This window comes from Paramormyrops kingsleyae, chromosome 6 (assembly GCF_048594095.1).
Source record: "Paramormyrops kingsleyae isolate MSU_618 chromosome 6, PKINGS_0.4, whole genome shotgun sequence".
NCBI lineage: Eukaryota > Metazoa > Chordata > Actinopteri > Osteoglossiformes > Mormyridae > Paramormyrops > Paramormyrops kingsleyae.
In genome coordinates this window covers 11,753,012-11,875,199 of record NC_132802.1, presented here as the reverse complement: position 1 = coordinate 11,875,199, position 122,188 = coordinate 11,753,012, and the positions used below count along the sequence as shown (strand labels likewise).

General features: G+C 42.3%; 4 protein-coding genes and 1 long non-coding RNA gene across 9 annotated transcripts; 2 read left to right on the top strand and 3 right to left on the bottom strand.

Annotated features, from left to right (window-relative positions):
• Positions 1–6,820: 6,820 nt before the first annotated feature.
• LOC111855687 (inositol hexakisphosphate kinase 1-like) lies at positions 6,821–25,547 on the bottom strand. 2 transcript variants are annotated; one of them, XM_023834919.2, is made up of 6 exons: positions 24,837–25,547; positions 11,686–12,055; positions 9,944–10,133; positions 8,826–9,004; positions 7,948–8,123; positions 6,821–7,556 (listed from the first exon to the last, which is right to left on the bottom strand). In XM_023834919.2, the coding sequence occupies exons 2-6, from the start codon at positions 11,906–11,908 to the stop codon at positions 7,038–7,040; spliced, it is 1,287 nt and encodes a 428-aa protein (XP_023690687.1). In that variant the 5' UTR covers positions 11,909–12,055; positions 24,837–25,547; the 3' UTR covers positions 6,821–7,037. The 2 variants fall into 2 exon arrangements, with proteins under 2 accessions (XP_023690687.1, XP_023690688.1); XM_023834920.2 differs by having other exon boundaries at positions 25,337–25,547.
• An 8,475-nt stretch (positions 25,548–34,022) lies between these two features.
• LOC111855685 (protein TASOR-like) lies at positions 34,023–51,056 on the bottom strand. Of its 2 annotated transcripts, none has more exons than XM_023834915.2 (23): positions 50,593–51,056; positions 47,308–47,453; positions 47,002–47,094; positions 46,801–46,873; positions 46,524–46,615; positions 45,489–45,617; positions 44,214–44,344; positions 44,087–44,118; positions 43,615–43,720; positions 42,283–42,386; positions 42,093–42,196; positions 41,742–41,814; positions 41,569–41,643; positions 40,652–41,269; positions 40,196–40,545; positions 39,804–39,927; positions 38,600–39,588; positions 38,208–38,330; positions 37,948–38,107; positions 37,487–37,595; positions 36,057–36,235; positions 35,590–35,721; positions 34,023–35,022 (listed from the first exon to the last, which is right to left on the bottom strand). In XM_023834915.2, the coding sequence occupies exons 1-23, from the start codon at positions 50,885–50,887 to the stop codon at positions 34,328–34,330; spliced, it is 4,932 nt and encodes a 1,643-aa protein (XP_023690683.1). In that variant the 5' UTR covers positions 50,888–51,056; the 3' UTR covers positions 34,023–34,327. The 2 variants fall into 2 exon arrangements, with proteins under 2 accessions (XP_023690683.1, XP_023690682.1); XM_023834914.2 differs by having other exon boundaries at positions 35,590–35,724; positions 50,593–51,054.
• Positions 51,057–51,532: 476 nt separating this feature from the next.
• On the bottom strand, positions 51,533–93,771 carry dnah12 (dynein, axonemal, heavy chain 12). The gene is made up of 70 exons (XM_072713655.1): positions 93,582–93,771; positions 93,108–93,177; positions 92,807–92,965; positions 92,265–92,460; positions 91,734–91,922; positions 91,477–91,630; positions 91,209–91,300; positions 90,948–91,126; positions 90,735–90,870; positions 90,518–90,643; positions 89,795–89,929; positions 89,318–89,511; positions 88,792–89,032; positions 88,451–88,636; positions 87,594–87,794; positions 86,768–86,962; positions 85,784–85,905; positions 85,185–85,467; positions 84,549–84,668; positions 83,957–84,113; positions 82,986–83,158; positions 82,726–82,878; positions 81,768–82,007; positions 81,387–81,632; positions 81,176–81,295; positions 80,646–80,755; positions 80,362–80,545; positions 80,098–80,238; positions 79,801–79,884; positions 79,307–79,495; positions 79,103–79,222; positions 78,400–78,588; positions 78,153–78,304; positions 77,714–77,852; positions 77,468–77,634; positions 76,759–77,014; positions 76,350–76,649; positions 74,741–74,919; positions 73,092–73,284; positions 72,854–73,015; positions 72,572–72,766; positions 72,238–72,371; positions 71,222–71,384; positions 70,890–70,970; positions 70,246–70,422; positions 69,570–69,701; positions 69,134–69,223; positions 68,751–68,891; positions 67,467–67,708; positions 66,997–67,144; positions 66,554–66,699; positions 66,188–66,402; positions 65,383–65,575; positions 65,026–65,218; positions 64,761–64,933; positions 64,038–64,178; positions 63,411–63,569; positions 63,149–63,293; positions 62,045–62,195; positions 61,129–61,382; positions 60,913–61,053; positions 60,138–60,275; positions 58,845–59,078; positions 58,555–58,743; positions 57,795–57,898; positions 57,501–57,705; positions 56,711–56,848; positions 56,535–56,626; positions 56,289–56,356; positions 51,533–52,954 (listed from the first exon to the last, which is right to left on the bottom strand). The coding sequence occupies exons 1-70, from the start codon at positions 93,769–93,771 to the stop codon at positions 52,764–52,766; spliced, it is 11,595 nt and encodes a 3,864-aa protein (XP_072569756.1). The 3' UTR covers positions 51,533–52,763.
• On the top strand, positions 56,568–60,397 carry LOC140591872 (uncharacterized). The gene is made up of 3 exons (XR_011992170.1): positions 56,568–56,654; positions 58,951–59,030; positions 60,144–60,397. It is a non-coding gene; the product is annotated as an uncharacterized lncRNA (long non-coding RNA).
• Positions 93,772–95,564: 1,793 nt separating the features above from the next.
• On the top strand, positions 95,565–110,243 carry LOC111855686 (V-type proton ATPase subunit S1-like protein). 3 transcript variants are annotated; one of them, XM_023834918.2, is made up of 8 exons: positions 95,565–95,654; positions 101,356–101,399; positions 105,419–105,459; positions 105,722–105,807; positions 106,655–106,896; positions 107,510–107,560; positions 108,099–108,342; positions 108,852–110,243. In XM_023834918.2, exons 2-8 carry the CDS (start codon positions 101,395–101,397, stop codon positions 109,086–109,088), a joined length of 906 nt encoding a protein of 301 aa, XP_023690686.1. In that variant the 5' UTR covers positions 95,565–95,654; positions 101,356–101,394; the 3' UTR covers positions 109,089–110,243. The 3 variants fall into 3 exon arrangements, with proteins under 3 accessions (XP_023690686.1, XP_072569755.1, XP_023690685.1); XM_072713654.1 differs by lacking the exon at positions 95,565–95,654 and adding an exon at positions 98,263–98,317; XM_023834917.2 differs by lacking the exon at positions 95,565–95,654 and having other exon boundaries at positions 101,139–101,399.
• Positions 110,244–122,188: the final 11,945 nt, after the last annotated feature.

Here is a 122,188-nt window from a genome sequence, read left to right as displayed (position 1 = left end):
CAGAACTGCAGAAAGCCGGGGGGACTAATGCAGTGAGAAAGACTGCAGGAGCCCATCTGAAATTCTGCCTCTCTATCATAGGCAGGTACTGAATTATTTCAGACACACCCAGGATACATGGACCAGAAGATGGGAAGATAATCTTTCTAAGAAATAGATAAAAGCAACCAGGAAATGAGCTTCAATTTGTAACTGTTCAGATAAAGAGTCAAGCCAAGATGCTATGACATATAAATGGCTAATCTATACATGTGTTTATAAAAAAAAACAAAACAGAAATGCTACATCAGTGCAATGCCATCCTTCGAGGACATTTAGGTAGCATTTTGTGAAAAAGCTAGTAATGCATGTAACATAATAATGTGTATATCCCCTCTTTACTAAGTTTCCACAAAAACTATATATATTTTTTTTTAGATTTTCTCCATTTTCTCACTCAGCTTGATGTTGTGTCAAGAAAGGTGATGATTGGAACTCAGTACAGTTGACTTGTCTGTTGATTGAAAGCTGGACTTGTACATATTTACATATGATTCCTCCTGAACGCTCCAGCTGGGTCTGTATAGCTGACTTCAGATGGCTGACTCTCCCCACAGTCACCCCAGCAACAGTCCATTGTTTCCATGGTTTCTCCTGACTAACATTATAGTGCGAAGAAAAGTAAAATAAGACTGTGATGAAAAACAATTGTGTGGGGAAAAAATCACTAAGTAATTATCTGCCTCTGATTGTTCCCCCCACAAAAGGAATTTAATGGATAGATTCCTGTGTTTTCGTAATACAGTACGCCTCAGCACAAGATGTCTATCACACACACACTGAGATGTTTCAAGGTGGTATATATCACTTCATTCTGTTGCAGTAGCAGAGCATCAACATAGGAGGTATCAGGCTTCAATGGCAGTTACAGAAATTGGGCTTACTGTGTAGTGTTAGGAAATAGTTCCAATCAGCCTTGTTCAATGAACACAGACATGAAAAGTTCTGAAGTTCCTGCAGCACGGCCGGCTCTTCAAGAAGACTTTAAAGTTTTCCTGAGCTTCTGTCCTCATCTTTTCTTGCTGTTTCAATCATGTCATTTAATGTTTTAAATCAAATGCAGGCAAGCAGAAAAAAAGCCGAAAGAAAATCAATATCACAACCTAGTGACCAGGTACTGCATTACATAGTTCCATTCACATTCGGTTGCAGCACTGAGTGGCTGGTGACCTGACGAGGCTGATTGGGCGGCAGAGTGTGCTGCATTTTCACTGGCAGTGTGACAGCCTAGGACAAAGGGCCATGGGATTGCATCCCTGTAACCTCTACAGGTGTGTAACGGGTTTAACCCCAGCAGTAGTAAATCTGTAAAAAGATCTCAGTTGGAGTCAATCATGACTTTGCTGGCCTAGAAATGCAAAAGTCATCCACAGTCACAATCAGTAAGTAACATTAAAAAGCTAGTTTCATGCCTTTGAGCAATGTTTTTCAAATGTAATTCTTCCTCTTAATTTTAAGAATGGAATATATATATATATATATATGTGTGTGTGTGTCTGTGTATTGCACTCTGCATTTGAACTCTGAATGTATACATAAAATTCAACAGCTTAAACTTAAACTGCAAACTAAATTTAAGTTACAGTCAAAATGAACAAAAAATGTTTATAAATTAGACAATTATTAAGCTACATTTATTCTCAAGCCTACTTTTTAGATAAACAAGTAATATTATTTATCTAAGAAATGTGTCATCATCCCAACATATTAACATCCCTATTTTTTTTATTTAAATAATGAATTTTTTATTGCTGATTTATTTACAGAAATAAAAGTAATCAGAAACAGTATGATCACCATTCATGATTTAGCATTTTACAATGGCATAAAAATTCAGCAAGACATTAATCACTTATTTGAGAGGAAAAGAGGAGACAAAGATTTTTAATCATATATATATATATATGAGCAAACTGCAGTGTTTACTTTGCTGCACGCACACAAACAAACACACACACTACTACTAGGTAACTAGATCTGTATTCCAATAGTACATTTGTCAGAAAGAGGACATGAGTGCATCCAGGAAGAGAGAACATCAATCTGTCCAAGAAGAGGTCAACAGTACGTCCAGAAAGAGGACAGCAATGTATTTTATGTAGATGCTAGTTGAAGAATGGCAGGTTTTCCATATCAGTAACTGGATGCCATATCTATTCCAAAAGGTCAGCCCAACCCTTATGGCCTTAAGAAAAGTATGATTAACCTAGTTGTCGTTTGTCATTTTCCTTCACATGGTGGCTGCTATGCCCTGAGCAGCCACTTAGTTTGCTTATGCCTTGGGCCCGCTCTGGGAAGTAGAAGAAAGCCAGTACTCAGATGAATAAACTGGAGTGACTGGAGGTCGCCAAATATAACTGGTACTGGGTGAAATGATTCAATGAGACCACACTTTTAGGCCATGCAAACATTGGCTGACTTCAAAGGATGCATGGAGGAATGCATGCAAAAAAAGAACTTTATTCCTACTGCGAAACTTTATGTCACTGTATCACATTTTGCATCCACCAGTCCTGAGGCACTTCAACAAGATCAATTACAGCAGGAGCTCTATCAAGTCACAGGAGAAATATTTTGGCCATAAAAACTTTCTGTCTTTGCCACAAGGCCAGAACATAGTTACAGCTGGAGATCCCAGCATGGCAATAACCCCAAACACACCTGAAAAATCACTCTCTGGGTTAGAGGAATGAAAAAGTTCGCATGGAGAAAACCCTCCCCCAAGTGTTTAAAAACTGCAGAACACAGAAAATGCCAAGGGAAGCTGGACAACTACTAACTACTTTTTTGAGATTTTGTTCTTGTAATAAGAGTAATGGGGGCGTGACATGTGGCTGAGCAGATTAGGGCTCTGTGCCTGTAGTCAGAAGGTGGCTCGGTCAAGTCCCGGCAGAATACTCACATCTCTACTGGGCCTTTGTGCAAATGGCAAATAATGAATCATTTCATTTTATTTAATAAAAGAGAAAACACTACAAAAGCTTGTTTCTTACCTTCTTCCTCACAGTTCTCTCCTGAGTAAAATTCCCTGTGACTACATGTTTATGAAGCAACAACCAGCAGATGTGCAGAACATCTTGCACAGTAATCCTAAGGAAGGGTATATACCGTAAACACATGTACCATACGTAAAGAATCAAGTAGTGTGCACTGCAATAGGGATTCTCAGCCTTTTGATGACAGAGGAGCAGCTTACGTTGAGTAGTTTAGAGGGTTGCTGGCAGTAAAACTTATCTGCTGGGGGGGTGGAACGATTGGTTGGCCAGATTTTATCCATTTATCCAAAGTTTATCCATTTCCATTTTGTTCAGATGTGATCAGATTGATTATGTTAGGGGTTGTAAAAATAGTGACTCGAAATATTGAAAAAAATATTTTTGGAGAAATAACCATCCCTGCCCCCAATTCCCAATATTCCACAGTCCAGTGAAACCCCTAGGAGCACCGTAAAGAGGGAGCAGTTAGGATGATTCCAAGGGCCCTTTAAAAATTTGGAACATAATTGAATTTGTCTGGGTTGGGGGCCTGGTATGATATGCTCTCATGGGACCCAAAATTTCTAGTGCCCCCCCCTGCATTAGAGCAATAGCTATAACAATGGCTCAGCCATCCTCTTACTCATATGCAACACATGCGGTGTGTTAGAAAAGGTGAAGGCTTTGTCTTAGAAACTCTAACAGGCACAGGATGACATAACTGTCAGTGTGGGACAGGGGAATTCAGAAGGCACTATTTCTGATAGAGTTAACTCCGTGAGCAAGAAAGGAAACAATTCCATTGAAAAATGAATAGCAATGTATATGTAGCATAAATTCTTCATGTTTACTAAAGGTGTAATTGATAAATATGCAACTTTTTAATGTGTTTTGCTGTATATTATACTATCAGTAATATTAGGGAAATATTAAAATAAATCACTGGTCTGGTTACTTAAGCACATGGTCGATAAATGGACTGTAAACTGGCCAACAAAATAATTAAAACCATTTTATAATGTGAATTTAGGTGTACAGCAACCATGACACTTTCAAATCTTTAAAACTTCAGTTTATTTTGTGGATGTTTGGCAAAATGATTATTTTGAGTACACAAACCAGACAGTATGTGTTTTTCTTTCTGACATTTTTTTCTGTACTACAAGAGAAACCAAGGAGTCATATTCTCCAGCCTCCAAATAGGATTAGGACTTAGCTTTAGTTTCAGTCAAATTAATTTTGTTTAATTAACATTGTATTTTCTTTCATTTCTCTTTTCAGAAACTCAGAATAAAATATTGCAGGAATCATTATTTTTGCAGCTTAAACTGCATTAATAGAAAATTATGCTCTTCAAAGCATGTCCTTAATTGTTAACTATAAACCTTCCATAAAACACGCTCGATTATGAGGACAGGCCTGACACCTACTGGCCATGACCAGTAGTACAGCTTCACTACGTAACACAGCAGGAGAACCCAGGTGTCCTGGTTGACAGCTGGATTGGTCATTCACCACTTATCCAGCGCAGACTCACAGTGAAGCTGGACTGTATTACGGGCAACACAGGGCGCAAGGTAAGAAACAGCCTCCAGAGGTCGCCAGTCACTCACAGGGCACACACCCCCACACACCACATACCCAATAGACAAGTTAGAGTAACCAATTCACCTGGACAGCATGAGCAAAGTGGAGTCCTTTGCAACCACTACAGATGGATCAGGTTTGCATAGAAGCCAAATATACTTTTAAAGTAACAGTCCAAATAGTATGACTATAAGACCCCGAGATAAACGGCTATCCTGCCCAAGCTGTACCTGACTTGTGCCATAAGCTGCCTAAGATATTGCAACCTTGTCCGCGATAAGTGGCATGACCTTTTCTGGGATAAGCAGGTAAAAGGAGGATGGATGGATCGAACTACAAGAGGCTGACAAAAAGCTTCTGCCACATCTCACACTAGATCAACATCATTTACTCCCTATTCTTCACTGCAAAAAATGTCAGCCTGGCTGAAATGTAAACAATCCCTGTAAACAAAAGACTAGTGTCAAGGTAACTGAAATCAAGTTGTATACATACATTTATAATGAATTGTCATATTGCTAAACAATCCCAAAACCCCCTTTCAGACAGAAATGTTTACATTTATTGTACTTCGAAGACAGTGGAACCTGCTTATAGACAAAACTAGAGTGTTTCATATATGGAAGCCGTCATTGTCGTTGGTGATTTGAAAGGCCAGCAACTAATAGACCACCACAAATAAGCAGCATCCAGCCAGGGTGGACAAAATGGAGCTGTGGCCCTCTACTGGGGAAAAGTATGAACTGCAACAAAACATGTAACTATTTAAAAATCAGCTTGGTTTGGAAATAAAGGTTTATCTTAACAAATGTATCCATTGTAGTCACTTTAAAAATTACACTGGAGCAATAATGAAATTATATTAATGTTTTGAACAAAGACATAATTTTACCATTGCTCTGTTCATAAACGAGTCTGTAACCCAGAAACGAAAAAGCAAAGCATGAATGATGCAGTGGAAGAGAAACACTGAGCCAAAGTGAGAAAATGATTAGAAAAAAATTATCTATATAATTCTGTTTTTATTGTAATTATTTTTGGCATAGACAATACGAAGATTAGACGCGTGGGAATGATTTTGTCAGCTTGTAACCAGAGGGGAAAAAAACATTTAAAGGTACAAACAATTTAATTCCTACTGCAACATATTGATTTTTTCCCTTAAAAGTGATTTAGCCTACTGCATGCAGATTGATCTAAACAGGAATGCAACTATATGATGCATAATGATATCATCAGGGAGATGGAGACCACAGAGGGAAAAAAAAATTCTATTGTGTCCAAGATTGGGAAAAGATCTCTATGCACTGTTACTAGAAGCAAAGCCACTAAAGACTCAATCACTTCGTGCTACACAAACAGAATATGTTATTCTCCCTAAGGAATGTTTGTCATTGACAAGTAGAACAACTCAGTAACAAAAGCTCTTCTACTGCATGTCTGGATAACTTTCTCAGAAATGATTGCTGCTTAAGGCGGATTCCTTCTAGTCAGGTTATGCCTTGCGACACCCTGCAGAGTCTAGCACAGCCGTCCACCAACAGTATGTCTTCTGATACTTGAACAACCTCACAGACAGGAAACAATATATTGCTGTAGATTATTCAAGTGAAGGACCGTAGAAAGTTAGTGGCAAAACATTAATATTTAACATTAACGTTTAGATGGTCTCGGTAATGCTTACACCTTGGACACTGTGCTCAGCTAGAAAGGACTCTGCATCATAAGTGCTATGGGAGATTGCAGGTAGCTTCCAGCCAAACACATAAAACTCCATATCCAATCCTGCTCTAAGGGTTTATCATGTGTATTTAAATATGTGTTATATATATATTTTTTACTTTTATACATATATAGTTCATATACAAATATAAATGTCATTTTCTTTAATATTATGCAATTCTCTCTATCTGTGCACAATACATGTAAAATATACATCTCTACACACAGACGCGCAAAACTGAATGGTGAAATAGCCTCGCAAAATAATCCCAAAAATCATGAATCGTTTTTTTCTTTATATTCACAAAAGATGTGGGATTTCGGCGGGAGATGCACAGTTTTTATAAAAACAAAGTGCTCCCGGTCCTTTTCAGGACAGCTGAGCCACAGCGCCATGGTTACGGAGGCAGACCGGCTTCTTCCCTTACATTCACCATACAGCCGATTCTCTGGGTCCCCCCGCCCCCTCAGCCCCCCCCCCTCCCCTCCCCCCAGCAGGCACCCTCTCTGAGCTTACTGCGACTTGCTGCAGTATTTGGAAATCCCTCGTGGGAGTGATAAGTGACCTAGTTTATCATCCTACTATGTGCTAATGAGGGCAACCATAACTACTATATGGATACCACATCTGGCACAGCATCCACTTTGCTGGGCATTTATTTCAGATCTGATCTAACAGAAAGGCTTTGCACATTTATTATGCCCTTTTCCTAGCTACTGGGTCTCTTCCTGAATGCCTTCCAGAACCCTGATGAGACTCTCCAGGCCAAACACAAACCCCTTGTCAGGCCCATGGTAAACCGTGGGGTCGTCTCTGAAACCTTTGAATGTGGTGTGAGCGAAGTCTATCATGCGCACATCGACGCAGGGCGGCGGAAAAGCAGCTGGGGGCTGCGGAGGAAGGTCACTGGAGGCCGCCGGGATTCGAGGTAATAGGGCAGGTTCTGATGGTCCGTGGACCGCCGGTCCATCCTGCCCCGATGGTCTGAGCCTGGGCTCCCTGCCCTCGTAGATGATGAGCAGGGAACTGGAGTAGAAGCGATAGGAAGCCTGCTTCTCCAGCACTGCTTTCAGGCGAACCAGCTTGTCCAGAATGGGCTCCAACAGGTCCCTTCGTAGCTGGATGCCGTTGTGCATGAACTGGCATAGAGCTTGCCGGAAGCCCTCCACAGACAAGCCACGGCCATAGTACTTGTTTCTGCAGAGGTAGTGCGCCGTGTCTACCTGGTAGACCTGCATAAAAAGCATGCATGTGAAAGGCGCATTTAATCATTATCGCAAACTGTGACATGCGCAGTAGAAAATATCAGAATAGCTTGAATCAGGCGATCATGTCTCTGTACTGTATATCAGAGTAAAACTTCTGGCTGCATTACCAAAAAATATCTATAAAAGCATGCTTATCAACAGGCCTGGCACAACCCTTTTTGGGGCTCTAAGCAAGATGTGATTAACCTAGTTTTCATTTCTCATCCTCCTTCCCATTCTGATCAGAAGGGGGCCCCCTGGTGGCCGCTGGGCCTTAGCTGCTGCTCCTGCTTTGTGAGCCGGCCCTGCTTATCAATTGAGATTTAACTCAATGCCGCCCTCTGCTGGGCCGAGAGCAGTACGTGGCCTCCCTCACCTGCATACCGCAGACACGCACGCCCAGCGAGGCTGACGTGCTCTGCTCACACTTCCTCATCTGGCGGGCGGCCTTCTCCTCGGTGGCATCGTCGCCATGCTGCCGCGTGCCCATCTTCAGGTCCAGGATGCAGGGGCGGCCAAAGCGGTGCACCACGTTCTCCAGCAGCAGGAACTCTGACAGGCAGGGGCGTCAAGGAACTCCTCCACATGGTGGAACCTCAGGCGGGCCGACACCATCTGAACCCACAAAGGCCTGTGCTATACAGAGCTAAACGGCCAATAATTCCTTGGTAATAAGGATGCCCACAAATGGATGGATCGAGGCTTGGATCAGGGGCTCTCAATTGGTTTAGCCACAGGACCTATGCCCAAATTCCCACTGGACTGCCCTGCTTGCAGGCTGTAATCTGGACTCCCCCCTCAATAAATATTATCACCACCCTGGTCAGCAAATTTTTTCTTAAGGACCCCCCCCTCCAAGTGCGTCAGGGATAAAATTTACCACCCCCCTGGTGTTAGGTGTGATGTTCCCGGCCTGAAACCTGAAGGTCTGCTCAAGACCCACGTACTTCCTTGGTCATAAGTCACAACCCACATCTCAAATTTTTTTAACCAAAGTTAAAAAAACTTTGGTTTGAGGACCCCTGGCTTAGACAACATAAATTATAAGCATCTAAGGAACACTTGGAAGGAGGGGCCTTATAGTGAGACACGGACTCCCCCGACCGGGCACTGCGGAGTGAGACATGGACTCCCCCGGCCGGGCACTGCGGAGTGAGACACGGGCCCCCGCCGGGCACTGCGGAGTGAGACACGGGCCCCCGCCGGGCACTGCGGAGTGAGACACGGGCCCCCGCCGGGCACTGCGGAGGATACTGTACAGTCGCCGGTCCTTGGACTCGGCGCGCATGCGGCTCAGCTGCTGCTTGTGGCAGCGCAGGCTCCAAGGATTGTGGCCGATCTTCTCCGTAGCCGGGCCACTGTTGCCGTCCAGCATCCGGAAGGAGACATCCGAGTGGAGCAGATGCAGATGGGGGCTCTCGGGCTCCTGGGGGCTGATGGGAGGGAGGAGATGGGCGTGGTGGTGATGCATCTTTTACTACGCAATCAAAGCGTGCGTGTTGTGTTACATTTCATTCTGAAAGGGAAATCTCGTGTTTATTCGGCCTGCCTACATATGCCAAGCATGTGGGTTACAGGGTCCTAACATGTTTCATGTGGTCAGGACTGAGCAGGGACTATAAAATCCCATCTGGGACATTTGGAGTGGATAATCCGGTGGTCATGGTTCTTAAAAGCGGAACCCACTTTCTCCTAAACAGCATTCCAGCATGTCTTCCTCTGAGATGTTTATGTCTGTGTTTGAAATATGCATCACTGGGAGACCTAAGAGGCTTTTAAGATAAGAATATAAATGGATTATATTCTCTTGTCTCCATGCCCCATTCCCCGAGCTGACGGTGTAATGGGTACAGTGATATTTCTGAGCCCTAAGTCACAGGACTTACTGTCACCCTAGGTGAAATACTCATTGGAATTTAGCAAAAATAATCCTGTTTTTTTGTTAGCACAGCAGCTTGGAAGTTTTGAGGACAATGAAAACTGGGTGTGATATCCCTGATCTCTGACTGGAAAGCTGCCTGAGCAGAGAAGCAGATGTACGGGTTTCCTAAAACACATCCTGGCTCTTTACGTTATCATACTGTATCTTTACATCCCCAGGGGTGTATTCATGGGTGGGGGCACAGGAGAACTGTCCTCAGCTGAAAGATGATTGGCCCTCTGTCTTGTCACTCACTAATTCAAACCATTTCATTGGTTAATAATAAAGGGTTGGGCCCTTTGTATGAATGTCAGCCCCCACCTCATAAAAATCCTAGAATCGCCCCTGTTAGAGCAGGGCTCAACACTCACTTCATCACTCCCAAAACTCTTAGGTCTCTGGTTTTCTCCCCTCCCTGGTCTGCTCCCCCAGTTCTCCGGGCCCTGCCCACCTCTCCGTGCTATCGGCATCGTCCCTGTGGTCACTGCCAGCACGGTGTAGGCTCCGGCGGGACTGCTTGCGTCGTGGCTGCTCTGGGTCAACCATGTCGTCGCGGCCTGTAGCCTCGCTCTCCACGAAGGGGTATGCCACCAAGTTGATGTAGCCGTCACAGTCGCCCTCAAAGCACACCAGCACCAGACCTGGGGGGAAGAGAGGTACCTTCCGATCATGGGCATAGAGTCCTAACCTGCGGAGCCACAAACCGCCCCCACGCACTGGACAGTCTGTGAACATCTCACCTAGATACTTGGAAAAAAATGTGATAGTTGACAGAAGCCCACAAATCCTGCCAATATCCTCATTGCAATGCAGAAGAACACCGACTATCATAAACACAAGGAATTATTATTATTCAGTGGATGAGAAACAGCATAACAGAACACAGAGCTATCAAAAGTACGTCTAAATAATGGCAAATTCACTCTGTGATCTCGACTGTGCCACCTCCACGACACCGTGCGGAGCACAGATACAGCACTTAGCGGCTCAGGATGCCGCCACGCGTAAACGGGCGAGTGGCAGCACAGGGTGTCTCATCTTCCGGAAATGTTATTCTGTGCCATTGTCCAGGGACAAAGCAACGTTTGTCAGGAGAACATCAGTCATCTTGCTTGGTCCTTCCAGCAGCGGAGGAGTAGATGACATTTGCAGAGGCCCTTTTATTGCCAAGGAACCCACATAATAATAATAATAATAATAAATAATAATAATAATAATAATAATAAATAATAAGAAGAAGAAGAAGAAGAAGAAGAAGAAGAAAGACAGACAGACAGACAACTCAGGACAGGGCACCAACACACTGCAGAATTGTAACATTTATAGTTATTATATAACTGTAATAATAAATTGTGAAAAACTGTACTATAACAACAATAATAATAATAGTGACAGTAGAATGGAATCTTCATCAATGTAAACTTCTGTGTTTCTTTAACAAAGTTACAACCCGCATTATGGAAGACAGAGTAGTTTTGTACATTTAAACACTTCTACGTCATGAAGCTGAGTGCTGTAAAGTGAGCACGATACATCGGTAAAAAAGCCGTCCGCTGCTGACAGCCGTCCTGGGAAGGCACACTCTGGGATGTGCTGCTGCAGGCCTGCCTGTCCGGGCGCCGTTCCCGCTTGGACACTGAGGCGCTGCCCCGTCTCTTACGATGCGCAGTTTGTCATTGTGTCCAAGGAGAAGAATGTGCCGTCTAAACAGATTTAAGAGTGGATGAGGTGCCGGCTTCAGGAAGCGGCCCCGGCCTGCACATTGTCAGAAAGGCTGCGTTGCTCTCCACGTTAGGACTGAGGGTCGGGATCCATCCTGCCTCTGCTCCGTCCTACTGGGGTATTGTGCTGGCGTGGCGGCTTGTACCAGGCCCACAGTCAGGCCATGGGTGAAGACTTGGGGCGGTGCTGGTCGAAGCCCACATGGTACCTTAGGTAAGCTTTACTGCCGGCGCCCCCTCCTGGTAGGTTGTGCCACTCAATTTTATTTTGTCTCAAACATGGCGTACCAGGGAAAGGACCAGAGGTGATGTGTGCCAGGAAGGGGGTAAGGCGGTGGTGCTAGCGATTCGCTCAGTAGATGTTGCCCCAAGCAATGGCCCATCATGCCCTGGTACCAGGTAAGTAGACTGATGTTCTATAGCTGAAGGTGAGGAAGAATCAGGTGACCTGAGCCTGGCCCCACCCACTCACCTTTGTATTCGGGGGTGAACTCCTTCATCTCCGGCGGCAGGGCCTCGTAGAATCGCTGCTCGCGGGCGATGAGCGGTTTGCACACAGTGTGGTCGTCGTAGCGCATCATACTGGTGTGGCCGCCCACCTGGTGGATGAAGGGCTCCAGCAGCACCCCGCGGCTCGCACCTGACTCCAGGCTGGCGCTCTGTTTGCCCGCGTTCATGGCGCCTGACAGGCACATCGCGTGGGTGTGCTGCGTGGCGGCTAGCTCAGCTGTGCGGGTCTGGCCAGCAGGGGGTGCTCCTACAGCCAGGCCAGCAGCTACACACGCCGGTCAGATAGGCCTTCCTCACAGAGTACCCAGATCAGGTGCTGTTACTCGATCCCACTGGACAGAGGAAGAGAGTAAGAAAAGCATTAAGAATTTGGAATTTTAATAAAATTGGATAAAATCACATATTATGTCCCCAGACCTGTAATGATTTCTTAACTCATACAGCTATAAGAGCACCTACATTCCAGAGTATTTGTGGAGTTTAGCATACTGAAAGGAAACCCACATTTCAATTGGAACACATGGTAAGTATTTTTATATCAGGGAGTAGGTGCTGGGACTACAGCGACAGCTTCCAGAGTATTTTTGAACTGTGTGTGGCAGAAAGAAATATTAGTACAGCAGGAATAAACACCTTCACCCTGAAATAGACCCGTTACAAAGGTCATACATAAATTAACAAATTCTCTTAGATAAATTAAAAAAGAAAAAACACTGTAAAACACTGTTGGATTGCATCTACTCATCGCACTTTTTTTGTGAAATAAATTTTTAATAAACATTTTAATTGAGCTGTTACTCAACGACCAGGGATAACTGTGGGTCCTGAGGCTAAACCAGATGAAGAGCACGGCTGGAAGGTATGTAACTAGCAGGAATCAGAAAGACATAACGTGCAGGACTCCAGACTTTGTGAATTTTCTGACAGTTATCTTAGGAGACTCTGGGAAGCTCACTCCTCCACACCATTTCACTGAGGCCCATACAAATGACATCCTTCACGCCAGGACACATGCACCCAGACCCTGCAGTGCACAGATAGTGGGACCAATTTAATCAATTCAGAGGAGATCAAACACACCAGAGAAGGATAATTCCCAGTGGCGATTATAGGGTTTTTTTAAGGTAGGGTGGGCCATAATTCATACAGAGGGGCCATCCTTATCATTAGCCAATGGTACATTTTGAATCGGTGAGTGACAGTAGAGGGGGCATGCCAGGGGCCAATCTGCTTTCAGCTGGGGCCAGTGCCTATAGCCCCGCCCCTGTACACACCCCCTGGTTCAGAGGCCATCAACACATCAGAGAAGGATTACTCCATCTGTAACTGCATTAGCATGACCCCAAGCAAGCCTGCATTGTCAACCAATTACCTACAGAAATAAAGAAAAGCAGCACAGCTGCAAAGCAAATTACAGGTGCAGCATGCGAACACCAACCCCCACAGAAAGCCCCGTTATTATAAAGGGTAAAACAATAAAATCCAGTTCATTAAACGGCCTCTTAATGATAGCCCTCCACACTCCATTAACCAAAATTAGAACGGCTCGACGCTGCACCTGCAGCCACAGAGAGTCATTGTTGTGTGAAGCAGCGGCTCTTACGCGGGCACGCCGCCGTTTTCTCTACTCCCTATAAAACTCCACCTACTCGAATGCTTCACCAGATCACAACAGTCATTGTTACTACAGTACATTCATCAGATGCTATTGTCCAAAGAGAGGCACACCGAGGTTTGATGAATGAAGATAGGACCTTCCTTCTATGTGCATTGTAATCAGTACAGTATTGTGATGCTTTATTTATTGCTTTCTGCCTACCCTTCACATACATAGACACATTATACAAGTTTAGGGTCACAGAGGGTCAGCCAGCAGACAGTGGCTGTGGAGCTACTTAGGGTTAAGGGCCTTGTTCAGGGGCTCAACGGTAGCATCAGTTTCTCGACACCCAGGATTTGAACCAGTGATCTTCTGGTCAGTCCAAACCTGCCATGTGAGATATAAATAATGAGATACACAGACACAGATCCATCCATCCATCTGTGACTGAGTGGGGTGTTCTAGCATTCGGACCCTGATGGGAAGCGTGAAGTTAACTGATGATTATATTTTCTACTACGTTATGCTAGTAGGCTAGCTTAAGGAACACATGGCCCAAACAGAATCTAACAGGACATCTGAGACCAGAACAGTTTAAATATTTTAGTACACAAAAGGCAGTGGTGTTTTGGGATACGCTTCCAAGTACTGCGACTGAACATTTACATTTATTTATTTAGCACACAAGCGAGGAAAGCTGGGTCAGTCAGAGTCCTGGGAGCAGGTCAGGTCAAGGCCCTCGCTCAAGAGCCCAGAGGTGATATGATTACTCTGCTGGTCACAGGATTGGAACCCATGACTTACTGGACATGGGTGTAGATTCCTAACCCACTGAGTTACCTGCTGCCTGTACGGGTCCCACAGCTGTTCAATGATCAACATCATCTGAATCAATCAGCACTAAATAAACCACGGAGCACTTAGGAAAAGGAGACAATTTTGGAGACAGAGGTGAAGAACATGGATTCCCGGCAGTTCTGCCACTTAGTTTAGTACAGAGACCAATGATAAAAACAAAATTTGCTCCACATTCATTCTCTCTAATACAGAATAAGTGGTGGTGTTGTTTATGAATACATAATTTAGCACAATATACACAGTACCAGTTAAAACTTTGAACACGCCAAGCTGCCTACAAAGAAGAGTGATAGAGTGTTGCATCACCTGGCCACATCACCTAAAAACAGCAGAAATTGTTTTGGAGAAGATCAGACAGTGAAGGAAAAGCAATCAATGAGTGTTTGGCATATACACAATATTGAGTATTGGGACACTCCAACAGTTTTCAAAAACTGATATAAAAAGAAATATTCAGAGATACAATACATAAATAAAAGTGTTGGGACACCTGGCCATTGCATCTACAGAAACTTTAATGACATCCAATTGTAAATATAGTTCCCCCTTTGCAGCTATAACAGCTGCCACTCTTCTGGGAAGGCTTTCCACAAGATTGTGGAGTGTGTCTGTGGGAATTTTTGCCCATTCATCTAGAAGAGCATTTGTGAAGTCAGGCACTGATGTTGGACCTGAAGGCCTGGCTCACCATCTCTGTTCTAGGTCATCCCAAAGGTGTCTGATGAGGTTGAGGTCAGGACTCTGTGCGGTCCAGTCAAGTTCTTCCACACAAAACTCATCCAACCATGTCTTTATGGACCTTGCTTTGTACACTGGGGCTCAGTCATGCTGGAACAGAAAATGGCCTTCCCCAAATGGTTCCCACGGAGTTGGAACCATAGAATTGTCCAAAATATCTTGGTATCCTGAAGCATTAAGAGTTCCTTTCACTGGAACCAAGCGGCCTAGCCCAACCCCTGAAAAACAACCCCATACCATTATCCCTCCTCCACCAAACTTTACAGTTGGTACAATGCAGTCAGGTAGGTAACGTTCTCCTGAGATCCGCCAAACCCAGACTCATGCATCAGACTGCCAGACAGAGAAGTGTGATTTGTCACTCCACAGAACATGTTTCCACTGCTCCAGAGTCCAGTGGCGGCGTGCTTTACACCACTCCATCTGACGCTTGGCATGGCACTTGGTGATGTGAAGCTTGCATGCAGCTGCTCGGACATGGAAGCCCATTCCATGAAGCTCCCAGCGCACAGGGTTTTGTACTCTGGTTAATGCCAGAGGAAGTTTGTAACTCTGCAGTTATTGAGCCAACAGAGTATTGGCAACTTTTACACAGTACGGCCTCAGCACTCTACGATGCCGCTCTATTACTTTACATGGTCTGCCACTTAGAGGCTGAGTTTCTGTTGTTCAAAAATTCCTCCCCTTAGCAATAATACCACTTACAGTTGACCATGCAATATCTATATCAATCTATCATGAAGAAATTTCACAGACTGACTTATTGCAGAGGTAACATCCCACGACAGTATCACGCCTGAACTCACTGAGCTCTTCAGAAGGACCCATTCTTTCACAAATGTTTGTAAACCTAAATGCGTGGCTAGATGTTTAAGTAAGGCATAATTCCATAGATGTTATTTTATAGTACTGATGTCTTGTGTCCAGATTTTTGACTGGTACTGTTTGTAGTTTTAAGTCCGGTCTGCCTTGTCTTGCACTGACTGCCCTGTGTTTTGCACTACATAGAGCAAAGGACTTCTTTTTGTTACTTACTGTTGAACTGTGGTCCTGGGGGACCATTTGTGCCTGTGTGTACCTGTAGGTGGATGGCTTGACGATAAAGGCCACTTGATGATGATAATAAATAATAATAATAATAATAAAAATAATTGTTGTTGTTGTTATTATTGCTCACAGTCAAACCACTATATATGGATTGACAGTAAAGCACTTCATACATGACTTAAAGAAATTCCAACATCCCTCTAAATCCTCCTGAGATCAACAAAGCTCATCTTAGTCTTAATCTTAAAAGAGCATGCCGAGGTTTGGGAAACCACTAGCCTTCACTTAAACACCACAGCATTTCCAAGGTCCAAACAGCATAGACATATGCATGTCAGGGATACACAGAATGCATTACATATTCTCAACATGCTGAAAATGAGAACAGCACAGTGGCCTTATTCCGCTAGGCCTGGGCTCTCTATGGACGGAGTCCAGGTCCCAGCGGCAAGGTGTCTGCGTTTCTGCAGGAGATGCAGAATGATGTAAAAGACTCCCAGATGGGGTGCGTGAAGGCCGCGGGGCCCACTAGCTTCAATTAATCACAGGGTCTAAACCATACTGTTTCCAACGTTTAAAAAAAAAACAAGAGAAACAGACCAGAAACAAAAGGACAACAATTTGCTCTTTTGTCCCTTTGTTATTCAAGTGGTTTTAGTAATAAGACCCAAATAAAGGCACCTTATTTCCTGTGTTGGTGTGTATGTGTAAAACTGTCCTTCAAAGAGGAGTGGGCAGTGTACGATTAGATTCAGCTTTATTGTCATTGTCCTGAGTACAGGTACAGAGACAATGAAATGCAGTTAGCATCCAACCAGGTGCAAATAAAATGCATACAAATGCAATCAATTACAATGAAAATATAGACAGAAATATAAATTATGGTTGCATGTAAAATTATACATGAGGCAGTCTGAAATATAAGGTGCTGACAGGAAGTACAGAGGAAATGACTGAATATGATACAAGATGCAATATTAATATAACATTCAATATTGATGATTGAATATGATACAAGATACCTGTACAATACTGATACAATTGGGAACTGACATATACAAATGAGCAGACAAAATAGTGTTCAATGGCGGTACCATGTTGTGTGGGTAGGGGGGTGGAATGGAGGATTAACGTTATAAGGTACTACTGAGCACAATGACAGCTGTGGGGAAGAAGCTGTTTCTCAGCTTGTATGAGCTGCATATACTAACATAAACTGCAATCTAGTCTATGCATAAAGGCTCTACCAGTGTGGACCACAAACCTGACCTGACCTACTAGCTCAGTTCAGTTGTATCCCAGTGGCTCTGTACCGTCACAATTAAACTGAGACGGGAAATCAGGGTGTCGTGGTAAAATGAGCACACTATTAAAAAGAAATTAAAACTGAAAGCTCAGCTGCTGTGCCTTGCATCAGATTCAGCATGATCTCCAATTTGCCATACCATGTAAGACAATGACTCATGTCACAAAAGTCACAAAGTAATTACTGCTCATGGATTGATGCATTCATGGATTATTTGCTCTTCCTCACACTGCAAAAGCTTCTCGCTTCATTTTTAAACTACTTTTAAACCCATAGAATGTTTCTGAAATGTTCTACTCTATTTGTTATATGTAAATACTTCATAGCCTTAGTGTGCCTACAAATTCTATATGCACATGTCTATGCATTTATCCCTAAATGGCTCCTGTATCTTGAATAGAAGCTGGGTTCCATCATCTGCTTGCGGTACCTTCAAATGTACAAACACTCCATTGTCCCAATACAGCTGCATTGCTGGTCATTTTTTTAGTTTTTTTGTTTTGTTTTGTTCCGTTGATTGATTGTGTACTTGTAACAGGCTTTCATTAAAACAGAAATAACAAGACAAAGTGTCTTGTATGCAAAAATAATAGTGTGGTCTCTGTAGGAATGTGGACTTGTGTACAGCCAGGAGCCTAACTGAGATACAGATATCTGTCTGCTCAATTCAATAGGGCTCAAAATCTCAGCCCTTTAGAGTAAATTCCAATTTACTCCAACTTAATGCAATAAATATGTATACTTCCTGAGTGATCCCATTCATTCTATGGTCACTTAAAGACCTTGGAAAGGTATGAATAGCATACAAATTATGTAACCCAAACAGAGGTGGAAAGTTCAGGTCCAGAAAGTACAAATCCAGACCAAGGTTCTGTTTCAAACAACCAATTGCACACTCTGTGACTGTCACTCTTTATATTCAACTGGCTGGTTGAAACAAAATGCTGGTCTGGATTTGTACTTTCTGGACCTGAACTTTCCAGCTCTGAATCCAAGCTAATTGAGCATTTATTCTAAAACATTACCTGATGTACATGCTGTTTCACCAATAAAATGATGTTCTGGTGCAAACGATGGCGCATCTTTTAAGTGCAGCTTTAGATGACCCATAGCAAAGCGCAGTGTAGCTGGTGTGCTGTTTGCTGGTGGTCACATGGCTCTTTGATGTGCAGTAATTTGTCAAGATAATATAGGGGGTACAAGGCCATGAGGCGGATAATCACATAATCAGGACCGTCCTACCCAGATAAAACACACAAGGTCATAGACCATCTGCCAATATTTTCCTTTAAACTCACTATTAATCTTTGCAGCCAGGAATAATTTTACCTGCCAAACACAGACATGCAATAACTTTTCTAAAATATCCAATTATAAAAGAGGCAGGTGCCCTTTAACTGCTCAAACCCTGTTACATAAATTCATCCCATTATAGATAAAACAATCCCTAAACCCAATGAAAGATTTATAATCAAACATTACCCTCTATTAAGGGCCAAAGGCTGACTTTATAAATATATATGGTCTTAATGTTTTTTATTCTTTAAATACATTTATTTTTGGCTACTTCATCATTATCCGTTAATAACTTTATAGATCCATTTTATAAATTGATCCTCTGGTCCACACTGCACCTGATCAATAACTGTCCTTCAGCATCTCGTCGAGAATTTAAATATATGTGACATTTAGAGAAAACTGAGGATGGATATACCTGGATGGGCTATGACAGCAGGGGCTATTCAGCCAACTGGAACTCCAAATCATTATGATCAACATGAAAAGCTTGGGTCAGGCACAAAACTTTACATAAAGCATTTAGAACCATGGGATCAGTGGGTTACACTGGTTCAGTGAGTTACACTGGTTCAGTGGGTAAGCACCTCTAAGGGCTGAAGGTCTGAGTCCCACCTTCACTCTGTGTGTGGAGTTAGTATGTTCTCCCTGCATCATGCAGATTTCCACAAGCTCTAAGAGATAAAATTAGGTTAATTGGAAATTCTAACAGAGGTGGATAGATCAGGTCCAGAAAGAAAGAATCCAGACCAAAATTTTGTTTCAAACAATCAGTTGAGTACTCTGTGACTCTTTATTCTGTTTTTTTGATACAAAACCTACTTTTTACTTTATGCACCTGAACTCTAAACTGGCCATAGTCTATCTGTGTATGTAACTGCATTTCACTGGACTGGCGTGTACCCCAGCATCGTGCTGTATGCGGCCTGAGAGTGGCTTCAGGCCCCCCTGCGACCCTACCATGGATAACAAGTGTGAAGATGGATGCATGTTAAGAACTGGTTACTCAGATCCTCTCTAAGTTACTGGCATGAGAGTCAGAGGCTGACGGCTGGAATTCATGATGCTTTCATTCAGAGTCATCAGGGCAGCCGTAATTTTAGCAGACTAATGAAAAATCTGTACATTAGGAAGGCCTCATCAAACTCATTATATGAGGAAAAGGTCTTTGAGTGTTGAGTCGGTCTGTCACTATGAGTTACTATCCAGATTTGGTTGTGGTAAGAACTTCTGTAAATGGATACAAATAGTTCTCACAGATCACAAGGCTGAAATTCTTTCTAATAATATAACACCCAAACCATTTATTATCCCCGTTCCACAGGACAGCTTTTTTTTTTTGCCAGTTTTTATTGTTTTTATCTGCACAGTTCCATCACTATATTGGTGTTTCAAACTGCACGTTTTGTAGTATTTTCCAAGTACCAGACAGATTACTCAAAGTCCACCAGAAACTAAAGAACTGACAAAGTCCACCGAAAGGTTTCCAGTCTTGGGGACATAGTTTGGAAAAAACCTTACAATTTTAATGCCATCTGAAGAAGAACTTCAAGTGAAACCTGACATTTCTGAAAGCACTTTTTCCCCAAAGTATTCCCAACTGAGAAGCCTTACAGCAGCAACAAAGAAACTTTTTGCCAAGCTAAAACTACCTCAGCTGGAGAACTGTCAAGAGAAAAGTGAGGTCTATACAACAGACTATATAATGCACTAGTTTATATAATGGACTGGCCTATATAACGGACCGGGTCTAGAGAATCAGCAGAGATTAACCTACAAACTTACAGAGAAGACCTGAAAAAAAGCAGAACTCGGTGGCAGGTTCAGATGAAGCCTTCAACCAATTTCTTAAGTCTCAAGTACACAATATATTATATAAGGGCAATTTCATGCAAAGGTCCATTTAATGTCACGTCCATTACGCTGATGTGTAAATCAATATATGAAGGATTGACGATTTGTTTATATTCAACCTAAGAGGTTACATGAAAAGATATGCAGACTGATTCATTGATACAGTCTGTCCATGCTCTTGGCAGACATTCTGTTTGCCAATGTCACACCCATAAGGCTAGAATTCCCTACAATATGTCTACGTTATAATACATACATGCATCTGCTAAACTCTAGCTCGAGGAGTTAAAAGGTGAGATTTGAGAAAAATTCAAGAAATGTTGAGGGAGTCTATGTGTCAGATGATAGTCTTGTTCCTATCTCCATCCAAATGTGTTTATTTAAAGGGTGTATTGAGGAACTCCTTCATAGCAAAGCACAAACCCTGGTGGATATGTGTATATTGCAAACAAAGCACTTGACAGTTCTCACATGGAAGGAAAAAAATAGACTTTGAATGACCATTGATTAAAATGAAATGTGTTTTTGCCTCCCTATGAAAATATAAGGAAACAAATACTACTATGACAGAATAATTAATCACAGTAATAATTCTGATATTTAATTTTTTTTTAAATACCGCAACCGACCTGAGAGGTAAGAAGGCGGGAGGGGGGTAATTATTAATCTACTCCTTTCCAGAGTCTTGATCTTTCCCAGAGATACTTATGGTTACTCAGCTTTAGCAGAGATGAATTATATATTAAGTTGTCAATAATTCCCATAATTCCCAATTCAAAAAATACTTTTAAAATAATTATCAGTTTTTCTCCTCTTTACGATTATGGTTCATGTTTTCAGAAATGGACTTAATTTTTAAAGACCTGGGAAACAGGTCCAAAGATGCTCAGGAAACAGCTTAACAGACAATAATGATGTTAGGTTGCCAAGCCTCAACATTGTGTAGGAAAAGGGAGCTTTACCCACATATGGTAAACAGCCTTACAGACTTCTGAACTGAATAAACCACTCCTACTAGAATTTTCAGTAGTTGGCCTACATCTATAAGAAATTTGAGAAACTGTTACTAGGCCCTCTGTAAATGAATACAAAAAAATCTATAAAATTTGTGGCCTAGTGAAGTTTGATAGCAATGCATGCATTAAACAGCATCCTTTTAATAAATTGGCATTTATTTACTTTACAATATTACATTTAGGGTTGCGGGGGGGTTTGGAACTTATCGCGAATAGGACAAGAAGTTACAGAAAGTGGATGGATGGATGGATTATTACATTTAAACTGGAATACAAAAACAATAAAAACTGAAAAAGTCAAAGAAAGATCGCAGTACTGTTCACAACTTCAGAGCATTCCAAGAAGGTTAAACCCGGCAAATTGCTACCAACCAAGATGAGATCGTGCAACAAAAGACAAACAAACAGAACTGATTTTCTGCAGCAAAGTCAGTAATCTCAGATATACAATACACACAATAACACAAAGACTTCCAAGCTGATACATGCTTGTGACCCTCCTTGTGCACTCACAATAGGCCGTTATCAAGAACAATCTCTCACATCCTTGGCAAATATGGAAATCTTTTCATTTGTGCTGTAAGAGCTTATTGCATTGGTCACACTGGTACACAGTAACGATAAACCACAACCAGAAAAAAGAAACAAAGGTTCACCATCAATTTTGTCTGCATTACTATAAACCACCTACCATTCAACACAGCAGACAAAGATCTCAGATCAATGTAGAATTTATTTAATAGAACACTCACTTCGCTAAGAAAGAAAATCCAAAGGCGACCAAAGTCCTGGCCGTCATATCCGATATCTAGTCCTAAACTGGTCCATTTCTTGGTCCTACAGAACATTCTGTTGCTTCAGAAATGGTCTCATGTGACTGTGCTGTAACTCAGCATAGCTCCACAGCTGCTGTCTGTCCTAGTCAAAGCTTTACTATAGAATGTCACCTGAATTCCAAAAGGGGCTTGTGGGGATTATTCATGAAGGGATTGGACAGTGAAGTACGTTCAAATCACCTCTGGCACAGTACTACCTGCACATCAGTTCAAATTGGAATTGGGGCAAAGATTCAGTGCTATTTCTCAAGAAAAGGTAAGGAAAAGAGAAAGCCAGTGGCATGTGCTATGTGATTGGGTCTGCAGCTTGGTAGAATGGACAGCATTATGTATAGTGAGCACACCTAGATGGAACAGGCAAAGTAATAGTCACCTCAGACCCATAGCTTGGGTCCTCTGCCAAGCCCCAAAGGTGATTTTAATCATAGGAGGAATATGAAATAGGTGAATACTTCCACACCACGAGAGTCTGTCTGCACACTGTGCCTTGTCAGAATCCTTACAGGCCTGATTTCAGTAACTGCCCAATCCGGGACTGAAGGGATGTTGGATGAATCACGGCTGCTGTGTGCCTTTGGCTGGCCTGGAGTGGTCACAGTAGGATTTCAAAGTCTGAACGGAGATTAATTAGTCATAGCCCCTGGAGTCTTTCTTTATCAGCAGGTTTTTTTCCCCCCTTCTTCCTCGATAGACTGCAAGACACTGAGCAAACATGTGCTGGGTGCTGGGCTAGCCGTCAAGGCCAAAATACACAATGAGAATAAGAACAATTGTTAGCAAGAGCAAAAAACTAGTTCTCCTTTATAAAATAAAACAAAGGCTTCAAAGACTATGCTCCCTTGGTTATCCTGGAATTGGTAAAATCAAAATAGTTCACAATTTACTTCAGCTCTGCAGGGGATATTTAACATGTAGTTAAAACACAATACCGAGACAGAAGAATCATTCAATGGCACACAATTGCAGGCACACAAACCCCCTCCCTTATAGAACTTCTGTAAGGTCTACTGCATCTAAAATAGCACTCGCAAATCAATCTATTTTTTTTTCCTCTTCCAGTACATTGAAACTGAACATGAAGGTCTTTGCAAAGCCAGTATCACTACAGACAGTGCATTGTGTTTTATTTTTTTGACAAAAAGATAACTAAACAAAATGAGGAATTTAACAGCCTGCAGACCTCATCCACCCATGGTCAGTAGGGTTTGCAAGACACTGATACAACAACTGCAACCAGAGGTGTAAAAGACCATAGCCTTTTTTGGAGATGTCCTGTATTTAGAGATAAGAAAACAGGACATGCATTGTTAATGAGAATGACACGATGCACTATTTAAGACAAAAGACTTTCCAGAGAGGCCTTTGCATCTCCAGACTACACTAATCTCCTCTTTACATAAAGGATGACAACTGTCCACAGCCCAGTCATCAACCAACACGATTCAGCCTTCCATAAGTAATGCTACTTTCAGCCTGATAACAGTGTAACCTGCTTCCCAGAAAAAATAGACAGAATCTATAGTATCTACGCACCAAGAAAGAAAAGCAAAAAAAAATAAAATAAAAATTATACTACACAAACATCTGCAGCTCCACCAGGACACAAAACTAGTTTAAGCACTTGAACTAAATTCACCAACTAAAGGTTTACTGTATATAATATCTAATATGGAGAACCAAACACATGTCTGCTATCTGGGCACATCCACAATAAAATGCAGCCAAGTCAGGCAAGAGTTGAGTCGAGTTGGTTTAGGTCTCAGTTTTCAACAGGACAAGCTATTTACAATACATAATTTGCCAGGAGTGACACATATTTCCCAAGTATTCTCTACATTGTTCAGCTTACAAGTATCAAGTAACCAATAGGTATTGTGTCAGTGGCTCTTTTAGTGTATAAATGTTTTGATAAGGAAGAGACGTGTTTACAGTACTGGTAGTCTATCATGTACAATGCCCAAAGACAGTAACATTAATTTACTTTTCAAACAAAATTAACTGCTTTTATCTGGGACATTTCATTCAGAAGAAGTTGACACAGAAATGAACGCTGCCTTGGTAAAGCATTATTTGTCACAGTAAAATTTTAAAACGATATTTACCAATTCTAATGAAATGCAAGGTACGGGGTTTTCAGTATTACAATGTTTCGAATCATAATTTGACATAAATGTAGGTATAATAAACAGTGTTTATAAAATAAAAACCATATGCCCCACCAACTGGCAAAATAATAAGCTCGCCCGTATAAATACGCCGCTACATGGTATCAGGAAACATGCCCTGAACAGTTCGCATCGAGGGAAAAACGTGACATCTCAATGAATGAAATAAAAAGATATACAATAACCCACATTTGTTTATCTAGCTAATCTTTGTTAACAGCATTTCAGTTTTGTGCGTGTCTTTGGGGGGGGGGAAAGTATCGCTAGAGATTACTTTTAGTAGTACACGTATGATTATATTCAAATGCTGTCACATCTGCAGATTGACATCTTCTTTTGGCTATCAAACTGTCTATTTGATTTCGACATGTAAGGTTGATGTAACAAATCCACTTACCCGTTACGGTAGGAGCCTCGTCATGTTCTCATTTACAGAACCAGCCGGAGGGTGAGATCGCTTTCAAACGCCACTAAGACTCTTCACTAATCAGCATATACTTTACCTGCCAACCGGAGCCTGTTTGTACACTTAGCTGCATTGCTAAATATCTAGCTAGCCTTCTAATTCACACACACCAAACCCCTCACACCAGCATGGTAGCCATACTAATATTTCCAGGGTAAACTAACGAGTTCTCCCAAAAACGTGTGTGAGTAGTCTGATGTGCATTCGCCCGTAAAGGCACCATGCTAACGTCACCAGTGAGGCTCGGTGTGCATCGCAAGTTCACTGACTACTGACAGGTCGAGTAGCAAAACAACAGCAGAAATGCATGATCGGGAGCAGCCCGAGGTATCACTTGCGTATCCCAGAATGCAAAGTTTACGTCCCTGAATGCTAGAATGCTGCTTAGAATGGTCGGCGATTAATGTACCAGACAGTGTCTTGTTACCTACTTTCGTGGTATATAGCTACAGCACAGTTTTTCCATCGCCCTTCACACTCGTTTCGTCCTACCCTGGTGCGCTGCGATCGTAAGTATGCGGGTGGAGGGTTTGCCTGATATTTTTCTCTCCTCTCTCTGTGCATCATCACATTCCCGTCTCAGGCCACGGTTTCCCCATCGTTTACTAGACTACAAAAAATGCCTACCAATCTAACGGAACAGCAGTAGTGGTTTTTCAGCTGTATTTTTAACTGTTTTTTTTTTACCGTATGTTAAACAGCTTGCGTCCATGTCTCAATATGTCGCGTTGATATGTCTTAGTACTGTTTCTTGCACTACGAGATTTCATATCAGTGTATCATTATTGAATGATGCGGATGAAGGTGACAATAGCAAAATTTTAACTTGACTTTGACTAGCAGAGCAGGGACAGAAAAATCGCCTTGAATGATATGTTGACGTTTCGGTGAAAAACATGTTTTTATATATTTTTTTTCTTCACCACTGGCAATAGCCTAAAGGTGGCGTACAGTCCCCATGTCATTGACAAAACTGAACAGCTTGTGTCATGTTTTCTTGGATTATTCTGCCAATGAAAATGGATATCTTCACAGTATGTTCAGGTGCATGAAGTTAAGATAAGACCAAAATAGTTGCAGCTGTTCTAAAAATTTTAATGACTTTGTAGCTACTGTGGACCTTTTCTGGCTTTGTCACATGGTCTCTATACTTTTTGGTATTAAGAATTATGTATAGTATATATCTAGTTGTCAAAAAATATTGATTTATTTGGGAACAAAGTGCTAAATAAATTATCTTAAGTGGAGAGTGCCTACCTTTATAACCATCTTAGGATGAAGTCCAGTCCAAGAGAGTAATCCTCACATTTTAATATCCCTTAAAAAGCACTTAGGATCTTCAAATCAACTAACAAATGAATAAATATTCAGAGAAACAGTATATTGCCAATAAAATGATTTCCATCCTTGGCCCAAAAATATGGTCAACTGAAAGACTAACTGTCAGGTTTCACTAAGTAACCTATGCACTATGGGTTTGAGTCCCATCTGGGTCAGGCATAACATTGTTGGGAGGCAGTGTGTGGTGCTTCTGATCAGAACGTCACTGGTTTGAATCCCACAGTTTTCAGAATGATGGCACCATTGGGCCTTTGAACTGGGGTCTCACTCCCAATTGTTCCAGGGACTATCCAACCCTGTTTTGACAAAAACAAAAAAAATGTATGTCTCTTTGGATCAATGCATCTACTCAATACATGTTTCGAATTTTGTACATAATATCTAAATACTGCTATTTTTTAATTTACCATAGATCTAAAAAAAGACCAACAGACTTTAGTCTAATCATTTCCATAGATTTTTTAAAAACATTTTTAATATCTGCACCTTATGTACAAAATGGATGCTTTACAGTATGTACAGACTTTATCTGCATGTATCATCAGAAGGAGGAGCCTGCCTAAGTAACAGAAACAGTCCAGTTTTAACATATTTTAACATTAAGGTTTGCAGCCTGTATTTAACAAAATTAGCTTTATATATCACTCCTAACAGGAGATTCAGCAGAATTATATATGGTCTAATCAGAGAGCAATGAAGACGCTCTTGGCTATAAAACAGTGCAGCAATGAATTGTGCCTGCTACTATTTCTCTTAAATCACACCTTCTTAAATTATTCAGTTTAATTCAGTTCAATTAAATTAATTTTGTATAGCGCCTTTCACAACACAGTCACCCCAAGGCACATGACATGAATGTATGGCAATCCATTACTACATCATTTATTGAAAATGGTGCATGAAACATGGGAAAGAGAACAGGGAACGAAGGAAAGTCAGAAGACTGTGGAGGACAGGAACCAAAAACTCCCAAGTAAGTAAAAGAAAAACATCTGGGGGTCCAAAGGTGACTGGTTGCCCACCTCCCCAGCCCCCCCCCCCCCTCCTCCCAGGCATACTCTGACATTATTGAATACAAGGAAAATTAGCTTGCTTTAATAGTTTATTAACAAGATGTAAACTATTATTATTTTATTTAACAAGATGTATGGCGATAATAAACTATGGCCATAGTCACTGCAGTGAACCATTCACGCTATTCACATTTATAAAAAAAAACCTATGTGTGGATTCTCAATGATTGAATGTTGGTGGGATCATGTAAAGTAAATACAGGGTCCATACCATCTCAAAAACCCCAGAACAAAGACTGAAAAGACCAAGTTCAAGAGGATGTTTTGTTGCCAGATGTTGTGTAAACCCAGTATCCCAAATGCTAACCAGTTCAACAAAGTGTTAATCGCTCTCCCCAGTTTGAAACACTGGCCACCATATCATCCCTTGCATTCCATAAATTGCAGCTCAAAATACACTCATGACTCATAAGCCTTTTACCAGTGGCCCATAATAGCCTATCATAATGATTACATGCATGGTTACAGCAATGGCTGTCAAGATGTTTTCCCTGGTCTATTTGCATAAATATCCAGGCCCTAATCAAGGTAGGGAGCAAGACCGATGTCTCTAATGCAGCTCATGCTGCTTTCCTCCGATGCATAGTGTATTGGCAGAAATGACTTCCTGTAAATGGTAATGATTGTAAGAAGTTTAGAGAATCATTCTATTGGTATTGCTTAATATCTCATAGATAATTACAGGAAAATCCAGTGTGAGTACACTGTCCATACGGTGCAGCATGTGCATTGTGAGTTATGAAAAATAATCCTGTTTTCTGATGAACCACTATCTTGTCGGATATGCATATTATTGAAAGGCTTTTCTACATGTCCATCCTGTAAGTCTTGGTTGTTTTTGTCCATCTGTCTGTCCATCTTCTTTCCAACATTTTATCCAATACTGGGTTGCAGGTTACTGTTTTCAGATTTGTATAGTTTTGTTGTGTCCTTCATATCACTGTAATTGAGTTTCTTTCACAAAAGAGTACTGCTGACATTATAAACATTATAAACACTTGTTAAAAATAACGATAATTGTTTTGCATGTAAATTTTACTAAGATTTTTCACCTAGGTGATCCTTACTTTGCTTAAAGACTGAAATTGCAGCGGTGCAGCAGTGATTGTGGAAGAAAGTCATTGATGCATTATCAGTGGCCGAGGTTGATTGTAGTCTGACCAAAGAGCGTGGGTAAAACAAGCAACAACTACCTGCTTGGAAGCTATTATAAGGAACTCGCCACAAACGAGGGATCTAGCCATAAAACAAGAAGCGACTGTGAGGGTAGAGTAACAGCCCTAATGGACTAAATTGTCAACATTATGATATGTGGATGGTTTAGTATTTATCACAACTATCACAGTATTTATGGGAAATGAGTACATGCAAAGGCAGCAGTAGCATTCCCCCAAAACGCACATTAAGCATGTGTTTGCAGCATCTTATTAAATTGCCCAACATCATATAGTTCAACCAAAGCTACTAAATCCCAGTTTACAGAGTTTATCGAACACAGCTAAGCATCAAAATAAGAAGTTTGTTTTATAATTTATGTTCAAAATGTGATTTCTTTGCATTGCATTGGTTTTCAAATGAAGATTTTTAAACTGTACATTAAATACATAATACAATATATGTGTCAGCTTCGGGATGGAACGCGAGCACGGAAGCAAGCGAATGAAGCCAGAAGGTCCAGTGCAGGGTTTATTGTAGGTAAAAGGACAGGTGCAGACAACGACGGACCATACAACGATGACAGATCTGGGGAATACAGACTGAGACTCGGACTAAATACACAAGACTAGGTAACAGAACGAGCTACAGGTGGGAACAATTAGGGCGAAACAGGAGGTAATGAGGTGGGCGTGGCACACATCGGGAGCGGACGGAGCGGGGCGTGACATAACCCCCCCCCCAAAGGCGCGCACACCGGGCGCGCCAGGGAGGAGGCGACGGACGGGACGAGGGAACAGGACCTGAAAGACAAAACAGAACGTCAACCAAACCCAGGGAACAGGACGGAGACGCAAAAGACGAACAGGGACGAAACGAAGGACAGGACCTGACAGAGAACAGGGAAGGCGGAGAGACAGACCCAGAAGGGAGACACAGGGGGAACACCCACAGGCGACACGAAAGGGCCAGGGGTGCCAAAAGGAGGGACAAAGGGACCAGAAGGAGAAACAGGCGGGACGAACGGAAAGGGAGGAGGAACAAGGGGAGCACGAAAAGGCCCAGGCGGGCGACGGGCAGCGGCCGGAGGGGCCGCAGGGGAGAGGGAGAAGGGAGCAGGAGGGGACCACCCAGGGACCAAGGGGACGGGACGAGGGAGTGACGGAGGGGACCAGGAGGGAGCAGGAGGGAACACCAGGGAAGGCAGGCAGGAGGGGGAAGCCGCGGCAGGCGGAGGCGCAGCCGCAGCCGGCGAAGGCGCCGTCCGACGCCAAGCCGGAGCAGGGGGGCCCGGAGGCGGCCGACCGGGAGCCGGAGGCGGGACCGAGGACCGGCACCCAGGGACCAGGGGGGGGCCCGGCGGCGACCGCCGACCCCGAGGCGCAGGACCCGCAGGCAGCCACCGAGCCAGAGCTAGGGGCCGAACGGGCGAGCCAGGGGGCATGGCGGGCGGGACCCAGGCCCGACGCCTGTGTCCCCGTCCCTTACGGGACACTGACAGGCGGGGTCCTGGGCGGTGCTGGTCTGGCCGGGGTAAGGGCGAGGGAGTCTCAAGGGAGGTCAGGTCTGGACAAACAAGTGTCTTGGCCTCTAAAGAGGCAACAGGCGGGGCAGCCGGAGCCTCAGGTGTGGCCGCAGGCAGAGCGGCGGCCTCAGGCGGGGCCGCGGGCAGAGCGGCGGCCTCAGGCGGGGCCACGGGCAGGACCGGAACGGCGGCCTCAGGCGGGGCCGCGGGCAGGACTGGAACGAAGGCCGGCTGGACAGGCGAGCAGGGCTGGGCCGGCTGGACAGGCGAGACGAGCAGGTCAGGTGAATCGGGCTCGGGTGTGCGGCCCGCAGGGGGCGCTTCATTGCGCGCCACCAGCACGCGGGCAGCAGGGGGCGTAACCGCGGCAACCTGAGGCAGTTCAGGTGCCGGTAGGACAGGTAGGTCAGATGCCGGCAGAACAGGCAGTTCAGGTGCCGGCAGGACAAACAGTTCAGATGCCGGCAGGACAGGCAATTCCGATGCTGGCAGGTTGGGCGCTGCCCTCCCGCGGCCAGCAGGGGGCGCTGCCGCGGGGCAGAACCCCCCCCCAAAGGCGCGCACTCCGGGCGCGCCAGAGAGGGACACCCCGGCGGGCGCCACCAGCACGCGGCCAGCAGGGGGCGCCTCGGCGGGCGCAGCCTCCACGCGGCCAGCAGGGGGCGCCTCGGCGGACGCCACCGGCACGCGGCCAGCAGGGGGCGTCTCGGCGGGCGCAGCCTCCACGCGGCCAGCAGGGGGCGCCTCGGCGGACGCCACCGGCACGCGGCCAGCAGGGGGCGTCTCGGCGGGCGCAGCCTCCACGCGGCCAGCAGGGGGCGCCTCGGCGGGCGCTGTCACCCCGTGGCTAGCCACCGGGACTGTAGGCAAGCCAGGCAGGGCAAGCGGGTCCAATGGGACAGACGGGTCAGGCAGGTCAGGAGGAGCCGCTGACAAGGCGGCGGAAGCTGCAGCAGGCGGTGCCGCAGGTAAAGCGGTGGCAGCTGCAGCAGGGAAGACAGGCAGGACGGGCGGTGCCGCTGACGAAGCGGCGGAAGCTGCAACAGGCGGTGCCGCAGGCAGAGCGGCGGCAGCTGCAGCAGGGAAGACAGGCAGGACTGGCGGGTCGAGCGGTGCTGCCGGCATCGCGGCGGCTGCAGCAGGCGGGGCTGCAGGCAGCTCAGCCGCGGGCAGATCGGCGGCGGCAGCAGGCAGCGCAGCCGCGGGCGGATCGGCAGCAGGCAGCGTAGCCGCGGGCGGATCGGCGGCGGCAGCAGGTAGCGCAGCCGCGGGCGGATCGGCGGCGGCAGCAGGCAACGCAGCCGCAGGCAGATCGGCGGAGGCAGCAGGCAGCGCAGCCGCAGGCGGATCGGCGGAGGCAGCAGGCAGCGCAGCCGCAGGCGGATCGGCGGAGGCAGCAGGCAGCGCAGCCGCAGGCGGATCGACGGAGGCAGCAGACCGGAGAGGTAGTGCTGCTGGCCGATCGGCGGAAGCTGCAGCAGGCGGTGCCGCAGGCAGGGCGGCGGCAGCTGCAGCAGGCGACGTCGCTGGCAGAGCGGAGACGTCAGCAGCCGGCGGTGCCGCGGGCAGAGCGGCGGCATCAACCGCCGGCAGGTCCGGACCGAACCGGTCCGGTGCAGGAAGGAGGGGTGCTGAGCGCGTATGCGCCCTCCCTTTTCGCGCTTTAGGGACCCGGGGACTGGCGTCTCTAACAGCACTGTTCCCTCTCCCAGGACAGCGCTCTGGCCAGGCATCCCCAGTCTCCAAAGCAGGCAGGTCCTCCGCGTCTTGGGGCCCACCCATCACCCAGGCGTCCTCCAAGGCGGGGCGAAGGGAGCACGCTCCCAAGAAGAGAGTTGGGGCGGCTTCTTCAGCCTTTCCCTTTCGCCTCTTCTTTCTCCTTCTGGATCCGGAAGGCAGCAGTGGAGTCGCATCAGCGGGTGGCGAGCGGTACATCAGCCCGCTGTCAAGCTCCACCTGCCTTTGCAGGGCTGCAGCCGCTACCTCCCGAAGCTGCTGGAGGCTTTCGCGCACCACGTCCGCTTGGTGCGCGTCGCCGGGGACAGATATCCCCTCCAGGATATCCCGGCTTCGGTGAACTAACCGGAGTGCTGCGGGATCCTCTCGGATCTCGGGTTGGGCCAGCCAGTATAGGACCTCGTCTACCAAGCCGAGGTACTCTTCCTCGGCTAGGGGGGATCCTTTCTTGCGGAGATCTGTCATTCTGTCAGCTTCGGGATGGAACGCGAGCACGGAAGCAAGCGAATGAAGCCAGAAGGTCCAGTGCAGGGTTTATTGTAGGTAAAAGGACAGGTGCAGACAACGACGGACCATACAACGATGACAGATCTGGGGAATACAGACTGAGACTCGGACTAAATACACAAGACTAGGTAACAGAACGAGCTACAGGTGGGAACAATTAGGGCGAAACAGGAGGTAATGAGGTGGGCGTGGCACACATCGGGAGCGGACGGAGCGGGGCGTGACAATATGATTACGATTCTCCAAATTGATTGTACAGCAAACATTGGGAAAGCCCAATTATAAATGCTAACGATGGAAGTAGAGCACACACATATTAGCCAGATGAGGTATCTGTATAAAATTGACTGCTTTCTCAGCCATTTTTATCAGTATATAGTCAGTATATATAGTCAAGTATCGATTGGCTGAGTCTTCTCCAGAACAAAATTGTCCAGTAATTTATGTGCATTATTATAGTCTATATACAGGCGACATGTGCATTATTATAGTCTATATACAGGCGACATGTGCATTATTATAGTCTATATACAGGCGACATGTGCATTATTATAGTCTATATACAGGCGACATGTGCATTATTATAGTCTATATACAGGCGACATGTGCATTATTATAGTCTATATACAGGCGACATGTGCATTATTATAGTCTATATACAGGCGACATGTGCATTATTATAGTCTATATACAGGCGACATGTGCATTATTATAGTCTATATACAGGCGACATGTGCATTATTATAGTCTATATACAGGCGACATGTGCATTATTATAGTCTATATACAGGCGACATGTGCATTATTATAGTCTATATACAGGCGACATGTGCATTATTATTTCCAGGTTGTTTGTATAGTGTACTTTTTATTCTGTACTGTTGGTATAGTTCTTATTCTATTTTTCATTTTTGCTGCTCTTATCTTGTACTGTCCACTTTCTGCTGTAACGATGCAAATTTCCCAGTCGTTGGACTAATAAAACATTATCTTATCTTATGAACTCCTCACCATATCACATACCGCAAGCCTGGCAACCCTGTGGAGAAACCTCGTTTTCACCACTTGAACTCCTGACCTTCCTCCGTCGATCTTTACCTACAGTTCAGGACCGTAGTTGAGGATAGGAATTGGCAAACCTTAAGCCTCATTTGACTGCTTTTTCACCACCACCAAGCTAAGCCAAGCCTGAAATGGTCACACGACACCATCTTGTGGTGAAAGGTGGGAGGGGTCAAGGGCAAGCCCGGAGAGGCACCAAGCTTGGGCAGCTGGGGACCAGGTGAATCAGGCCTTGACAAATGGACCCAAGCTTTGGAAGAACATTTTCCAATTCCTAACTACCAGAATTAGACTTGATTGAATTATTGACTGAATGAATCATGCAATATAAGTGACATTAAACCAATATTATAATGCTGATGTAAGACTTTTTTAAAATAACCTTAAGACCTGATCATGATGTGACAGAATATCTATAGTGATCAGGTGTGTTGTTAAGTTTATCCTTAAGATTCTTGATAAAAATGAATATGATGAACAGATTAAACTGAATTTCACTGTTAGAAGGATATTGTTGACTACAGTTGAAATTGTTCAAACAAGCCTAATTCAAAATTCAAGCTAATGTAAAGCAGCATGTACAGCTGCCATTCGAGGATTGTAGCTGCTAACCCCTAAAAATAACACTCCAAAAAACAGCAAGTGTTCCACTTGTTCCTACTCTTTGAATTACAATGAAAAGTACTTTTGCCTGTTTTGATGGACTTCAGAACACCATTTGTTGACAGATTTATTTAAAAAAAACTTTTTTTCTTTACAAAAACACTCCAACAAAAGAAGCTTCAATGAAAACACTGACAAATGCAAAAACAAAAATGTACAAAAACATAAAGCGCTGATACTATAGCCTGTACAAAGTGGCGTTAGCAAGATACAAATATAGTGGTTTGAAGAAATTGTGGACATTTCTGTATGAACAATATAATAAGCAGCCATATATTAAAAAAACAGGTTCTTCCTAAAAGCCCCATATGGCAGTTGTGCAGGCCACGAAAGGCCATTATGACCATCCCCTTGCACCCTTAGGTCGAGGAAAATCTGTTGCGACTGATCTCCAAGTATCTCTGCAGTCTAGCTCGATCGTCCTGCCGGAGGCCCCAATTATAGACACTAACGTTTTTGCTTCTGCAGTGCATGTCATCCATTTCAGATGTAGCAGGAGGTAGCCTGGCTTCCTGGATCCCGGCTCCTCCCAGCAATGCAGTTACAGTCACACTGTGGTTGGCAGGCCTGGGAACTAGGTTACCACAACCAGACCTTTCCTTTTGGTCCTGAATGTTGAAGCTCCAAGTGTTGGGACTCACACCGGTGCCACAGATCAAGCCAGAAAAGTCGTGCTGTGAACCAGCACGAGGAGATATCGAGGTAGGAGTGGCCCTGTCTGACCATGGTGATGCCGAGTGTGCAAAGTTTTGGTTGAGATCGGCGTCGGTGCCTAGGGGTGTGCCCATGCTGCCGTCCACTTCCTGTCGTAAACTGCCGGGAAATGCTGAGTCTTTACGCTGACAGACGGCCTCCTTCAGAACCAGAAACCGATTAGGTGGGCCAGTTTCTGGAGCCTCCAGGTGAGGGTTGGGCAGTTGAAAATGGTTCATTTGGGATGGTGGATGCATGAGCTCGGTCTTTTCGTCAGGAATTGGGCCAGCGAGTCGTTCAGTACCCAAGGAGAGCTCTTCTGATTCTAAAGGTATGCCCTCCATGACATTTCTCCCACCATCTGCAACATGTGAAGACAATGAAAATGAAATGATGCTTTATTTGCCAAATGCACAAGTGGGACTATGGGAACACTGCTGCTTCTTTTCGCATATCCCATCTTCTCTCCTTCCAAGACATACACACATATGCAGTTTAGAGTTAAGTTTCAGGTCCGAGCACAGGGTCAGCAATCTATCTGGCACCCCTAGAATATTTCAGGAGGTTAAGGGTCCTTACTCAAGGGCTTAACAGCAATCTGATTATTCTGCTCAGGATGGGATTTGAACCACCAACCTTCCGATCATAGGCACAGAACCTGCACTAGCCTGCAGAACCACACCCTGCCCCAAACAGTGGATTTGAGAAATGGAAAAAACAAGCCAGAAAACATCAAATAGCCCAAAGCTGCATATGGCTGAAACCTGATGTGAGATAAGTTACATTGCAAGGCATATATAGAATGACTTTAAATTAATAATAATAATAATAATAATAATAATAATGATGATGATCAATGTAAACAAAAGAAAAAGCATAACACTTAAGTTTAAAAAATATGCGAGATGGAAATCCCCCTATTACAAACCTGCGCACGGAGTTAGAGTATTGCAGTCTACATCGGAATCTATTAGCCAAGGCAAGCAGTCCATGAAGTCACTCATGCTGGCGATCATTATGCCGTTGTCAGAATAGTGGGGAGACAGATCCAGCCGTCTTTCTGCTAAGGGAAAATACCAGAAGAATAACTTGATACACGTTTAAAAAGTAGTAATTATACATCTTTTTTATACTATATAGCTATATATTTACATGCAGGGAGACCCCAACACTTTTCAGGGCCCTAAGCAAAATTTGATTAATCTAGCTGTCATCTGTCATGTTCATCCCTATTCTGAGACTCCAATCACATGGAGGGGGCCCCCTGGTGGTGGTCACACGCGTCTTAAAAAAAGTCACAATCTACATTAATAGGTGTCCTTAACACCGGTGAGTTTGTACTCAGTTGGTGTGCATGTTTCAGCTTAACACAAATGTGCAAGGTGTGCTCGGTACCCGTGAGGAAGATGGTGTGTCGGTATTGCGTGTGCTGGGCCTGCAGTCTGATCAGGCACTCGAGGTCGGGGGCATGTCGGCCCGCGGTGTCGCACTCGTGGTATGGGAGGAACTCCACCACGTGCCTCTTCTGGTAGGTGGACAGCAGGCTCAGCAGCTCCAAAGCATTGCGATTCACCCTGATGAGAGAGCAGAGAAGAGGCCCAGAAAGACCGGGAAAAAATTGCATGATTCAGCAAAAGCGGTCATATCCGGTATTTCTGAAATATCAGTAAAGAAAGTAAAAATCCATAACAAAAGGTATTAACACTATCAAAAATTTACAATGAACTGAGAACAAAAACAAAAGCATTGTGCAATGTCAGTTCCTTCTTACGAAGCAACACACTTTAGTAGTCTTTCTGCTTGTTCCACTACTTAACTCGCAATATCTTGTGTTCTGTTGAATATCAATCGTTGCAGCATTTTAAAATAACAGAAGAGTCCTTGCTTAACAACATCCTGTTTAACAACCATGTGCGCTTATGATCAGCTCTCCAGCCAGTCAGTATTGTACACTGTACGAGAACTTTGGCCATGGAAAAGGCAGCGCAGTGTCTCAGCGTCAAGCATCTCATCTCACATCGCCCTCTCAGTCCGTCACAGTCCGTCGCCACAGTCGGTCGGTATTCACTACACTAGCGTTTGCAATCTCCAAGACTACATAAAAAGCCATGGATGGTTTCAGCGGTTTTGCAGGAGATTTAACTTGCACAATCGGTGTGTCGGCGGAGAGGCCGCAAGCGCAGATGTAGACGCAGTGGAAAATTTACTTGACTGATTTCATGAAATCGAGAAAGGTGGCTACCGTCCGAATACCTGTATTTACAGCATGCAAACCTAATGTAATTATTTAATCTATTCTGCTTATATAAACATTTATGAATATAATAAAAATGTTATAAATAGTACAAAGGTGACATTAAATCAATAACTAAAGATGGCCGACACAAATTCACTAGTAGTGCAGTATGCTTGAAATATCGGAAGGGGGGCAGCTCCTCGTTTATCGACCCATTTGCTTATTGTCCAAGTCCAGGGGTGGGCAACCTGATCCATGGAGGGCTGGTGTAGGTGTGGGCTTCTGGGATGGCCTCTCAATCAGCCAATAATAAAGCAGAGGTTCTCAACAAGATTCCCGGGGACCCACTGTTACTGGCTGACAGAGAGGTCATCCCAAAAACCTGCTCCCACAGCGGCTCTCCATGGATCAGGTTCACCCCCCCCCCCCTCCCGACCTAGTAGGAAAGGAACTTGTTCATTAAGTCAGGTGTGTCTGTACTATAATCATTAGTGTATGTGTATAAAAGGATTAAAATGTAAGAAATGCACTGTATTAAATTGTACGATATGTTCGGTATATGTGCATGTTCCATGTGATTCACACTGACCTGGCCAGCTCCTTCAGCTTCTTCTGGGTTTTACAGTGGATCTTCCAGCACCACTTAGTGTCTGTAGAAGACCTCCCCTCCAAAAACTTCATGAAACACTCCAGCCTATCTGCACAAAGTAAAAATAGGTAAGCATATTGGCTGGAGGAATGTATAAAAACTGGCCCAGAACTCTTTGGATTCAACATATTTCTCCCTTCAGAAATGTCACATTTACACAATTTTTCAGGAAAAAAAGATTTTTTTCTTACTCTTTTTGACAACCTATGCCTTATTTCCTTCAAAAAAACAAGTATCCACTGAAATGTAATGACTTTCCCAAGTTTCAACTAAATATATTGGCCAACCTTTCCTCCCTCTCTCTCTCATTGAAAAATATATAAATTACATACAGGCCACAGCTGAACCGCTGACCTTCAGGATGCTCTTTGCATCTGCCATGTTATTTGCATTCAACTCACTGTGGCCAATGAAGTCGGGATTGAGGACGAACTCATCCGACACGATAAAACCCCCAGAGACAAACAGCTCGTTGTAGGTACGGTTTTTCACATCTTCCAGACTGTCCACTCCAGCAAAGCTCACAGAAGGAAGTTCCTTCAGACACAGCAATGCAGGGATCTGGAAAAACAGGAAGCAGAAATAAATGCAGTAAGATGGAAATACAATCACTGCGCATTTAATGGTGATGGCACGACTGGGGTAATGGTGAGGATGCTACCGTGTGTATATGAGCCGCAATGTCTTTGTTCTGGATGATGATAAGCAGCTTGTCCTGCACATCCTTCCTCTCCAGAAAGTCTTGAGGTTTACACTCTGCATTCCCAAGTTGGATCAAATAACTCTGCAGTACCCAGAAAGAAACCACATCATTACATCTGACTGTTAAGTGTAAAGCAAGGTCACCTTACATTTCAGCTGCTAGGCATCACTAGAGCTAGCTAACTCAATACACATATAACACCACAAATCAAGGCAAGCATCCAGCTTACGCTAATTCAAACAATACCCAGAAATTGCCAATGTTTTCCTCTAAAATTATTCTACCCTTAAACAAACATTCTTACCCCAGTAATCACTGACCCAGTAAAGATGGAAGTGATGGATTGTTACCTTGATTTCACTGCACACATTGCTCTCCTCTAAGGAATGCACGTAGAACTTCACTGTGTTCTTCTGAACGTCTCTTATGATCTCCATCAGGCTGCTAAAGAACTCAGGCCTCATCTGGCTGATCACACTGTTGATGGAGCTGGAACAGGGTGTGACTCCTAGGCCAAGAGTGGCGTTGGCCATTGAGGTGTGGCTTGCACCACCCGTGACAGAAGGAGAACCACAAATGGTCTGCATTACCCGGGGCTGTGGATACACTTGCTTGTTGATGGCTTGTTGAGGCAAGGTGTTATGAAGTTGGCTCTCCTGAAGAGGGCGCTCTTGCCTAGATGTAAGAGTAGTATCGTGGGAGAGGACAGGTGGAGGAGTGGGGATGTGTCTAGAAAGGATCAGGTCATGGACTGAAGATCGGGGTGGGGTAGAAATTGATGCCTTGCCCCCAAGAGCAGACAGACATATCAGATTTCGCATTCTCTCCCGTAGTGTACTGACGTAGCCGTCTATGGGAACAGGCTGTGTATAGTGTGTTACGTATTCAGAAAAAACTGTTGCAGATTGCCAATGATGATTCTGTGGATTCCAGGCTTGCATCTTAAAGCTGTATTGTACATGCTCTCCCTTCAAAATGTCCTGCATCTCTCCATAAAAGCTGCTAATCTCTTCACTGAGAATACAGTCTACCCCACTGGAGCACTGGTTGAAGGCACCACCTAAATCTTCTGGCATCTCATCCTCTATTCTTTCAAGGTTCCCACTGTTTACATCCTTCAGCTGCTCAGCAGGGATACAGTCTTTTAGCTTGAGGTCCTCATTTCTGCTGGTGTCACTGCTGATGACCGGATGATCAGTCTCCATGTTAGAAGGGTCCTCCAGCTCAGTATCATGACTGGCCTCTGGAGCAGCGTCACGAGACACACTGAAGAAATCCGTAAAGCGTGGATCATAGGGGTCATCATCCTCTCTGGCAGAGTATTTGCATGGTTTAATACCTACATTAGAGGGAAGAAATATTTTTTCTGTGTTGGTATCAAATCCCAAATTGTTATAAAATTTACAACTTGCAGCGGTCTTGCATTTTGATTAAGAAAAATCTAATCTCTGTTGCCATAGACAGAATCTATCTACAGACTATAAACCATGAGCTTAGCTTTCACTTTCTCAGACAGAACCCATGTATCCCCATTGTTTGTTGATCCTACAGTACCTGTGATTGGAATGAGCCTCCAGGGCCCCACAAACTCCTCATTCTGGTCAGGACCAGGCTGTATCTCACTGCTAGAGCAGGGGCTGAAAGCATCAATGCTGCTCACGCTATCACAAGCTTCTTCCTGAACAAGAAACCAACAATCCCATCACAGATGGAAAAAATCGTTTCTTTCCCACACAATTTTGAGGTGCATGTGCACAAAATTACTTTTCAAAACTCTCACATTAATCTCACGCTCATGTTAAACATTTAGGTGATGAACTTTAGTTAAGAAAACCATAATTTGCAGTGCATATTCTTCTGGTGGTCACATGTGCTACTAGGTTAAACAGAAGGACATTAAACCCTACATGAACCTCTACGCTGATCTAATCCAAGCACTGACTCACCTCTAGGCTGTTGATTCTTCCTCTATCTTTCTGGTCAGGTGCTGCAGTTTGTATTCGTGGGTCAATGTTGTAGCAATCAGGCAAGCTAATCTTTTGGACGGTACTGTATACATCCACCTCGGCTGGCTCCAGAACCTCTCTGCTCTCCTCCAGACTGGCTTGGGATTCATGTTTGTGACCCTCCTGGCCAGGAACCAAAGCTTTCTGCAGGGTGCCCAGCAGCATCTCTAACAGCGTCTGGGTGCTGGTGGCAGAACTACTGTGGTCCTGCCGCTGCCTCAGATCTGTATCGCAAATCCCTGTGAGGTTCAAGGCCGCCAAGAGAGACTCAGGGTTCTCGCTCTCTGCATCTTGGAGTGAAACAAGAACATGTGTCAGTCACACAGACACCTTTTTATAACCCCTCACTCCATCTCTGCTCGTATTTGTTTCCCTGCGTGTTCGGAGGTCTCTCACCTCCACTGCCTTTTCTGGATTCACCCAAGCGCAGATACTTCTTCACAAGTCCTGCAACCTCATTGTCCGCTTTCCTTTTCCGGTTGCCCTTGTCCTCCCCCTGGTTTCTCCTCTGCAGCCGAATCAGCTTCAACAATTCCGCTACCTTGCCTGGGTCATTCTCCCCCAAAGAGACCGGAGCTTCTTGGCATTTCCCATCAATGGATTTGCCCTCCACACCCTTCAAGTCTGACACGGGATTACAAGCCGCCGGGCACCACAGGGACTCAACCATCTCTTTGGCGACTGCCACAGCCAGTTGATAGACCTTGGGGCAGTAAAGGTAGGAATGAAGGTTGCCCTGAAAGTTGTGTTTCTGTTTGCGACCAAAGTTAACTTCATTCTGCTCGTCGTAGCTGTGCTTGTACTTGGGCAGCCAGTAGCGCCGGTGTGTACGGTTGAAACACCCGAGCAAGTAGGCCCGAGCCTGACGTTCTACTTCTGACCCAAGGTCCGCCTGCGGCCTGGACCGCAGACGTAACAGAGCATAGTGCAAAGCAGGAAGGAAATTCTTCAACATGGGCATGAGGTCTTGGGATTCACACCTCATGGATTCATTGGGTGCAGGCCGCTTGGATGCTGTGGGTGGTGGAAGGAGACACACTGTTCAGAAAGAGCATAATATGTACCAGCTTCAAGTGGACAGCCGATGTTTGCTACTCCGATTCATGCTCTCAGCTGCAGCACAACACTGATGTGCAAGAACCCAGCTTCGTAAATGGATAAAAACAGAAATCTATGCTAATTATAGCAACAAGCAATGCAACCAGTAAATCATATTGCAAGCTCGACCATTCCAGGCTGTGACAAACCTCCACTTTAGCAGGGGCTTTTTCAGGGAAAGCATTTCTTTGATGATAAATGACTGCAGCACTCACAGAGGTTCTTCACTCCTCTTGGCTCCCGGAACACGAAGAGCGCATGAAGGGACCACACCCAGCTACTTCCTACATCTGCAAAACATGAGTCGACATGGGGGGGGTGGGTCTCAAAAGAAGCAATGAGGAAAGGCCGGGATACTTATTAGCCAGCAACCCGTTGACCAACCTACCGAAGGAGCTGACCATCTGAGCCGACGACAGTAGGAAAAGGAAACCTTTGTCGACCAATGGTTGAACCAGCACCTGTGTAGTAAGCAATCAAGCTTCATCATACACACTACAGAATTCCATGCAATACTGTCTTTGCATCATTACAGTTTATTTTTTTCTGTTATTTATTGTTACCATCTATCATTATTAAAATGTCTTTTTACTTTATAAATTTGTGTCTTGAACTACTGTACACCTGCAATTTCCTTTGGGATTAATAAATATCTATCTATCTAAACACAGAACAGACACCGAAGAGGTAAATCTAATGCTTTCCGTGAATTTCTATTAGCAAGATTCATCATGCTCACCAATCTCCCTTTTTCCAACATCATTAATAGGCTGGAAAATCCATTCTCCTGTTTGCTGCTCTCCTCCAACAAAAACAGATTACAGTGCAGCCCATCCTGTGTATCTGCAATAAAATCACCACCCAGGTCTGGTCAAGGTTGGTCCCATTCTCATCGAAATCTGCAATATGTATTTTATAAAACGACTCACATTCGCCAGTCTGCCTGTAGGCCTCCCAGGAAAACACAGCAGCTGGGATAGTCTTCTTTACATCCTCTAGTCTCATCGCCGTACCTATTTCAAGTTTTTCTGGGCTGCAAAATAATCCCATAACCAGCTAAATCAGAAAATACTAAAATTAAATTTTCCATATAACTTGAAACAGCAAGCAGGGGCGATTCTATGATTTTTTTGAAGGTGGGTCATAAGAGCCACAATTCATACAAAGGGGCCAACCTTATCATTAGCCAATTAGGTTTTGAATCGGTAAGTGACAGAAGAGCGGGCACACCGATAGCCAATCACCTTTCAACTCAAGCCAGTCCCCCTTTGGCCCCACCCCAGTATGAACCCCCAAGTGCCACCCTCATCGACCCAGACAATGAGGTCAGCTGACTTGCAGCTAACATGCTTCACCCCTTTTAGGCTGAAATCACATCACACAGTTCAGTACAATAACAAATGCCATATAAATCTAAGCAAAGGAAAAAAAATAGTTCAAGGTCAAATCACTATAAAGCAAAAGAAAACGCATCACTCCTGTGATCATTCTAAGACATGCAGAGCATCAAGCCCTGTTAAATACGGGGCTTACACAGCCACCAGCCAGTCAGAGTGTCCATGCTGACCCCTGATTGTCATGTGCCTACAATGGGCACAGAAGTGTTGGAACTGGACCTGGAACTAGAAATGGAAGAAGGTTGCTTGGTCCAATAAATCCCATTTTCTGTTGCATTATGTGGACGGCCAGCTACATGTCAGGCAACTGTGGGATGCGTGCAACCAAGTCCATTCCATGGCTACAAAGGCTCCGATGCAGCAGGGCTCCTATGCAGCAGGGCTCCTATGCACTGGGTGTCGTGACAAATTGCTTCCATGATCATCAGAATGATCTGCCATTCGTGCCACATTTAGCGCCACATCAATGAATCGCGGCTGCCCAATATGCTGTTGACAGTTTGTAGATCTTCTCTCTTTAGACACCTCTCAGTAGGTTCTCACCACAGTTGACCCACTTAACAATTTGGCTCTTGTTAAAGTCATTGTTTATCTCTGCCCATTTCTTCTCTGCTCAACATGTCGACTCAGATACCAAATGTTACCTTACTGTCCAAAATACCCCAGACCTTGACACGCACCATGTTTACGAACATCAACATTATTCACTTCACAAAATGGTGGTCATGTGCGGGCATTTTTAATATTTTTTTAAATATATAAGAACTGACTGTTCACTTGCTTAATATATAACCCTTGACAGGTGCCGTTGTAATAAGACAATCAATAACATTTCCTTCACCAGTTGATGTTGTGCGTACTCACAGCTTGAGTGGGAGGAAGAAGTGGGTGGAGGAGCGGATGGAGGCATGGTACAGCACCCTTCCCTGGTTCAGCAGCTGCCCACTCCACACAGTGTAGCCTCTGATTCCTGGCATTTGCAAAAACAGACAGTATCACTGACGTATTCCAGTAGAATTCAGCAATAATATGCACAGCATATCTTTGGAGTACTGCACTGAACTGGGCACCCACTCTCTTTATAGCATCTAAATCCAAATCCCTTGGTCACATCACTTGACACCTGATAAGTGCAAGTGAGTGGAAAACCTGTGTGCAAAATCCCACAGCAACAGCAATGAAGCAGTGACAGACAGAGAACAATTCCCTTCAGGATTAATGAAGTGTCGGTCTGTCTGTTTTCACATACAACCGACATGAAATTGCCTCAATATAGGTATAAAAAAAGACCAATGAAAGTGACAAATAAAATGGGAGTATCTAAATCAGGACACACCTTTACTTCCTTCAGGGCCTCCGCTGTTTAACCTGAAATTAAATACAAAATAAAAACATGAGGTCAATGGAAAGACCCTGGCGTATAGCTGGACGAGGTGAAGAACAGCCAGGAATCTGTACAATACCTGAGGGGGGGCGCAGGCTTTGGGGCTGGCAGGGCTGTGTTACCCTGGTAAATGAAGGATACTATGGCAAACGGGCACACCTGCCTGGGTCTCGTCCGGATCTCATCAAACTGGTACTCATAGAAGTATTGCTGTGGAGACCAGGGAGCACAACGGAATGCTGAGTCTCCCTCCATTGCAAATATTTATTATTTATTTGTTTACCTACTCTTATACTGACTGCGGTTTGTCTTGCACTGCATCATCGTTTGTCAAATCTTAAAACACCCTACCTTGCAAGCGAAGCATAAGAATTTCAGTGTTCCTTGGAAAAACATTTGACTATAAAACTTCGAAAACAGAGCATATTACAGCATCATTAGTGCCCCCAAGTATTATAATAATAAAAAATTTAAAGCTGTCTTGATTATTCCATTAAACTCGATTACTAAAAAGCATCAATTAAAATTTTCCTTCTTGATTACTGGGAAATATTGCAGAAGGGAGACTATGCATAGCGAATGAGGGTCTAAATAAAGAGCGAATGAGGGTCTAAATAAAGAGCGAATGAGGGTCTAAATAAAGAGCGAATGAGGGTCTAAATAAAGAGCGAATGAGGGTCTAAATAAAGAGCAAATGAGGGTCTAAATAAAGAGCGAATGAGGGTCTAAATAAAGAGCGAACGCATCAGTTCAGTGGAAGCTCTTCACTTTAAAAGTCAACAAAAATGCAGTCACCTGTCACTGTTGCAAAGTATAACTATCACCACAGAACGACTGCAACGCAAATACCTTTTAAAATAAGACATGCGGGTTTGATGGATTCACTCAATAACGTGAGGCTAGCCATAGATATGGGCCATTATCCTCTCGGAGTAGCCTCGCCTCTTTGTCACCATGTGCGCTTAAATTATTTAGCTTAATTTACTTTCTACAATTCCTGTCAAAATAATCACTGCTAAAACAAAGGTTAGCCCCATCACTTAGCCATAGCATCTTGCATAATATGGTACATAATAAGCATCATTTTTTGTATTATGTGTTCCAGGGCTGGACAATATTGTGAAAAGTGCAATATTTGAAGTTTTTGCGATATTTAAGAATTGAAAATTAACTATATTTACAGCCAACAATGACCAACAAAGTCTGAAACTGCTGTAACCTTTAGGGGCACTTATATTATCCGTTCATTTTTTTTTTGGCTAGGGTGAGTACACTCTTTATTTCCAAGACTGCACACCATGCCTGTGTGGACCTTAAAGTCCCCAGATAAGTTACACAACATATTCGTCTGTACCTGAGTGAGCTCAAATGCTCTGTAGGACAAGCAGGATGTCACTTTGTAGGAATTCTTTGACACGTGGCAGTCAAAGTTGGGCGTGGGATCGTAGATATTTTTGGACACAGAGACTGTCTTCACTTTTCCCTGTGGGGGCAACAACCAGAATGTTACTGCAAACAAGTACAGGTAGTATTCACATCTGGCATTTATTAACTATTTACATACTGATCAAAGGTCTAACAACAGATCCTCCTCCATAGTGATTTTTAATAGATCTACATGAAAACACCAGCATTATAATAGTAAAATCATAATGGTCAAAATGTCTATTAACTTGGACCAAATAGTGTTGAAGTGCTTAAAAAATGGCCTACTTAAAATAATAAGCATTGTAGAAGTATTTATTTAGCAGATACTTTTGTCCTAAGCAATGAGTGCAGAGTCAGGCAGAGTCCTTGGGGCCATTTGGGTTAAGGGCACAAGGACAGAACGGTGACATCACACTGCCAACCATAGGATTTGACCCAGCAACCTTCCTAACCCACAAATGCCTGTTATATTTGCAAGTATTGCTAAATTAAAAGTAGTCCAACTAACCTCTTTTCTGGGCTTACCTCAATGGAAACACCAGAGTATAAAATGTTGAACACTGGAATATTTACCTACATAGCAAAGCTAGTTAGAGGTGTCTTTGTAAACTACTAACGCAAAATTTCGGACAGTAACCGAGGATCCTACTCAATTCTTCTTGAAGTGGAAACAAAGAGAACAAGAGGAAGACGATTCATAAACAGTGTAATGCGGAACATTTTTCTCAAATGTTGTCATTGGCTATGAATGTACATTGCTTTACCAATCACAGAATATGGCTGAACATCCAGGCTGATTACAGTCTCTGGCCTGGATTGTTCTTGTTATCAAGAAAGAACAAAACCTTCACTGATAGACATGCTTTGTTGTAGGTTCAGCAATGGATCTTATACAGTAACTAAACATCTGAAATATAAATCCCCAGCCCACATTCAAGTTTCACTGTTGAGGACGGTTTACCTTGAGTACTTTAAAAATAATAATCTCCCCAGTTGCACCAACATCGAAAGGATTGATTTGCAGCAGATCTGAATATCTGGACAGGTAAACACCTACAAAGTAAATATTACCACTTATTTTAGTAACGACACATAAGCAACTGAGATAGAGAGTTACATGTACAACAGATATTAAATGCCAAACGTTAACCAACTTCGCAGGAAACCCAGATTTCTGGATTTTAAACTACACTCACAGTGCTTTATGCCCTACAACAAGCAGACAGATGCGCACACACCTTTCGCTGGGTCTCCCAGGGTGGTGCTGCGCGTGTGTCCCACTGACAGGCCTTTCTCACACACCTCCTGAAGCTAAAAGCATCAAAGCACCACAGAATGGTTAGAGCTACACAAAGTACCAAGACGGCTGTGAACCGTCTTGTCATTTCTTAGTTAGTATTAACGCAACTAGCGCCAATCTCTCTCTCCAGTGGTCTCACCTTATAGCAGTCTGAGAGCAGGAAGCTGTAGGATTCCAAAAGCTCACTGTCTGTCCGGCCATTCTGCTTCAACTCCTTCCTCTTCTCCACAAACTGCCATTTTGGAAACATTCATGATATACCAATAAGCGACAGAACAATCACCATGAGTCATGCTAATTAGCTCTGAAAATAGCTCAAATCACAAGTCTTTGCAAAAGCAAAGCCATGCCATTTCTCATTGTCTTAATTAACATGCAAACATGCATCGATTCAAGCAATTGCACAACTGCTGCCAAATGCTGGGAAGGGATGGGAGCTCCTTACATTGTTTACCAGCAGATCACTGTGGACAAGCTGAGCCTTAGCATAGACAAAGGTGCCAGCAGAAGAGGACTGCAGGTAAGAGCAGGAAAGAATCTTTAGGATATCCTCAAACTCCCTCGAGTCCAGGGACAGGTACTGGAACAATGCTGCAGAAAGAGGTGGACAGGCCGTGTTAGTTATGCAAATATGATTAGTATTAATTCCAGATTATGGTTATTTCCTGGTTACACTGCATCTATAGTTCTGTAATCAACTAATCCTGCCTTGGAGTTAAGATCACCGATGTAAAACGTAAATTGTTGCTCTCAGTTATGTAAGACAATTGCAGTATTTGGTGCTCTTTGAGTGATTTTGTGTAGGAACCAATTTAACAACGAGAGGCATAGTGTCTGCAACTTCTTTAAGCTATATCTTGCTTTCCAAATGTCTGCTGTATAGATGCATGAACCACAAGGACAAAAAAAAATACTTATCAGAGCAAGTTGCTCCAAACCACATCCTGTGGACTAGGCCTACATTCAACACAGCACTATAGTCAACTAGGCAACTTTTTAATAGCTGGGTTTTAAATATAATCATTACAAAAAAAATCAAACAAAGAACACATAAAGCTAGAAGAACACATAAGGTTACGTTTCTAGTGATCTTACTAAACCACAGGCAGGAAACCAATCTGTTAAGGGAGGAACACAGCTGTTAAGCTTATATGCAAACTACACCATGAAAGTCAACCTTCTCAGCAGTCCATGGGCCGGTACCACAAAGTGAGATTTGTTGGTTAGCTGGAGAACTTGTCAAATGCAAGGTACCCCGATTTAAATGGACTTTGTCTTTATTCACTTACATTCAGCTCAGACTACCTTAAATCCATCAAGTTATCGTTCTAACCCAAAAATCTAGCTTTGTGATAGAGGCTCCACGTCTGAACTGGGTAGTGTTCATTTTGTTGAATTAGTCACACAACAGGTATTAAATATCAAAATGAAAATGACTATTTAATGGCCACAGAATGGCCATCTGAAGCACATGAAATGTTCTGTTTGCAAGCCTTCCCACGAGCAATTGGCTACAAAGCTACAGCAGATCGTTTGGTATGATAACACTTTTTCAGGACCTTCTTAAACAAGACGTTCTTGATAAAATCAGTGTTTTCTTTTTTAAAAAGTGCACAATAAACAAGATGAGCAAAAATGGCAATTTATATTAGGACATACATTTAAATTAACACTGATCGAAAAAATCCAGACTTGACTCATTATTGAGTGTCATTCTAAGATAAAGTTCCAAACAGAGGTTAGCCAGTGTCTAAATAAAGTTATGCAATTTGTAACCCAAGCCACATCTGCTGATTTAAGGACCTTCTTAAAGAAGGTATTTTCCAAAGAAATGGGCTCCTTGTGCTGTGGTGAATTTGAACACCAATCAACAATCCAGTGTCAGGTTTATTAGTGTTTTGGGGTGGTCTGAAAACAGTATAGGCTGGATGATGTAGTGAAACTTTTAAACGAAAACTGATGATTGATACTTGACTTGTACATTTTACAGATGTAAACATGGAGGCCAAACAATGATGCAAGTGAGCAATACAGGCACATAGCCACATAGTAAAATGATGGGTTTGGGACCGCCAAATTTTTCTTTGGTACTGGTCAGGGCACGTTGCTAGGTAATAAAATTACGATTGTGAAAGCCCTCGAAATTTGCATCACCTCCCACTGCATAAAAATCTACAGAGGTAGACCTATTGGTAGGGTTGCTGGACCCCCACAAAATATATTTCTAGCTATTTCTGGAAAAATATGTATATATGCTGATCACAGTACAAATCAACATTATACACTTCCTTCTGAAGCAGCAAAAAGATTCCCTTGAAGTTACTCTTGTAGTGTTTGTGGAATGTGTTTGCAGTAGGCATGATTGTCAATTTTCTGTGCTCAGCATTTAGATTAACACAAATTTCGGCCATGTAAATGAGGTAAATTATTCAAGTTTCAGTTAAGATTTTCAGACCACAATTTTACTGACTTTTACAATTTAAGACAATTTCATTGTGGCATTTGTCTCAATTGACATAGTCAGTAATTCATATTATATATAGTATGACTGAGCTAAAAGGTCCTTATGGTTCAAATTGTATGCCTGTCCTAAACATCAGAAACAGCTATCCATTCTATTGGTTCAAGTCTTCTTGTAATCATTCTGATTCTATCGAATCAGACCATCTGATATCAGGCCGAGTCAATACTGTGATTCACAGCATGCCATTAATAGGCTCATGACTCAGTTCCAGCATCATTTTTGTATCTGAGTAGGTTTTCATTATGTAACAGCTGTAGAAACACAGTTTCCACATGTCTCAAGTAAAACCCCTATAGACTAACACACAGCAGTACCACATGTGTGCATGACCTCCAGTACCCCAAAGGCTTCCCTTGGTTTCCATCTCCACAGTTATAAGTCAGCAGCACACCATGCAGATGACCATCACCGTGAAGACATCCTTAGCCAAGGAAAGTCCACCTTGAAAATATGATGGGGGATGTTTCATCCCCCGTGAAGGTACAGAAGTATGTACCATTAAGTTCTTATGTGGCGATCCACATAATGAAATAATTATAGACTGTAGCCAGCAACCCAGAAGTAGTTACTGGTTTAAGTACCTATGTGGGACTTTTCTCCCACTACAGGTTCAAAGTCTTAATAATCTGGCTTTCTTATGAATCCTGCATTCAATGTCATGTCTTTCTAAACAAGGTCCTTTGCAGTTAACATTGGTTAACTGCATGATTTAAAATAAAAAAAAAAAAAAGAGAGCAAGCATGATCTGTGCTCCCACCATTTTCAGGCACTGTACCTTGTTGCCTTGGAAAAATGGCAAATGTAAAATAAAGGGGGGAGGCATTGTTTCAATCATCTGTAACCTCTTTAAAAAATCTTGAGGTTTCTTTATGAAATTCATAGTTTTCATTGCATTCGAAGTCTTCATGTAGTTCAGTGAAATAAAGGCGCCCAAACTGCGATCCCCATCACGTGGTTTTCTCTCTCCTTGGGCTGCCCGCCGAATCTCAGCTTATAAAACTTACCTAAAACACTCAGTTTCATTTGCACGGTGCACCATAGAATAAGACATCGGCGCTCACGTTCATAAATTACCCTCTGCTGTTGGCTCAGCCAGTTAAGAAAATGAAATGCTTAGCCGGGCAAAAAATATAAATCTGCCTCTTGCATGCAGGAAATAATACGGGGGAAATAACAGCCCGTTTAGCAGCAGTGTGCGGTCACAACCTTTTTTCTCTTTGTTCTTCCTCGGAATGTGGAAATTTCGGCGCGGCGCCTCTTCTGCAGGATTCACAAACATCTTCTGGTAACCTCTGCTGGGATCCAGCTCCAGCTCCCAGAGTGCACGCCCTTCTGCGACATCTGCACGGGATAACGGCGCCTCGTACGCGGTCTCCTCGCCATCTTTGTTGCGCGTAACGGCAGCGCTGGCTGCGAGCGACAGGTCTGAAATGCCGGGACTCTCCACGGAGCCGCCCACGGCAGTGGTCCTGTAGTTTCCTTCGCCGTCTATTCCGTCCATTCCAAGTTTACTGGTCGATATGTGCGCGGCCGAATATACATGTCAGACTCGGGAGGACGACGTGAGCGTGGCCTCGCTATTACCAAGACGGCAGTCTGCCTTCACCCTACCTCCGCCATTCAATCTCTGACGCGTTCGCCCTTCGTACTACCGCATTAGGAACAAGCGCCCCCTATATGCTATGGGATGTTAATGCAAACTGCTTTAATACGTTTCTTTTTCCCGTGTTGGCCGCAGCTTTTGGAACGTCATTAAGAGTGCAGTGGTGATCAATCATGAAAAATTACCTACAAATCATGTAATTAAAACCAATAAAACTTAATTAATAAAATTCTTAACTATATCCGTGTTTCTTTGAACAAGTGTGAGTTTTAAGCGAGGCAAATTGGATATTAGTTACTCACTGATATCTACCAATCGATAGACGATACAGTGTATTTAATATTACGCCACTGGCGGCATTAGCTACATCTCAACATGCATCCCGAGGCAGAGGTGTATCAGGAGGTAAGCAGGCTTTGACAATTTAGGAAAAAACGAAGAGGCCCCATCTTTTATTTCACTGCACTGTATCAACAACGTTTTAGTCAGACCTTGCTAAACATATTTTCAATCATCACTCATATACCTATAAGTTATATAAAACATACATATATGGATAATGTTATAATTAGTTTGAAGTACGTTAACTTTTGTTTGTTTGAAGTACGTTGTTAATTTTGCTTGGTAAATATTACATCCAAAGAAAGTATTTATGTGGGCCTGCTCTTCAACCTTTTGTTTTGGAAACATTTTGAAATCTTACCGCTGTTTAAAAAAAGCCGTAAACCCTTCGTTTCTCTGAGATTACAGGGGAAGTTTCTTAATGTTATTCTGTCACCTACATTTACTGTCTGTTCTTTGATGTAAGTTTCCCTGTACGTGTCACCCTTAGTTTAAGCAGTTTGATATTTAATGAGTTTTAATACCCATTTAGCGAAGTTTGAGTCGCTATCAAAAGCTTATTTAGAAACAGATTCCTGTGCGATTTGACGTCTGCGCATGTGCGGGAGAGGGAACCCGACAACAAAGATGTACTCTTAAACATTACCACGAAAGTAATGTTAGATGATCTCAACATTATCCTTGTGGTAAAACGAGGTCTAAATGACATTTACCGACTCTCTCAAACAACACACACTCTAAAGAGTTCTGTTGCTAAGACAACTAAATTCAAAGATGGAAGGGGAGAGGATGAGAAACATTCGGCGGGACTAACTATTTATTCGAGGTGGAATTTCGTTTTATTCAATACGCAAAACCTTAAGGCTGTGCAATAATATGCATTTGCAGTCTAAGTTTTCGTTCTAATTTTCGTGCAGCCACTAGATGGCACTGTTTTCTTTGTAATGAATTTCCTGTGCCATAAAGTGCTTCTCCGCTGGTCCAGGGCAGGGTTACAGTGAGCCTGGATCCCGTCCCAGAAAGCACAGCGCGCAAGGTGGGGGAAACACAGGGCATCCATGCCATGAAAACATAAATATCTGAACCTGAGCAAAAACTATAAATACCCCCTGACTTCCTATCTAATATTACATACAGGTATTCAAGCAGAAATGTTAGTGGTGGGGGGGGAAATAGGAAGGAGACATGACAGTACATGGAAACAGGGAAGATGGACACTTAGGTAAATTAGCAAACAAAAACATCCAGGATCTCCTTCCTGTTTAAATAACATAAGGAATGTTGTACTAGCTGAAGTCAAAATAAGCAACATGATTGAAGTTTACCAGAATTTCAAAAACAGATTAATCAAACGAGGATAGTGATTTAGAATTAGATCTAGTCCTCTTGGCCTTCGCATAATGGGACATTTACAAGCAGCCATGGATGCCGGTTAATCGTCCAACTGGCACAGCATGGCTACCCCCCTCTTGATCCAGTGCTGTGGACTCTTGCTGGTGGGCAGCGTCATGGAGATGACAAAGTTGGTGGAATGTCCCGTGGTGGACAAGGTCCCCTTGCGCTCACTGGTTTTATATAGAGGACACACATAGAGGCTTTGTGCCTGCACACTGGACTTTTTCTCTGCTGGATAAAGAGGCATGCATGATAAAGACATGTAAGACATGTATATGGAAATCAAGCCTAACTATTTATGAAATACACAGACACCGCTAACAAAATGCCATAGGTCATCCATTCAACTGTGATTGAGTGGAGCCTGGTATTCAAAACCTTGAGGGGGAAGCCTAAAATTAACTGATTATTATAATTACTGACACATTATGATACTTTGCTAGTTTTAGACAGACATGGCCAAAACCTAACTGGATCAGTTTAGATCAGAACAGCTAATATATATTTTTGAACTCTAAAGGGCTTTGGCCTTAGTTAGGGGTGGGCAATCTTATCCACAAAGGGCAGGTGTGTATGCAGGTTTTTGGGATAACCTTTACATCAGCTGTTCAAACCGAGGTGTGAGGACTCATCAGTCAATCAGTCCTCTAATTAGTAATCTAATTCAGAAGTTGCAGTGAAAACCCACATACACAGCGGCCCTTTTTGGATAAGACTGATCACCCCTGGCCTAAGCTTTCAAGTAGTGTAATTGAAGTACATACCTGAAGTTCATTTACATGTATTTCTTTAGCAGATGCTTATTTCCAAAGTGACAGACAAGTGAGGAAAGCTTGGGGTCAGACCATGCCCCTCAAGTGGCTGCAGTTAAAAATCTTGCTCAAGGGCCCAGTGGTGATATGATTGCTTTGCTGGCCAAGGAATTGACCCCATGAACTTGCACACGCAGGCACTGATCCCAAACCCACAGAGCTGTACACAGCACAATCCTTATATTTTACACTGTAAAATTATACTGTGATTTATGTATAACACTTGAAGGCCATGGGTTTGCAAAACATCTGGAATTAAAGTTTAGTTGATCCAGAGAGACTCCCAAGAATCAAAAGGCACAAGATGGAATACATCCCTAATATGACACTGCAAAATCACATACTGACATTCAATCATATGGTTAGCCACTATGCCCAGTTTAGTCTGGCCAGTCACTCTAACCTGTTTATTTGTACTGTGTCCTCATCTGACATAATATTTGACATTATCTGATTGAATTATTTTGTTAAATCCGTTAAAATAATATGAGCAGGAAGATATTTTTATATTTTTAGTCACTGTCTACTTTGAAAGTTTACTACTAAAATAGCAAAGACAACATACGGTTATTTGTGCAGAACACTTCACACGGATGTGATTTAAAGTATTTTACGGAGATCAAATAATATTATACAGTAATAATGACAGGTGAAATCAACCCAGAAGGTTCCCCGTTGGCTATGGGGATCGAACCAGCAACTTTCGCATTATAAGGAGACACCATAAACCACTGTACCACCATGCCACTAGTAAGCACTTGTAACATTTACGTAACTTATGCATTTAGTCTGTCTGCAATTCATTGCCAAGTCAACTCCCTGGCTGTGTTTATGGCCACTGTATTGCCTTTTTTAAGGATTACATCTTTGTATTTTTCATACAGCTCCATCAGCATCGTTTATTCTGCGGCGGAAAGAAACACCGCTCTCATTTTGCAGGCTTTCCGACTCATTTGGTCGATCTATCGTTCATCCATTTATTTGGGCTTCTTAAATATCGCGGGTGTGCGCACTAAGTGAGACTATGCAAGTCTGTCTTGAATGAACCTTGATTAATTAAAATTGAACTGCGTTCGTGGAACGACGTGAGGCTAAGTTTACAAATGGAGGTAGGTTGAGTCTGACTTTTTCGGGAAAGTCTGCCTTTTTTTTTTTAGCTACTTTCATGGAATACCCCCCTGGAATCATGGTTTAGATCTAAACCAACAAAATAAGCAATCAAGCAATTAAGAACACCAAATACCTGATACAAGAGGAAGCAAAAATACGGACAGCTGGGAGGAAGCAAAAATATGGAGTATCTGGGGGTCTCACGAGGACTGGGTTGAGAAGCACCGTTTTATGTTGTATGTTTGTTATATAATGTTGCTGGCTACCGGCTGAGCTGGAGGGTATTCCATGAAAGAAGCTAAAGCAGGGGTGGCCAATCTTATCCGCAAAGCGCCGCTGTGTGTGCGGGTTTTCGCTGCAGCTCCCTAATTAGATTACTAATCAAAGGACTGATTGGCTGAGGAGTCCTCACACCTGACCTAAAGGTTACCCCAAATACCTGCATACACACCGGCCCTTTGCGGGTAAGATTGGCCACCGCTGAGCTAAAGGAAGGCAGACTTTCCCGAAAAAGTCAGACTCAACCTAGCTCCATCTCTAAATTTAGCCTGTCGTTCCACTAGTAATCCAACTTTACCTGAACAGATGCGTGACTATTAATAATCCCGACTACGTATCTGCCCTTGATATCATGTACCAGGCGCTTGGTAGGCGGAACTGCATATCCGTTATAGCCGAACAAAATTACAGCTAAAAGCGGCCCAGGGGAGCAAATGTTTGTCCGTTATAAGCAAAATTCCGTTATAAGCGAGTCCACTATAATGGGATTTTACTGTATTCTTTTAACGGATTTTTTTTTCCCAGTTTCAGTCATTGCATATCATGTTTGACCTTTGTAATATGGGTATGCTTTTATTTTAATTATTTTGGAATTAATTGTAATGCTGAGGTGTGATTTTTATAGACTTTATTACTGTATATTGATTATGTTGCAATCTCAGCTCTGTTCTCCATGTTATTGAAATATCGCGCGGAGGATTACTTCAGAAAAGACAGAAAGTTTTTATTCTCTGCTTTCTCGTCTTGATTTTACTCACAGCACCGACTATACAGGGTTCCATTTTTTAATATACATATATACAAGACCCACACTCCCGCTAACTCAAGCGAAAACGTCACTTAAAACATAAAAACGCACTGTAGGTAAACTCGCATACGAAGATCGTAGTCGTAAAATCAATTATTTCGGGGCATGCCATTTTGGTACATTACACCTTACATGTTAAAATAATTCAATCAGATATTGTAAGATATTGTGACAGATGAGAACACATAATTCAGCAGATTACATGACGTGAGTAGTGAGAGCGCAGAATTTCATCAGGCGGAACGATCTTTTGGGACGTCGGACGTTTTGTGAGACGCGTGACAGCTAACCTGGTCCGGAGCAGACTTGTTCACTTGTCTAGTTACCATGGTAGCTCAGCGGGGATTCATTTAACTTAAGACACGTCGATGGAACGGAACTCCCACTTGAATTAGTCAGACTTGTCGAAATAAGTCATACTTTCCCTTAATCCTGTTTGGTGGAATACCCCCTAGCTTCTTGATATTTTCCCACCACAAATAAAACATAAGCATATTTATTAATTATTCTTGGTCCCTCTCATCTAAACAGACTGATAACACATTATACTTACTTGGCTTTATCCAGATGATGGGGACTAAGTGAAAGAGTAATTTGGGGTGCTGTTCTGCCAGAACGCCACTGTGAGGAATTATGAAAACATGCTCGTTGATAAACAGTTGACAAAATAATGCTTATGTTGTACTGTGATAACTTCAGAAACAGAATAATATAAATTATTATATATTGTACGGATAAAAGGAACCACATCATATAAGAAGTCTTATTTAAAAAAAATAGAAAGTATATTGAGATGTACCTTTCCCTGTCCCAACGTGCACCATCCAGAAAGACGCCATGGATGTATACTCCATCGTCTGGGGAGACGTCTGACTTGTTAGTGGGAAGCACCTGTCATGTTGGGGACAGGTATGAGAAGGTAAGTTTACTATCAAAAGTTACACACTACTGATGCTAAAATGTGATTGACAGCACCTGGAATTCATAGCCAAGGAGATCAATAGGGATGGAGTATTTTCTGGCATAGTTCTGCATTGCTCCTGTCAGGAAAGCCTGGGTGAAGAAGAAGCCTGACAGCCAGAAGACAGTGGGCTTGTCCTTATCATACCACTCCTGCAAGGACACACAAGAAGAAACATAGCACACATACACACAAAACACTTCCTTAGTTCACATGATTCATCTAGCCAAACATCTATCCAACAACCACTTATCCTATTCGGGGTCATGGGGGGGCATCATGGTGGTGCGGTGGTTAGCATGGTCACCTCACACCTCTGGCACCTCGGTTTGAGTTTCCACCAGGGTTCCATGTGTGTGGAGTTTGCATGTTCAAGTTACCACATTGCCCATAGGTGTGCATGTGTGAGTGACTGGTGTGTGAGTGTGCCCTGTGATTGGTTGGCGCCCCATCCTGGGTTGTTCCCTGCCTTGTGCCCCTAGCCTCCAGGATAATCTCTGGACCCCCCACGACCCTGAACGGGACATGCAGTTTCAGAAGATGGATGGATGGATGGATGTATAGGTCATGAGGTAACCTGGAGCATATTCCGGCTGGACAGAATGCCAACAAAACTGAATTATGCAGTACTAGAAAATGCATTAAGTAGGACTACATAGGCATCAGAACTAAAGAATCATTCTCCAAATCGGGTTAATAATTATTGTACTGTTTTTGTACTGTTTCTTGTTGAATGATATTCATATATAATATTAAATAATTAATGATATTTTACAATAATACAGTATAAATGAATAATATAACCTGGAAGAACTTCAGCCTGGCCAGGAAGTCTGTGACGTAGCTGCCTAGGGGCTTGAGGCTGGGGTAGGAGTGCTTGGCCCATTTCTCCGGAACTTTCCCCACTAGGAGGCTGCTGGCCAGAGCCTCCAGCTCCACATCCATCACAACCAAGCCCTTGATGGCTTTCTGGAGGTTTTGCAGGCTGTTGTAGATTATGGTTCTCAGCCTGGAGGCCAGAAAAAATGAAAAAAAAAATTTGTGACCCTGCATATCTAACAGTTGTGAGAGTGAGAACCTTCACGTTTCAGCACTTACGTGTTGTATCTCTCCATCTCTTGCACCAGGACAGTGTTCATGCTTTCTTCATATCGCACAGGGAATCTGACTAGGGCAGCCTCGATGTCAAAGTTTCCTGGAAGCTGAATAAATAAAGAGCGATAATTAAGATCTGATGCAGTATCACAGGTTGTCAGTGACAAACATATTCTAAAGTAGAAATAGGAAAACAAAATTGGTGTGTATAAAGAGTTATGGGGTTTACAAACTGTCTTGAGGAAGAATTAGATGAGCATAATGAATAGCTGTAATTTTGTTCACTTGGTCTTGTTACTAGTGTAGTTACAACTTTGTACCTGCTGTTTTGTTATGATCCTATACCACAGACTTTTTCATCCCAGACCCATATGCCAAAACACCCATTAGTTTTTATATTTGCTGTGTTACGTTGATCTTTTCTTTGACCGATCTTTCCTTCCTGAGAAAGGTAAGACCCCTCCAGTGGCGATCATTGTATTTAATCATTGTAAGAGGAGCCATAATTAATACAGAGTGGCCAACTTTATCATTATGCAATGATATGTTTTTAATTAGTGAATGACAGGGGAGGGGGGCACTCTGGGGGCCAATCAGCTTTCAGCGGGGGGCAGTGCCCCTGTGGCCCCACCCCTAAATACACTCCTGGACCCCTCCCTTAATAAAACACTTGTTGACTGATGTTAATCACCATTCCACCCAAAGACACTCAATCAGGTTTCTAGAACTGTGTCTCAATGTCAAAAGGAAGAGATTGCTGTACCTTGGTGAGGATGTCATTAGCAATGTCAAAAAGGGCATTGTCTCCGCCCATGCTAGCACCACCCTTTGTCCCACCTCCCTGGGTCAATAGCAACGAATCAAACAGTAACTTAGTTTCCTGTAGGTCTTTAGAAATATCCACATTTTCATGCATTCCAAAAACTTCTGGGTGCTGGGTGAATGGCAAATTCTGTGGAACACGAATGCATGAAAAAGAAAAATTCATTAGTCAATCGATCAAAATACCGATAACTCCAACGGTTCAATGACTGGCTAGACACCCAAGCTCACCCGAATGAATTCAACATATTCCTCATAGATGGATTTCGGTGGTGCATAATATTTGCCGCTGGGAGAGAAGCTGAAGTGGGGATTTTCAATGATGTCTCTGTTGTAGAAGTCAGCCAGGATGGTCATAAGCAGGCGTCGGTCCCAGTCATCGGTCACCCGACCGCCATAGTTGCACTCTCCTGTGAGGTAGGTAATGGCCTCAAAGGGAACTTGATCATACTCATTCACAAAAAGCTGGGGATCAGAAACAGGGCATTAGGGGCGAAAAATAAACAGTACATTACTATTAGGAGTGTAACAGTACATTTATAGTGAAAATTTTCGGTAGGGATGTTTCGGTTCAGTACGCATATGTACCGAACAAATGCAGCAAATGTGGAACCTCTGTGTGTTTGTGTGTTTCCCCTGAGCAACATTCAGAATAGGCCAGATGAAGCCGCGCCACGATGCATGCACGTATAGTTATGGCGACTGTAGATAAGCCAGTACTTGAAGACCCTCCCTCATCACTAGTACAGTACAGGTGTTTTTTTGTTTGTTTTTTTTAAGCTGCACCATAATGGATATTTATTTTGTTATGCTTTGTATTTTTTGAGACAGTATTTGAGTTGCGCAGTTTTAATATGAAACTGAAAGTTGCTAATGTGAATACAGTACAGATCATGTACAATTCATTTTCTGAATGTGCATCTTAATGGATATTTATTTACTTGATAGAATATTTATTGATGTACCTTTAAGTACATTTTACTTTTTTATTAGTAGGTTGCAGCAGTAATGACAGAGACTTTTATTTAAGAAAGACAGTCATACTTTGTTCAGTAAACCACTGTTTAATAAAGAAAGAAAATAAGGAATTTATGTTTTGTTTCTTTTACCCCCGCTGTACCGAAAACATACCGAACCGTGACTTCAAAACCAAGGTACATACTGAATTGTGATATTTGTATACCATTACACCCCTAATTAATATGTTCAGAACATCTCACGTCATACTAGTAATGGTGTGTGGTTCAGTGGGATAGGATTCTGGGCCTCAAAACATGCTTTCACATGTGTGTCTCATGCAAAGTGAGATCATCTAGGCAAAAAGATCATTTTCCCATGTGGATTCTACTCCATATGTGCTCTGAAACTCCCACGAATGCTTGACTTCAATGTATGTACAGCTGCCCATTTTGGATGTTCCCCTAATGGGTTATATGTTTGCATGTTTATCTTCTTACTCATGACCTCACAATAACACCATAATATGTCCTCCTTGCTGTACCATAACTCTCCACTGTCACCTACCTGCAGCTGCCGGATACTGATGCGCAAGTCAGAATCATTAAAGCCATAGGGAATGTTCCACCCCAGGGGCCCAAACTTCTTCCTTTCCTGGACCAGACCATGGAAGAAACAGGCTCCATAAACCAGCTTTTCCCATACCTTCGGAAGAGAGCAAAACAGAAAGGATGTTCTGCTGAAGGACACACTGCTCAAAGTCCATTCCTCTTCCTGTAATACTGCATCACGAACACAAGGTTCAGTTTTACATTTCACATGCACAAACATACGCTGCACATCTGAGCAGGGAAATGACTTCCCATCTGCTTCAGGAATTGTGTTTAAAAGGAAATCTGTAATCAGGGGTGGCAGATTCGGGGGGGGGGGGGACAAACATTTTACAGGGGCCCTTGAATATGTAAAATATACACGAATTTGGGTGGGGGCAAGGAAGAATTTCTAGATCTTCCCCTGTGCATAATACAAAGAGAAACAATAATGTGAAAAAATATGAACAAAAAAGATAAAAATAGCAATAAAATGAGACTGAAAAATATGACAAAAATAATTGTAAATGTACAATGAAAGGTGTACTGTATAAAGTGTGTAAAATTGCCATGGTCCTCGTTCAGTATAAGGATGGCCTGAGGGTAAAACTTGTTCCCGATCTCTGAATTCTGGCCGGAAAGGTTGTGGTACACCTCTCTAACCACAACAGTGAGAAAGGGCTTGTGAATTTATGAATAATTCCAGAAATGTCAGATTAAAAAGGGGTCAAATAAACAGGATGTGCACTGACCAACTCTTTGCCTGGACATCCAGCGAAGAACTGGGAATCAGAGAGTGGGTCAGACAAGTAGGACTGTAGAAGGTTCAGTCTCAGGCCAGTGGGTGGTTCATTAGTCATCTTCACCCCGTTCTGGAGGATGGTCACCGGGAACTGATGACAGAATTTTGCATTTATGTCACATGGCTTTTGGCGTCTCTTGAACACAGAGGTAAGTAGGTCGAGTACCTTAGGAGAAGGGTAACTGGTGAGCCAGAGGCGGAAGTCAGGGTGGCATGTTTCTGGGCTGAGCTCCTCACAGATCTTCTCCAGGGTTGGCATCCAGGAGATGGCAAGGTGGCAGTTCTGCAGACAGACCCAGGTGCCCTCCTTTGAGGCAGCGTGGATCATCTTGGCAGCGATAGGACCTTGGCCCTGACCCAGCGAGATGGACTGGAACTTCGAACCACCCATACTCTGGTTGTTAGCAAACTTCAGCAAACCTGAGAAAACCATACAATTTGCCTCCATTTTACTTTGCAGATGCTTTTATTCAAAGCAACATACTATCAAGAAAGCAGTTCTTTTTCTCAGTTTAGTCATCTTATACGTTGCCACTGTGCACTTAACCTTGAAAGCCAAAAACTTTTTCTATCTTCATTGTTTTTACTTTTTAGAATATTACTCTATATAAGGACTTGTTTCATTGGCTATATCTCCTCTACTTTAAAAATTAACGTACGACTTGCATACTCTATCAATCATGTACTGTATTTACAGAACAGGACTGATTGAAAACATTATTCCAGACTGGCATAGACACACCATTCAAATCTAATCTTCATTAGGACTAACCGAAAGATCAGACAAGCTTTCAATGATTATTATACAGCCGTAAGCATCTGCAATATTTGAACTTCCTGCTTTGTTTACATCTCCTGCGAAGTGCTGATGACGCAAAGTAAACAAGAGTCTCAATGTAAACCACATCTCTGGAACAGCTAGAGGAAAATATTACCACGATAATTAGTAAAGATCAAGCTTTCAGCCAAGCTCTAATTATAATGGACAGAGCACAGCACTGCGTTTATGCAGGAGAATAACACAGATTTTTACAAGGCTCTTATGATTAAGCTGTAACTGGTGAATAGGAACCAATACTCACTTGCCATGGGGTCTGCTCCAGGGGACAGCACGAAGATCAAGGGTAGGGTGCAGTTTGAGTCAAAGTAGCTTTTACTCAGGTCAAACGGCGGAGGCTCCACAAACTTCTTACCCAGTTTGCCAGTCACATAATTAGCAATAGCTGGTACAATCTTTCAAATGACAAAAAAATCATTGAATGAATATCAATTTATTATGACCAGAATACCATTTCTGTTTCCAGATCTGTATGCTTTACCCTGGAGCTGTAAGGAGGAAAGAAAATTTGACAGTGGTAGGCCTGGGAGGGGAGGCATGTTGGGTCTGTTAAGTTATGTCTTAGGCCTTAGGCAAGAAGGGATTGTTTTGAATACTGTGTGTTCTCGCCTCATGGTAGCTGCATGCATTTAGTTCCACAGACGCTGAAGAGAGATCAGACCTTGGAGAGATGGACAGCGGAGAAGGGGTGGGAGAAACTACCTGCAGGAAGAAGCTGCCCCAACTGGTGCACAAAGAGCTGTAGTTATAAAGTCGTCGCAGTAGGCCATTCGCAATATGTTATACAGTAGTACAAATGTATAAGTCCGCATATTAATCATATGTTAACAATGTATTTACAGTGAATCAATGACAATACATCAATACGATATGTCAATCATATTAATCAAAGGTTAACCAAGTATTTACAGTGATTCAATGTCAATATAATCATTATCTATATTCATATCTCAAGTAGGAGCCTAGCAGTCGAGACATGTTTTGGTAAATTGAGCAAAATGGGTGGATTTTACCTTGCTATCAAGGTGAACCAATAGAGCAGGAGAATTTTGTTTGTTTTACGTTTGAGCTTTGTTTGTTGGTGTTTTGTGACCAATCAGGGCTTAGAAGTCCTTATCTGGAATTGAGAGTTAAGGTTTATCAACTGGTTGCTCTTTGTGTTCAGGGTACTTGGTACCTGGTGCCAGAGTGTGACGGGAGCGCTTTGCTGGATTGCTCAAATAAAACAGAGAACTTTGCTCACCAACTGAGAGGTCCGGAGTTTCATTCTTAGTGGCTTAACTAGAGTTATTAGAAAGAAAGGTGATTTATAATTTTTCTACCACATAAGGTTTAGTCAAATCCTCACCTTATCAGGCCTGAGACATCGGTAGATAATCATCTTCTGAAAATCATTGAGTTTGTTACACCATGGTTCAGGCAAGCTTGTGTTGTATGGTGTCTTGCTGTCATAAATCGGCAGGAAGTTCTCCGGATGTTCGCTGAAACTCTCCCTATATACGAGACATCGCTGTCATTCCTTTACATGCCTTGGAGAGATATATATATTTGATATGTATGTGTGTGTGTGTGTGTGTGTGTGTGTGTGTCTCCAGGCTGTGGTCTCCTACCGCAGGCCATGGAGGGCAGGCAAGTCACTAGCCCGACAGATCTCATCCCAGCTTCGATCTTGCAGCCAGCTGGGGTCTGGATTGGAAAGTTTGTTCTGGAGACCCACGCCTCCCGTCAGAAGAAACATAAACTCTGAGTAATCTATTTCTTTCTTGTCCCTGAGCAGTGGAAGGAGAGATTCAAATGAAAAAAAATATCAGATTGACTCAAATCAACAGTTGATTTTCATTCATTCATATGATGGATTGCAGTAATGGTCCTTAGTAGCTATGATCAGTTATTGTACAAGTGACAGAGAATATAAGCAGTGCTGGCCCAAGGCAGACATGAACTAACGGGCCACTTCGGGCCCAGCAGCCACCAGGGGGCCCCCAGCCTGATCAGTCTGTCAGAATTGGAAGAAAGATGATAAATGACAACTAAGTTAATCGAATTTGGTTCTGCTGTCAGGAAAAGGGTTGAGCTGTCCCTGAATATAAGCCATATGTAAACATGTAATATATGAATAATTATTATTTTATTCAGTACCTTAGCAGATGCTTAAACCCAACGAAACAGACGTAGCTTACAAACACAACAACAACAAAAGCTACAGCGATCTGCAGCCATTTGTCAGCCAAACTCACAGCAGGAGGTCGCAGCACAGAAGAAAAGAGAAGAGCAGCTTGTCCTTCTCAAACAGCGAGCGGCACACATTGCAGTACAGATTGTATGTAAAGTGGTCCATCAGGTACCGCAGCCTCTTCTCCAAGATCTTCGACTTATTACTAGAAGAAGAGCAGATGTCAGAGGACAAGGGAGTCTCCCTATGGGTGAGGCGTTATTATTGAAAAGCTGTCCCTGTTTGTGTGTTCGATATGAAGCAGGAAAAACAGCCACCTGCTAGACATTCACCTGGGGAAATTATACAGGACAGGAATATCTCCAGTCTGCTTAATGTTATGAAAAGGTGTGTGTGTGTGTGTGTGTGTATATATATATATATATATATATATATATATATATATATATATAAAACATTTTAGACTAAATGAGATTATTTTCTATTTGCACCTTCTTGTATATCTCATATCACTCTCCTTTGAGACATGCAGGGGGAAATTAAGCTTGGGGTGTGAGCACAGAGGCAGCCATTTATCTGGCACCCCTAGAGTGTTTTTTTTTTGGGGGGGGGGGGTGTTAAGAGTTTTGCTCAAGGGCTAAACAGTGATGTGACTACTCTGCCGAGGTTTCAAACGAGTGACCTTTCGATCATAGGCACAGAAGTCTAGCAAACGGAGCCACAAACCACCCCCCGAGTTCAGGCCTCGGCTCTGTTGCCCCTTATTGTGCCTGTATTCCTCTCTCACCTGTCCTGGATGGAGCTGATGTAGAGGTTAATGAACCAGCTAAGAGAGTACTGGTACATGGGGTCTATATTAGCTAGGCCAGCAATGCTGAAGAACAGGATAGAGGAGTGTTTGGCCACCGCCCTGTAGCCTTCCCTCGATTCTGCAATCTTGATCTCCGTCTTTTCAGCCACCTGACGGAAAGAGCAGAAGACTTAATCAGAGCCCCACATACTATCCCGTGTATGGCCATCAAAATAAAACAACTTCCTCACGAGGATCTGACCTGTTGCTTCTTGTTTATCTCGTTTGACATGATTTTGGCGGAGTCCAGGATCTGAATAGCGCTCTCATCCTCAAGGATATTGCCTTTTGAGGACTGCAATGTCTCAAGGATCTTGTCCTCGATCTCCTTCAGCTGTTTCATGTTGGCTGCCGATTGCAGGATCAGAGCATTTCTGTCTTCCTCAAGCTCTGGCCTGCCAAGATGAACAGCCACGAGATAGATGTCCTTACTCTAATGGGCCATGAAGGTTTTGAAGCTGCTGCGGCCATTTTATTATGATATCTTACACTGACGTTGGTCTGGAGGGCAGGCAATTGAAAGACTGAATGTTATGCTGGTCGTTCACGTCATCCTTACCTCTCCTTGGCTACCACGATACCCAGCAGCTGGTCCTCCAGCCCCTCGGGTGTGATCATGAAGTTGAGCAGTGACACCTTTGTTGCCAGCTCAGGCAGGTAGTGAGGGTTCCTCAGCTTGGTGGTGATGTACAGACGAAAGTCACTGGAATACTCTATCACAGCCTCCCCCAGCCGGATACAGTCCATGCCTCCTACAGGGGGTACAAAGAGCCTTTACATTTCTACTAGAACCAGTCTCTATAGTATAATCCTATACAAAGTATAAATCCCTTTCGTTCACTTCTGTAATTCTGATGATTAAAGGATTAAAACAGGATTCTGTGTCTGTGTGTTCATATCATTGCATACAGGCACAGTATTCTTGTCTGTTATACATCCACTCATCTTTCAGCTACTTATTATTGGGTGGGGGGGCACATCTGAAACTAAATAGAGCACATGGAAAATCCCGGATGGGATGCCAGTCTCACACAAACACATATGGGCAATTTAGAGATGCCAATTTGTCTAGCTAGAGAAAATGATATTTTTCACTGGGCTAGTCCTTGTCAATATTGTGGGTATAATAAATGGATAGGCAAATCAGTGACGAATGACATGAGAGAGTACTGCTTGCAATGAGATGATACTGAGACTGTAAGATGTTGCATGTTGACAAGTTGCAAGAAAACAGAAGCTTAGCTCTGGCTTATAAATGTTTTCGTTCACAATGTCCTTTGGGGCCAGCTATGCTGGGGTGGAATCTTCAGAGCTACTATACTGCTATGTCATCAATTAATTAGGAGCCTTGGACAACACTGCACCTTGTTTGAAGATCTGCTTCAGCAGTAGAGGTTCTAATGAGGGGTCCAGCTCTTCACCGACATTCTCCAGTAGCAAAGGAGTACCAAACTGCAGGCAGTTCTCCAGAGTCCGCATATAATCCGCATCAGTCAGCTTAATTATACTTAGGTTGTTGTCCTTCTCTGAGTTCTTCACCCACTTGTTAGCCTGCCCTTGAGGGTCAATCATCAATGGCCTGTAAAGGGATCCAAGAGAATTTTTAGATCCTGTAGAAGCTGCTGGGTAAAACAGTTCACTTTGCAGGTCAAATGATTAGAAATCAATATCATAAAAATGTTTGACATGCTTATGATGGAGTCTTGGCTGTGCAGGCATTAATGACTCACCATCTCCTGGAGTTGTCCACGATGACTCCATTGTCAATGGAGAAGTTGTCTGTAGGCAAGCCTGCAATGTTCCAGGCCCTAATTTTGATAGGATCTCCCAAGGACTTACTTAAAGAAAAATCATCTGAGCAGGGGATGTTCTTTGCCTGGGGAATATTTGAAAATTGCAAACAGTTAATACCAAACTCAAAAGAACAAATGCATATACTGAGGCAAAATAATGGAAACATATCACTATATACAAATATCAAGGATTTAATAAACAGCAGAATAGCTTGCAGAACAGATCTTGGAACAGTGTCATACAGTAATAGCTGGGTTTGGTAAATTTTCCACCAGCACAGATTCTCTTCAGGTTTTTGTTAATTTCACCCTTTTCCTTGAAGCTTCTGAATACCTAACAGAGAGCTGTTAAGTATTGATGAGTATTGATGAGTATATACCTTGCAGAGCTTAGTCCACGATTTGGTGCAGTCCAGCCGGAATGCAGCTGTGAAGGCCCCCAGGTAGGCTATGACCCCAGCAGAGATCAAGACATCCCCTGTCAGGTTGTTGTAAGCATTCTGCAGATCATCCGCTGCTTTTGACCACCTATAAGCAACATAAAAATTAACTATGGAGGGTAGATCTGGAAGACTTTAAATCTAAGTAAGTGTCAGCCAGTCTTGGGGGTGGGGGGTGTTAATTGCCTTGGTCAAGAGCCCAATGGTTAAATCACTCTGCCGAACTTGGGATTTGAACCAGCAACCTTCCAATCAGAAGCACAACACATCCTTACCTGCTGAGCCGCACCCCAACCCCAATTAGTTATTGGTTTCCAGGACTGTCCTCTCACAAAACATATCCTGGTGCATCATTGACACCCTCCATCACGTGAAATGATACTAAGATTTGCAAAGAATAAATCTCAAACCTAGTTTTTTCTCCTCCAAGACCTCCAATCAGTTTCTCAGCTCTTTCCAGTTTGCGAGCACAGAGGTCCACCTGAAACTCCAGTTGGGCTTTTTCCTGGCATTTCTCTTCGAAGGTGCGCTGAAGGGACGCTAGTCGCTCCTCCACCTCTTTCAGCTCGGCCCGCTTCTCTTCTAGCAGGGCCATGGTGGTAGCCAGGGACTGCTGGGCTTCAGCTAGTTTAGCCTTCTTGGGTGCAACCACCTGAGAAAGCCATGCAAGAAATACATACAGTGGGTATAAAGAGTGTAGACACCCCTGTTAAAAAGCCAGCTATTTGTCATGTTAAAAAAATGAGACCACAATAAATTATTTTCCCACCTTTAATGTGACCTATAACCTACACCAGAGGTCTCCAGCTCCAGTCCTTTAGAGCTACCGTCCAGTAGGTTTTCTATCCTACCCGGCTTCTGATGAACCACACCTGTTCTCAGGTAAATACCAGGAGCAGGTGTGGCTCATCAGAAGCCAAGTGGGACAGAAAACCTACTGGATAGTAGCTCTCCAGGACCGAAGTTGGAGACCCCTGACCTACACAATTCAATTGAAAAACAAACAAATCTGTTAGGGGTGAAAATATAAAAAATAAAAACGTACAATAAGACAGTTGCATAAGTGTGCACACCTGTTAACTAATATTTTGTTGAAGCACCTTTTGATTTAATTACAGCACTCAGTCTTTTTGGGTAGGAGTCTATCAGAATGCCGCATCTTGACTTGGCAATATTTGCCCACTCTTCCTTGCAAAAGCGCTCTAAATCTGTCAGATTGTGAGGGCATCTCTTGTGCACGGCCCTCTTCAGGTCATCTCACAGATTTTCAATTGTATTTAGGTCTGGGCTCTGGCTGGCCCATTCCGTGTCATCTTCAACATAACAGTAATGAATAATTTTATCCAAGTAACTTGTTAAAAACTTGTCAAATAAACTTGTTAAATGTGTTTCCCTACAAAAGAACTTCTTAGGCATTATTTAAGCTGGTTTGTAATGAACAAAGGCCATCCATCTTTTGGCCTGCGGAGCCTGGAGCCAATCCTAGGTGGGGAAACACCCTTAATGGCAGGCCAGTCCATCCCAGGGCACACACATGCATGACACGATCCAGGGAACACATACGGAATGAGGTAGAAAAGATCAATTGGAATTTTCGTGTTGCTTATCCAGGACAGGGTTACAGGGGTTTTAGAACAATAAAAAAAACAAAATAAATAAATAAATAAATAATTGCAGAATATGAAATATGTAACCTTGGCCACTCTGTCGTACACCTCCATGGCTGTGATCCATTTGCACAGGCCTTCTGCTGCGGAGGAGGCTTTGACTACTTTTGCAGGGTCGAATTCGGGGTTGGTCATGTACTCGCTGCGGATTTTGTGCATGACAGATGCCTGTTGCATACAGATCAAGAGACACTTACAGTTACATTAATTATATTAAGACGGAAACAATCTCACTGCAGAAATCACAGCACACCAGGGATAACAGTGGGATTTTGTATTACACAGAGGTAAAGCAGAGCTCTGACTCATGTATTTGCCTTATACAAATTCCTTTCTTTGACATTCACTCTGTCAGGACCGTATTTGTAGACCTACCGCCGACAACTGAACAAAAACACACGCTGACTTACAGGAATGTTGTCCTTGTCATATTCTTTCAAGTCCCGCAAGAAATTCAGGTCCCCAAGTAGTTTCTTGCTTGGACCCCAGTAGTCCAGAATCTGTGGGATGATGGTATTTAAACAGACTATGAATGCATTTTAAAGAGCTCCATCTCTGTCTTGGCATTATGACACTTCGCATAGTACTTTTAAGAAATCTTAAGAAACTTAAAATCGCAATCAGCCCTGCACCCTCAGCCCTGCACCCTCAACCCTGCACCCTCAGCCCTGCACCCTCAACCCTGCACCCTCAGCCCTGCACCCTCAGCCCTGCACCCTCAGCCCTGCAGCCTCAGCCCTGCACCCTCAGCCCTGCACCCTCAACCCTGCACCCTCAGCCCTGCAGCCTCAGCCCTGCACCCTCAGCCCTGCAGCCTCAGCCCTGTACCACCTAACCCAGCCTCACCTTCGCACCAGATCCTGTGGGGTCATTGATCTTCTCTGGCTTGATGTCTTTCATGACACAAACCGCCGCCATCACCAGCTTCACTGCTGAAGGAGGGTTCTTCATGGACCTTACTATGGTCACGTCAGATGGCTAGACATGTAAAAGACAGGTTACCCAATAGTGTCAATGAAAAAGTACAATTTCATCGCAGAATTTATATATACATGTATATATAGGCAGAGACTGCCCTAGAGGGGATGTCAATAAATTATTCAAATAATGAAGGTCCGGTCAGAACCTTAATGGCTTGCCTTCTTTTTATTAAAACTCCAGAGAGGGGGCACTACAAACAACACAAACTTATGACACGCAATGACGAAGGGTTAATGCCAGAATGATCACTAATTAAATGAATGCAAGCCAGTAGAGTTTGGACCCGATCTTCATTATTTTGATTGCATTGCATTGCTCTGAACCAATGGTACCAACCATCTGAGTAAGTAGAGTGCGGTGTTTTTTGTCTTTTTCCTGTAAAGTTTTTAAACAAATCCTATATTTCCCTAAATTGCTGGGGTAATACAACACTGTGTAAATTTAGGTCTATTGCACGTTACTAAAGAGCAGGGCACAGAGCCCAGCTATGCATTGCATCCTTGAGAAAGCTTTACTTGGGTAAGGGTAGCTTAGCTTGCACCTTGAGCGTGTCAAGTGCAGAGAGGGCAGCTTCCAGGGCAGGGATGGCTTCAGCCAGGTCACTCTCACACTCGTTCTTCAGGGCCTGGGCCTCGTTCGCCTTCAGCGTGGCAGCCTCCTCGTCCACACGCACGACCTTGCTCTTGGCCTCCACCTGCACGGACTCCACCTTGATCACCTGCCGGGCACCACGGTCGGATTAGCCATGTTTACTTCATCAATGTCAAACAACCCCGAATGGAACCAACACCAGAAATGCTTGGTGTCTGCAGCATCACCACTGTGGACTGTGTGGTTTTTAGTGCCTGAGTTTCTTTGCCTCCTCTTGTTATTCATATCATATAAAAATCACAAATGCAAATGCAGTCACGTGTACTCTGTGTAAATGCTGCAGACCTTCAGGTGAGTATGTCCCAAAAATATTAGTAGTTGCTTATAAAATTATATAAATATTTTATATATAGCTTATTATTTACATAATTTTCATTTAATTTAAGCATAAATGATTTCTCTATGGTTGATATAGCAAAGTGTCCTATTGCAAGCATGGCATTAACTGTAACTTCTCTAACTGCAACCTGTCAATGAACTGCAAAAACAAGGCAGCCGTGTCACATTCTGAAATTTCAATTTGCCCTCCCTTACCTCCATCATGTGTGTATTCTCTACTTTGGCCGTCTCCAGTTTAGGCTGCAGGTCCACAAGCTCCTTTTTCATTTCCCCTACCTGTAAATTCCCATAAATTACCCAATCAGACAGCAGCTCAGCACCATGGTGTGACGGACAGATGGCACAGAATCTTTTACGTGAGTCTATTACAGACGTCACACAGATGTCTTCGTATTTCCACAAGGTCTTCATTTTGACAGAGAATACCATGCACATATATAGGGAGTCAGAATTGAATATAGTATAAGAAAAGAATTCATTAAAAAAAATAATATTATCCTCTTGGTGTTATTGCATATTGCACTTACCTGAGCCTCAGCAAAAGCTAGCTGATCAAGCCCATTCGTGTACCTCTGCTTAGCTTTCAATACAGTATCTCGCTTTTGAGAGAGGAGCTGGCGGAAAGCTACAATGAGCTCCAGGTAGGATGTGGGAGTCACGTAATTGTGTCGGCCCAGCTCAGACAGAAACCTGGGCGCCAGAGCAAAACAACACCAGTCAAACATTGAATGAGAAGGCCGTGATAAAAATATACATTGACTTTGCTTCAATTCCATGTGATCTTTGCAATGGCTTTCATTCAATCAAATTATACTGCAATAGTTATATAAACACAACCAGAGACACATAAATAGGTCCCTAGGCTATTTGAGTAAATTTAGAGACCCCCGGCTCTTTTCTACAGTGCGTTGGTTGTCAACAGGGGGGTGGAAGTGGGGGAGGTGATGGTAAAGGTAGTCAACCGGGGGAGGAGATTTGAAAATTTTATTAAACAAGGTTAACTGAGGCCCTTTTTTAGCAGAGACCCGTGGGCCTCGGTCCGGGTAAGTCTGTGCATTACAAGCCCTGTATACAAGCCTACAGAACATGTGCGTTATATACCTATGAGAGAGCTCAGAACGTGTGCGTTACATACCTATGAGAGAGCTCAGAACGTGAGTGTTACATACCTATGAGAGAGCTCAGAACGTGTGCGTTACATACCTATGAGAGAGCTCAGAATGTGTGCGTTACATACCTATGAGAGAGCTCAGAACATGTGCGTTACATACCTATGAGAGAGCTCAGAACGTGTGCGTTACATACCTATGAGAGAGCTCAGAACGTGTGCGTTACATACCTATGAGAGAGCTCAGAACGTGTGCGTTACATACCTATGAGAGAGCTCAGAATGTGTGCGTTACATACTTATGAGAGAGCTCAGAACGTGTGCGTTACATACCTATGAGAGAGCTCAGAACGTGTGCGTTACATACCTATGAGAGAGCTCAGAACGTGTGCGTTACATACCTATGAGAGAGCTCAGAACGTGTGCGCTACATACCTATGAGAGAGCTCAGTCGTGGATGTGTGGAAAGTCTTGCAGATTGTCATGACCTCTTTACGCTCATGGTCACTCATTTCCAGTGTCTCAAGAAACTTGTTGGCAACCTTCTCTAGTGCCTCCTCTGGCCAGGGCTGGAAATTGCAGGAAAACAACACATTTATATAACCAATAAATTAAATGAGATGAAAATTCAAATATTCTCCAATAAAGAACTAAGATGCTAATGTGGTATCTGTATTATTAGCCACCGAAGCAGCTGAGTAGTGATAGAAATTACACTTTAATTAGGGATTATTATGTAGTGAAAACCTTGTCCTTATCCTTCACTCACCTGGAACCAATTAATGGTGCAGCAGTTGATGAGTGAGGGGAACTGGCGCAGGCGGTTGCGGAAGGCATCTCCGATGGGACTGAAGGCCACCACAATATGGAGGTTCTCTCGGCAGCGTGTTACAAAGTAGGCGAAGAGCGAGAGAGGGCTGAACTCAGCGTTCTTGTTCCCTGCCTGGGCGATGGGTAGCACAGCCTGAAACAGGGAGAGGCTGGGAGTCTCAAGACACATGGACAGGAGTGAAATGGAGCATCACATACAACGCGGATGAAGAAGATTCACCTCCATGATCTCCTGCTTCTCATCCACAGCAAAAAGGTTGGGCACCTCGCCCGTGTTCAGTAAACTATCAACATCTTCCAGAAAGGCTTCCTCCTTGATCTGAGTATCGGTGAGCAGGAACACAGTCTTTTGTCCCTTCACCCCAGCACCCTTCAACAGACGCTTGACAGAAAACACCAGCAGTCAGTCATGATGAGTAATTCAGCATTTGTGTGGCATTTCTGTTAGTGTCATGTACCTTGAGATCTTCTCTCCACTCGGTCATGCCATAGCTCTTGGAGATCTCAGGCTGAAAGAGTACCATCTTAGCCATGGAGGTGGCCAGGCGTGTGAGGGACTGCCGACCGCTGCCACCCACTCCCACCAGGAGGGCATTGCCCCCAGCCTGCTTCAGAACACGACTGATCCGAGAAAGGTGCTCTAGGACGTACCTGAAAGGCAAACACAGCATAGGACCGTCTACCTGCTGATCCTTTGTTCTAACGGAACATGCCTTTTTTTGTTTCTAGATGGGCTTTACATGTTCAGCCTCTTTAGACGTTACCTCCTTCGATCGTTTCATAGTCAAAGTTGTTGTGACAGAGAGACACAATGACAGAGCCATCAAATAGAAAAGGAAAATATAGAACACACATCTCACACTACAGGAGTCCAGAAAGGCCATGAGCTATTATTATTTTTTCCACCAAATGTCACTCTAGCTTCACACCCCCTCGTGGAATTGGAGTGCTGATGTTTCAGGGACTCCCCACACCTGCGTTCCCACCTGCCTCTCCCTCCTACTTATGCTGCCATAGCCTTATGTTATACACTGTACTCACTTAACTGTTTGCGTTACCTGTAGTTTCCTTTACTTTGGCTAATGCACCCCCCCAAACCCCCCCCTGGGGTGCGCTGCCTGGAGACCCAAAAATGCAAGATATCCTGCCTACCTTGCTGCCTGCAACGCTGCTACTACCTGCTACTTCCAGCCTGCCCTCCTGACAGTGATTCTGCATTTATACCTGGACTTAACAAATTAGAGGGTATAACTCAGGACTTTGTTAATTTGACTTCCTCAGCATGCTCAAGGAGGATGGGCGCCCTCTATGAGTCTGGTTCCTTACTATGAGTTTTTCCCTGCGTCTGTTACCTCTGGCATCCTCCCTGGGGGCTTCAGGCAGGGATAATGTAAAGTGCTTTGAAACAATGTAATGTTGTGAAAATGCGCTATACAAATCAAATGGAAAGTTGTTTTTCCATTACTGTTTTTTCTTAATTTTCTAACAATATCAGATAACATCACACTGTGTGTAGCCCTGTCAGACAGCAGATCTTCAGCTGTATGTATCGTTATGTTGATTTAAACTTCAGCTCAAACCACCTCCCGAATCATAAGCTAACTTACTGACGCAAAATTGCACTGATGAAATAGCCTTTGTTGTTTAGTCTGCGTTTGTTTGCTGATCCATGCAGCACAGATGTCCAGCCAAGTCAACGACCGTTATGTATCATAAAAATAGTAGCCAAAAGAACTTTTAGAAGAAAAAAAATAGTAGTGAAATACTTTTGATGGAAAAAAACAAAATACATAATTTGTTGAAAAAAAAACAAACAGTAATGACAATGTATGGGCTAGATTTCCAAACCAGACTACACAAAGTTTAGCTTGTCTCGCTGCACCATTTACAATAGCGATTTTTCCATTGCAAACAGTAGTTTACCTGATTTCAAAAGGGAGCTGAGTTTAACACTAGCATTTATAACTATCATTATTCATTAAGAAAGCTGGCTAGCTTTTAAACAATTATTGCTGTAAACTTTACTAAAGCAAATGCAAACATTTAGGATGTCTGGCATTACCCCTGTTCCACCTCTATGATGGAGAATAAAGATAAATGAATTTACCCAAAGATGACCAGGTTCATGCGGTTCTTATGCGTCTGGTTGTACTCGTCCAGGCAGAGTTCCACCACCTGGCTAAAGAGCTCCATGGAGGGAACCTCAGCATAAAGCCGCTCATCACCTTCCAGCTCTGTGTTCATGTAGTCTCCAAACATCAGGCCTTTCATGTCCTCCTCACATAGCTGGGCCCAAAAACACAGACAGAAAGGAGTAAGAAAGTTGTGGAATTTCAAACCATAGTATGGTACAGTAGGGCCACAAGAATGATTCCTGGTCTTAGAGGAATGTCATACAAGGAAAGGTTAGTTGAGCTAAATCTGTTCAGCCTCAAGCAAGGAGACTGAGGGGGGACATGATCCAGGTCTATAAGATTCTAACAGGGTTGGATGCCGTTCAACCAAATAGTTACTTCAGCATTAGTTCAAATACAAGAACTCGTGGCCATAGGTGGAAATTAGCGGGAGAACATTTCAAACTGGATTTAAGGAAGCACTTCTTTACACAGCGTGTAGTCAGAGTATGGAATAGTCTTCCTGATAACGTAGTGCAAGCTGAATCCTTGGGTTCCTTTAAATCAGAGCAAGATAAGATTTTAACAACTCTGAGCTATTAGTTAAGTTCTCCCCAAGCGAGCTCGATGGGCCGAATGGCCTCCTCTTGTTTGTATAGTTCTTATGTTCTTATACAGACAGCTGCAAATCCAACGAATCTGAGACACACAGACGCAGAGTAAAGCCTGCAGCAGAAACATGATTGCCAGTCTTTTACATTACCTCCTATTGTGTAAATACTTAACGCAAATCACCATCACTAAGAAATATGCAGCACTGTGAAAATCTTAGGCAGTCAAAGAAAATTATTTTTAAATGATCTTCATGTTGGTGTGAAACTGATACTATGTCTGTCAAAGTGCAACAGCTTAGCCATTTTAAAACCTGCAGTAACAATCCAACACACCAATTTATGTGTTGGCTTGAGCACTGTTATACCATGTTTGGCTAATTAATATCTTATCAAGTTATTTAACTAATTAAATTAATTATTTGAGCTGGTGGTGAAATTTAAGGAATGCATGGAATGGCCTAAGGAGACGTTTGGGAACTGAACTGGTATTCATCTAGCCATCCAACAAGATAGTAACTATTTGGAAGAAACTGTTGTTTATTGTTACTCCGCATTTTCATTTGCTCTAATGTGAAATTGTTTTTCTTTTTGTTCTGAGCAAATATGTACTTACTACCTAGATAAACAGCTTCAAACATTTTCTTTGACTGCCTAAGACTTTTACACAGTACTGAACATAGCACAATTTTGCCAATAAGTAATATCTAAATTGACAATCATATTATATGTGTCACGAATTACATCAGTCCAGCCCAGTAAGATGCAATCAAAGGTGGAAAGTTTAAGGGTCAGAAAGTACCAATCCAGACCAAAATTTTGTTTCAACCAACCAGGTGAGTACTCAGTGAATGTGACTCTCTATACTCAACTGGCTGGTTGAAACAAAATCTTGGTCTGGACCTAAACTATCCACCTCTGTATGCAATATCCCATAATACTGGCAGTGTATTCGCAAACAAATAGAAAAGTACATTATTTCAACATTTACCTCCCTATTGTCATGACTGAGGTCTTCAAACACAGAGTCAAAATTCTCCTGGAAGTGTTCCTTCACTATTTTGATAATGAGCTGGTACAGCCATTCTCGATCCTTATCGTCCACCAGCCGATCATAGAAGACACGGAAAACCTCGTGCACAAAGAGGCGGATCATGGTGCGCTTGCTGTTCAGGGACTCCTTCCCGAGGAGCAGGCAGCCCTGCACCACGCGGGCAAAGTCCCGTAGGTTGAAGGTGTAGTGGGACTTGGCTGGGGTGGGCAGCAGGTTTTCCGTTGCTTTCTTATACACCTGGGATATAAGAGGATTATTGCAAAACATCAAATTGCAGAATTACTTCAGTTATTTGAGTGATATGTGAATAACCGACATGGTACCATGTACAGCAAATAAGACTGACCTCCATGGTAGCAGCCACAATTTGCTTGCCCACAGTGAAGTACTCGGGTGGAAAGTTATTATTGCGCATGTAAAAAGCCACAATGTTGGAGAAAATGTGGACCATGGTGTCGTCACTGAAGGCATTGATGGCGCATATGTTGAAATGGCGCAAAAAACGTGGTGTGACTGCATTCCTCCCACCACCGGGGGGCCCCATTGCTGAGATTAGATACAACTCTACCAGAGCAATCTTGGTCGTATCCTTCAAGTCATACCTGCAACATTTATTTAGGAATTCAACAGAATCTTTCGAGTAACTTATTGAGAGCAGTTTCCAAAATAACAAATAATGAGTGGTATACAGTGCTACAGTGCCATGCAGTTAATTTCTTTCTTAAAAAGAAGTTGAGTTTCTATACCATGAAGAGGTTAAGTTACTGTTTGGCAAAGCTTTAGAAAGTTCTGTTGCTGAAAACACCTTGTTAAGGTGAGTAGTCAGAGGGGAATATTAAGAGAAAGTCAACAAGAAGGCCACAAATGCAAAAATGTCATGTCATAGATGATAGGAAAGTTTTTGCCACCCTGCAGAATCCATGTCTCAAAAAATTCAGGTTGTTCTGTAGGGTACCAACCAGTACACAATGTACCTAATAGTGGCCACTGAATATGAATATGTATTCATAATGATGGCATGTTATTTTTATAAGTGAAAGATGTTCCGAGTTTACCAGTTTCCATGGTCCAAGAACTGGCGCAGTAGTTCCAGAGGAGGCTGTGCCCCAAATTGTTCCAACGCCGGCATGTTCATATCATCCACAAATATAATACATTTCTTCCCCATGGGTGGTCCATACACCCCCTTCCTTCTCTTATCCAGTCTGCACATTATGATGCTCTAAGAAGGTACAAATTAATCAGAAGTTGTCAAAATGGGGGGTATCTGTTACGACTGCAGTAATAATAACCTTCTTTACCTGGCACTGGTTGGCGCTTGTCCGGGCTGAGAAGTTGATGAAGAAAGGCAAATAGGTGTCCTTGTCCAGATTGTTCATGAGTTTCTCCTTCACATATACTGACTTACCAGTGCCAGTGGGACCCACAAACAGAAGTGGCCTTCAAAACATTCAAAAAAAAAATCCAGCATGTCCAGAATGCAGTCTGAAAACTCTTGCAGGGCAAAGGAACTGGCTAGAGAGAACTGACTGGAGCACTTTAATAGGAATATAAATAGTGAGGTTGCCAGTTTACCAAAACATTACATTTTCACAAAATAAAACTAGGCTGACTGCACTGTCGGAAACACAGACAATAAACTGAATGCTATCACAAAAACAAACCTTCAGCATAAGATTTCAGCTCATTATCCTTGCTGCAGGCAAACTTGCCACAGTCCTTACTGTGCTATATGCTTACATGCCGTGCTGAATGCAGAGGTCCATCAGGTAGGTATACCGGATGGTGTCGATGGTGGGAACAATGATATCCTGCACTTTGTTGTTTGTGTCTCCGAGATTGATGTTCTTTATTGCCTCATTCCAATGAACCCAACGGCCTTTACCTTTGAACTAATGGGCAGAAAGGATTTCAGGAAAGTAAAACTGGCACTCTTAGACTCAATGTCACCACGACTATTTCTTATGGGATTGTCTCACAGGAGTACCTCATAGGAGTAGTCGTACACCAGACCCTTGTCATCAAAGGCGCAGTCCCATCGTCCAACGGCAGCAGGGACTGGGTGTTCCTTCAGTCGCCCAGAAATGATGTCCCTCAGGAAACTATCAAACTTGAGACGGCTGTCTGAATCACAGCTGCCGCCCACAGACCACACGAGGGAGAAGCCGAAGGCTGCCTGTGGAACCAGCATGATGGATTTGTCTCTGTCTCAAAGCTCAACTTCTAGATGAAGGAGGAGACATCTAGTCCCTTTCCCTCTAGGAGTGAAATATTTATACAAAAATAACAATGACAATAGGCAGGGGCAGATCAATGCAAACAGTATCCTAGGGTATAGCCACGGGCCCCAGCAAACATCAGGGGCCCCGTCCAACAAAATTAATCCTGGCCAGTCGATCCACCAGCACCCCCACCGCTCTGCAGATTTTAGGGCTAGCACCCTAGCACCCTCTCTGATTAACAGATTAATTATGTTACATTATTTTTAATTCTCTCTTGTTTTTCTTTCAGCTGAAGTAGCCGACTTAGGGAGCCTCCTGACCACGTCAACCTAGGGCCCCTAGAGAAGTTAATTTGGCCCTGATAATAGGATAGAAGCTTTTTTTATTTAAAATCTGTTCTGTAGACGGTTGTAATATGTATTCTGGTGTAACACCTCTCTGTATTTGCACTGGTATTGACATTTTTACCATGATCCATGTGCTTAGGTTCTTGTTCTCCGGCTGTTCCTTCACCGGTTCCGTTAGGAGCATCATGATGTACCGGGTTAAGGAGACCACCACATTACTGTTGTTCGTGGGGGCCACCTCCTAGAGGGAACCAAAGCCGTGAGAAAGGCAGAGATCCGCCGGGCTGAATTTGTGTCGGGTTTGATCACGGAAGATGGCGCCCACCCTGCAGTGTTTACGAAGCACCCTGAGGGAAGGAGGCACAAGCCAGTGGAAGAGCTCCATCAACAGGGTAGAGCTCTCAGGAGCCTGAAGAGGTTCCGGCAGGGTGTTCAGCCAAGAGCGCACTAAGGGCATCCAGCCCAACTGAGAAGGCTCCATATAGATCATTCCACAGCGACTCACAGTCGCTGGCTGGGAGGAGAAGATGTGTTTCTGGTTATTAATAGTTTAGAGAGGTTTTTTTTATTATTTAAATTATTCTTGAAATGATTCTTGAAAACAAACTAGAAAAGATAAAGCAAACAAAAGTAGTTAATTTTGTTAAATATTTAAATTCTTAAATATTGTTCAGAAGGTTAATGTAGGCGTGAGTAAAGTACAGGAGTAGCTTAATATGATCGGATAATTTAATCTAGTAATGTTGAAAGTGTGTATAAAAAAGTGTTATTGTAGGATTATAGCTACTGAAGGACAGTGGGAGCAGTGTGGACACATACTGAGGCCTGGGATAAGTCCATGGCTTCAAAAATGAGGCTCATCTGATTGGACATCTGGATGATCTCTCCACTCATGAGACACAGCTGGCAAAGAAGGAAGGATTTACTAGAAGGGCTCAAAATAATATGTTGGCCTGTTTTTCATGCAATTTTATGAAACATTTCTAAAGATTGCTTTATACTAATGCAGACAGCAGGAAAAACAAACAGGAATCTGACAGGATGTGCAGAACTCTTCCGCCTTTTCATTTGAATTTAAATATTTTCCGTCAATTCAGACGAGTTGTGATTCCTTGCCTTTTTGTTGTCGTCAAGCACTGTGTTCATGCTCTCAATCCACAGGGTGTCTATGGGACCGTCGAACACCACCCACTTGCGCTCTGTGTTGTCTGCGGAGGCAAATTCCCTGAAGGTGTTGGCTACAACCCCATCCATCCACTGTGAAACGCACAAAAATGACAAACTTACTTTAAACAGAAGGGAACAATGAATTTAAAAGAATGGGAGGGAAAAGAAAGAGGAGCACTGTAGAAGGGGAGAAAAAAATATGCTGATATTCACCTCATGGGACACTGGATCAAACTGACCAAAGAGCTGGCCCATTGTGATGGATTTTGGGTTGACTGTGCGGTACTGAACCTTCAGTTCTTCATTATATCCTCTCTCATTCATCAGTGTCAGAGTGTCGGCCAGGACATGTAACACTCTGGTTTTACCCGCAAAGGGCTCTCCTACAAGCATGAACCTAAAAGCATGTTTCTCTTAGTACTGAGCATATAAATATGCATTAAACCCCAGCTGATATTTGTCGACATGTTCCGATGCATGACATTTTTAAGACTCACCCGTGTCGAACAATCATCATTTCATAAGATTGGATCATCTTGGCTAGGAAGACCTGTTCTGGCTGAACGTTATGAGTCTTGCAGCATTCCTGTGCACACTCCAGAAAGAGCTGCAAATAAACCACAAGAATATGGGAAACGATTGAGGAGAATAGTAGAACATGTGGTATGATCAAGGGGACTTTAATGCATGGGTTTACCCAGGCTGAAGCCCAGGGGCCTCCACTAAATAGGGACCTCAACTAAGCAAATGCAATAAAATTTAACTGAAATATAATACATTTCTTCCCTATGGGAGGCCCCTTCTTTCTATTATCCAGTCTGCGCATTATGATATTCAACAATTTTTACCTTCACTGGCATGTCAACAACTACACCATCGAAGAATACAGAATAGGGGCCTCTGACAACTCAAATAGCCCTGCGGCCTCTGACTATGTTAATCTACCCCTGGGTATGCTGTCCATTTCACAGCCTAGCACAATAGATATATCAAAACGGCAGTGCGAATTAAGTTCAATCCTAAGGACCTTATAGTCAGCGGCAGGCAGGGATGTTCCCGGGAATAGATCGCTTGTGATCCCGTTAAAGAGAGGAATGTCGTGGGACAGGAACTTGGGCTCATTTACATCTTTGATGGAGCGAAGAATCTGAAAAAGAAATACAATCAGGAATCTTGGGCACCGACTGCTTACAGCAAGAAAGAAAAAAACCCGTTTGCAAAAAAATTTCAATGTTCACCAGAATGTCCTCATTTTCATCTGGAAACTTCAGTTTGAGATTGCCGGCAGCCACCAGCACTGCCTTGACCGCTCGCATGCCATAGTCGTAGTGAAATTGGGAGGACAGCTGCTCCGAGCACAAACGGTAGGTCATCACAATCTTTACTGACAGTGGCTTCGCATTGAGGAAACCGTAGGAGTAGAGGGAGATCTCCGCTATCAAGGCATAGTTGGGAACCATCATCGCCACCGTTCTGAACAGGACCTGGTGACCGGAAATGTATATATACATTTTCACAAGCAAAAAGCATAAAAGATGATGAAGAAACAGAAACAATAACCAAAGCAAAAACTCTGAGAATCACAGATGAAAGGCATTCACAAAGACTGCAAAAGGCACCTTGAGGTTATCAGGGAGCTCAGACCGGCCTGCGTAGCCTGGGTTCATGGTGATGACCACAAAGCAGTTAGGGTTAAGACGCAGCTCGGTGCCTTCAAAGTCAAAGTACTCGAGCTTCATCTGGATGGCCCTCTGGATGCAGAGGATTTGCTGGGCCACCACAGACAGTACCTCCAGCTCGATGCGGTTGAATTCGTCAAAACAGGCCCAAGCACCTGAGGAGGCCAGTCCTTTGAAAAACTTTGAAAAAAACACATATTATTAGAAGCTGATTCTGACACTCAAGCTGAGGTTCTTCACTAAGACAGGGGGTATCGCATCATCTTTCTGCATGTCTTAATTTAACCGTACTTTGCCGTGACATTTTTTCTGTCTGTGACTGTGGTTTATTTTATTTCCTGAAAGACTGTCACACTCACAATGCATTCGTACAAGTGCTTTGGGCATTTCACAATCAGAATCAGAATCTCTACTGCCACACGAATGCTGAAAGTGCGTGCTGGCACAGCTTGCTATTGTTGGAGACACCATGACAATAGACAACTAACAATAAGGGCATAACGCAGAGAAAAGACACAAGATGCAAGATACAAAGAGGAGTAAATGCAAGGTATGTAATACATATAGCATTCAAGCAATTCAGGAAGTTGACACAGGCAGATACATCTATACATAAACTACATAATATACAACCCAATGTGCAATTATAATATGCAATCAGATTGTCAGGGGTCTGTGCTGATGGAAATGTAAACATTTAAATGGTGCAAATGTTAAGATTAAGATTAAGATTAAGATTAAGATTAAGATGAACTTCATTGATCCCAGGGGGAAATTCTGGAATGTTGCATCTTTGTATGATTCCAGCAACGAGACCCGAGAAGAAGAAATGTCCAGAACTGGAGTAAAGAATTACATTAATACTGTTCTTTCCCATATAAATCACTTCATTAATTACCTTTCCCATGGCCAGGTAGTCCAGCCCATCTGAGCAGTTGAACACAACGCACTGCACCGCCAGCGCCTTGGCCAGGTCCTTCGACGTTTCCGTCTTACCTGTCCCAGCGGGGCCCTCAGGAGCCCCACCCAGGCTCAGATAAAGGGCCCCGATCTGCCAAGGATAGGCAGCATGGTGTTACAGCTCTGCATCTTGCCAAACAAGCTCAGGCGGTTCTTCTCACAGCCCGTTCCCCATTTAGCCACACTCCCGTAGCTTACCAGCGTGCGGTAGCACCGATCCGTCAGAGGGGTGATGACTAGCCTCGGAGAGTTGCCGAGGTACTCATACGCGTACTTGACATCGCAGTTGATGATGCGCACACGCACGTTGTCCTGATCCCAGTAGTATCTGAGCTGAGCCAACCACTGGAAGTCTGTTTCTTGGGAGACACCTTGTTGGTGTGGACAAGGTGTGGACAAGTCACAGGACAACACACGGATACCCATAGCTATTAGTTTGAATTCATCCATTCACAATTGCCTAAAAAAACTAATTAAACTGCATTCTGAATTGTATTTATTCTGATGTTTAAATTAGATTAGATAAATATTTATCTATGCCAGGGGGAAATTCTGTTGTATTGGGCAGTGAGGTACTGTATGTAGAGCATAGGTGACATATACATACAGTGCAAAACAGACAAAGTGCAAGGATGGCACATGTAGTGCAGTAGAGACACTGCAAACAAATCTTAACGTGACAGACAGTCAAAAGTTTGGACACGCTTACCCATAGAAAGGTCTATTTGTACTCTAAGACATCAAAACTATAAAATACCATATTTGGAACAGTGCACTGACAAAAAAAATATTAACCAAAAAAAATAATTTGTTAGGGGAGCGGCTGTGCGGGGTCAGCAGAGTGATGCTACCATTGGGCCCTTGAGCAAGACCCTTAACCTCAGTTGCTCTAGGTTTTGGCTGACCCTAGTTTCTCCTCTATGCCAGTTTCGTGAGGTGGCCTCCTGGGATGCTTTTCTAGCGGATGAAGGAGATCCCACATATATGCTGAGCACTCATTGGCTGCTTTTCCATCACTCTCTGGTCGAACTCCTCCAAAACCATCTCTACTGTGTTTAGGCCAGGTGGTCAGGTCATGTGATGCCGGCTTAGCGTAGGCGGCTTGGCGTGTCCAAACTTTTGACTGGCACTGTATGTGCTCAGTAAGTAATTTTGGAAAATTTGGATACCCTTGTCGATCATCTCGGTGACCACATCCCGGGCATGCACGTCGATGGTGACCAAGGCCCCCAGCGTGATGCGAGTCTGCTTTGGCAGCGTTCCCCTGACCAGCTCCACGATGTCATTTAGCTGGTTCTGCAGCTGCTGGGAGTAGAGCTTCAGGCCCTACAGTGGAAAGCAGTTCATGATAAACTCTAGGCTCTGGGTTCTTCATGCACGACATTTACATGACCTGTCCTAATTGATTAGAAATAAGTCCAGTACATGTTTTTTAAACAATCATCTGGTTTCTTTTGAAGTTCAATTTTCAAGCTTTATTGTCACATGTGTTCTGAGGAACACAGTCAAATTTTTTATGCTTCAGTCACAAGGTACAGGTGCGTCAGGGGAGGGGACAGACAAGACAGGACAGGACAAGACAGTGCAGGACAAACAGTAGTGCAATGCAAGACAAGACAAGACAGTGCAAAATAAGAATGAGTAACCAACCACTCAGTGTTACTATAATCCTGATCCACTTCAATAGTGCAGTGACTAGACACAAGGTTGGATCCATCAGAGAATTTTCTATTACTAATAACATTTAACTGTGAAAGCTACCTGAGGGTTGTTCCTGATGGCTTCATGAACCTCAGCAGTCCAAAATATCTGTGAAGTGCAGAGGACCACCTGTCCAGGCCACTCCCTGACCCAGTTGCTGCGTTTGCTCTGAGGATAAGCCTACAGGTATAGATCAGTAATGCATTACCAGAGTGGTAACAACCAGGGGAGCAATAAAGGAGCAAACACTCGTAGTCTAATATGGCTAGTATGAAGGACCAGCATTTTAATTAAAGCAATTATTGTCAGAAATCTTTTGTACACATTTATATATGAGCGAATATAAGAGAAAATGTAACATATAACTTACATTTTTCTAGAACAATATTAGGTTATGAAACATTAGAATTACATCAGTGGGATACAGGCACCTAGCAACTTTAGGATTTCGTGAAAATAAAACCAGAAGACAGGGGCGATTCGAGGATTTATCAAGATGGAGAGCCTACCAGGGGCCATAATGCATATGGAATAGCTGATTTCATCATTCACCAATGACATTTCTTGCTTTGGTGAGTGACAAGGGAAGGGCCACTAGCAGGGCCAATTGGCTTTCTGCTGGGGAGAGTACCCCTCTAACCCCACCCTGTGGCCCCATCCCTGTATACGCTGCTGAGAGAAGATGATGGGTCTCACCTCTCTGGAGCGGGACACCACGTCTCGAACGCTACGCAGCATGACATCTTCCACCTGCACCAGCCATCTCTCCACTGCCCCCCGTGCTTCTGAGGTGGAGACGAGCTGAATGAGCCCCACACGCTCCCCTTCGCTGCTGTACATGCCCTGGATGTCCAGGTTCGGCAGGAAGTCCAGCTTGGCGATGCCCTCGAAGCACTTCTTCAAGTGTGGCTGCACACGAGTGGGGTCCTTGGTCTCTGACAAGATCTCCAGCATCTCATCATTCGATAGAAAGAAAAACCTGGGACAAAGAGAAATAATAGATAAAGATAGCACCCAAGACATCCGTGGCATTTAAAAGGATAGTTGGGTATTATTTGCATGTAGGGTAAAAGGTCTATTTTATGAAAAGGTTTGAGGTGATTCCTGCTGAAACCAGTATATAAATTACTCGGCTGCTGATTGGGTAATGTATCAGGTTGTCTCGATGAATTAGATGAATGCTTGAGTGTTAATGAAGTAATAACTGAATTATTAACTAGCAATGTAAGTTACATAGCAATATAGAATGATAATGGTAATGAAACCATCATTAAATTTAATTATTTTGTCCCTACCTAGGAAAAAAGAGTCGTTTCTTCTCAAGGTATGCATTAAGGCCCTTCATTATCTTATCCAGAAGACTGTTAGAATCTTGCAGTTTCTCCAGTAGACCCGGGAATGCGGTGGCTGATAAGATCTACATCCAATGTGAAAATACAGAGATGAAAAAATACCATGATGCCACAAGTTCTGAAGAATACAGCAGAATGAACATGTAGCGTTTACACTGATTGGTCTTCCAAACAATAAAAAGATATAATGAATGCATTGACCTGATAACATGTCAGAAGCTTAAAACATCCTTCCGTAATTTGAAGACAAACAACATTCAAAATTATATGACATAATAATATGAAAAATAGAAAATTCCTCCGATAATTACTCTTCAAATGTCCTGCAGTGTTTTTGCAAAACTAGAAGACAGGCAGCTTTTAATGAACATTAAAGTCATAGTTCTGATGTGCACAATACACTGCTGCAACCTAATACTTCCCTATAAGCATCATTTCCTATTCATAATATCTTTTTACCATGCCTCAATGATATTTAATAGCATTTTTCATAATTCCCTACAACACCTTCAGTCCTCAAATTAGGGTAAGCTAACTGAAGATAGGGTTAGGGTTAGAAAATGTATGGCTTTTTGGACATCCAGACCTGTTTTTATGATAGTTCAGTGCCCCTGTATAACGGGAAGCCACACCTTAGCTTGATTTATTAGCATATTTCATACTTTCCAACAGCCTGTTGTGTCACCCTAAGTCCCTAATTCAGGGTTAGCCATCTGAAGGTAGGTTTAGGGTTACAAAGGTTATGGTTTTTTCTGGCATCTGGAGGTGTTTTTATGATAATTCAGGGTCCTTATAAGATGGGAAACCACAATTCAGCTTGATTTAAGATAGCTACCGCAGACAGTACCCCTGTGACCACGCATTCAATGCAGGACTATTAGAATGTAAGATGGGATTCCCGAAAGACCTTGCTGTTCATCACAGTACCTTGGGGTCCTTCACACAGTGCCTCATAACATCCCTCCAGTGCTTATCCACAGTTTGAAACAAACGTCCTTCCTCAGGCATCTGCTGCATGATGTCTTCGGAGGAGAAGATTGGTTCCAGGTACAGCCATTGTGCCTGCACCTTCAGCCACTCATCGATGGTCTCCTGGATATGAATCAGTCGCTCCTCCCATGCCTGAACCAGAACAGCCACACTTGTAACAGAATGCATATGCAAACAATTCAGTTACTGCTGAAGCACAAATTATGAACAAATATAGTTGCTACTTGAGATAAAAGATGCATCACGATTCAATAATGAACAAACATGAGATCAGTATTTCACTTGTGTTATTCATTATTTGTTCCTTCAGTAGTTCACAAAGGTTTTCAGAATTAACAGATATAGTAAGAAATATAGTAACTGCTTGATAAAATGTCACGATTTATTAACGATTAATTAACATGAGATCAGTATGTAACTAAGACTTAGTTTGTGATTAATTAATACATAAGTAATAGTATAATGCTATATTATTTGTGCCCCGTCAAGTAAAGTGTTACTGTGTCATCTATACATTTTTAAAGATTTTAGATCCCCAAATCTCCTTTTATCAAACACCAGTTCTAAATAACAGCTGTTTTAGGTACCTACTGACAGTATTGGGTGAATTACTATGAAAAGCTGCCTTTGTTCAGAATATTTGCACTACTTTGTTGCTGCTGTTGTGAACCAGCACTCAAGTCTTTCACTCATCTAAGTGTCAAGTGATGTGACAAATAAAGTGATTTGATTTGAATTATAACACATGTACAGGTAATCATGCCTTAATCTCCTTCTCAAAGGGCTTAATGAATGGTGAGCCTCGCATAGTCTGAGTCTTGACAATCTGGTCATCCAGCGTGGTCTGTATCTCATCCACCGCCGTGAGGATGGACACACCAGACTCCCTGTATGGGTGGTGGTTGAATGAGACCGTGTCCCACACCTCCACCATGGTATGCATAGCTTTCTCCAGGGAATACTCCTATACAACATGGGGATAGAGGAGAACAACCAGGACTTCTGCTTGAGCCAACAATTTTGTTAAGCTTGATTATATGCAACCAAGCGTCTCAATTACGCTCAAAATTTACCATGGATTTAAATCTGTGTTAATAGTCATGTCTGTGACTAGAAAAAATACTGATTGTTGTATCAGAGAAAAGAGTTATTAGGAATAAAACATGATACTCATTAATATATCGATAAAAGCTACTTCAGACATCATTCAAAACATACACATGTATCCTCGGTTGTACTTTTCTACTAATCCTAAGGTCCTACAGGTATTAGCTTATGCTTGCTTTATCCTGAAACACCTGCCTGAGACTGCAAGGCGGCAACATGTGATGCTATGCTACGACCCACCACACAACTGCAACATAATGTCAACCCTGCAGTCTGGCATAACTTTTAATCTACTGTAATCTGACTAAACTGTTGTAGAAAACAGGGCAACAGTAACAGAGTTGCTATGAAAATTATGGCGTTTACAATGGCTTAATTCAATTGACAATTTTCAGCTTTGACCCTGTTTATTATTGACTGTGGCTATATTTGTGGCTCACTGAGTGACACCTGCAACAGTTTCCCCATAATGCATTTGCATGATTGATGTGTGATCATCATCCATATTTTTACCTTACTGGCAGCAGCGCTGATGGACTCAAATTTGTCCAAGAAGGATGTGAGGCTCAGCCTCAGCACCTTTCTTAGAGTGGTTCCAGAATCAGGTTTCAGATCAAAACCAGCAACTTCTGACATCTGCTCCCAATGCCGAGCCCTGATTCCTGGGTTGCAGAGGATGGATACTGTGGGAATATTCTCCTGTCAATAAAAAAAACCAACGGTGTCAGCACTTTGTTTTAGTGTAAACATAATATTAACAAGTATTAAAAAACCTTATTGAAGAGATATTGATATAATTGTTATACATATCTCACAAGCTTAGGGAAAAAAACAGAAATGTATTCCAAGTGCACCTTGAACTCCTTGATCTGCTCTATCACAGAAGAACACAGGAGGGTGATGGGCTGGTCCCGCTCGCTCTCATTAGCCTCTCCAGTCTGCGTTTTACCTCCAGCCACCTTCTCCCTTTCCTGCTCAGCTTTTTTGTACTTCTGCTGAAAGAACTTCAACATCTTGTAGATCTCCCGGAAGAAATCGTCCACTTCTGTCTCCATCGTCTCTCCATTCAAGTCTAAAAAGGACCCATCCATCCACCTGAACACACAGAAGATGAGGAAGGCTGAATGATGGCACATATTCTGATGCTGACCATTTACGTCGACATCAATTTCACAGTCCAGAATTAAACCTGAATATTGCTTAAGCAAACACAGATTATGGTTAATGCAATTCTTAGTCTAATGTCAATGGCACTTTCTGTAGCAACCAATACAATGCACTTTAATGATTCAGTGTGAGTCTAACATTATAGATCTATAAAAGTATTTGTGTTTAAGGTCCGCAAAAGAGTCACCAGGCAAAACATCTGCACCAACACACCTTTTCTCTGTCTTCTGCCACTTCAACACTAGACTAAAGAGCTTTTGGTAAGACTCAAGGCTCTCTTTAATGTTCTCCACCTCTGGATACACTGTCTGGTCCCACTTGTAGAGTGCTTCCTCTTTATTGATAAAGACGATGAATTCCTCTGCATCTTGGAGCCGTTTCTGCATGGTTCTCACATCATTCACGTACTGTGACATTAATGAAAAATTCAGGCCAACTGATTTCACACAGGAGCAAGATCCCACAAATGTACAACTTATGCAAATGATACATGACGGATTAACAAATTGTCTTTAAAAATGTGAAAAGAACAAGCATGACATTTTGGATAGCAAGGAAAAGATTTGCTACAAAATTAGCTGCATTCCATGTAATCATATACTTATTTATGTATGTACACACACACACACATTTCACTTATATTACATTGTTGACTAACATAAAATGAAGAGAAGGCACCCTGGGATATACCTGTTGCATCATGTCCAGCTCCGACCACTCGCTAATCTCCTCCATCCTGCGGCGAAACTTCTCCAGGTCCAGCATGAGCTTTTCCCTCCGACCCACCAACTCCTGCTCACCTTTTTTCTTAGCCTTTTCCATGACCTGCAAAGTACTTTGTATATTCATTCATTCACTGTGCAGTTGCCACTTTGCAATAACATGTAATTCAGGAACACTTTTGAATAAGGGTACAAATCATATACTTAAGTAATGCTTAACAAATGATGACTTAATGCATGAATTAATGCAAGGTATATCGTGAATTACTGTTACTCACCATGAACCAATGATGAGGTCACTGTGGCTTTGTCATTACTTAACACTTAATAGGTCATCAGTTAAAGAATGGTAATTCTTAGGTACTTCATGCATTAATTGATATTCCACCAAATTAGTTAAATATCATGTAATCATATACTTACTTACTTGAGTATATGACTTGTACCCTTATATACCTGTGTGACCTGTAATTATAAGCTGTTACTACGGAATTCCTTGCGATAATTTCCATGATATTCTTTGCACTGTTACTGTTTATTGTTTTTGATTATTTATTGTTACTGTGTATTAATGTCTAAATGTTTTACTGTCTAAATCTGGTTATTGAGCTACATCCATCCATCCATTTTCCAGGCCCATATATTCAACAAATAGCTATTTTTTGTGCATACAGTCATCATCATACAATACCTCATCACTGAGATCAAAAACTGGAATTATATTCTTTTGCCACATCAGTACTGTGGAGTTTAACGTGAGATCCTCGGTGTCAAATATGTAAATATCCAGTAGTGAGTTCAGTCGACGTTGTGTCTCCTGCAATAAGAAAATAACTGATTTTTAACCTTCACTGGTCAAAACTGAGGAAAATGTTTATTACTAGTCCATTATTCTTTGGTTTGCTCACAAGTATTTTGCTGTTAAGCTCTCCTATCCCTTTGGTCTTGGTGTGCTCAATATAAGCAACCAACTCAATCATGTCCTCAGTTGTCTCTGGAACCTTGAGAGCTTTTTCTTTGATAGTTTCAAATTCCTTGCAAATTCTGCAGATGGGAAAAAAACCTTTATGGAAAAATCCCTGTAAGCTGAGACCAGAGTCTGCCTGGACAAATCTACTTACTGCTGGCTCTCCTGACGATGAATCGCAACAAGTTTCTCCAGCAAGGCCTGTGCAAAGCCTCTTGCTTTCCGAGCCAGGCCCTGCTTCAGCTCTTCACAGTCCAGGTGGACCATGGCGAAATGGGCCACCACAGGTAAGCTGACAATCTCTCGTGACAGTAGTCGGAACTCTTCCACCAACTGAAACATACAAATACATTCTTTCTCTAATTTTACCCTTTTTATAATACATGTTTTAATTAAAATGGGTACATCTACTAACCTGAAGGTAATCCTCAAATGTATGGTTTACTTCCATGAATTTTTCCACTTTCATCTGAGCTGCCCCGTTGACCAACCAGTCATAGCTTTCCGCTATATAAAAAGAAGAAAATCAGCTTTAACTTGAATAGATTTTCATAAATATAGGTAAACAAATTGTAACATCAACAGGCTAGGATACTACTATGGCAATATAGGAATGGTTTAAGTTACATTCAACCACAAATGGTTTATCATAGTAATAATGAAAGGATGAAAGGGAGATTCACCATAATTCTGGAAGTGTTTATATGGTTCTTCTAGGTTCTTCTGCACAGCACTCCTCAGAGTCGTCTCAGCCCATGTCACAACATGATCTGCTAACCTACCATCAATAAGTGAAGTATGGTTGTCCGCCAGCCAAGACTGCACAGTTTGGACTTTCTACACACAGAGGAAATTGAGATTGTTGACATCATTATAATTTTGAAGCAAGTTGTTTAAAGTGGTATTCTGCCCATCATTAAGTTCACCAGCATTTCCTCACTTGCATGCTGCCAGTAATTCGGTTCATGATCTCCAACACGGTGTCCTCAAGGTCCTGAAAACTAGGGTAGAACTCCATCTTCTCATCATCAAATGTTAGATCCATGTGGAACAGTAGCAGTTGGTGAGACCTGGACGGATGGAAGAGGCTGACATATTCCTCTACGTTCCTTTGCAACAGGATCTTCAACTGTAAAAACCAAGGTAATATCTTTTAACATAGTATCAAATTATATTATATTCTGCCATTCACTGATCAACAAAAATCCTTATAGCTGATTAACACTCAACAGATATGGAACATTAAGACTCACTTTAACAACAATTGGAACAGCAGATCAAAACTTTGAATCAACTGTTAATTGCGGACCAATATAATGTGCAACCTGAATATTTTTGCTGAATAAAATCATGGCAATGTTTTAATTACATATAGCTACAGTAGTAAAGCTAAAAAATGTTTATAATGATTTGAGCAGTGAATGACCCTCACATGAATGACAAAGCGATATTAAGGAATGAATCATCTCACCTGATTGGAGATTAATGTAGTGGCAGCGTTGTAAAAAGAGTCCAACTTTTTAATTTTGATACCCTGCAGCTTGTCCTTACTTGTCAGTAAATGGATAACTTTTTGAAACCAGGTATTCATGATCTTCTCCTCAGTCCGCTCACACTCCAAAATGACCTTGTTCTTCAGGCTCTTGCAGTCCACCGGTCCCATGGACCTGCACACAATGCACAAGCAACACAAGCAACTCAAAACTCTCTTCATGTTTATATCTTATTTTGTCTCCTGCCTTTACCAACCATGTCATTTTGACAAAGGTTGACAAAAATTCTTATTGTCAATAAATCTTTCATACAAAAAAATGGCAAAATTTGGTTGACTACCTTCCTGTAAGACATATCCTTGGCACGTCCTTGAATCCAAACTACTTGAATCTCCATACTAAACTGCTACCTATGACAAATTAGTTATCTAAAAACAGATTTTTCTCATGATTACTATATTCTAATTTAATCTTGTGCTCAGTAGCAGCAATAGTCCTAAAATCAAAATTCTTATTTTACCTGCAGTCAGAAAGATCCACCAAGAGCAGCTGAGAAAATGTCTTGTAGCAAGTATCTAAGATTGTCCTCATGACTGGGTGGAGGATGTGCAAGTTTGCTTTAATCTCCTTGCGATGCTTCACAAAGCTATCATGCCAAGGTGTGGAAAAATCTAGAAACCTGTAAAATATAATAAGCAAAAATATGAAGATACAAAAAAAAATTGCATTTTGCCTATGTTGAACCTCATGTACTGCACAGAATGTATAGGATGGACTGTGCAGTTTGATGCTCAGCTTTTTGGTTATCGGCGAATACTGACTGTGTCGACTTTTCCTTCTCAGAAGGTACGTCTGTCTCTGTGCTCTCTTGTTTCTGGAGGACTGTGTTCACTGGAAGGGGCATACAGAATCACAGCCATGTCAGAAGCAATCTTACTAAAATGACATAAATTCCATTCAAATTAATAAATGCAACTTTTCATGCTCCAATATGACTTGTGCCCAGTGTTAGAATTAAGGGGGATCTGTTTAAAAATATGCAGCTGTGGGACCTCCTTAAAAGACCCAGTGTCAACACCAGTGGACTACTTTTAATATCGCTAAGACCCCCCCCCCCCCCCAGGGGACCTCCCAAGATGTTCGACAGAATTCAAACACTGGTTTGTGCCCATACATTAGCATCATACTATAGAAACAATGGATGCTCCTGAACACTATAACTGACCATCTTGACAGCAAAACAGAAGTGTAATATACAGTAAGACAGAGTGGTTCACGGGCTACTGGAGGCAGACCTGTGTGTTTGACCATGCAGGTCAGATAGTCTTCACTGACTTCCTTGCACAGCTCATCTAAAAGCTGCACGCTCTGGGGACTCTGCCGTAGTTGTGGTGGCACGCGGGTCAGCATGGCGTCCAGCCACTGCTGCTGAATGGGCAGGTTGGGCCTGCTCTCCACACAGCGCTTCAGAAACAGGAAGTTCATCTACAGAGCAAATCAGAAGCGCATAAGGGTTTGAGAAATAATAATATCAACTTACCCAAATCAACCAGGCCTTGATTTACTAATCCATACAGTATAATGAATCTTGCTGTGTAAAAGCAATACACATTTCTTTTCATTTTTATTGTAACATCATCTCAAAAATCTTAATAAGCTAAGAAAAGAAAACAGTGATTGGCTGCATACTCACTCTTCGCTTCCTGTTTTCACTGCACATCTAAAATATAATTTAAAAAAAAATCTGTGATGTTTTTATTGGCATACCGTGCAAAAGCATTTAGAAATGATCATGACCCAGTCCAGACTGTTACCAGTTAATTAACTGACTTACAGTACTAGGTAGTTCTGGCTCTGGTGTTGACAGAAGAGGGAGCTTTGAGCCTTGTGATTGCTGATAAGCTTGAATTGCATTGGACACCCTACAGGAGAAACAAACCACATGTGAAAAGTGTAACAACTGAAGTATTGCAGCCCATTGCAGATAAAATTGGCCACCTCTGATAAAAATCTATATGTAAAACTTTGCATAGACCTATATGTATATTTGGATAGGATTACAGTACATTACAATACAGCTGCAAGCATAATTATCTACGATTTAACAGTTGCCTATTATCGTGAGTGGAAGTTAGTCCTGTAGACTAATGAGGTAAAATTTTAAATCGTAATATTTATAATTAAACTAGCGCCATAGCATGCCATTTCAACATAATAACCTAAAACGTACTTCAGAACTGTGGAAGAACTATCAGTCAGGTGAGGAAAGTGAATATCTCAAACTAATGGCCTGTCCTGGCACAAGACCACAGATGGACCAGACAGACGAGTCAGAGCAAAGCAACCCAGAAGCTCCCTGCATCTCAGGGAATTGCTGCAGACAAGCTGATAAGGCGTGTCGGGTGATTTCCTGCCAAAATCTGTTACAGCAAATACCTCATGTATGTGATGATATTTTCAAGGCACATGGTGGCTATTTTGAGGACTCCAAAATTTACAGTTTTCAATATTTTTATATATTATATGCCTTTCCTATTTACATAATACCTAGTTTCTAGGTTGTAGACTGGTGCTGTATATAGTATATGCAGTGCTCACAGGAAGTCTTGGGATGCTTGCTTAATTCAGTAAAAAATATAGCATATTTATTGGTTGTATAAAAAAATCATCACTTAATTTGTTTACAAAAATATATATCACATTATTAAAAACCGGTAGTTTATTATTATTAATAATATAATAATTATTATTATTGTTCTAAAAGAGCTGTTCTGGGTTTAAAAAGTTCATTGGAAAGTTCACCGTTAGGTGTTTTTTATTTAGTAACGCCTTTGCAGTATCATAAAACAATCATTTATGTTTAGCATCGATTTGGGAGCCAATGACTACAACTGTAATTAATAGCAAAATGGAAAGAAAACTGAATGATGACACTTGAAAATGTTTGTGCAGGTGATATGTGCAGATATTAAGCATTGTTTGTCAATGAACTTCTGTTATATGAAACCAATAAATTTGCAACATTTTTACAGAATTAAGCAGGCGTTCCAAGACTTTCTGTTAGCACTGTATAGCTGATCTCTGTAACGTAATTAATATTGCAGTTGTATGGACGTTATGCTGACATCTTTTAATGTCATGAAAACTGCACCGTATCCTACATTATTCTGCGTATCTGTTGCTGCTGCTGTCTGCTACGCCTGTGCTTCATTAGGGTTCTTTGGACATCGCTCATATAGTCCATCCCAGCATCGCCGCCAAGGGATTCCGGAGGCGCTGCGGCCGCAGCTGTGACGCTTTGGATGGGGGGCAGGACGTTGTATCTCCGCTGTCCCTCCCTGATAAGAGGCTTCTGGTCCACTGTGTAGGTAGGCATCTTGAATTCCAATAAAAATAAAACGTTTTATTATATTTGGGTATTTAAGCAACGTTTGAGTGGTGAGCTGTAACATCTATATATGATTCAAACTTTTCTTTCGCGTTCTTTCTATGTTCGGCAATGTCCTATCAACTATCTGCGTCGGCTATACTGGAATGAAAGTAGATTCCATGAAACGCCTGTCATACTTTCTGTATCCTACAGAGAATAAAATGCCTCAATTAAATATTACATTAGCTAGTTTAGGGTTAGGAAGCTAGGAAGCAGAAGTGACAAAATGTAGGATAAACTAGCAGGCTCGAAACGACGCATGTTCAGTTAAGATGAAGCGGTTTCGAAGAAACGCAACAAGGTTATAAATATACAGTTTCTAAGTAAATAATTTCTAGGCACTTACTTCGAGTATGCCGTCTGATTTTATTTACTACTGCCTTTCCTGTGCATTGCCAAGGCTGGATGGCTTCACCCGGTGAAAATCAACAGTCGTGTTGCTATAACAACGACAAACAATGTTAAACCGGGGCATAGTTACAATCGCCGGCTTTTGGTTGTTCTGAAAATCGTATCCCCCCCGTGCATATTTATGTAAATGCGCTTGTTAACGTAGCTGTCAGTATTAACATAATACTGACATAATATATTATACACAATAGCTTCATTGGCTTGTTTTGTGAACAGCACGAATCTATAACTATGTGAGCATGTTAATGCGTGATAAGGTACAATCGATCCCAAATCCGAAAATATAATCCCTTTAAAAATACCACAGCTTTCTTGCTGTACACAACCACTAGACTGTAAAAATGTTTTTGAAGGCCCCAAATGTAAGGGAAAAAAATTCTTGAAATTGGGGGACAAGTTAATTGCAATTTTTATTTAGTTCTATTTACCTTTTTATACGGCATTGTCATCTGTCTCTCTCCTCAAAAGGGACATATTTAACCACATTCACATTGAGCATCATTCCAGGAGTAATCCCAATAGAATGCTTTTACAGCAAAATTATGTAATCAAAAAAAATCATCAAGGACCTAAGTGAAGCAGCAGTTTCAATAAAGAAGAAAAAAAGCATGCTTTGTTTAGTATCTGTTCTTTTCACTGCTTGAATTTGCACAAACCAATGTTTTTATCACACACCTTGCATTTACGCCTCTCTTTTGTGTATTGTATGTATATCTTGTATTTATTATGTCCCAACTGTTAGTTGTCTGTTGTCATGGCGTCTCCAACAGTAGCAAGCTGTGCCAACTGAAATTTCCACTGGCCTTGGTTGTTTGCCAATAAAAATTCTAAAATACAGATTTTGATTTAAGATATGGACAAAAACTCACTGAAAACATTGACAAATTACATAAATGCTAATACTCCCACCTCAATCTCTCAAAATGTATCCAAAATGTTACGATACGTAAACCAACTTTGAGAGGGATACTTCTTTATGTTTAGCATTCACGTATTGATGTCGAACTCTTACTTTGTGATTAAAAAGGTCACCTAAAATTATTCTTTTTGCATATATCAAATATGAAATATACAGTCTTAAGATGGATGGATCTAAAATGTTAAATATTGATAAAAAAAAAAGTAAATACTGAAATTCTGAAAAAAGACCAGCATTAGCATTTTTCCCATAGAAATGAATGAGCGGTTCCCACAGAGATATGGTTACAGGTCTTTGTGTGTGTGTGTGTGTGTGTGTGTGTGTGTGAGCATGTTGTTCATGTGAACGGGTTTCTCCAGGCAGTTTGCCTTCTTTGGTGAATGAGTAAGTGTGGTACCCCTATGTCTTAGCTAAAAATGGCCCATTGTGGCCTTTTCAAATCTGGCCTCCAAATCATCCCCTGAATCTATTTGGTGAATTCTCTCCTGCCCCTTCACCACCTAAGCTACTGTGTGGTGAGTGTACTGGTGCAGAATGGCTGCTGTTGCATCATCCAGGTGGGGGCTGCACAGTGGTGGTGGTTGAAGTGGCACCCCATTGGTTCTGTAAAGCACTTTGGGTGTCTTGAAAAGCTCTATATCAATGTAACATTCATTCATCCATCCATTCATTCATCCATTCATTCGTACCTCCTTTAATAAAATAAGCTAAAATTAAGTTTTATGTGAAACCTAGCATACAACACAGAGCTTACTCAATGTACTTTTTTAATGTGAGAATAAATCAAAATGGAAAATTGGAAATAAATATGAAAATGATTATTGAAATTTTCAGATAAGATTCCGCAAGACCATGTCCCATGTGGCCAGAAACACCCAATATTTATGCCCTGACCAAACATGGACAAGTGCTTGGATGATGCAACCTTTGCTCTGTTTAGGTTTTTTTCTGAAAGGAAATCATACTGTCTGTTGACTTATATTGTGTTTGTCTTTCCCTGTCGTCTCACCACCCAAACATTTGATCTAAGCATTTGCCTCGATAAACTGATTCTTCTCAGTATGTTTGCTGGATGTTTTAGAGCAGATCAAAAACTAAAGCAATGAAATTTAAAAGGTAAGAAAATGCAACTGAGGAGTAGTGGTGAGTGGAAAAAAAAATCTCTTGGTTTCTTGGTTTCTTCTTGTGAAAATATATCAACACATGACTAGAGACTAATTAGGGGAAAGATGAGAAGGAACAAAGACAAGAGCAAGCAAGGCTGTCCCAGGGTAAGTAACTGTATTCTGCCACAGATCAAAAAAAAAAACCCAATGTCTTTTATGAATATTAGTCACCACCTTGGCATCTCTATAACTAATGCCTTATAAAAACTTAAAAATAAGTCATCGAAATGTTTGGGCTACCATTTTAATCTTCACATATAAAAAAAATAAGAAAATCAAACCTTTGCTAGTGTTATCAAAAGTGTTAAGAAATTTACTTGCTTGTGTGAACAATTGTTTCGAAGCACCTTGACGACTCTAAGCTCAATGACCTCAGAAGGACCTTACAGAACTCATAATTCTTTTATAAGTTTAAGACATGGGCTGGTGGTTAGCGTGGTCACCTCACACCTCTGGAGACCAGGATTCGAGTCTCTGCCCCGGTTCTGTGTCATTGTGGGGTTTTGGTATACTCCAGTTACCCCCCACAGTCCAAAAACATGCTCAGGTGAGCTGGAGTTGGCAAATTGTCCATAGGTGTGAAGGGTTGTGATGGGTTGGTGCCTGATACTGGGTTATTCCCAGCCTTGTGCTTGTTGTTACTGGAATAGGCTTTGGATCCCTACAACCCTGCATAGGACTAGCAGGTATAGATAATGTATAGAAAATGAATGAATGAGAATGATGACATTACAGGATGCTTAAAGTGAATGTAACTTACATACAAAAAGCAGGGCAACATTCATAGAAAAAGTTCTTGTATAAGAATGGAGCTGGTTTCAAAACATCAAACTGCCGCCTCCACACAGTTTGAATGCCAAAGGCTGTTATTTTGTCAAACCGTTTGCCTTCATGTGCATACAGATTTCCATCATTGTGTGTCATGTAAAATTTGCATGACAAATTCCTAATAAATCCACAACTCTCAAAGTTGCTCTCAAAGTTGTTTTATTTCAATATCGCCAGCATTAACTAGATATCCGAGAGATCTTTGTTTACAACCATTGTAAATTCCCTTAGCAGTTAAAATATCAAGCTAAAATACCTTTACTGTATTTAGGTTTTTTTGTTTTGATTTTTTTTTTCTGAAACTAAATCATTCGGTCTGTTGACTTATACTCTGTATTCATATTTTCCTCCCATCTCAGCACCCAAGCACTTCATTTATTTCATTTTAGTTAAAATCTCTGCAGCAAGTGGCATTGACTTTAAGGATGAATTGTGTTAAATAAAAAAGTAGCCTTTGTTAAACCAAAGAGTTAGGCATTCATCCATCTTTTATAGTGCCAAATCAATGGCCCTTTATATATATGTTCTGCTTAAAAGATATCATAGTTTAATTAGGAGGAGGTAATTGCCAATGCAGAAAGTATGATATAGGGAAGAAACAAGTAATTTTTAAAGCCTAGAATGTATGCAAAGGCACCGCTATCACTGAATCTGAATTAATTTTGCATGTATTTTCAGTCTGAATCAAGGCAAATGGTGAATTTTTAAATTTTGAAATTATTTGTTTGTGAGCCTTCTGAAATGTGGAGGAAGGCTATTTAATACTGGGCAACTCTCTTTTTTATAACCTATCAAATTTGCCAATACATATATTACCTATTCATGCCATCTCATGTATAATCAGTTAGCAATGTGTCTGCCGTCCTTGGAGCCACAAATATTTGTCTGTATATGAATAAATAAGCAGCACTATTGTCCTTCTTAAATTGCATTAGCCTGTTCTAGACTTTTCCTCAAGAAAAAAGCCAGTATGCAAAACCACACAAGGAAATATCTTGCTGACCTCATACATATGTTTCTTTTAACAAGGCAGCCACAGATCAAACACGGGCTGCACAAGAACTGCATCCGTTCAGATTTGCCACCAGATGAACTGAACGGCAATTTTTCATGCATGACTGTTCAATCCGCTTCACCACCAGTGTAATCTGCTTGCTGCTGGTGTTATTACTGCTATGGGATTCGTTCACACTCTTTGTGTTTATGCTTAACCCATATGCCTCTGTTCGATATACAGATAGTCCCTCAAACCATTGTGAATAGAATGTCAAAAGACACGCTTTTGATTATCTTGTTCATAACATATTTTTGTGATCTTGGAGCCGTCCAGGGGGGAAAAAATGCTTCACACTAATATAAATATCTGGAGAAAAGCACATCTGAGGCATCATTTATATAGATAGCATTTACAAGTTTTTTAATAACTAAACTGACAAAGTGTAATAATATGTATTTCATATATTGTGAGGGCTGATGTTCTGAACAATGTTCAGACATGCAGTTGTATGTTGTATGAGTCATCGCTACATTTATACAGCTACATATGTTTTTATGTCTATATACTGTACTACCTTATATACCTAAAATATGTGGGTGTCTGAAACATCCACCCCTGAAATATGTGAATATATACATGAAATTTTCGATATAATCAAGAGTACTGCTCAGGTCAGTGTTAAAGGCCAAAAACAAATAATTCCTTTGCTATGTCTTTTTCTACATAGGTATTTAGCTCCATTAAACATTAGCTAAGGGGCTTTTCTCAAGATAACAGGCATTTCTCTTGTGAATGGATTTCAATTATTGAGGCAACAGAGTATGGAACTGGGTCATGTTATCGGGGTTTCTGTTCTCTGACTTTGAATGGCTAACGCCTTCATTGTGCTGACCTTGAATATTGCTGATGTTTATCTGCGTGTTTAGTGGGTTGCTTTGGATAAAAGTAGGCTCCTGGGAGAAGGGATAAAACCGGGCGAGCGTCTGTAAGCTGTGCCAGCAGCTATGGTTCCATGTGTGTGTATGTGCGTGTGTGTTTGTGCGTGTGCGAGAGCAAGGAGAGGAGAGAGAGCGAGGGGGAACAGAGATAGAGAGAGAGAGAGAGAGAGAGAGAGTGGGTGTGACCATGACACACGATTATCTTCCTTCTTTGTGTCTATTGGCTGCAGTTTCTGCCAGTCATTAAGCTCAGGTTTAGGCTGTTTTATCAAACCACATTACAAAGCAGACTTCTTCCCCGGCGAGCTGCTCTGACTGCTCCCATGGCCAAGCACAAGTCGTTTCTGCTTTTCACACTGTTCTCCATCTTCCTGCTGCAGCTGTCACTGCCTGATGATCAAGTGCCCGGCGTCTTGGGGATGAGGTAAGCCTGGCGATCGCAACTCTGAGTGTGGGACTGTGGGGCAGGGGATGCCGTGCAGACAATGTGCTGTGTGACTCCATCGCTGTGGCTCAGACGTCGGGAGGCAAGCAGGATGCAAAAAAAAAAAAGAAAAAAAAAGTCTTGCTGAAAAGGCATTTTTTAGTTGGAAAAGGCTCACATGTGGCCGCGTTAGGAATCTCGCGTCGCGGTCGCGCCTTTCACGTTGCCGACGGCTGCGAGCTCTTGCCTCCTCTGAGTTTTCGCGTAACTGTGATGAATTGGAATGAGGCTTCATCAGAGACTCTCGGGGGGTGGTGGGGGGGGGGGGGGGGGGAGAAGGTCCACCCACTGTGGTGAGTGGGAATCAGTTTACAGGGCACATTAATGTATGAGGAGGCAAGGCTGGGAAAAATAGGCAGGTGCTGAACAATATCAGAGGTTTTCCTGGTCGTCCCCACAGTGGTTGTGCTGCTGGGTAGCCTGGAAGCACAGCATGGAAGTATAAAAGCTGCATGTTATTCATTCTAAAGGGTAAAGTCAAGCTAAAACCTAGCAACACAGAAGTGTTACTTTTCACTTGCTTGAAGAGGATGCAATATTATTGTTTAATGGCACTTAGATTTTGGGGCCCGTCGATTACCTACAGGATATGCATTTATTTTTTTATTCTGTGATAATTGTATGATGATTTGCATATCCCTGCATATTCTGACTGTAAGAATATGATTCTGGAATTTTGGCATTTTTTTTTAAACATCCTAGATGAATAGTGTTAATGATCCACCATGTTATCAATATTTTTAATAGAATACAATGAATAAAATGTTCAGTAGTGGTTACACAGTTACCATTTCATGACCAAATGATGGAAAGTTTAATTTTCTTGGCAAGGTATTTTCCTGGCGCGGACATTTTTATACAGAAGGTTACAGGGCTCCAGAAGAATGGCTAAATTTTGTCACGTTGAAGATTTTACAGGTTAGTGAACCTGAGAAGTCAGCTTGTTATATCACCCCTGAAATAGGCTTTTCCACCCACAATGTCGGTTGCTGTCTCTGGCACTGTGAGCTATGCGTATCCAGACACCAGGAAGCACTTTTCCATTTATATAATTCAGTATCAAACCATGAGGTATAATGCACTATTTATTGTTCACTTTAATTGTGAATTTCTTTACTGTATTTATTTTGTTGCTCTTTGTCAGTCACTGTATTCAGTTGAGCACAACCATACAACTTGACAGTTGCTTTGTGCATTCTCTTAATGCAGAGATCAAAGCAATTTGAAAATGTATTTTTTTCTATTCATTTTTGCAGCTCACTTAAAAAATATAGTAGCAACATTTGATTTTCTTCAGAAACAATTCACAAGGCAGCACAAGATGGCAGATTGCTATTCCACCAGCAACCAATAGTTGGAGATATAAAGCTGCAAAATATTGTACATATCCTGAGAGGAAAAAAGTAATCTACCAAAAATGCTTTTAAATGTCTGCCTTTGAATAGCTTTTGTTGTCAAATAGGTGAATACTGAAACTTTCTGACATCTGCTTGACATATTGGTCAGGGCTTGATATTACTGCCTGAAAGCCTGAGAAAATAAAAATACATTAAAAATGAAGAGAAAAAAATGTGCTGCTCCTAAGAAAATCAGCTACATCAAAAATGGTTCCCTGAAAAGTATGTTATATTATTGATACATGTATGCTTTTCAACAATGACATGATAGACAGTCATTAACTAGTGTTTTTGGTTATGGACATCAAAGCACATGGCTTTCTTTGCAAGAGACTTACCCAGAGAACTAAACTGGATTAGGACAGCGTGATTTTTAAAACCATTGTACCACCATCTACTAATAATGGACTGTTGTCTACAACACCATAAGTCACAACAACTTGCCAACAATCACACTTATACCCCAACTTCTTACATTGCCATTTTTGGAACAAACCACACACCAACAGTCCGTCTGTTAGTTCCCTGTCAGTATTGGCAAGATGTTCAGCTATATGGGGCCCAGATTTCATCAGCACAAGACAGTTTGGCAGATTCAGTGTAGGGTATTTGCTTTTGAAGGAGGACTGTGTGGAACAGTAATGTGTGGAGCTGTAGGTTGATCATAGTTTGATCACATTGTGCCTGATATCATTTTATACTGTTTATATATGTAGGATAGCTGTCCCACTGTCTGAGAACATGCATTTTTTTCATAGCATTCATAGCTTGGGGTATTACCTGCATTGACATTTATTAACTTTACAAAATATGGTTAGAACCAACTCTGAACTATTTATAAATGTTGTCGCTATTATTATCATTATTATTATTATTGTTGTTGTTCTTCTTCTTATTCTTGTGGTTGTTTGTTGTTGTTGCTGTTGTTATCTTGAATAAAATGAAAAGGGAAACAGAAAAACAGGGAGCTAAAACAGTTTGTCGAATGGCATAGTGACAACATATTTTTTATATGCAATGCAGATTTTGTACTACTAATAATTTTAATACTATGCAGACCCAAAGAATCAGAGCAGCTAAATTCTACTTATCTTCGTATTTAAAAATAGTTATCTTCACATATAAAAGCATTTTAGTGATGCACATTGTTTTCATTAGATTTAGATGATGAGAAGAGCAATATACAGTTTGTGCTTTATATAATATAAGTGTTATATACTGTCATTTTGTGTTAGCAGTTTTGCAATGGTGATATACAGACAGTAACAAGGCACTCCAAAATCTGCAGGTAGATTTTCAGATTCTGTGTAGCACCTAATAGGAGGTGAGTCACAGTGGTGGTCTGCAGATGGCTGTAGTTATAAAGCTGCTGCCAAAACCAGTGGAGCTTCCACATCCAGCACTAACCAATAACAGCGCCACAGTGTGGAGGCTGACCTCTGGTTGGTGACCTTAGTGAGCTAGCCGTATGACAGATATGCCGGCTATCGTTCATGGAGTTCTACCTACTATGCTGGGGATTCATTGATAGTGAAGTCACACTCATTCCTGTTGTAGTAGGCAATAGGTCTCCCAAGGGTGTCGTCAGGTTGCCTTCCTGCGTGACGACATCATACGTGTTCAGAAATTAGCAGGGCTGGGCATGTGGCAGTAGCGCAGGGTAAATGGAGCTATTCATCACAGACGTGACAGCGCTACTCAAAACAGTAGCTGTGGATTCCCTAAAGAAATCAGATATACATCATAAACAGATGGATCTGAAAGAGCTGTTATCGGTTACCAATCATTCTTCTTTGGATGTGGTCAGTGTTGCCACTTGAATACGATGTATCATCTCTGAGTAAAACTTAGAAAAGGGACGTGGAGGCCTTTGGTTTCTCTTGCTGTCAGTCCTGTTTGATGAGGCCTTGCCAGGACATAGATAGCCCACGGGTAGCATCTAACCTCTGTCTTCTCAGAGCAGCAGTGCAAATTGTCAGGTACCTTCGGCCTTGTTTCCGTGCCCCGGGGAGATGCCTGGAACCGTGCAGCAAGCTTTTCCTGACTCTGAATTTCTGGGCTTTAGCTCTTTCGTATTTTCACGCCACTGCTGGTTAGCTATTTTAATGGCGCCTCTGTTCGATGACCTGTTTGTTGTCATAAAACATTTAACACAAACTGCTGTGTGAAGCAGTTTAATAGCCACATTAATGATAATGTCCTTTCATCTATGTGTGGGCCTGTCCTGTCAATAAACTCATAGTAATGCATTTAATGTGAGCAGATCTGAGTCACAATGTATCATTTTTATTCTGTGTGAAAAAGATGTTATCATTTCTTAATAGTATGTTGGAAAACTCTTAGTGACCTTGTTATTTTAGCCAGACTGGTATCGCAGATATAATATCATGACCAATTGTAATACATCCTGAATTTTTCTGGTCTGGTTTTTTGTTACTGGTGCTGCGCTATTTTATTGCTCGTTGTATTTTTAATTTATGCAAAATCTAGCTTGTGGCTTTTTCAGCCTCTGACTCATTTTGTAATCATTACTAGCTTATTATTTCTTTTTCAATTTTGCAGCTCTGAAGTCACTCCGTATCAGGGAGTCAGGATTGGGGCAGGTAATTACACTTCTTACTTGTAAGCAACATCATACTTGATAAAGATATTATGATAGCTACGTCCTAGTAAACCACTAAACCAAATGTGTATTCACAAATTACATTGGTTGTTATTGCTATTTGTTGTGTTGCTGATCTTGTGTTATGTATGAGCTGAATCTAAGATGAGTTTCTGTCACTTTATAACAGACAATAAAGTTTTATTGAATCTTCGTATATTTTTCCATAATAGTTAGTATGATGATCCATTGTGTCTCAACAGATGCAGTGAGCCTTCACAGTCACAGCAGCTCTCCCGAGGAGAGTTACTTACCCACGCCAGAAACACCAATAAGAGGGGTCCTGCGGGTATGGGGTTTGTGAATTACTTAATGCACACACATATGAGATATATGATGTTTTTATCAAAATCTGACATGTAAATCAATGCATGGTTCTCATACTAAAACCTTGCTGTGTGGTACTTTACAGAAGGATGATTTCCAAAATCACTTGCACATCTAAAATCATCCTCGTACATCCATTCTGTCTATCTTGCTTGTGGGCTCGATATTATATGAATCCCGCCTCTGCTCTGCCTGTGTGGGAACACGAGTTTCCTCCCACAGCCCAAAGACACGAGGTTAGGCATCTCTGCATTGCAACATCATATTTGAAGGCGGTTTTCCTATATGTGACCTGACATGGACCAGCATCCTGTCCAAGGTGCACCCAGTGTTGCCTGGGACAGGCTCTAGGCCTCCCCATGACCTTGACCAGGAAAAATGGTCGGAAGATGGATGGATGTATGCTCTTTGTATAAATGCTTTAGGAATATTTTTGCTATTAATTATCGTGTTTATGTATCAATGCACCAGCTGCAATGAAGCAAATATTATGCTGCGTGATCAGGTTATGAAAGAGCGTGACAGCTCTGTTCCCCCCCCCCAGAATGATTTATTCTAAGATTGCCCTTAGGCACACCAAAATCTCCCCTTACTTTAATTCCCCATCGGTCAAAATATATAATCCTTTAATAATCTCTTGTTGCTAGAAGCTTATCAGTGAGGAGGAATAATTTGCGAATTCAGGGTCGTTCCTCATGATGTGTTGTCTTTGTGAATGGATACCTATCCTGCCCCGATAAGGGGAATGGAAAGTGGCAGCGCATTAGTGGCTGTGCTAATGGTGTTATCTCTCTCTCTCTGGGCTCCAGCCTTATGGATGGCATCACGCTGCCCCACATCGATACAAAAGAAGGCTGCTCCAGTCCGCTAACTCCACCCCCTACTCCCTTCTTAATGTGGCTCACAACGGCAAGATATGCATTCTGTTCAGAGCTAAGAAACTGGCAATCAGGTACAAGAACCACACCATCGTGGACCTCACGGAGAGAGCATTCGGCCCCGGGGCCCTGGTGGACACCAGGGGCTCCGTATGCAGCAAGGACAAAGCCACGTATGTCTACCCACCATCCTCCTGTATTTTTAAAAAATTTCCCTCTCCTTCCCAATTTGGATGCTGCCAATCTGATGACAACACTTCTCTGATTACCTCGATGGCCATTTCCACACGCAGGGCTGACCCATCCTTTGTCAGGGCCTTAAACGAAACGTGACTATCTTAGTTGTCATTTGTCATCTTCCTCCCAATTCTGACAGGCTGATCAGATGGAGGGCGCCCCCTGGTGGCTGCTGGGCCCCAAGCAGCCGTTTAGTTCCCTTATGCCTTAGGCCAGCCCTGCATACATCCCAGAAAACACTGAGCAAGGCTGGCACACATGCTGTCAGTCTTCTTATTTTATCACACTGTTAGCATCACATCATAGTGCGAGAACCTGCAGGCTCCTGCCAGACCCTAGTAGAAGATCAGTAATCTGAAATACTTTTCCTAACTTAATCTCCTATCACCTACCTAATTACAGTGCGGTGTCAGTAAGGTCTTCCATCTCAAGGTCATGTGTCCTTATATATTTCTAGTGCTTGTGTACAGAGCATGAAGTGGTACATTGACCCATATAGGCTGATATTGCTACATTGTTAAAATTTCTCATCTATATATTTTCTAACAGGCTGTCACTGCGGTTTGGCGATGTAGAGGATCTCAGAGGACTAGTCATCAGGTATGGGCCTGTCACACGCCATTTTGGTTGGATTTCCTTTGGAGTGTTTTTGTATTAAGAGCTACATTGTGGCCATATTTGCATCATTGATTGTTTTAAATTGAAAAGCCTTTTCAGAGGATGGCAATAGTATAGTTTTAATTACAATGTTATTAAAATTGCCTCAGGAAACCCATGAACTGTCCTCCTACTCAGGCATTACAGATTTCTACCTGGCTACACATCTTACTTGCTTTCTTGTTTGTTTTCTGTGTTTCTCTTGCGTTGCACCGTATGCCCACATGGTTGCACGCACACTCTGTGTGAAGCCATAACTGTCAGAAGTACCACGGTTTTTATTTTGAGCAGCACCAAATGTAAAAAGGCTGCTCCTAGGTAAATAAAGTCAACTTTAGTACCAAACTTTGACCAGAAACTTGCTAGGCAGGTCCAGACAGGGCAGCTAACAGTCCATCTCTTCCTTTTTCCATTCTCTTTGACAACTTCTTTAAAAAAAGCATCTCTCTGTGTCTCTCCCCCCCCCCCCCCCACTGGACAGACTCCAGATGTCCAACACGTTCTATGAGTCAGCTGGTCAGAACTGGTTTACACTGGACAGCGTTCACATCCACTATAATTGGACCCACGAAGCCATCTTCAACGCCACCGAGGTGTACGCCCCGGCCACCTACTCCTACCACTGCCAGCACGTCAGCAGTCTGCAGAAGTACGACACCCTGCTGGTCCCCAGCTCGCACAGCGACAGCGCAGCCAACTGGCACATCACTTTCACAGATTTCCAGGTAGGAGGCCGGCGATCGCCGCAGCCGTCCCATACGCTGCACACGCATCGCCATTTCTTACTGGCTCTCCTGTTGTTTGTGTCTCATCTGATCATTTTCTGGAGCTGTTTATGAATTCTGACATATATCAGGAGAATCCGTGTTTGTTGTTTCTCTGTTTACAATTTGGTCTTAAGTATGCATAGTTCATTCATTCAGGAGGGGTACCACTGATCTGTGATATCAAGGAGTAACTGACATTTCTTTGGCTATTTCCTCAGGCTCTTAAATCATATATCCTGTTAAACTTCACAGAAAGCCATTCAAAGCTACCTAAAACCTAAAAAATCCTCTTAGCTAAACCATGACTAAGCCTGGTCTAACTCCTACAAACCTAGCTCAATGTCTGGCTCTTAATCCTTTCGCAGACTATCAAATCATCAGCAATCTTTTTGAAACAAACCCCATAAAACCCGTATCTGCTGCTGATTTTTCTTCTTCCTCTTTAACGTCCCTCTACCTACTTGCAGATCCAGGCATTTAACGTGCAGTCGGGTCGTTTCGCCTCAGCCAGCGACTGCGCTACCTTCTTCACGCCGGCCATCCTTATGGGTCTGGTGACTTCCATGATCTTGTTGCTAGTACTGGCCTACGCCGTGCACATGGTGGTGCACCTCAAGCACATCGACCGTTGCGAGGAGAACAAGGCCACCGTCTACTTCCCCCGTAGCACCGAGGCAGAATGCACAGACAAGAACAACCCGTGACAGGAAGCGGAGAAGCCATTTGCCCCCGCCCCCCCCCAACACAGGGGCATATCGGACAGTCTGGTGGACCAAAGAGACTCAATCTGTTGGGCTGTTTTGCCCTTTCCCACCTCCTCAAACCAAACTCCTGGAAATGATTCTGCTACCATCCACTCTGGCTGTTGCACCTTCAAGTACGAAGAAAGACGAAAGGAACTAAGCTCCAAGGGTCAGACTATCCAGCTGCTCTGGGATCATGATTGGCCAAACGGAGTTATTTCTTTTTTGGTGCAACAGCCAGTAGATCTGGAGACGAGCTGGGCCGCGGGACGCCGGCGTGCCGGTGACACAGCGGCGTGCCGGAAACCCTGGTGGAGCGGTGCAGTCAGGCACAACACATCGCTGCTGGGAAGGGTGAAGGAGAGAGTCGCAAATTAAATTTATCACACAAACATGGACCTGCAGTACTGGGGCTATCTGCCGAGGGGAGACTTTGCACAGCGATCCAATGAATGCGGATAGTGACCACCCGTAAGAATTTCATTTTGACCTTCGTAGTTAAAAAATTTCCATCTGTCTTTGATTTTCATCAGGATGTGTGATATCCTCAATCTGCTGGAGTGTTATGACGTTTTGTGGAAATAATGCTGTAAGTCGGACTGTTTTTCTCTGAACTTTTGTTATGTTTGGCTGGTCCATCAATGGATTCTGACTAAGGTACTCATTACATCAAAATGTTTTATCTGATCTGACCATTATCAAATAACAATGGTATTACAATAAGTGGTATTACAATAATGGATGGATGGATGGATGTATGGATGGATTACAATAAGCCCAAAAGACTGTCAACTCTACCGTTATCTGTATTTTGTTTTGGAGTTGACTGAAAACTATTTTTTGTATGAATAATTAGATCCATATTGAAGTCTGTCATTTAATTTCCTGGTTCAAGGTACAATGGTAACGGCAGTGTTAACATCACATAGCATTCAAACATGACGCATGCAAGTGGCTAGAAACCACCTTCTTCAAACAGCAGAAGCTCGTTTGGTAACGTTGTGTGAGTTGTGTGCAATGTGTACAATAGTCATAAAAGTACCAAACAAACAGACATTTTTTAAACAATCAACTGGTGTAACTGGAACAATAAATAATGGACAATAATGAAATGAATGTTTGTCTGTGGAACATTTTGTTGAGATTTCAGAAACAATATTGTAATGAATAACAAGTAAAAATGTGCATCATTTGGTGTTGTTTAGACTTGTTACAGTGATTTTTCCAGAATTCCTTTGTTCGTGGCTCTAGTAGTGGAACAGAAGTGAGTAGGATGAGTGATGAATTGGCTGTAGTACTTTGACTACGCTCCTCAGGGACCTGTCAGGTTGCAGGTTGCAAGATTTTCTGGATGAGAGATGTCCTGCTCCTTCAAAGGTGTGTAGAGGGAATGCTCTGCTCCAGTCAAATTAGATCAATGTGTGAATTTGACTGTTGCTCCAATTCATCAGTAATATTTAAGCAATCGGGATACAGAGAAAAAGATTTTACTGTTATGTGTCAAACTCTACAGTATGTGTACATGGTGTATTGTTGTGAAGTAGCAAGCTGAGAGTAGTGGTTAAACCTCCTATCCAAAGCATCCAAACGGCACCAATATTTGCTATATGATATGTCCTGGTCTGGAGTATATATCAGCGTTGCTGATATCTACTCCAGATTGCGTCCAAATGTTTACATTGTTTTCGCAAATATATCCCAGCAATACTATGTGAATTATATCTATGTTTTAATTTAGTGGCTATGTGCAATTTGCATATATGAAAACATTGAAATATATGCTAATGTGACATTTTGAAACAACAATGCTTGTCTGTTCCTAGGACTTTATTATCCATATATCTGTTTTCTATAACCACTTATCCAGTAGCCGGCTGCCCTAACCCTCTTTCCTATCCCAATAAGCACAGGATACTAGTCTTGGTGAGAAGTCAGGCCATATAGGACTTTATTATTTACAGTGAAGTATAGTTCTTTTATTCTGTCATGTACAATAGCAACCTGCTGTGAATAAAAACATGCCTATTACCTATCACAAACCTCATAAAAAGGTTTGGCGTGCTTTTCATTGGAAATATCACAGTACCTTTGATTAAAGTAAACTACCGAAAGTTTTTTCTTTCCTAACAGTGAAGAACTGTCTTTATGATGAATGCGTATGAGGACTCTTAACCCAAGATTGGAAGGTTACTGGTCTGAATCCCATGACTGGGATGACAAGTTAGTCATCGCTGTTGGACTATTGAGCCAAGGGCCTGAAAATGTTGAACTGGTCCAGGGGCTCTGGATAAATGGCTGTTCCATAGGAGAGCAAGAAGGAATATGCAAAAAGTAAAAAAATCCTGTGTATCTGTACTTGTTGAAATGGCAAATAAAAGATATCATCATCAAAAATATATAAATAGAGCAATATTTTGACATTGTTTAAGGCATTTTCTACTGCCTTTGTGTCACTTTGATGAACTAGTTTCATATTACTTTTTGTTATTGAAGAAATCATTAGATATTTATAAATAGAAAAATGCAACTAAAGAATTTTTCTGTTTAAAAACTGTATGCAATTCCATAAACACCTATTAACTAAACAATATGCTTCTACAGAAGGTCCTGAAACAAGGAGCAGCATGTTGTTTCAAGCTAAATCACTGACACTGCTGTTGGTATTTGACACCCACTGTTACAGAAGTACAGTAGTAAGCCACGTGCATTACGTGTGATCTTGCTGTTGAGAACCATGAGAGGCTATGTTGAGGCTATGGATAGTGCATCCAGTTTCGGAGAACACATTTAGTTTTAGGATCCAGCAACTGGCCTTTCCTCTGCCTTAGCATCAACAACACTGCTGTAGCCAGTGAGAGTTTGTTTATCACACCGGCCAAATGAATGCACGCTATTTTGGGGTGGTGTGTGCGTCACTGGACCCCCTGTGGGAGCTCCCGGCTAGAAATGGTACAGTCCATTGTCTTCTTGTCATCCAGTAGAGTAATGCTCTGACAAACACTGGTGTGTTTAATTACGTCCCACTGAGTCACCACACAGGGCAGGATGTCGGGGCAAGAGACCCTAAATTTACTGAGCTTCCATTTCAGAGAGGCATTTTGTCATGCCTGCCCATGTGACCATGTTAACAGCCTATAGTTATGTATGATTTTCATAATAATAATCAAAATAGATCAAAGGCTCAAATACAGAGAGTGTCATGCACTCTTCTGAAAGATTTCAGACTTTCGACAGGCGACCAGTCCTAACCTGATTTGTCACAAGATAATCACATATCATCTTTAACCTGAACTAATGCATCTTTCTCCTACAAAAGAGAAAGTAACATTAAAATTGATGGAGGCCATTACTGCATCCTGTCTTCCATGATTAAAGTTAATTAATGCATTCAGTGGTAAGTGAAGTAATATTTTTCTATTATGAGTGTGAAACATGGAGAGAGTGTGAATGTTTTGGGGGAGAGGCAAGGTCAGGCTAAGACTCTACACCTGTGAGTCATTGAATTTCTTATAAAGGAAGTCTGCTGTTTGTTAGGGGGAAGAGGATCCCTGCAAGTAATGCTCTAGCATTTATTTGCTGCTTGTTAAAAAAGCAAAGCGGTTATTCGAATGTGACTTGATTCGCCTGTCCTCCTCATCCTGAGTATGCTAATAAGCTCAGTCTGTCCCGTCCTCCAGTCCTCATATGCTGTGATTCTGGTCACCATTGAGTAGAACCAGGTCTTTGACAAAGGACACTGATGATAGAAAGAAATCACATAACATACAGGTTAACAACAGGTAAACACTAGGGCCATTTCTGGCTGGGTAACATCCATTCATGGTATCCCATTGACTCTGTTTTGGCACATCATCTGAACCCTTTCTTTGCAGGATTTTTTTCTTCATTCAGAGTAGATCAGTTTGAGTTGGTTTTGTAGCCAGAAGCCCCACAAGCACATCTAGAGGTTTCAGCTCATTGAGGAAACCATTAACCACAATATTTAGCCTACACCGTCACAGAAGTTCTGGTGTCTGCTAATTAACATTAAAAGTCCTGTAATGACTAGCAGACTGAGGCATTGTGGGTGACGATGGCAAATGACGAGAGGATTGTTTAGAGGAGAATCACGCCCTTTTATTACAGTCCTCAACAAGACATGGATATTCAAACAAGCACCAAACTGAATATGACAGGGAAACACAAGGAGGTTAGACACCGGACTGTAAAGCATACGTACGGTGAGGAATTCAGACAGGGTTCACATAAGACACAGCAAACATACACGCCACAATCAGGAAACACAACGATTAACAGCAACAGTACAACAAGGCACTATTCACAGTTGCTAGTCCCCGCTGGCATTAAAGTACTAATTTCATTTAATTCACCATATCAATATTCAATACAAATCTGTAACTGTAACTATAAGTACAAGCATAATGCATACTTCCGAAAAAGAAAATACACATGGCTTGGCAACATCCAGCGATCGGCAGAGGAACATGTCCCCGTTGGAGATGTCTTGTTTGATTTACAGTGGCACTCAGGAAAACAGAACCTGCACACCAATCACGTAGTCGGTAGCTGGAGAAGAACCTCCTGCTGTCCCAACCTCTCCCTGACCTGCAGCTCCTTACAGAGACAGCAGAATCCATTTGAAGCCATGAGGTTAAATCTGTAACTCAACACCTTGCCAATAATAACAAATAGCTTAGTCTGGAGAGTGGGCCCCAAATGCAAGTCTCCCTTAACCTTCACAACCTATTTAGATCCAGCCACCGTTTAATGAATTATTTCTGGAAGCTCCGTAAAAAACCATCATTCTGCAGAATTCAAATTGATCATCTAATTGATACATAATAATATACATAACTGTGAAACAGAGTTGCTTAAATATTATTTTAAACCATATTTTATTCTCTTTCAATTAATAATGTAAATTGTATTAGAATTCTGAAAGGTAAATTAATAAATAAAAAATTCCTTGAAAGGTAAATGAATGTATGTAAATGTAATATCACGCATACATATAAATTAACAGAGAATTACATTCTTCCTGGTCCTTTTCGGTAAGGAAAGCATTCATGCCTAAACAAAATATTAAACTCCCTTCTATAGTAAAATCCCTTCTGCTCAACATTTCTTAATCAAGATATGTAATAAACTCCTAATCCTATTTTATCAAATCATTGTTTGTCTAAAATCAATCATTTTCTGATTATAACAAACATTACTATCATATAATCCTATAATGTTTTTAATTTAATTTAAATTAAAGATGTTACAGTATGTCAGGATGTTAAGTATACATACATGCTGCTTATGAATGTTCAATGAATGCATTATAAAGGCATTATGAAGGTGCACTGCATGTTCTACGAATGATTAATGAATGCATTATGAAGTTGCGGTTAATGTAAAGCACTTAAAAATGATTAAATTTTTCTGATTATACAATGATTTTATCCAAATCGGCACAAAAGTGAGGCACAAAATACATCATAAGCATGCAGCTACCAAGGAGCCATTTAGGTGTAATTGCTGAGCTTCCAGTGAATGCCCAGTAACAAGAACAAGTTAGCACTGGACCAAGAGCTATACAAAGCACTATTAGACCTAACATCAGAAAAGCTATGATATTAAAACACTATGAGAACTAGATTCCTATTAGACACATGCAAAATGCAAAAAAAAAACAACTTGTGTTGCTAAGACACCATAACGAAGGTGTAGTTAATGTGGACAGAGAGAAGGGCAGTGGATGGATGAGTCAGCTGAGATGTTCCTACATGACATGGGTTTTAAGACATTTCCTGAAGGTTGTGATGACCAGACATATAGGTCTGGCTCCTTTCTCCTTTGAGGAACCATACATGAAAAAAATTCTAAACTGAGATCTATTTTCATATTGTGGAGGAAACATCAGGATACACTGGCTTTGTAAATACAAAAGGCAAGATGCAACATAGGCCTTGATGGACGACTTAGTGTAGGTAGGCCATTTTCCATTAAGGGAACCAAGGCCCTGAAATTCACACTAGTGCCTATAGGGAGGGCATGGAGAGAGACAAGGAGCAGTGTAACATACAACCATTTCAGCTTATTGGATACTGTACATGCTGCTGTGTTTTGAACCAAAAATATGAAAGCACACAAAATACCAAAACCTCATACCTTAAATATTTTTGGTGAATTCATACAATAGCATGAGATAAATTTTCATTCAGATGCCAACAACACATATGTATACCTTTTAATTAAATCTAATAATCTATCAGTTTTCTCCCAGAAAACCGCTTCAATGAAGTAGAATAATAGATGAGTGAAAATTTTGTCTCAAGCCTGATCATTTTTAACATTGGCTTGACCATTGATGCTCCTGTTAGCCCATTATCTAATATACGCTCAGGGGATTTCTTGTTCAAGATACAAAAAATATAATACATGCCTTTGTCTACAGAAGATACAGAAGCTACTGCAGGGCTTTACCTTCACCAAGCATGAAACACACACTCTCTGCCCTACAATGAGTTCAGAATGCTGTACCAATGAATGCAGGCAGAACTCAAACTGCAGTCAGCCAGCCCATTGCAGGCCTGGAATATTGACCCATCACATAGATGTAGCTTTTGCAAATTCTGCCCATTTGAGTATAACTGCCTGCACTAAAGGGCCAACATTTCAGCATAGTTTCAACTGAAATCATCCATTTATTTCTAACATTTCGAGATTATCGGGTACAGGGTGTTTGAGCAACCATGTGGTCTGAATCCCGCAATATTTGTTTCTCCTATAAGTAATCCTACCAGATTTTGTCCTCTTTTCTCTCCTTTTCATAAATTTCTGACTTTTAACGCTACTGAACTTTTATTGCTGTTATATCCATTCAGTTTGCTGTTCTTGATGCTAAATCTTTCTTTAATGCTTCAGGGCAAAACTGGGAAAATGGAAAAAAAAATACAGCTGAATTGAACTTAAATCCCACCTTTCTGCTCCAAGTGTAGAATTATTCACACATTCTAATGTAAGCCAGGCTTCACAATTTAGCCATTTTGTGAAATGTATGCATGGTTTGTATAGCCCCTAAATTGGGTAGAAACAAGCTTATAAAGTTAAATAACTTGTCTTTACATTTCCTGAAGTAGATGTAAGTCACGCTACTTATGGAACAGGGACCTGTCAGTGATATTTGATACCATCTTTTTTTTGCCTGGCTGACTGCTGGTTCTGTCCATCATATAGCTAACATTCTGGGAAGCTCCCCCTGGCTAGATGACAACTTAACTAGGGTCATTACTGCTGTCTGCCAGGTTGGTTGAACCCAATGCCCGTTAAGGCTTCTCTTTGGATGATGCATGTTTGTACAGTAGAGGTTAAGATTCCTTAAGGATTTTCACTTATTTAAAGAGACACGAGACATATATTATCCAAATGTACAAACATCTACATTATACAAATAATGCAAAATAATAAGATACAAATAATGGCTAATCAGGCTTATTGGAATGCATTTTTTGCACAATTTAGTGGATTACTCCTATTGCGTATGTGGTATATTTATCAATTTTATCATTACCTGACAATACTGAATAATAGTCAGGATATGAACTGATCAGACCTGCCCTATTAATGGACACACAACTGCTGTTTGTTTAAAGAGTGCATTAATCCAATAGTTTGTTAATAGGATGTGTGCGATGTATTGAAATACTGTGCAGATTTTGCTAGTGTTTGGGGAAGGTCTATAAAACTATTGATTAGGGAGGTTTTTTTCATTAAACTTAAAAAAAATAAATGATGCCCAAAATGCTTTAGTACTCTGCTTTAGAATGGAGGGCAGAAGGGAGTTACTATGGTCAGTTACATGAGGGAAAAAAAGCCACCAAACAGGGCAAAGTCATATGGTCAGATGAGTCATTTTTGTCACCTTGCAGATGAGTACATGTGTGCTGTATGCCAAAGGGTGCCGACAGGCTGAAGTGCCGGAGTCCTATGGTGAAGGATTCTGGCTGCTTGGTTATGGCGTTAGGGTTCATTATCTCTGCATGGATTAGGGCCACTCAGCCCCTTAGAGGGGAAGGTAAAGTTACACGTATACAAAGTCATTTTGAGTGATCACATCGATCAGAGTCAGAATCACTTTTTTTTCCTGCTAACAGAAGGTAGTGGGAAATTCAACAGCACTGGTAATCGAACCCCAGTATTGGACATCGAAACTTACATACAGAATAGTGTACACAAATATGTCAGTCAGGATGTCTTGGGATATATAAACAAATAAATAATCAGAAGGTGAACTTGAGGGAGCATCTGACAAATGCTATACATCTGACAAATGTATACTTGTACATGAACTGTATAAGTATACATTTATTTGATAGAAGGTTTTGTCCAATGTGACACACTAGTGAGACACATAATTATGTAAGTATAGATAGGAGTTTGTAAAACTAATACATTTCAGTCAACAAGGCTGGTGCACAAATACAACAAACAAAAAATAAAACTCCACACATTGACCGTTTCTCTGGGCACCATTGTTCACCAAACAGTGAAACATTCCCATCAGCGTGTGATTTGAACGTTCCAGGATGACAATGTCCCACATCCACTGAACACAAGGGGTTACTGAATGCTTTTATGGCAAAAACCATACACTGTAAACCAGTGTTTCTCCGTACAATCCTCACAATCCTCTGTACAAACCCCCTCCCCAGACAGTCCACATTTTTGCTTCCTCCTCCCAAATGTCATGGTTGCCAGCGAAGCTGAAGGTGACCTTCCACCACTATCAACAGAACACTAAATGGTGCAATTTCTTGTAGAACAGTATTAAATCCCTCCAGTACATTTCCAGATGCTTGTAAAATCCACGGAAAGGAATACAGTTGTGTTGGCAGGTTACGATGACTCAATTTTTTCTGTATTTTCTATGCTACCATTGTGTATATACTATACACCTGCACATATATATGTTTAAAGCAGGGCTTCATACAATCTAGTATCAAGGACCCATCACATACCTATCATAAGCTCTTTGCTTCACTGCCATCTGGTAGGAGATGCTGCAGTCTCAAAGCCAGAACAGTGAAGCTTAAAAACAGCTTTTTCCCTCAGACTATCCAACTGCTGAACAGTCTGGCCCCTCCCAGCCTCAGACTGGGTCTGTAAAAGGTCTGATAACTACAGAATCTAAATCTATTTACTTTTTTGTACATTCTTCTTCAATGCCAAAGTCCCCTACCAAAAATCTACAACCCACCAATCGGGTGGTTAAATTTTCCAATGTTTCTTTCATCAATGGCTTAATGCCTTAAAATGTTGTCTACATTATGTTCATATGTTTCAATATTTATATTCAATATATTATTAGTTTGCATGTTCTCCCTGTGTCATCGTGGGGTTTCCTCTGGGTACTCTGGTTTTCCCCCACAGTCCAAAAACATGCTGAAGTTAATTGGACTTCCCAAATTGCCTGTACTGTAGGTGTGACTGTGTGGCTGGTTGGTTGGTGTGTGAGTGAGCCCTGTAATGGGTTGGCGCCCCATCCTGGGTTGTTCCCTGCCTTGCGCCTATAGCCTCCAGGATAGGCTCCAGACCTCCCGGCAAACCTGAATAGGATAAGCGGTTACAGAAAATAGATGGATGTTACTCATTTGCACCAACAAGAACAATATTTCCTCCCCGTTTTGACTTTGCGTATTCTTATATCTGAAGTTGACAATATACTTTGAGAAATGATCATCGTGTTCAAAACTAGTTTCTTGTGGGGTGTCTGTGCTCCAAAAGGGGGGGGGTGTCAGCCACCTCTGGGTGCTGCACGCTAGGATGAGAGCAGGGAGCAGAATCTCTGCAAAGGCAGGATCCGCGTGGCCCCCGGGAATGCAAAGCAGGTGCAGTGGCTGACAACTCACTTTTGCCAGCAAAAACACCAAGTGTGAGTAATCTAAGGTAATGGCTCAGCATTCCGCCTCATACAAAAGTCATCTCTTAGGCATGAATCTTATGGCTGAAATAACATTCATGACACAGCGTGACTACCTCAGAGCGGTCTATTAAATTAAACAGCACATAAATAAAAACCACAGGTGATATTCGGAAATGTCATACTGCCCCTAGAGCTGGTGTATATTTGAAAAACAAAAACACAAAAATATATCTCAGGAGGTTCCATGCTGCTTTACCCTTCAGGACAATATTTAATTTTAACTGTTCCAGTAAAATATCCAGCTGTTCAAATTGGTAAAATCTGCAAGTCATTTCAGCTCAAAGCATCTGCTAAGCAAATATATAGAGTAATCAGTAAATAATGGTAATTTAATAATGATGTAAGTAGTCCTGCTTCCGAGTGAAGAAAAGTTCAGAGGAGTTAGAAAGATCAAATGGGATACTTAAATGGCCAGTGCATCACTGGCCACACAGGCACAATCACATATGAGGTACAATTCAGACATGCCAGTTTGCTTTAAAAGGATGGTGTAGGGTCATGGGAGGAGATCAAAGTACCTGGAGAAAATCCACATGCCCATGAACAGAATAAGAAAATTCCACACAAAAAAAATTGTCCCGCTCTTCACATCAAGTGGCTCCGGCTCACGGGAATCAGCCCTAACTCTTCGCCTGTCCTCTATGCACACAACATCTGTCATCTCTTCTCATGGTTTCTCTTACCACCGCTGCGCCGATGACACACAGCTCTTCCTCTCCTCCAGCCTCCGAGCTGACAGTCACGTCGCCACCTGTACTGACGTGTGCCTTGCTGGCGTTTCTGGTGGGGGCAGGTGACCTCTGCTACCCCAGGCACACAAAGCTGCTGGGGCACTGGGTAATTTTCATGGAACAGGATTAGCATTTCTGTGACTCTTAAATCACCATGGACAAAGTAGAGAGATTCAAGGCATGTGACAGTGTGGACAGCGGATCAGTTTACTGGGAGTGAGAGAGCGAAAAGCAAACAAGGAATAATAAAATAGTAATGTTTTATATATACACGACCAAGATTGTGGGTCTGGGTACAGAGACAGCCAGCATCAAACATGGGGTTAAGGGCCTTGCTTAACAGACTAGTGGTGATGTGATTACTTTGCTGACTACGGGATTTGAACCCACAGCCCTCTGGAAATGGGCACAGATCCCTAACCCACTGTGTTCCACACCATTCAATGAATCGATAAAATTCCCCGTCACTTGATGCTGTCCCTCTTTAAATGGCCACTGGATAATAGACAATACCGGGACAGATCATGTCAACAGGGCTAAAATCCAACGTGGACACTCAGCGATACTGCCTGTCAGCACCGTCACCTCAGTGGCACCGCTGCCAAGTTACTGGTGAACTGGTGAAAGGACAGCCAGCTTAAGAATGAGGACAGTGAACGGGTGCCAGATTATTCCTGGCTGACGCTTATGTGTCCAGTCTGATCAGTATGATATCATGTTTAGCATGTTGCCAACTCAAAAACCAGAGATCACAGGTCTGTCTTAACCCTTACATGTAAATCACTGGGTCAACATATGACATAAAACACATATATCGTCACCTTACGAACATACAATGATATTCTGTGTGGCAGATCTTATGCAGAAAAGCAGCAATCTGAGCAGGAACACTGCATAGCGGAGGTAATGTGCAAAGAGGCACAGAGGGTGGGAATATAAAAAAAAATAATGAAAAGTTAACAAATAATGGTGAGCAGAACTAGTGGGTTAAAATAATGGAAATTATGACTGAAATGGTTATCCGCAGTGGGTAGAATAATTTGGAATCTGTCAGTGCTGTTTCTAGGGTGCACAGTAAACCTTGGCAACAGGGGGAGCTCCGCGGGGGTTAGGGGGTTGGTGGGGGGGAGAAAAATCATTTATAAAAAGCACATAAATCCTTTAAATATAAGCATCTGTCAGGTGAACACAGCACCTTGCAAGAATTAGGAACCTTACCATGACACAGTATTTTATATGGAAACAGTGATCGTACCTATAGACTGAAGGACATAACTTTGGCTTGGGTTTCAATTAAAATAATTTACTCCCCTGTATAGACTAAGGAAGGTGACTTATGCACAATGAAGCATATCTTTTTGTGAACATTTTTAAAAACTACCAGTGAAATAATGAAGATAATACTATTCGGTTCATCACAAGTGCCACAGGGAGTGATTGGCTTGAAAGTTGCCTACTTTCTGACTTTTTTCATTGATTTGTTCACATCAGAATGGCTTATTATTTGATTTCACTTTCCCTACAACCCAGTATTGTATAATTATCCCCATTTGGAAAATTCTACATTTAGCTGAAATCACTAATTTGCAGGATAGTAAGGGCCTTACAATTGAAAATGAAATTGATATAGTAGATGAGTTTAATGATTATTTTTTCACGGGTGTTCACAATAGAGAACACAAGTAACTTACCACCAATTAGTACGAATACAGCGTCGTCTATGACCAATATATGTATAACTGAGGCTGATGTGGTACTAAGCCTAGCTAAACTCAAAATAAATAAATCGCAGGGCCCTGATGGTATCTGATCTATAGTTTTAAAAGAGATGAGGGATATTATTAGCCAACCTTTAACTTTAATATTCCAGAAATCGTTATCTGCGGGTCTGGTACCTTCAGATTGGAAGCATGCTAATATAACACCCATATTCAAAAAAGGGGATAGAAGTAATCCAGCAAACTATAGGCCAATCAGTTTAACTATCATTACTGGAAAAATAATGGAAGCTATAATCCAAGAGAAAAAGGTAGATTACCTGGATGCAAATAACATTCTGAGGGATAGCCAACATGGATTTAGGAGAGGTAGATCCTGTTTAACGAATCTACTTGAGTTCTTTGAGGGAGCTACAAGTGAAATTGATCACAAAAAGGCCTACGATGTGATCTACTTAGATTTCCAGAAGGCCTTTGATGTTGTCCCCCACAAACAGCTCTTGCTAAAGCTCAAAGCTGCAGGGATTTTAGGAACTGTGGCAGCTTGGATCGAAAACTGGTTAACTGACAGGAAGCAGCAAGTAGTTATTAGAGGCACAATGTCATAGTGGGCCTGCGTTCATAGTGGGGTACCGCAGGGTT

What these genes read in the sequence shown, in the direction of transcription:
- LOC111855686 (XM_023834917.2), top strand. Translation starts at nt 101,299, where the DNA reads ATGGCCAAGCACAAGTCGTTTCTGCTTTTCACACTGTTCTCCATCTTC. An exon ending in GGGAGTCAGGATTGGGGCAG is followed by an intron (nt 105,460 to 105,721) that starts GTAATTACACTT and finishes GTGTCTCAACAG; the next exon opens with ATGCAGTGAGCCTTCACAGT. An exon ending in CTCAGAGGACTAGTCATCAG is followed by an intron (nt 107,561 to 108,098) that starts GTATGGGCCTGT and finishes CCCACTGGACAG; the next exon opens with ACTCCAGATGTCCAACACGT.
- LOC111855687 (XM_023834919.2), bottom strand. Translation starts at nt 11,908, where the DNA reads ATGTGCCTGTCAGGCGCCATGAACGCGGGCAAACAGAGCGCCAGCCTG. An exon ending in GTTCACCCCCGAATACAAAG is followed by an intron (nt 10,134 to 11,685) that starts GTGAGTGGGTGG and finishes TCTTCCCCCCAG; the next exon opens with GTCTGGTGCTGGTGTGCTTT. An exon ending in CAAGGACCGGCGACTGTACA is followed by an intron (nt 8,124 to 8,825) that starts GTATCCTCCGCA and finishes CCTGCCTGTCAG; the next exon opens with AGTTCCTGCTGCTGGAGAAC.
- LOC111855685 (XM_023834914.2), bottom strand. Translation starts at nt 50,887, where the DNA reads ATGGACGGAATAGACGGCGAAGGAAACTACAGGACCACTGCCGTGGGC. An exon ending in GAGCATTTGAGCTCACTCAG is followed by an intron (nt 44,345 to 45,488) that starts GTACAGACGAAT and finishes TGGTCTCCACAG; the next exon opens with CAATACTTCTATGAGTACCA. An exon ending in AAGCCTGCGCCCCCCCTCAG is followed by an intron (nt 44,119 to 44,213) that starts GTATTGTACAGA and finishes ATTTAATTTCAG; the next exon opens with GTTAAACAGCGGAGGCCCTG.
- dnah12 (XM_072713655.1), bottom strand. Translation starts at nt 93,771, where the DNA reads ATGAACTTCCTGTTTCTGAAGCGCTGTGTGGAGAGCAGGCCCAACCTG. An exon ending in CATTTGAGGATTACCTTCAG is followed by an intron (nt 91,127 to 91,208) that starts GTTAGTAGATGT and finishes TGTATGTTTCAG; the next exon opens with TTGGTGGAAGAGTTCCGACT. An exon ending in CACCGAGATGATCGACAAGG is followed by an intron (nt 83,159 to 83,956) that starts GTATCCAAATTT and finishes CACACCAACAAG; the next exon opens with GTGTCTCCCAAGAAACAGAC.